General features: G+C 52.4%; 1 protein-coding gene across 1 annotated transcript; it reads left to right on the top strand.

The window, feature by feature from the left end:
• The first annotated feature begins 2,130 nt into the window (after positions 1 to 2,130).
• SRGAP3 (SLIT-ROBO Rho GTPase activating protein 3) lies at positions 2,131 to 105,906 on the top strand. Its single transcript, XM_086619211.1, has 22 exons — positions 2,131 to 2,195; positions 48,186 to 48,378; positions 52,649 to 52,811; positions 63,653 to 63,715; positions 68,919 to 69,104; positions 70,183 to 70,311; positions 80,874 to 81,095; positions 81,584 to 81,685; positions 81,937 to 82,134; positions 83,474 to 83,558; positions 86,059 to 86,086; positions 89,309 to 89,411; positions 92,079 to 92,139; positions 92,538 to 92,615; positions 93,730 to 93,864; positions 97,403 to 97,508; positions 97,784 to 98,011; positions 99,490 to 99,569; positions 102,050 to 102,230; positions 102,840 to 102,989; positions 103,335 to 103,662; positions 105,490 to 105,906. Exons 3-22 carry the CDS (start codon positions 52,749 to 52,751, stop codon positions 105,904 to 105,906), a joined length of 2,943 nt encoding a protein of 980 aa, XP_086475337.1. The 5' UTR covers positions 2,131 to 2,195; positions 48,186 to 48,378; positions 52,649 to 52,748.
• Positions 105,907 to 123,784: the final 17,878 nt, after the last annotated feature.

Raw genomic sequence — 123,784 nt, forward strand, 5'->3', positions numbered from 1 at the left:
CTGCACCCTGGCACAAAGAGTATCACACAGAGCAGCTCCACCGGATCGCTCGCTTGTGTCCCTGTCGCTTCATGCCGTGATGGCTGCCATCCCTGCTTGCTCGCCTCCCGGAGAGGTTTGCTCCTCCGAACCCTGAGCTGTTGGATCGGTGCGCTGCCCTGCTTCATCCACCCACCACGACTAGTCCGAGGGACCGTCACTCGCTCTCTGGCTGCTTCTGCCCCTGCCACAAAAAGTTGCCTCACACTGATAGCCGCCATTCCAGTGCCCCTTCCTTCCCCGTGGTCCCTGTGCTCCGCCTCTCCCTGTGCCCGGTGGGCGTCCAGAGCAGTTTGCTGTCCTCCCTCTGCGGAGGGCTCCGAGCTCCTTGGCCCCGGCAGGGTCGGGGAGCGATGGCTGCTCAGCCCTGCAGCCCTGCGCCTCGGCAAGGGCTGCCGCTTCCCCGGCAGCGCTGCCTTTGTCTCCCTCCTCTCTGGGTCTCTATGGCTGCGGGGAGCGCAGAATGCTCCTCTGTGTTGCCTGCGAGGGCTAGGTAAATTATTTGTTTAATAGGCTTGGTTTATTTTTTGTAAGCTGGCAAAATAACTGTGAATCATCAAATCTCCCTGAATTCACTCCACACAAGATGCCAACAAAAGGATGCATTGTGCGGAGCAGCAATCGCGGCGTAGCTGGGGCTGGACAGAGGAACCACACAGTGGGTCTGCCTTCCCAAGAGCCTGGGCACGCAGGCATGGCCAGCGCAAGAACTAGTACGTGCCGCTTCGAAAACTCATTGCTGGCAAAAGTGTGTGGGTTTTGTCGTGACACCGGGTCCCAGCCACCCTTTCTTACTCATTTTCTTACTAGAAAATCCCCAGAAAGGAGCCTTAAATGGTATTGCTGCTTCTGCTAGAACGAACGTGTTTTTCCTTTTTTTCTTAACTGTTAACAAAAAAATACAAACCAGGTGCAGCTCCTCTCTGAAAACAGCTTCTGGATGAAATTGGAGAACTCATTAGGATCAGACCCTTAGTCTGTGAAGGGATTTTCTCTCCTGCCTACCCGCTCCCTGGTCCCCCGTACGTCACACCCTGGTCTTGCACGGGGCAATTTTGTCGATAAATTCATTGTGGCCGCGTTTTTGGCCTGTAGGTCAGGGCAGACGCGCCCTTGTGGAGGTGCGGGAGCTGTGCGGGGCGGTGGGACACGAGTGTTGGGCGGTGGTGCCAGGTGGTGGGACACGGGTGCCACTTGGTGGGTCTCGGGTGCCGGGTGGTGGGACACGCTGCGCTCCCGGGGGCACGGCCCCAAGGAGCTCCTTCCTCTGCCCCGAGGGGCCATCGCGCGGGCTCCTCAGCTGCCAGCTCTTATTTTGCTGTTCACCTTGTACCACCCGATGCTTTGGGCCCGGGGAACAGCTCCAAGACCGCTGTCGTTCCGCAGCGCGGCCGGCGGCCGGCGGAGGGAACGGCCCCGAACGCGGGTTTGCGCCACGGGGCGACTCGGCAGCCGCTGCGCACCCGGGAGGTGCGGGGGTGGCACCGGGGGGCTCTGCCGGGGCGCTCCGCGGGCGGCCCCGCGCCCGGGCGCGGCCATCGCACCTGGGGGGGCGCGGCCGGCTGCGCGTGCCCGCGGACGCGGCAGCCGGGGCGCGCGGGGCGAGCCGGGCCGGGCCGGGCCGGGCCGAGGACGGGGCGGGGGCGCCGGGGGCCGCACCCGGCCGGGATCGCCCCCCGCGCCGGGGCCCGCCCCGTCCCGCGCCGCGCCGCGGGGCCGCGCCGCGCTCCCGCCCGCGGGTGGTGCAGGGGGAGGAGACGCGGCGCGCGGACGCCGGCCCCGCCCCGCACGGCGGCCCCGCCCCGCCCCGCGCGCAACCTGAGCGCGGGAGCGGCGCCAGGGCCGCGCCTCGGCTGGCGGCGGGCAGCGGCGCGGCGCGGTGCGGTGCGGTGCGGCTCCGCTGCGCTCCCCAGGCCGGCGGTGCTGCGGCTCCTGCCGAGGTCCGAGCGCTCCGCGGTGTCCCCGGCGCCGCCAATGAAGGCAGCCGCGGGCGGCGGCGGGGCCGCGGCCGGGTGAGGCGGTGCCGGTGCGCGGAGCGGCGGAGCGCGGCGGGGCGGGTGTCCCGGCGGAGCCCGCGCCCCCCCGCACGATGTCATCGCAGGGCAAGTTCAAGAAGGACAAAGAGATCATCGCCGACTACGAGGCGCAAGTCAAAGGTGCGGAGCGGGGCCGCCGCGTTGCGGGGCGGGCGGCGGCGGGGCACGGCTGCGGTGCCCGCCTTTGTGTGCGGGGCGGGGCGGGCGGGGGGCGCGGCGGCCGGCTCGGCTCTGGCCGCGGGAGCCGGCGCCGCCGTGCCCCGGGCAGCTGCCCGCGCCGCTCCCCCCGGCGCCTTCCCCTCCCCGCGCCTCCTCCGCGGGCGCTGCGGCACCGCCGGGCGCGGGCACCTCCCGCCCCGCAGGCTGCGGGGAGCGGCCCCGGGACCCCGGCGGCGGCTCCGCGGAGGTACCGGCCGCGGGAGCCCCGACCCTCCCTCCCGGGCGCTGCGGGTCCCGGTGCCGTGGGGAGCTCCGCGCGCGGGCCGCTTGCGATCGCTCGTGAAAACCGAACCGCGCCGGAACGGGGCAGCGCTGGCGAGAAGGGCCCCTTAAAGCGGGGGGCTCCGCTCCCCCGGCCCGGCCCGCGCCCCCTGGCACCACCTTCGCTCCGAGCAGCCCGGCCGCAGGAGAGCCGCCCGCGCGGCTCGGGAACGCGTCGGGAGCGGGGCCGCGGCCCGGGCCGCCCTGGCGGGGAAGCGCGTCGGTCTTGCGGGTCTTACGTAAGGAACTTCGCCGCGCAGCGGGCCCGGCGGCGGCGGGGGACGCGGTCCTTGTACTGCAAGTCCCGGTGCTGCAGGGTGAGGGCCTCTGGAGCAGACGGCTTGATGTCAGAGAGTGGCTGGAGGTTACGGCCGCCCAGACTGCGAAGCAGCAGATGTCGGGCTCCGGATGAATTTTTACTGCAGTCAGAGTCGTGATGGAGAAGTTGGTACCCCCGGAAGCGTCACCGATGCCCGCAGCCTGGCCAAGGACTGAGCGTGTCAGGGCGTGCGAGGTCGGACAGAAAGTGTCTGCGTGGCCTTATCTGTGTTACAAAAATAGGGTTTTTAATATCAGTAGCAAACTGTGTTAACTGATGCTTTTAGATAACTTCAGTTTGTAAATCTGTTTATCATTGTAACAATTCCTAATTGTGTTAATTGATGACAATTCCTTTTCTCGATTTCAGCTGGCGGATACTTAACTGCTTACTTAATGCCTTCTCATTAACTTCCCCCCTCAGACTTTCTTCTGCTATTAAATAAAACTGTCTCCTATCTCCTTCTGGTTGGTTGTTTTCTGCAGGTATCCATTCACCATTTAGGTATGGTTAAGTCTCTAGTTAAGACAGAGTTAAGTAAAAATATAAAGTAGCTCTTCTGCAAATTAACCCGTGAATGTGAAAGCTAAACAGCTTTCCTCTTTTCTCTGGAGATCACTTAGTGTGTTGGATCTTGAGCTCCGTTGCCCGATGTCTTATCTGCACATACAGCGCTTTGGAACAGTAGCAGCCGAAATGCTGCAGTGCAATGCCAGCTGGAAGGGTTTTGGGGAAGGGGCTGGCTGTTGATTTCGTGCCATTGTTTACTTTCTTGCATTTCAGTCTTTTGTGGTTGGCTTTGAAGAGTGATGTAACAGTCACAACACGCTCTGCTCAGCGCCAATTACCTTTCTGCTTGTGTGTAATTTGGGCAAATTGATGTTATTGCACCCTGCAGTTAAGCAGATGAAATATTCTTTTAGCCTGTGGTATTGTTCTGTTTTATGGGAGAGGATTTGCATTTATTCACAGACACTGCCCCGTGTTTCTGTGTCGTTCTCGAAGAAGTCCTGGGCTGGGTGGTTCGTGCTTCTCAGATGCTCGGGGCTGGAGGTGGGACTGGGTCTGACCTGTTCCAAAAGCTTTGCTGCAGACATCTCCAGTATTTTTTTCTTCTTCTTGTTATAACTGGAATACTCATTTGCCATGATTGTTCTTGGCCCGACTTCTGTAGCCTCATGGTTTCCATATGTTAGACTGTTAGTGCTGGGTTATGTATGAGGGTGTTTTATTGCACCGCAGCAATCGAGTTTTGGGCTGCTTTTCTGGGCAGCTGTAACACAGCCGGCGTTTGCTGATGGACCAGTAATAATTTCCTCGATACTATTCTGTGCCTAATGATACCTCCAGAAATTTCTGATTTGGGATACTCGATCTGTATCTTCGCCTGACTAAGGGTTAATTTGGATGTGGTCAGGGTTTAGCTGTGCCTGAAGCTGGGGAGAGGCTGGACGAGATGGACCCCAACGCCTGCGGTGCTGCCTGCCCGCTGCCTCCGAGGCGGTGGCAGCTCCGTCCCTGCGATGCGTCAGGACTGTCACAGGACTGAGGTGGTCTCGGGGTGACCTCGCTGAGGTGAAGGGGCTCCGGTGCTTGTGACCCCATCCTGACAGTCATCACCCTCGCTGTCCCCTCCCTGCAGGGACCAGGGTGGCTCTGACCTTCTGGCGTTGCTAAACTGTTGGAGGAGGCTAAACCTTGAACTCCAGAGGAATTGGCACGGAGGTCTGTTTTAGTCTGTGTTGCGGGGCAGTGGAAGAAAAATGTGTCTGGGCAGAAAGGCTCAGTGACATGTTACTGGGTGGTCATTCCGTTGGCAGGGACCCGATGAGGACAGGCTGCCGAGGATGCTCTGCGGTGGGAGTGGGGCTTTTTCTTTGATTAGTCATGTGTTGCGTGTGCAAACACAACAAATCTGTTTGCTGTTGATGTCGGCAAAACCTGACATAGGGGAAGGTTTGTCATCGTCTAAACCTTCTTCTGAGGCTGTGACAGTGACCATAAACACCCAGATCCACTTCTGTTCCCCTTCTGCAAGGCCTGGTCTCTTGGCTCAGCCGAGGGATTTCATGTAGGTCACCGTGTCATCCCAGATGCCCCCTGTGCTTCCCTCGGGGATTTGGTCGTTATTCTGTTCATATCGAAACCCCTGCTGCCCTGGTGAAGAAGGACACCCAGATCTCCAGAGAAGGACTAAAATGGAAATGAAGTAGTGAGGGAGAAAGAAAGAAAAGGGGGAGCGGTGGGTGAGAGAGACTAATGGAAACAGAATGCTGGCATGGAAGAGCCGACATATGAAGACGATAAAGGATGAAAACTTGAAGCAGCAATGTCTTGTTATGGAGGCTGGGGCCGAAACGTGAACACAGCACAGTTGTGGTCCCCGTGGTGTGGGTGAGAAAACGGCGGGGAGAGAGGTGGAAAACCTTGCACACAAACTCCGGGAATACATCGGCGTGGGTGGAGGTGAAAGTGATCCACGGCGCAGGCACGTTTGAAAGGCAGGTGTCAGGGTTGGGAATGGTCGGGTGCTGGCCAGTGTGGTCTGCTGGGGTAACACGGGAGGGGGGAAACGAATACATTACTTAGACTGATTTTTTGGTTTTTTTAGGAAAATTTTGCTGAGCGCCTTCTTGCTCAGGCTGCTGGGAAGCGGAGCAGAGGCCTCGGATGGTTTGAGGACAGGCTGTCAGTAACTGGAGCGCAGGAGCTGAGCCCTGCCCTGACCTCCTGTGCTCCGGGAGCTGTGGCCTTGCCTAAAAAAATGGATGAGCCCACGCTCTGCGCGGGGAGCGAGATTGGCCTAAGTAGAGTTTAACTGGGGAATAATCTTTGGGCACAGGGGTGATTTATCAGCCGTAATGATGCTGTATCTTCTTTCCCTCCCTGGTGGATTGTGCCTGCTTTTCTCGTGGTGGGAAGGAGTCGTCCTGAAAATGCTTTGAAAAGATAGAGGGTGTGTGCAGGGTGTGTGCCCGCGTGTGCTGGTCCACGAGTGCTGCACGTTGCTGGGGGGACTGATAGCTGGGGCATGGCTACGCGGTGTTGGGAATGATGCCCGAGGCTTCGAGGCGGTGCCACTCTGTTTTTAGGAGTGGAAATGCCTCATCGTTGGTGTCTGTGGCTGCTGCGGGTGGGCTGTCCGTGCAGCTCTGCGCAGTGTTTGCCATCTGCCCGTGCGTGGGGACCCCTCCCTGTGACCCCTCCCGAGCACGGGCACTGCTGGCAGGCGCCTTCCCGCGGCGCGGGCTCTGCTGTCAGTTATCCTGCCCTGGCTCCGTCCTCTCCTGCTGCTGCTCTGCATCCTTCTTCAGCTTCAGCTGTCGGGAGGGGAGCGAGCTGGCCCAGGGCTCGCAGCAGATGCTCACTTGATGGAACCAGAAAGAAAATACAAAGGGTACCTTTTAGGAGGCAGGTTTTCTTATTTGTCTGTCTTAGATTTGCAGACAGGAATGGCTGCACGAAAAAGAAACGCCAGTAAAGATATGTCTGTGTATTTACAACGGCCACATTAAAGCCACTTGCAGAATACAGTAGATGCACAATTTAAAGCGAGTGTTTTCGGATGTTTTAGACCATTTTAATTGGTCTATCTAGCCAGAAAGATAAATGCCTATCTTTTCCTCATTACTGTTGAATGCATGATTTGTTGCTTTAATGCAGCAAAACTAAGGAAGTTTTAATTATGTAGATGCAACCGTCTATGGTACAGCATTGTAAATCTTGCAGAAAATTTGGCATCCTGTTGATTGGCTGTTTAATTTCATATTGCTTCCTGAAGCTTTTCTTTAACCCTGGCAAAATTCAGGTCGTTGTATGATCTGTTTGGTTATTGTTGGCAGGAAGACTACTGTGAGTCAACAGCATCATCTCCTGTCGTATGGCTGGCAGGTGAGAGGCATCCCTGGTGATCCTAAAGATGGTCGTCCTTAAACGGCGCATCTGGCTGCGTGGTGGTGAAGGGATGATTTCTTGCACTTCTAGGGCCCTTAGTTGCTGTGTAAATTGGTAATAGAACTAGAGTTTTGATGGATTGACCATATAAATACACTAAAAAGGCTTCCAAACCTGGGACCAAAGAAAACCAGTGTGTTTTTTCCCATTTTAGTAGGAGAACTGCAGCTTAGATTAATTTGTCATTGCTCATTAGCTGCATTTTACTTTTTCTATTGCAGTAGCTGCATCCCTTCTTCTATGTCTATTCTCATTTCCTACCTATTGTTCTCTTTCCGCTTTGCTCAGAAAATTTTGGGAGAATTCCCATACCAAATTATTTTCTGGGATTATGGTTTGCTCAGGAGGGAAGCGTGGCTGCCAGTTGGAGGAGGCATCGAGGCTTGGAACTTGACAGCCCATTTAGTAAAATGGTTCTGTGCAAAAGGGAAGAAAGTTCCACCCCTTTTGGTGGGCTGGTAGGAAACTGCCAAATATTAATCACAGAAACAGATACAAAATTTCTATTGGTTTAATTGTCTTGCCCAACAAATTGTGGGGAAATGTGACCCAAGGGCCAGCTGGCATGCGTTGGCATAGCTCTCTTGGCTTCAGTGGAGTCGTCTGCAACAGAGAGCAGATCCTGATGAATCTGATCTAGTTGCTGCTGTGAGACTTCAGAATAACCGCTCAGCGTTGCTCCTTATTTGATTGATTCCCATATAGGTTTATTTGTTGTTGTCTTCCACTGAACCTCCGTGTTTCCTCCGTGGGGTCCGATAGCACGGTCCTGGCAGATGGGTTTTACATGGGACCTCTGCGCGGGGACTGGGAGGGCCATGTGCAGACAACAACGGAGAAGTATATTTGTGATTCATAATAAAGATTAATTGGCAGTCTCTAATGGAAACAAATTGAATCTATCAGGGATGTTTTCCTGCTATGCCGAAGTCCTGAGCACTTTGGCGGAGGCCGGGATGGTTGGGCTGAATGGGCAGGCTCCTGGACGTGACTGACCGTCAGCGGATCCCTGTGTTCGCTGTGGGATGGACCTTCCTAAAAAGCCTTGGATTTGGGTCCTCTCGGCGGTCAGAGGCGAGAAGGAGCCGCCAGCTCGCGGTAGCAGGTCAGAAACGTGCGTACGCGTGAGCTCGGGCACCTCGCCCTGGGTCAGCCACAGCCGGGACGTGGCCCAACGCTCCCGCCGCCGGCTTTGCGTGCCCGCAGGGACGACACCGGGCCATTGGTCTGATGGCACTGGTGCAGATGGCAGGAGCGGAGTGTGCCAAGGCTGAACCCAAAGGCTCTCCAGGCGCATCGCCCCGTTTAGAGGGGAGCTGGATGGGGCTGCAGGCCCGTGCGCTGTGTGTGCTGGCCTTCTAGCAGAACGTGGGGTGGTGTTGGAGAAAAGAGAGGTGACACACAAGTGTTTTTTCCTCATGGAACGTGGCTCTTTGGCCCCATCTGAACCTGTTTAAGCAACCATGGCAGAGCGGAGGTGCCCCGGGCAGGCCGAGCAGGGAGTCATTGCTTTCCTTCTCAAGATGGAGCAGCCGGTGAAGAGGGCGGCCAAGGGAGAAGCCATGAACCTTTTGCAGGACTCACTCCTGCTGAGTGCAGGTCCCCAGCTCCTGCTGCCAGGCCAGGCTGTGTCTCTGGCGCCTCGTGACATGTTCACACAACCAGACCGTGGAGGTGGGCAGCTTTGCTCCTCCTGCCGTGGGATGAGGGAGGGGGATGCTGCAGTTCTGGGTTAAAGCTCGTTGCTGTTGGGCCCCCAGAATGGGGCAGAAGTTGTGTTGAGCAGCTGTGCTGCTTGAACCCGTGGGTTCACCTGGGGACTTGCCTATCAAATGGAAGCCAACAGCTGCTCCCGCAGCCGACGGCTGGGGCAGAGCCTGTGCTTCCCACGGGAAGGCCGTGGGCCTGGTGGTCAGACTTCGGTTCAGATTTCTGATGATTTCGGATGGCCGCGGTCTCCAGCATGGCTGGCCGCGGTCTGCGGCAGGGATGCCCCGGGATGGTGCGTGGCGTGGCGCCATCCTTGGGAAGGGGGCTGGTGGTGTGCAGGAGGTCCGAGGCATCTGCTGAGAGCCGACGGCCGCGTTTCGATAGAAGAGAAGGGTGTTTTGATCCTCGTGAGCCGGGGTGTTTTGTTCTCTCACAGCTGGCAGGTACCTGGGTGCAGCAGGCATCATTTATCAACCTGCTCTTCTTCCCGGTAACAGTAAAAACCTCTTACAGCGCTTATTCATGGCCGGTAGCTGGTCCTGGTTCCAGGTGAAGAGTTTTAAGGGCTGTAAGAGCGCAGCACCAAACGTGCTTCAGGTGCTTGGCAGATACTTGTCAGCCTCTGCAAGGTGGGATATTTTAAGCTGTGTGCGCACAGTTTCAGCGCCTGTCGGGAGCAGGATTTACTCTCCCCTTCCGCTGGGGAGGGGAAACCCTTTCCCTCGAGCTCTTAAATTCTCTCTTGCCTGCATTTGGCTTTGTTTCAGTAGCTGTTTGTCAAGCTACCACCCACGGCAGCAGCAGCAATCACCTCCCGAAACGCATTTACCGCCTTCAGAGGCGTCGTGCTCCTGGCGGGCGGCCGGTGGCGGAGCGGGTGGTGCGGGCAGCGCCAGGCATGGGGCTCGGGGCTGGAGGGGGCACAGCAGCGCGTGCGCTTGTGTTCCTCATGCCTCGTTCTTTCAGGAAAGAGTTTGTGCTCGTGTCTGTCATCCTTCAGCTCCGAAGGAAGGAAGAGTAGCTTTGAAGAGGGGGGAGGAAAAAAAAAAAGGTTTTACTTTCCTTTTTCACCTGGGCCTTTGGGAGGAGCCGTCGTGTGTGGCAAAGGGGTTGCAGTCACTCTAGTGCATCCTGCTTCTCGAAGCAGCTCCATGAAACATCGCTCTGTCTTGTAGCAGCGGCAGGTGTGCGGGGAAGCTCGGTCATTTTCTGTTAGAGCGACTACGGGGCGAAATTGGCCTTGCGCTTTCTTGCTCATGTCTGTATCGGGCGGGTGAGAGGGGAGAGGAGGTTGTTCCTTCGTGAGCATCCCTGGTTTTTAGCTCTGTCCCTTCTGGGCTCCGAGCCTCGGTGGCCGGTCTGTAAAACAAAGGGAGGAGAGGGGCTGCAGCTCTGGGGTGGCCGCTGACCCCGCTGCTCCTGGGAGCGGCCAGGGCTGCAGCTCTAGGGCGAGGAGTTCGTCCGTGTGGCTCCTGCTCTGGTTGTTACCCAGGCAGCAGAGCTAACTGTACTGGTTAGGTGGGACTCAGTGTTGTCTTACTAGCTTGTGTTGTAAGAATAAATATTTAAAAAGGAAACAGGATACAAACCCATGTCAATGACCAGAGATGGGGAGATAGAGGTCTGGCTTTAATGGGTCCCCTTAAGGGAAAAGGGAGCCCTGTTTTCCACTGCCTTTCTCCATCAGTTGGAGCAGGTTCACCTCCGAGGTCTGACTTTGTGGAACGGCGTCACACGTTGGAGGGCCACAGCAGAAGTCCCTGTCATGGACTTCATGGAACAGTGGCTTCCCCTTCACCGTGGAAAAGCCCCAAAGATTGATTTTTCTTTGATGTTGTAGCATTCATCAGCTTTGTTTGAAGAGTTATTTGTGGTCTTGAGGCTATTCCGTGGTGTGGTTAGTCTGAGGGGTTCTGCTGCTTGGAACAGCTCGTTTAGAGAAGATGAAGAACAGATTTCTTAACTCAAGATCACCAGTTAGATAATTTTGGGTTGTTGGCCTTGTGTGTGCGCAACATTTTTCTCTCTGTCAAATACACTGATTAATCAATAATTGTTTCATGGGAATAAAAACCTATGCTATGGAATGAAAATGCTTCTCCCTCCCCAAGGTGACTAGAATTCTGCCTTACTATATGGTGACAGCTGACATACCCAGATCAACTGAATGCTTTTCAGAAAAGCTTCTGTCCATAAGCTTACAGCCTGCCAGCTGCTGAGATACAGTGATGAGTTACTTTTTATATTGATGGTGATGTTTGAAGCTTCTGGCTCAGACAAGGTCCCACTGCAATAGCTAGGACTTGCTGTGCAACATTAGTGACCCAATGGTTTTAAATGAACTGTTTTTTTTGGGAAGAAGTCTGCATTTGAATCTCCTCCCTCCCTCTTTTTTTTTTTTTTTTCACTTCATGGAAATTTAACTCTGATGCTGTACTTTAATCATTGAGATTACAGAATAACTCATAAAAGAGTAAGAACTAGAGATCAGATTGTTGGTGTGGCAGTCTGAAGCTTTTGTGTTGGCAAAGACTCCAGAGAGAATTCAAGATTTTCTCTGTGTGAAAAAAGGTCAGTTAATATTTGGGAAGAGCCTAAATGATGGTTTATTCAAGACAGCTTGTGAATGTTTGAAATTTTCAAGATACAGGCTTTGATCTGATCTGGAGAGAAAAAAATCCAGCTGTCATTTTGCAGTATTGGCAGCGTAGCAGGATTAAAGCCGTAAGAGCGCTCGACGATTGGAGCTGCATGGCTGGGCAGTGATGGTCGGGGGTGAAACCTCGTGCAGGCGAGTCCTGCTTGGGTGGGTAGCCCTGGCGTGGGGATGCGGCGTGAAGCAGGGACAGGCTGGAAACGGTGCTGGTGACCTTTTTGCAGTCTGCTTTGTGTCCGTAATGGGAAGTGATAACACTAAAGCCGTATGATAGTATGGAAAGACACTGTGTTTAGCGGGACAGTTAGTGAAGGAAGAAATACTGTCTGCAAGATTGTCCTGCCAAGAGCGGGCAGTATGTTTAGCTATTTCTGAAACTCCCTATCTTCTGTTATTGTTTGCCTTCAGAAGCTGATTAGTTACTCCAGACTTATGCTGGTGTTGCGGCATGAGACCTGTGGTCATTGTGGAGTTGTGTCTCCAGACCTCATAAGCCGGATGGGGATGTCTGTTGAGTGGTGTCTCTGGAAGGATGCTGTGGACCCCTTATCAGCAGTGACCTCCACTGGAAGGAGGTGGGCTGTTGGTTGATGAAGGCGTATTGGACCTTCTGAGAAAATGTTATTGTAGGCAGTTGTTTTTGCCTCTCTGTTATTTGGGAGGACGTGCTGCCTCCTCCGGAGGGACAGCATGCCCTAAATGACCGTTATGGAGTGGGAAAGTGCTGCTCTAGCCAAAAGATAGTTTTGTTTGAAAATATGGCTCGGCTGCTGTCGAATGTGGTGCTGTGGGTTTGAAGCAAGCCCTCTTAAATGGGTGGGATATCTCCCGTGAAGTGTGTGACGCTTCATGCCCTTGAGATCGTGTGCCCAAGCCCCTGCCTGCCTGAGGGATCGTGCAATGTGTGTCGCAAGGTTAGAGAAGTCCCAGCGAGCCCTTCGCCTTGCCTTGCAGTGCCGCAGTGGCTGAAGCCTGTCTGCATCTGCCCCTCCAAAAGGGGCCGTCGCAGGAAGTCTGGCAAAGATGATCTCCTTCGGTGTGTCTCTTCCTGCAGGTGAGAAAGACCTGGTCGGTTGTCACGGTGCGTCAGCAGTAAAGCAGTGAGCAAGAGAGTGCTGATTGCTGAGGAGTTATTGGTGCCGAGCTGCTCAATGAGGTTAATCTCTACCAAGTATAGGCTGGAATATCACGGTGTGGTTTTATTCTGCTGTGTTGCCTAATGGTTGTTTCTTTTTGGAGACAGGCATGTTTTCAAAAGGGCTGGGTACTTTTACAGTCAATATTATGTACAGTTAAGCATGCTGAGGTCAGCACAATCAAATATCATGCTTCAGGGTGGAATGGGATTGCTAGAGAGATCAGAAAACAATTTCTGTCCCCGTGCAGAGCATTTCACAATTGGCTGGATGCATTATAGTTTCCCCTGCAGCATCAAAGCGATGCTCTGAGAGAGGCCACTGGATTAAATAGCACTGGCATTTCTGTAAATACCCATGTAATAGTTTCAGAATGTTTAAGAGTATTAATGACTTTACTTTCCCAGCGCTTCCGAGAGGCAGGAGGAGCATTCTGCCTGTCTGGCTGACGGGGAGATGCAGAGGCACAGAGGCTGCAGCAAGAGGGTGGTGGTTAGGAGTACGAACAGAGCTCAGGTCCTTGAACTCTGCATCTTGCCCAAGGACCAGAAACTGCCTGTGCACCAGCCTTTGCTTCGGCCGGACGTGTCTTCTGTGCTGCCGCAGCAACTGGGCAGCGCTTGTGCTGTGTGCTTCTCCTCTAACCACCCCTTTGAAGCTTGGTTGTGCTGTGAGATCGAGCAAGTGTCTGATCTGGGGCGATAAGTCGTGCCGAGCTCCCTGGCTGCCCCGTGCACGTTTGCTCGACTCAGCTGCCGCTTCCTGTTTTCAAGGGAGGTTGTCGGCACCTCTGGGACGAAGTGTTCCTCTGCCTGTGGTGCAGAAATAGATGGATCTTCACCGCCACAGTGCAAGTAAGGTGTAACTTCACGTTTTAGAGACGTCCTGCAGCTCCAGGAGAGAGCGAGCTGCAGTCTGAGATTACATCTGTCCTGGGGAGGAAAGTGTGAGTTATTTAGGTGTTGCACAGAAATGCCCCTACCTTGGGACAGCTGGCCTCACTCTGAGATGGAAACCAGTTGGTTTCACACCTTAGGGGAACGGAACTGTGTTTTGTGGCTTGGGCCACCTCTGGCTAGGTACATCAGCCAGAGAGATGGAGAAGATGGACTTATTGTACAGGTCATTCTGCAGCCAACGGCTTGTAAGTGCGCTGTGAGGGTCTATTGTACGTTCAGTGTTGCACCCAGAGGAAACCAAGTCCATTGACATCCCAGTTGGAGCTCTTTGAAATGGCTGTAACAGTCATATGCAGAACGCTGCAGGACTAACCTTTTATTTTGCCAGTTTCCTTTAACCAGTCTTTATTTTACTTTTCACTGAATACAGCCAGTGTTTTGTAGGGACTGTCATATTGCCCTATTTTATCTTACCACTAAGGTAAATGAGACTTGTAGTGCTGTAATAAATGAAACTGGAAATCAGGGTTTCCACAGTAATTGTATTTTTTGGGTAGTTCAGGAAAAACCTGAGGAGGTGTGGCAAAAACGGAACAAAAATAAATAGCAGCATTGAACCAGTTTTAGCTTGGAGCATACAAGTGAATTGGGAAGCAGGCTCTCAGCAGCAGGTTCTTCCACAGCATTTGTTGTTTCTTTTAACATCCTTGCTTGATGGTTCTGAGTCATTCATGTTTTTAAAAGCAGTTTTTCCTGCGTAGTGCTTCTAGCTCTTGACCTACTCTTGCTAAAATCCCTACAGAAACAATAAGCAAACATACTGTAAGTGAAAATGACATATTATAAACCCTCGAAAGTGAAACCGTAACAAAAAGAGTACTCGTGGAGTCATTGTTCTTGTGGGATGGCGGTTTGAGATACAATGTTGGAATAACAATAATCTGTTTCATGTCAGAGGTCAGCTCGAAACTCACGGTGAGTGGGAAGAAGAGGAAAAAAGAAACACACACTGTTTGCCTCTCCCCCTGATCATTCGATACGTTCTCGTACGTCTCGTGGGTTGTGCTGGTGGTGCAGTTCTCTACTGCTGTACAAATGCTTTCGAATGCGAGGAGAAGACATCCGTGTCGGATGGGAGAGGAACGTGTGGCAGATGGTGTACCTCTGCTGAGGCACTGGGCAGGAGAAGGTAATTTTGCAGGTCACAAAACCAGAGAATAACTTCTTCAGAATTCATCTTCATTGGGGATTTAAAAAAAGATAAAATTCAAGCAGCTTTCTTGGAAACTACTTCACGCAGATAGACAGATGTGAACGTTTGTTTGCTGTTTTCCGTTTCCAGACCCAAATGTTCTCCCAGTCACCTCAGAAGACGTGACGCCGGGGCTCTGGCAGCTCCGGGCAAATGTCTTTAGACAATGTCTTTAGATCCGAGGTAACCTGCCCAGCTCGCTGCGCGTTTCACCGCATCCGAACACATCGTACCCCTGGGTGCCGTGGCACGGCGGAAACGTGAGGAGCAGTGGATGTGCCCGAGTATCTCCGCGATGAGGGTGTGACAGGGACCCAGGTCTGTGCTCCTGACGCCTGTGCCAGGCTCGAGAGCGGGCTGGTGCTGTGGCTGCGAGTGATGAGGCTTCTTTACGCCAAGGCTGCTTCACTTGGAGAATGGGGTTAATGATGCAGGTGACTCCTGAGAGATTTCGTGTGGAGGGGTAGTGTTTTGAGGGTTTAAGGCAGTACACTAAAGATGAGACACACCAGCAGAACTGGTTCTTTGGTTTGAATGTGGTGAAGCGGAGCTCTTGTTTATCAGCTGCAGCATGCTCTCGTGGAGGTCATCCAGCTGCTCTGCCAGCTTGCACAAAACTGCAGTGATAAGCTCCAGGAGAGAGCGGTGGTTGCTCATGGGAATAGTCAGAGGTTTTCTCCTCAGGAGCTCTGTGACTGTGTGAGCCAGGCGGGAACCCTGGCTACCCCGTTGGTTCCCAGTGCGTGTGGTCTCATTGGTGTGCCAAGAATTTCTGTTGAGACTGGTCGCGTTGTCACTGGTGAGTGTTTCCTGAAGTGTCCTTGTCCGTGGTGTTGCTCACAAGGACAATACAATAGAAGAGATGTTTATGGCCACCAAACGAACTACTGAGCCTGCAGAAATTCATGGTGGCAATATGCCTTTGAAAGAAAATAAAAATATTCGTTGACCTGTTCCTTAGCTTTTTTTGGGGTCTTTATCAGACTGCATGTGTTCCGAGCTTGCTGGAAAGAGCTGCTTGTCCCCAGTAGCTTCTTTGTGTGAAGGCTCTCAAGCTTCCCAGTAGCTTTACAGTCCCTTGTAAGCCTGCCATCCAGATGGCTTGCTGAGATGGAAGGGCAGCTGATCTTTGCAGGCTCTGAACTGCCAAGGTGTTCGCTGTGGCTCCAGTTGCAACTTACATGGGCAGCAGACTCCTAGGAGGTGGAAGAGGCTCTGCTTTCTTCTGGAATCACCCTGACACTGCCGTTGGGTGGTTTTCCAGTTCTGCTAGGTAGCATCGTTAGGCCTGTCTCAGAACGAAACCGTTTGTGCATCGTTGGTAGCACTTCCATCGCTCTCCTCCGCTTTTGTCCCTCTCCAAAAACCCGATCAGCGTTGCACGCTGTGGGAGCTCTGTGCTCTTTAATTGTTGTTTGTCATCGTGGGAATTGCTTGTTCTAAAACCAATTACAACCTGACAAAACTGATCTGCCTTATTTACAAATACATCCATCTGGTTGTGGACTGCCTGATCTCACTGCCAGAATAATTGGAGGCCGTTGCTGCGGCTGCTGAGTTCTTGGAGGGTTCCTGCGCCAGCGTCGTCTGGAGCTGCTCGATGGCTCGCTGCACGCGTGTTTGCCTGCGTGTTCTTCACGGGACAGAGGGAATTCGTGTTTAAAGTAACAAATCCGGTGTAAACCGAGCAGGGGTAAAACATCCGAGTGCCCTGTCTCGGCATCAGCTGGCGCGGAGCCTCGTGGCACGTTTGCAGTGCGATGAGTTGGGGGGTGCCGGTGCCGCGGCTGCAGGGCGGCTCCGCGGGGCGCTGGCACCCGCCGTGTCCCGCGCCACGCAGGCGGGTGGGTGAGCTCTCCGCCGTGCGCGGTGGGGACGAAGTGCCCCCGACTGGGTGTTGGGGGGAGCGTGGACGTGCGTGTGGAAGGTCAGAAACCTGAACTGTTGGGCAGGGGCCGCCGGTGGGTACTGCTCTGGTGTGCCCGGTGCCTTTTGGCTGTTGTAACAGCTGTGGGAACATGCTGGACGCATGGGAAGGAGTCTGGTTGATTCCGAATCTTCCAGAAATGACTGAGGAAGGACTAGATTCCTCCTTGGAAGCTGCAGTCTCTGATAGGTTTCGTGTAGGAAGCCGGCAAGAGAAGTAGGCAGGCGTCTGGGGTGCGAGATTCCTATTTCTGTGAGCGTTCCTGGAAATCAATTTTGAAAAGGCTCAGATGGATGACTGGTGTGAGGACGTTGGAACTTTGAAACCATCACAACTGGTCGCCAAAACTGTTTCAGGCTGGTTTTGTTTTTCTGTGAATGTTCAGTTGCAGCTTAAAAAAGATCTGAGACATTATGGGTCGGCGCTGGTCTCAGCCTGGGGCCGGCGGTTCAGGCTGAGCGCAGCGAGCGATGGAAGCCATCAGTGAAAGGCTCTGTTCCCTGGGCCTGTGTCCACAAAGGGTAGAAAACAGACACGTGTGTGTAAACAAATTTATTGTGAGGGGAACAGGGAATAGTTGCCCCTAAATTAAATAATTATTATTAGCATGACTGGGTTTCGACATAGAGGAGAGTGAATTAGTCATTTTGAATAAGATATATGATAAATTCAGGCCTATTTTTGTTTGTGATTTATCTAGGAATGAACTTTAACTTTTATATTTATAAATAATCACTCAGTTTTCACCAACTGGCTGAATAACTGAAAATTCATAAATCAGTATGAGCTGGAAGTACAGAATACTGCAATCTGCAAGTGAAAACCTGTGTTTACATGAATCTTAAGGTTTTTTTCTCTTCCCCATCACCATAGTAACTGAACATTTTCTGTAATGGTGACCTAGTCTTGCAATTTGAGTGTGAGGTAGGACACTTTCATTTTATCTCCAGGGCCTGAGATGGTGGACCAGATTGTCAGGTGCCTGGTACGTGCTGGTCCCTTGACGTGAGCTGTGAAAATCGGGTGTGTGGAGTCAAAGGGGCAGTTTGGTGGCATTGCAGTGAGTTGAACCCAAATCCTCCTCACCCAGGGTTGGCGCCTGGGTCTGTCAGTGCAAGAAGATAATCTCCAGCTGTTTGGCCAATTAAAGGTCTGTTTGAGAAAATATGTTCCTGCCATCATTTTGTGGCAGAAATGCCCTGAAACTCAGTCCAGGCTGGGCAGTGGTGTGGCAGTCGTAGCCCCGTGTGCCACTGGCTCCTCTCCTGGCACGGTGGTCCTGGACTTCTCCGCTCTCTCCCCGACCTGCTTTTAAGTGACACTAAGTCACTCCGTGGGTCCTTAGTGGCTGTATTTCCAAAGTGGTAGAGAGCTGCCCCACGCTGTGAGCGTTGGGGTGGTGGCCAGCAGTAGTCTGTGGCTCGAAGTGACCAGGTCGGCAGTTTTGGCGACAGATGTTCCCCAACGGGTTGAAGCTGCTTGTGCCTGCGGCAGCTGCTGGAGCGGAGCAGGAATGGCTGCTGTGCCCCGTGCCACCCATAATGATGGTCTTTGAACCCTTTGTTTTAGCTCAGATCTTCAGTGTCATGTGAACTGGGCTTTTGATGTTGGGCTTTCTGAAACTGGTAACTGCTATTGTGCCGAAACTGGTGTTTGTGTTATAAGCCGTGGTTTCCCTGTCGTTCTTGAGCAGTGCCCATTTCCTGTTGCTGGCTGGGTTGTTAACAGATTTTTAATATGAAATGTTCTGAAATGCATTAGAGACAAATAACAGCCCTTTGATTCCCCCCCTCCTTTTTTTTTCCTCCTTTTTAACAGGCTGTAGTTTATTGCTGGAAAATGCAGATACGATGCTCCATGGGGAAAAATATTCTTTTTTTGACAAAATAATTAATGTAAATATACATAGTTTACAGTTCTGAGTGACAGTTTGCTGGTAATCTGTTGGCAGGGCTGTGTTGTGCAGTCCCCCAGCCTCTCGTTCTGCCCTTTATAAATATCAATCGAATAAGGATGTACCCTGAGTACAGTGGGTAGCTAAAAGCAGGAGGAGGAAATGCAGAGAGAAAGCAGAACAGCAATGCAAAAAGAGAACTCGCATCATCTCTTGTGACATGAGCTTTCAGGATGCATCAGGGCTAAGCTCCTCTGGCCTCTGCAGCTGTAAAATGGTGCTGTGTTTTCTGTTCCTTCTCTCTTACGAGAGTCTGTGCTGAGGGGGCTGTGTCCCGTGGGCAGGGTGGGTAACGCCGCGAGGTGGTGATGAAGGCTTCGGCCGCTGTTTCTGGGTGGCTGAGGAGCGTGCTGGGGCTGCGGGCACGTGTGTCTGCTTGCGTGTCTCCTCAAGGCAGGCCAGAAGTGTGGAGATGCTCAAAAGGAGATGGAGATTGTATGGTATTAGCATGGGGGATTGATTTTTTTTTTTTTTGTTCACTAGTTTTAAATCCAAATAGAAAATCATATTTCCATGATGATGATCTTTTCCTTAAAACAGAGATACAGCTCTGTATAATACAGCTGTTCTTTATCCAGCAGTTAATAAAATACCCTAGCTGGAGGCAACTTATTGTAATTTATGTGTAAAGGGATCTTGTGACATTTGTTGATGGGAGAGAGCGAGGCAAAATAATTCATTGACACTTACAGTAAAATTGTTAGGATAAACCCTGTGTGTTTTAGAAAAGTTCCTTTGCTTATAATCATTAATGAAATCTATGGCTACATTTACTTCAATATTTGCCCATTGCTTAGTCTGGACAATCAAACAGAACTGGACAACTCCCCTGTCTTATTGTATTCAGTTTCAGTGTTGGTTTGAGCCAGAGGCTCTAAGTTAACGGGAGGTTTGTCACTGAATTTGAAATTAACCTCTGGTAAGATATAGTCACATAACATATAGACTGACATTATTTCAGGGAAATACGATTATTTAACCTTCCACTTTTTCACTGAAGTGATAGTATTTATATTTGTAATTTACGTTTGAAAACTTTCAATAGCAGTATAAATCTCAATTTTGATCTTAAAATGACTTTACCAGCGTTGTTAGAAAAATAAGATTATTTGTAAGGGTCTCGGATGTTTTCCTTTGTGCACTCTGCCTCCCTTGGCTGATCTGTCCCTAGCCTGCTGCCGTGCTCAGCTTCAGCACGTTTTGCTTGATGAGTTCCCTGAAGGCCCTGCTGGGTGGTTTCTCCTGAAAGGGGAACGAGCACAAGGCCACCAGAAGGGTAAAGCCTTGAGTGCTCTGGCTGCTGCTTTGTGCTCGGAGGAGTGAGGGACACCCCGTTCCGGCCGAGAGGCGGCACGTACAGCTCCTGGAGGAGTTTCATCTTCATTTCACTAAAATGCCGTTGGCTGTACCCTTTTTGCACCACTAGCTGGTATTTTGGTGTGTTGGAAGGGCAGTTTTGCGGAGCGCCGGTGCCCCGGGGCAGCGGGATGCTCGCTGCGGGCAGGCTAAGAATTAGCAGGTGGCACAGGTCCCCTCTTGTACCTGTTCCTGCTCTGTGGATGAGAGGGAAACCTGAACTGCTTTTCCTGGACCTGCCGAGTAGGTTTCGCTGTGATGGCTGGTGGGCGACGCTTTCACAACGCATCGTTCGTGGAGATGCACAGAGGGAAGCGCAGCGGTGCCGCGGCTCATCAGCACGTGCGTTTATCACCCTGTTTGGGGCAGCCCCGTTGGCCGCGGCGGGCGGCGTGCTCTGTGTGCCGCGCTGACTGCCTCATCAGCGGCGCGGCGCCTGGCCTCGGCGACTGGAAGCTGCGTTAGGAAGAAAAACTGCCAGCCCTTGGACTAGCCTGGGCTTGAAGGGACAGCACAGGGAAGCACCAAGACCCTAAGGAGAAAATTCCTTCAGAGAAATCATAAAACTTTTCTTAGAGTCCAGTTGTATCGCAGGTGAGGAAGGCAATCTTCCACCTGAAATATTTGATGCTTTCAAGTGTGTTCTGGAGTGAGAGTGGTTCAAAGAGCAGATGGTTGGGCTCTCTGTTCAGAGTGACCTCAACAGGCTGGAGAAAAGGGTAACAGGAGTCCCGTGAAGTTCGGCAAAGGGAAGTGCCAAGTCCTGCATGTGGGGAGGAACAACTCGAAGCACCAGCACAGGTTAGGGGCTGGCTGGCTGGACAACAGCTCTGCGGAGAAGGGCCTGGGGTCCTGGAGACAAGAGGCTGAGCAAGAGCCAGCAATGCACCCTGGTGACAAAGCAGGCCAACAGCATCCTGGCTGGGTTAAGGTCTTGTCCAGCAGGTCGAGGGACGTGGTCGTGGTCTTTCCCCACTGCTCAGCCCTGGTGAGACACATCTGGAGTGCCAGGGCCAGTGCTGGCCTCCCTGGGACAAAGGCACATGGGCACACCAGGGCAAGGACAGCCTGGGGCCGTGATGATGACCAAGGGGCTGGAGCAGCTGGCACAAGAGGAGAGGCTGGGAGGATTGGGACTGTTCCAGTTTGGGAAGAAAAGGCTTAGGGGGATCGTATGCATGTGTATAAATACCTGATGGGAGGGAGCGAGGGTGGCCGAGCCAGACTCGTTAGTGGTGCCCAATAAAAGGACGAGAGGCAGTGGGCAGGAGTTGAAACACCGATTCTGTTTAAACATACAGTGAAATGTGGTGGGCTTTTGTTCTTTTTTTTTTTTAAATGATGAGCTAACACTAGAGTGGGCTTCTTGGAGGGGTTGTAAAGTCTCCGTCCTTGTTGATGCGCAGCACGCGGCTGGACGCAGTCCTGGGCTGCCTGCCTGAGCTGCCCCAGCCCCAGCGTGGGACTGGGCTGGTGGAGGGTCTGAGGTCCCTGTCAGCCTCAGCTCTTCGGTGACTCTGGAGGTCTGTGAGGTGCTCCTGGCTGAGACAAGGACTTGTCAGCCGAAATGGCTGCTTGGTTTCCCCTCTGCCTTCCTTCTGAAGATTTACAGAGCTGGTAAGAACGGCTGCCTGGGGGCACCCAGGACCTTCTATTTGGATTCCCTGCAACTTGCACAGCAGCCATGGCTCCCTCTGGGCAGACTGCTCTGGCATTTGATCATCACTGAAAAACAACAATCCAAGAAGTTTCCTTGGAGAAGGAGCTGCCGTGTCCTGCTGGGTGCTCTGCTTCTCCCCCTGAGCAATATACTGACTTGGGTGGATGTCAGCATCTTGTGGCTTGCTTCACTGTTCTGGTCAAAGTTATGTTCAGAAGTAGCTGTGAAATGCTTTAATGCAGCTTGGAGAAGATCTCATGCTTAGGGAAAAAAAAAATAAAGTCCATGCACCAAGAGTACCTTTTAATTTCATAAAACCAGAAGCGTCAAATCTCTGAGTAAATATACTTTAAGCTACAAACTGGTTAAACTAAGACTATAGGTGGATCTCCCTGTGTAGCAGAAAGCTGTATTCATGCCCACCACTGATAATCAGTTGTTCTTTCCTGAAGAAAATAACTACAGGTTGCAAATGTGAACCATCAGGAAAGGGACTTCTTGCCGATGTAAAGCGTGATTGAAATGGGGAGTTCGGATCCAGGCTCTACTCGCACGTTTGCAGTTTTGCAGCGGAAGGTGTGTTTTCAGGGGGTGGTTTTAAAGTTGGAGCCCTGTGGGTGAGTGGAAGCTCCAGGCAGCTGCTGAGACCTCAGGCTTAGGGAAGGGAAGTGCTGGATCTCAGGGTTTGGGTGATGTGGGGAAAGCGTTTGGGAAGGGAGAGTATATTTACCTGGATCACAGAGATGGAAACAGCAAAGCAGGGAGCGCAATCTATGAGGGCTTCAGCCTCTAATGAATTTAATAATTATTGTCTGTTTAAAAAAAAATAAACAGACTTGAATCTTTTTCTCCACCCTTCTTGCTAACTAGACTGCACCATGTTTATCATTCTCTTAGGCAAGAGAGGTGTGTAAACAGTGCAGCTATGGAGGTTGTGTGTGCGTCTTTGAATTTTTTTGTCTTTTTTCTTTTCAAAAGATGGGGAAATAGCCCTTTTAGATTCATTATACTGGTACCTGTTAAACTTCTTTACAAGCGCACTAATAAAATAATGGTGGGCTGGACTCCAGCTGGATTGAAAACATTTTGCATAATTCACTAATATCTTTCCCATCATGATGCCAGAACGCCTGTCATGACTTTGAGGAGGTAGCAAATGCAATTTGGAGAGAATTCTGAACTGCGATTTATTTTAAGCAGGATCCCTGGAATGAGATCTCCTTACTCATGGAACTTCCTAGCATTGCTAAGAAGGCATTTAAATGTTTCTTCTTGTTCTCGTGTGCCATTTAATCCCATTAGTGTGCTGGAGGTCCCTCTAAATAGTGCTGTGTGAAGCTATTCAGTTCCATAAAGTTTAATGGAAATTATAAACGGTTGCTCGGGGCATCGTGCCGGACTGGCGGCGCGGTGCGGCGGTGAACGGTGCGCTGTGCAGCCCAGCCTGCGGTGCCACGTCTGGTGGCAGTGCCTGAGCTGAGTCAAGCAGTTCCTGCTCCTGGCCCCGCAGGGACCCGGGGCTTGCTGGCACCGAGCTCTGCGTGACCACGAGCGGAGGAGGACAGCAAGAGTTAATGACAAATATCTACGTGAGAACGACCTTCCATTTTCTCTCTCTTCTTGGAAATATCTTATTTTTCTTGGTAGTACTTTGTCTTCCTCTTCTTGGTAATCTCTTCCTCCTCTTTTTGGTAGTATCATGTATCTTTAGTTATACGTATTCCTGTAGGATTTTGCTAAGCAAAAACCGGCCGTTCTTTGGCCACGGTAAGATCGTGCTGGAGACAAAAAGTGGGAGCTATGCTTCTGTCGGTCTTTGCCGTACAGAGTAACTCTTTACTCTGGCAGTAGGGGTGCAGCTGTCCTCCCTGTCCTTTGTCAGTCTTCAGTAGGTGTCACCATCAAGACACTGGGGCAGGTGTCACGATCAAGAACTGTCAGTGCTGGTAAAACTTAGCATTTTGTCCTATTTTGCATTTATTAGCATGCACTAATTATTCATAGGGATAATTACCCTTTACCAAGTCACATTAATTTAGATCACTTTTGAAAAGCAATCAAGAGGGCCAGGGAATGATAATACATCAAAGTGAATAAGGATATGGCACAAAAGGAATATGATGCATTTTAATGTAAGAGGCCATGTCAAGTCACTGTCAGCTTTTTCCTTCAAATTGCAATTATTTGAACTCAATTTGATGGCTGGTGCTAAAGGCCATCTGTTAAATGTGCTCCCCACCTCAAAAGTCCATTCGTGCTCTTCATCTCACTTCTGTATCTCTTCAACAAGGAAAAACATAATATTACGGAGTGACAGTATGAAAATGGACAAAAAGACGTGCTAGGTCATGCTGCCATTAAGAAGTGGCTTGCCTGTCCCTGAAGAGGTAGGTTTAAATTCTCAAGTGCTTTTATTATCAGGAAGCACCTGAATCTTAGGAATACAACAAATTCTTTCATGTCCTCGGCCGCAGGGATGGGCACTGGAGCCTCCTCCGCACGCAAACCGGTGCGTTCCCCCTTCGTAAGGGTGCGAACGAGTGGGTTTTGACAGTGCAGTCAGATCTGGGTGGATGTTTAGAGGGTCACACGTCTCGGCAGTGCTGTTAAATGTTACTGCCTCTAGGTCGCCTTTGGTCTTTCCTGACTTTGGACTAGGCAATGAAGATGAAAAACCTACAGTCACATGAAACACGTAGCCCAGAGCCGCGCAGTTGTTTTGCCCTGGGTTACAGTGGCTAGATGCTGCTCTGAGAGCAAAATGTGATGTGATGGAACAAGAGTGCCTTGGTGGGCAAAGGTACCGAGCGAGTAGTCCTTGGATAGGGGCAGGAAACAACGAGATTACGTTTAGGTCGGAGGACGGAAGAGCAATGGAGTGTAGATGGAGGCTTTGGTGGCCATCTGCGTGTTGGAAGAGTAACGACCTCATATTGCCTTAGTGCTGGCTGTGCCTCAGCAGTTAGAACCTCGTTTTCTCAATTCAGTGGGATAAATCTCTTCTGTTTTTCCGATGAGCTTGAAACTGCTCCTGTGCATGATTGCTGCCCGTGTTGGATCAGCTGGCGCTGCCCTGCAGGGCAGCCAAATCGCTTCGTGCGCTTCTGGTCATTATTGGCTGTTCGTAGCCAGCACAAACCATCTGCTGTTGTCAGTGTCTGAGAGAAGGAATGGTTCTTGCACAATGGGAAAAGGAATGGTTCTTGCACAAAAACCAAGTGCCAGTGAGTTGTCTCATTTTTATAGATCCTGGATTATTTTGCTCACATTGACAAAATTTTAGAAATTGAGAACGAATCTCCGTTCAGGAGCGTTTGTCAGAGTATTGGTGACACACTTCACGTGCAGGGGAGGGGGTGGGCATCACTCCCATTAGTCTCAGGTAAGGTGGTGCGGAGCTGGGATGCTGCTCGGGCTGGGTTTGTGTGTTCTGCTGCAAACCGTTGATGTGCTGTAGCACATCCCACACTCGCTGTTGGCGGCTGAATAAGTGAGTCCCCGAGTTTGTTTGCTCACTGCCTCACCTTTGTGCTGCCGGATTCCGACGAGGATGCGCTCGCAATCCGTGCGCTGTATCGGGGCTTGTTCCGCCAGGGGCTTGTGTGAAAGAAAAGCCACAGTTATTGTGTGATTATAGACTTCTGTTTATTCCTGGCACTGATGGCAGGATGTAACCGTAAAATTAGGAATTCATGTGAGGAACAGTCACAGTATGTTGCCACCTTTATTTGTTTAAATTTTATATTTAAAAAAATATCTGTATGCAGCATAAGGATATGAGGAAAATACAGCTTTCTACCAAAAGTGCTTAAGTATTTAATTTGATTTGTAAGTGATTTGGTAAGCGTACACGTGCAATAGCAAAGAATGAATTGAAGCAAAAAGATTGTGAATGTTTTGCTTTACTTTGGGATCCAAACCCATGACATCTGCTTACTGGGGGCCTCAGGAATTCCTCTGACTGTGCTGCATTTCCCTCTTTCCAGCAGTAGCTGCAATTCTAGGGGGGATTTCAGTCCATAAGGTGCTACTGGACATTGATGGTGGGCTGTTGCACTGGTAGGTTTTGTCTGGCACTGCCAGTTGGGAGCAACAACGCTCTTTAAAATAAATCCAGCATCAGGCAAGGAAGAGCTTGCCATCATTGCGTGGTGTCTTTGGTTTTGGACCACGCTTATCCTGCAGCAGCTGGAGTGAGCTGGGGCTCATCAGGCTCCCGTCCTCATGTGCCAGAGCCAGGAGGCAGGTGGTCCAGGACCCCGGCTGGGAGATGGCCCGGTGCCGGGCCATGGGCAGGACCCTCCCTGCCCTCCCACACTGGTACCGTGTCATTGGGCTTGCTTTTGACCTTTAATCTTGTTCAGGAGGCACTGGGCAACACATGAGATGTGAACAAAAACCAGTGCTCGGAGCTGCCTGCTCTGCTTATGTCTGAGACACCACGGAAGAGACTCCTGGTGGGAACGGGACGGGCAGTGCCTTTGGGAGCCAGGGGAGCATGGCTTGTGGGTGGGAGCGTGCGGCACAGAACCAGGGCTGCAGGAACGGGAGCTCAAACAGGTGGAAAGCCATTTTGGATGCTGTGCTGCTGTTAGGTACGCGCGTGCGATCCCGGGATGTCGGTGTCTCTTTGTGATGGAGAGGGGCAGCCCGCGGTGCCGCGTACCCATCTCTGGCTGATGGTGGCGGCTGCCAGCATGGAGGGGTTGCTCCTGCCTTGCTCTGCCCTGTGCTGGGAAGGGAAGGGATTGCTGCCTCGTCAAGGATGCTGTATCACAGCTCGTGTTTCTGGCTCTCTTGCCAGTTGGCTTACAGCATACTGCGTAATTGGGAGAAACCTTGGATTAACAGAAACAGGTACAAAGCAATTGAGTTTAAAAGGGCGGGTGGCTGCTGCTGGTACAGAGGAAAACTCCCAGACTTGATAATTTTGACATTCAGTCCTGATCCTGGAGTCTGTGGTGCCTGCTTTTATAGTAATGATTCAGTACCTTACAGCCAGGGGATAATTTGAAATATTTTTTTTTTTTCTCTTCAGTATCCTTGAGAACCCATGACATTTAAAGCTGAATTTTAAAAACAGTGCTGACTAGGGATTTTAAATTTTATTTTTGATTTAGCATTACCATATTGATGGCTGTTGTAGAAGGTGCTCTGTGGTTGAACTGACAGATCTTGCTCCCCTGAGACTTTAAGATGCCTGCTCTTTCCTGGTGCTGGTCTGACAGGTTCCCCGAAGTGCAGAGTGTGCCCTTGCTCTTCCCGTGTGCTGTCTCACCCATCTTGTGTCTCAGTGACACTGAAAATACTTGGGATCTGTCAGTGGTGATGTGCGTGGGAAGTGCTCCGAGTAGAGCACTTTGTGCTGAACTGCACAAAGACCTGGAAGCAGAGGGCTGGGGTCCGTGAGGCTTTGTCGTGTATTTATTGAAAGATGGTGCAAACCACCAGCAGGGTCGTGCAGTGGAGAAGGGAAAATGTGCTCCCTGCGTTGGGAGCTTCAGGTTTGTGCCGAGATGGAGAAGAGACAGTTTAGGGGCAGGGCGGAAGCGCGTGTCCCTGGTTTGTGCTGAAATAAACCTCTCTGGGTGGGGAGTCTGGTCTGAATCCCAGACCCACCGGTGCCACATGAGAGACAATTCTGGAAACCAACTCCTGCCCCTGTGCACACAAGAAGACAGACCCACATCCACCTTCCCACACTGCCTTTTGTCCACCTACACGCCTGGTTTGGCCATCTTGCTCGAGAGACGATCAGAGGAGACATTTTATACAAGTGGATGTTGAGTTGGGAGACGATGAGATTTAGGCTTTAGTTGAGGTCGAGCTTGTTGAGTGAAGAGATGGTGCTAAACAAATTTTAGAATCCTGTAAATTTGGGCAATTTGATATATGGAAGAGAATGAGAATAACGTATGGAGCAAAGCAAGGAAAGGATGGCCTGACGAGGAGCCAGGAGGATACCCATTGCTTAAGGGAGTTAATCCAAGCGAGTGGTGATTGGTATCTCATGGGCAGAGGTTAAAGGTGCTACCAAATGAGCTGATGCGCTTGCCGTGAGAACTGGGCGATGTCCTTTGTAACGCTGTTCACCAGAATAAATGATGGCAAAGTGATGCACAAAGGGGACTCTGCTGCAGGAAGGAGATGAGATGTCAGGTGGAGCGGGATGGTGGGCAGCTGCTCGGGGAGGAGGGCTCACAAAGAAGCTCTGGTGCTGAATTCCGCTGTTCCAAGATGAGTGAAATTGTGGCTGATGCCTTCAAAACAAAGAGACCGGTTAGCGCAGAAAAGATAACACGTGTTTGGAACGCTTCCAACATAAAACATATGGCACATGTATTACATAGGCTCAGGGAAGTTTGTTTCAAATAGCTGAGCCTACTGGCTACTTGGACAAAGCAAATATTAAGAACATTAAGTTGTCGTCTTGCTAAGCTTGACTTGCTGTTGTTCGTAAGGTCGTTTCATTGCGTGCTTTGATGTCCATGAGGCACTTGTCTAATGACTTTGTACTTGAAAAAAATTTTTCACTTTAGAAGGAAAACATTTTGCCGGATTTCCATCAAGCTGTCAGTGGGGGTGTCATACATGCAGCAACGATGGATAAACACTTTCCGAAGTCGTTTTACTACTTTTTCACTCTTAGGCCAACAAATCAGGAGAAGAAGCTTCTTCCTGTCATGCAGGTCAGGTGGAGGAGGAGAGTGGTTTTCAGGGGAACTACAAGTGTGCTGCTCTGTTACCTCCGATCAGTTGCTGCTGGGAGTGGGCACGGGGGCATCGGTTCCTTGAGCTCTTACAAGGCTGTTCCAGCATCAAACCTTGTCCTAAAAAACCTTGTCCATCTACCTTGTGCTAGAAATTGCCTGAGGGTATTGACCCCAGGGATGATCTTGGGGCCAAGGGAAGTTTAAGATGCCTGCCCAGAGCAGCTCAGGATTTCAAAGGCAGGTTCTGGGAGAGCTTGGGGAAAAAAAATTTCCCTGTGGAATACAAACTCGTACAACAATGCATTAAAAGATGATGATGCATGTAAGGCAGTGCTGCTACCTGAAACCTCTGTTTTACTGAAGTATTAGTATACGTATGTTCTAAATTCTGAGTTCTTAGCAGTTTCTTAATAGGTGCTAGTCTGTTAGGCAAAGGTCTTCAAGGTGTGGGGATTGCACCCCAGAGAAGGAGGATGGGTGTTTCAGTCTGAACAAGACTTGATTGTTGAAAGAACATAAAAAAACCAGACCCTTTTTTGTTACCGTGAATACATGGGAAATATAAACATAGATGAAAAAAATGATATTTGTCAATCAGTTCTAATTGGCCAAGCTGTGGAAAATCCCTCATCTTTGTTACACGTTTCCAGTGCTGATGGCTTTCTTTAGTCTCTTTCCGGCTAGCGTAAGTTAGCGTCGGCAACTTGAGCGTAGTGTGAATAAGCACCCCGAGAGCAGCTGGGAAGATACCCGGGAGAGGGCTGAGAAGCAGCTGGCCGTTGGCTCGGAGCAGGCAGCAGCAGCGCGGAGCCGTTTTGCATCTCCGCTCATAAAGGTCCCTGTGTCAGAGCAGGCACGTTCCGAGCTGGCTGCCCCGCGGGCGCTCAGGTCTCGTGCCAGACTGGTACCAATTCTGATGGATTTAGCCAGGTTCTGTTCCTTTGAACTGCTGAAGTGGGAAGGAGGAAGGAAAGTGCACCACAAGGAAACTCCCGACACTGCCCGCGCTTCTGCGCAACGAGAGGCAAAGGATGTCTCTTCTGAATTGATTTTGGAAGGGCGAGTGCCAGAATTACATGTCTGAATGATAAAAGTGATGGTGTCGAAAGCAAATGTCATTAAAGCAGCATCTAAAGCAAGGAACAATGGTGAATCAGCGGGGGGGGATATGGATACCATAGCTGATGCTGCAGCTGGGATGGCAGTTAGGGGAGAAGTGAGCTGGGAGGTTCTGGGATGCACTGAGAGATCTGCAGGACATTCTGGGAAGCTGTCAGATAGATGGGAGCCAGAGCTGGTAGTTGCAAGGTGCTCTCAAGATGCATCGTAGAGAGTTGAATGGTTGGTTTCCTTAGGTCCTCTGTTGGGTGAGTGAAAAAACTGAAATGGTGACTCAGGCTTGTACGGCGGTTCTGCAGGTGGTGGCAGGGGTAGGGCAGGCTCACTCTGGACGTCACCAGACACCGTAAATGCTTTTACACCGGCACTTCCACTGCTCCGGAGGGAGAGTTCACAGCAGCACGTGAGCCCTTAGTTTAACAGAAAACAGAAAATCCACGGTAACGAGCTCTGCGCGCTGTTTTTGAGAAACACAAAGTTTTGGGTCTGACCACCTTCAGGGTGCACCCAGCTGCCCCCGCGCTCGCCCGGACGACTAAAACCGAACGAGGGAGCAGAGTCCGGGGGGCTGCGGAGCTGAAGAGGTGCTGACAGGGCTGTTTGCTGCTGGGAGTCTAACCTGAGTAAGTGAAATGGGATGTGAAAGCTTTTCATTATTCCTGACAAACATATGAGGGTAAACGGGACAGACGTCGGGGAGGAGCGTGTGGGCTTCCGGCGGGTGCTGTGGGCTCGGCAGGGCCGCGTGCCCGGGCAGCAGGGCGTGCAGCAGCGGAGCTGGGCATCGGGAGTCGAGGGGAGTGCAGGAGGGCATGCCACGGGGGACGGAGAGGAAAAAGGGTGAGGAAGGCTGAGCTCTGTAAAACAGAGCAAAATGAGGAAGGATACGGAACAAGAGATAAATGGGAATGTTTTTGGCTAATCCTTACGGCTTGGGATTTGAGTTTGCAGCAAGGAGGAGCGAGGGAGAAAGGAAGGGAGCTGTCTGCTCTCCTGGAAAGACACATCAGGGGAAGCTGGAGGCTGGGGATGAGGCATGGCCGTGCTGGATGTGTCCTGCAGCTGCCTGGGAGGCTGGAGCCCGGCCCTGGGGTCAGCTCCAGCTGCTGCAGCAGGCTGGGCAGGAGAACCAGTGCTGAAACTGTTGGGGCTTTTTGTTGGGTTGGTTGGTTGGGTCTTTTGTTTGGTGTTTTTTTCTTTTTTTTCTTTTTTTGGAACCATTAAACCCAGTTATGCATAGGGTCTAAACAACAAAAGGCTTCCTCGTACTGGCCAGGATTAGGGCAGTAGTGGTTTTAATGTTTAGCTGTGTTCTGCTAACGTGTGGATTTCGGGTGGGCGGGCAATTCCTTAGTCTTTCTGCCACATCTGTGCAGATTGCAGCCTAAGCTTATGTTAGAAGAGCAAAAATCAGGAGCAATTAGCAATCTGCTTCAGGAGGAATCTGTTGAAGAAGCAGACACCAGCTCCGTCACGTGCAAAGGTCTGGGCTCTTCGCTGACTTCCAGCCAGCGTATCCCACAGTCGCCTGTGGGGCTGCGGGGGCGAACGTCAGCATGACATTTGTGTGCAGCATCTCTGCCGACAGCCAGCAGTTGAAATAAATAATATGGGCGTTCCCAGGCTTGTTTTTTTCTGGTGTATTTTAGATGTAAGGTGCAATCTCGCAGTCTGAGATACAAGAAGAGAAATGTGACAGCAGTGCTGTACAGGAGAGGCAGATGTGTCCATGGCCCGAGGTTCAAACAAGGCTACAAAACCCCATGGAGGGCACAGGCTGCCCGAGGATGTCCCGCAGCACTCAGCGGGCAGCTGGGGTGGGTACGGCAGCTCGCGGGGTGAGCCAGGCAGTGGCACGTTCCAGTTGACACTGTGTAGGAGTTTTGAACAAGGGTTAGATCTGCTGCTAGGTAGTTAGCAGCTCGGATAAATATATAAAAATACTTGCTTCACCCTGCTGGGATGACATGTTACTTTTTTTTCTACGTGAATGTCCTTATCTGATTGGTGCCTCAGTCAACCTGAGAGCCCCATATTCTTGCCTAGTACGAAGGGACATGAATTCAAAGAATCAGGGAATTCTGCACATCTGAATGTGAGCAGAAAAGATTTTCTTTTTTAAACAGTGCCTTAACAGAAGGAAGGCTTACATCCAGATCTTGTCTTCCTTGCCTGTGTGATAAAAGGCAAGCAAGGCAGGAGAGTCCTCCAGAGAGAGCACTGCAGAAATTCTGCCTATGTGCATACCAAGGGCATAAAGTGAAATGTTTGAGAGATTATTTTCTGGAAGTGACGGATGCCTGCGGAGACAGCTGATTTTTAGGCAGAGCTGTAGCTGCTGGGGAGCACTTTCTGTTCAGATGGTGCTTCAGGAAAAAGCCACTTGCATTGATGCACATCAGTTGCATCTGCCTGCGGACTTGCTTCCTCTTGTGAGCTGCCCGAGTACTTTGCAGCACTGATGACCTGTCTTGTTTTCTGGGTGGGAGTTTAACACATCCCTTTGCTTGGGGGAAAAAATGGGTCTCTGCCTTCCCTCTCTCTCTGGTGCCAGAGCTACCTGTGCTGGCATGCTCCAGGGCTGGTTTGCAGGCGCTGGGAGGGCTGTACTGGTTCTCATCTCTCAGATGCACTGGAAGGTGAAATTCTTCCTTATCGTTCTGCTTCCTCTCTGCAGATTCCAAGCTGGCTGGATCTGAGGACAGACAGCGTACTTTCATTGGTCATGGCATAGTTTTCCATTGCTATTCCATGCAAATTCCATGGAGGTCTCCCTCCATGGCCGTAGGAAGGGATGTGACACCCAGCTCACTGGCATGCGGCTGGCAGCACCAGTGCCGCTGAGGAGTACTGGGCATGTCCCTGCCGGTGCAGTCTTTAGGGACTCTATTGCCCATGATGTTTTTAGGAATTTTAAACGAAGCAATTGCAAGAAATTGAGCAACTGCTGTTGTCTGACATGCTGATTTCTACATGTTCCTGAATTTGAGTCTACTGTTTTGCAATTCATTTTTACTTGTCATTTTTTCTGTCCTTCTCGCATCATAAGCAGTTTGGCCTTAGAGTGAAGCTCAAGCTCGCTTTCAGTACAGAATGGCACGGTGGGGGACAGATCTGTGGCAGAGAAGTCCAAGGAGAGACTTTTTTTAGCCTGTCTGTAAAATTAGTGTGGTAATCCTTCCCTCTTTCTCAGAGATTTTGAGACTTACATGATTACAATTTATAGGGTGCTTTGAGATGTTAGATGAAAAGTTCATTAATGAATTATTATGTATTTATAATACATGTAGAGTTGTAAGGCATTAGCCTGGAAGAGGATTGATTCAGTGGCTCCATGAATGCACAGATTTTTCAGGCCAGAAGACGCTGCTGGATAATCAGCTCTGACTTCTGCGTGTAATATTTTATCCTGTTACTGCTGTGGGAGAAGTTGGGTAGCTCGTGCGGATACCCAAGGCGAACTCTGGTAACTGGCTGTAAAGCTCTGCTCTCTTAATGATCTGTGAAATCTTTTCCATGTCTGGATTAAGGAACGTGAGGTGCTGGAGTGAACCATTTAATGATCTTCGCCTTTATTCCATTTCAGTCACGCGGGGCGTGATTCGCATTCCTGTACTGGCTCTCTTTCTCCCAGTTTGAACGTGTTCTCCTTTGCATCTTAATAGCCCCAAAGCCCAGAGCTCTGGTCACGGCATGCAGGGGCATTCAGTGGATAATGGACTTTCTCCATCCGACCCGACCCGCAGAGGTGCCCTGGCTGGGTGCTGCGGGTCCCGCGCTGGCGAGCGGGCAGTGGGGCCTCGGGAGCTGGGACAGGCGGGCAGCCGCAGGATCCGCTTTCTCTGGGGGGGAAAAAACCACCATCTGTTTTTGTGAAGCTTCCTTTTGTTCTCCTTAAAGCTTGAACAAACACAACAGATCTGTTTGGCTCTTTCTTTTTAATGCTTTTACCAGTTCTGATGGATTTCTTGCGTCTTCCTTGTGTTCCTAACAAGAAGAAAATAGAGGAGGAGCAAACCCAGCTAGCCAGCTGTTTCACTTTCTTTCTTTCTTTCTTTCTCATCCTGTTCTTGCTTAGGAAGCAGCTGGGGACCGAGTTCCTGGCTGTGGTGCACAAGGTGCTGGTGGAGGCCGGCATCCCCCAAAAAACATGGGCAGCAGAGGATTGCCAGGAGGGTGTGTGTGCTGGAGGCTTGCAACGGACCTCTTCAAAGTTTGACTTGTTTAAAAACAACAAAACCAAACAAAAAACCAAACCACCCCAAAGTCTTGTGTTGCTCAGTCTTTCCTTGGGCTCGCTCCACCTTCAGTCCTGTAACGGTCCCTCCCGGTGTATCGGTGCAGTCAGCGCAGGGCCAACGGGCTGTGCCGGCGAGTAAACGAGGTCGGCTTCCTCGGTGTCGCGCGCGGTCAGACACAAGCAGAGGCAGTTGTGGCCAGTTCAGCCTGTGTGGAGCTTTGCTGTGGTTCCAGGAGGATGCTTGAGCTGCCATCACACAAATGCCCGCTGTGTGTCTGCAGGTTTCAGTGCAGAACAGCCCTGGTGTCTGAGAACGTGCCTTCTCCGTAATGTAGAAAGAACAATTCCTTTTGCTGTGGTCTACGTGGAACTCTCCTTAGAGCTGGGTGCCCCAACCCTCACAGAACCTGGGGAGAGGAGGACTAAAGGAGAGAAAATATGGAGAAATTAAGTGGTTACAGGGGTTGGTTAATCAAATAAAGGAAAGATGTATAAAAGTCAAGTAGGGATATCAAGAAAGGGTGTGATTGGGAATGGGTCATTAACAGCCTTGGAGATGACAGCTGTAGGGGCTTTGCTTACTGTTCTGGCTGGGTTCAAAATGTACCTAATTTGCTGTGGTAAGATGTGTTCTTGTCAGGTGGACTTGGCCTTTATTTTATTGTCTGTGCTTATAGGTTACCTTATGGTGCAGCTCTGCTGACCTTGGGAGGTACCCCAGGGGCATGCCCTCTGCTTCCCCGGACCTGTGTAAGGCCGTGTGGTTCATGGGTGGATCAGTGGGATCTTCTCCATGTCACCACTTGCCAAAGTGGGCTCCCAGGGCAGATAGCCCTAACTGGGCACAGGCTGTCGTGCACGCAAGTGGGTTTGCAAAGACTTCAGAATGATGTAGGATCAATCTCCTGCTGCGTTGGGGTGAAGGAAGTCCTGCGGTGCGTGAGCATTGGCTTGATGCTTCATTCTGAGAGCAGCTCACCCTTCTTCCTCTTGGGTGACTCTCACTCAACAATTTCTTCTATGCAATTGCACCGTTTTGACCTTCCTTTTTGCAGTAACCGAGAGTTACAAAAACCAGTGGTGTCAGAGTGTTGTGAAGAGCATGACCACTCTGGGCTGCTGGAGACTTGCTGCTTCTACAAACAGTTTCCTTATTTTGTGATGAGATATGAATTTGAGGTTGAAAACGGCAAAAGTAGGGCAAGGGAGTTTTCTGTTTATTGCCATGTTATACTATTTTGAGTTTCTTTGGGAGGGACAGGGCGCATTGTGCCCAGTGATGCTGTTGAAGTCGTGGTCCCTGTGGTGGTTGCATGTCAAGTTGTGGTAGCAGAATTGTGGAAGTGATTGATGGGAAGAAGTCAGGGGCACGAGCCTCGTGGGAAGGGTCGAGGCACCCACCCTGCACGCCGAGGCCGGCCGCTGGCAGTGCTCTCCCAGCAGTGCCCTGCAGCAGCGTTCGCATCCCGCTCTTCCCTGCCAGGGCTGTGCAGGCACCGCTATGAGTTAGACAAGAAGGTGCCAAGGGCTGCGAGAGGAAGAGGAGCACGAGGATGCCTGCTGCCGAGGCATGGCCAGGCGTTCTCCTTTACCACACACCGCTGTCCCTGGGGTTGGTGTTGGTGTCCCCGTGTGCTCCATGGTGCTGCTCCAGGAGGAAAGCCCTGGGGCTGCCAGAGCCCGTTAGGTGGCAGGCGGAGGTGGGACAGGTGGGGACCAGTCCGTTGACACGTGCTTCCCTTCAGCTCAAGCAGGAATGGTTTAATGGAGCAGTCCAAGTGCTGGAGTGGACACTGAGCTGCCAGTGCTCCCAGGAGGTGGACCACAGATGAGAAGACCTAACGTGGCTGCGCCCGCTGTGCTCTCTGTTGCCCCGTGCTTTGCAGGCTGGTGCTTTCCTGCAGCCACGGCAGAGGTCTGGGCTGAGGCTCGTGGATGAGGCACCCGCCGCAAGCGCAGCCATGTCTGCTATAACCTGCTCTGCTGCCGCCCTCCCAGGAGCACTAATCCTGCTGCTGGCTGCCCTCCTTACAAAGCAGGGGAAAACATGAAAATATGCATTTTTTCTGCCTAAATTTAGCCCCCCAAGCTTGTCTGGTCCCAGCAGCAACTCTTGAGGTAAGGCACGGCGTGAAGGGAGGGTGAGCCGCATCTCCAGCATCCCTCTGGCAGGGACGTGGGTAACCACCTGCTTCATGGACTCCGGCTGCGCATGTGCTTCTCTTCCTGTGTGCAGCTGGAGAGAGGAAGGGAAAAGAACCCTTTTGGGTTAATTTGCTTCGTTTCTGTAGTACAGTGAGATAAAACGGACCCGGTGCCGAGTGCCCGGCAGCGCTGGGAGTTACCCCAGGCTGGGTCTGAGAAAGCTGGCTCAGATACCGCTGCTGAACAGCCGGGGCCGTGCAAAGCTCTGCTGAAAAACCGCTCTGTGGAAACAGGTTCTCCTCTGTTGCTGCAGGTATTTGTTTTGGCTGGAGCAGGCTCCCCGGACCTGGGCCCCTGTGGCTGCGAGCTGGGGCTGGCCGGGTGCCTCCTGGCCACGTAGCCGCCCGAGCTGGCCAGGGCATCGCTTCCAGCAGAGCTGCCATCCGCGCTGAGCCCGTGGGTTTGCTCCAGCTTTTGCATGCCAGGGCTGATTTTACTTCTCATTTGGCTCCTCCTTGCCTTTGCCCGTTTCCGTCTAACTGGTCGCATCGCTGCTAACGTGTGTTCCGCACTGCTCGGAGCGGGCTGTAAAAAGCAGGTGTACTTTAATAGACTGGTAAATGTGCTCTTGCTGCAGTTCCTCTGGGCTAGATCCCACCTTCAGCAGCACTGGAGTAGTCTGGTGGTGGTTTTAGGTGGAGTATATCACACTTTTCCTGACTCCAGATGTTAGAGCCTAGTTGGAGTGGTGAGTGAGGGACTCGGGGCACTGAATAGTGCGATTTTTACCTTAATTTCTATTTTTAGTGCTTTCTGCCAAAACTGGTCCTGATGGTGGCTGTCAGTTACCTGGCTCTTGTGTTTTCCTTGCTTCGGCTCTGTATCTCGGGCTTCTTCCTCCACCATCATCGCTGCTGCCCCTCACTCTGCTGTGAGTCTTGTACGTTTGAAACCGAAGGACGGCTGGCAGCTGCCAGCCTCCGGAGGAGGGGGCTGTGGGGCAGCGGCCCCTGCCTGCCCTGCCCTCGCTGGGGCACCCGCGCCGTGTTCCCGTGGCCCCGCAGCGTGCTCCTGGTGGGTTGTCAGGTACGGCGTTCCGCAGCGTTGCAAGCGCCGTCCTTTCTCGTTACGGTGGATGTGCTTCCCCGACAGATCGGCCAGTCCACTGCCGGTGCTGACGCCGTGAATCTGGTCTGTGTGCCTCATGGGGGTGGGATGTTCTGCTTCCATGTTCCCATCGCTGGAAGAAGGGACACACACACACACACACACGCGTGTTCACGCTCGCACATGAGCATGCAGTGACTCTTTCTCGCTCCTACTTGCTGTGTTACAGTCTGGTTTTAAGACACGCTTTTTGCATCAGAATTTTATTGTAAAATCCTGAGTCATTTCTGTCTAACTGACATGGCAATTTTTGTTAAGAAAGAAGGAAAATTATTCTCCAGAAAGAATTATTTACTCTGAAAAAGAGGAAAGTTTTTCTACTTAGATAATTCAGTGTCCTGACCTGTTTTTTAAAGTATTACGTTCTTGGCTTTTCCATACTGTTCAGAAAACCTTTGGCCAAAGTTTGTTGAAGACTGAAATTGAAGAGGAGACCTTCTGGAGAAGTTAAACTCAGGTTACCTTACTGATAACAGCTCAATTGCTGAAAATTGCTCTGGTCAGAGGAGATGTGGCTGCAGTGGACTCTCGCCAGTGCAGCGGAGCCGAGGACGAGAGGCGGTGACGTTCGTGTGAAGGTGCTGCTGTGGCTGAGCTGGGTGGTAACGCCGCAACAACCCGCAGGTCAGAGTGGAGCTCTTCGGGTGGCCGAGGGAGGCTGGAGACCTGGTTTCCACAAATGGGAATAAAACATCAAAGCACACTGGCAGTTTGACTGTCTCGGCATATGAAGCTGCGTCGCCTGGAAGGACGGTGTTACTGGCCGATGGAAGCGGGATGCTGCTCCTGCGGGCTGCTCCCCGGGCTTGGAAGTTCATCCCTTCCAGCAAGGGAGTAGGCAGATTAATGAAAAAATAATCTATCAAGAGTTACTGAACCAATACAGGTCTGTGCCGAAGACACCCGAACAGGGAGGAACAGGAAGGTGGGATCCACAGCTCCTAAATTTGGTGTGAGGTCGTTGCCCAGCCTGCACCTGGTCCTGGCATTGCTGCTGGCCTGGGACCGCCCGGTCTTTGGGGTGAAGCTCTGGGTGACAGGTCCCTGCTGGGGGCAGGACACAGCCAGCTCTTTTCTTGAGGGACTGGGGAGAACGGCAGGATCCTGCATGTGTCTCAGAACAGCTCTAACTCCCAAACATTTCCAATGGTGAGTTTGGATTCAGACATGTGGACTTGGCCATTCTTCCCATCAGTCCTTCCTGTGTCATCATCCTGCCTGTGACAGAAGTGTCTGTAGTTATCTTGATGAGACTGGGATGTTTCTTCAGTTGCCGGAAGAAAGGATATTAAAGGACTAAATTCTGCTGTTTTTCCTCTCTTCTCTAATAATGCTGAACATCTTGCCAAGTTCTTCAGAAAACAGTGCAGTCATCAGCGCGTTGAATTCATAGGGGTTGGTGTTTCGACAGCGTGAGAGCTGCTGACGCCCCATGGAAAAATTTGCAGTGCATCACTTGAGGACCGGTGTTGCTTATGGACTTATCTGGGTGCGTTTTGTCGACACTTGAATTTATTTTTCTCATTGCGAAAAGATTTTTTTGACTCTGAAGTTCAACTTTTTAAACTTAGGTGTTTTTTTTAAAGAGATAATTTTCCCTTTGCTGATTTTTATAGTCAGGCAATATCAAAAGAGTCTGTGATAAGGCGTAGCAGCCAGGTGGTGTGAGCTGTGCTGCTCCCAGCACCTCTTCTGCTTTCCAGCCTGTTGCCACGGCATGGCAGCCTTCCCTCCTCCAAGCAGGGCTTTCTCCTGAAAGCAGGTTTGCCTTCTTCATGGTCTCGGAAAGGAAGGAGCGTGGCATCCCCTGATGACACCTGGTTTCATGCCGAGAGCAGCCGCGGAGGTGGCCGTGCTCTGCTGCGGTTGGCGTTCCCAAAGCACGGGGAAGCTGTGGCCACATGAGGCCCTGCTGCCTCATGACCACCTCGAGATGTTCCTACAGGCTTATTTACAACACCTGTTGGCCAAAGGACGCAGACGTTACATGTATGAGTCTTAAGCCAAACTTGGTGCTCTTGTTAAGTGAGGTGACTGCTCGAACCAGGTCTAACTTGAGTTGAGGGGTTTCTTGGGGAAAGTTGGTGCCATGCAATTTTCAGTGTATAGGTCAGAGAAAAGTTGTCATTCCATCAGTGTTGTGTTGGTTTGGGTTTTTTCCCTCCCTTTTGTTCTCTGCACCACTGACTGATTTCAAAGCCACCGACGATTTTGGTTACAGCTCCGGGTGAGACAAGCCTTGTGTCTGTGCCGCCTCCTCCAGCGGAGCCCGTGCTGCCTTAGCAGCTGCGTTTTGTCTTTAATTATTCTGTGGGAGTAGGCTTGTTTGTCATCTAGGAAGATACTTTATGACCTAGAAAGATATGTGAATTCCGGTGTATCGCTTCTAGCGAGATGGAATTCCCCTCTCTGAAGTGCTGGTGAACAGGAAAATGGAAAAAGCTGCGTTGGCTCTAACCAGAGTATCGGAAGATCACAATCTATTTCTGATCAGGTTCGTTCCACTCCTACATCTGCGTCTCTCAGGAAGGATGGCTTCCTAATTTCATAGAATCATAGAATGGTTGGGGTTGGAAGGGACCTTAAAGATCATGTTCTTAAAGTGTAAAAACGAAACGTGATTGTTTAGTTTTGAAATTTTATGACTTTTTTCATTTGCGTTTTGAATATCGATGTGAAAAATTAAAATAATTAATTACCAGCGTTTTCTTAAATCCGGCGTGACCTGTTGCACTTGCTACAGTGGTTTCCTGAGAAGAGTGCTGGGTGCTGTGGGGTGACTTGTCAGTGCTTTGTTTAAAAAGAGAAAAAGGTGGGGAGGAAGAGTTTCTTTCCTAGCTGCCGTGAGAGCAGAAGCCGCCACACCGCTGCTGCGAGCTGGGAGAGCCCCCTCTGGAGTGTTGGGCATGGCCATGAATCTGCGGAGCGGGGCAGATGGGCGGATGAAACGTGCCGTGCCAGGGAGCGTGAGCATCCCATGGGCACATCGTGGCGCGTGGGCTGGCGCAGGCTGGCAGGCTCTGCCCGCCTGTCTCCGTAGGCACGTAACCACCCGTGGAGGCTGAGCCCGGCTGCCCGAGCACTGCGCTCGGCGGGGTTTGGCCACTGCCGGGCGGGCGAGTTTGGCCGGTGTAACGGCCGCTCGGCGTTTTAACGAATCCAGGCCAGTGGCTGGAGGTGTGCGTGAGGGCTGTGCCAAGGGAGCGGTGCGTGCCGTTTCAAAAACAGTGACAAAGCGCTCGGAGATACCCAGGAGGTGGTTCTGCGGTGAAGGCAGCGCATGAATAGTCTGAAGGGGGAAATAAAAGAAACTGGGGGGTCAGATGGCCACCTTAGTGTGTTCCATGTTTGTAGAAGAATTGGATTCTCCGAGTCCAACTTGCCGTGCTATATTTGCAATAAACTATTGGGTCTGATCCCAGTTGTGTGGAAAATAATGGTTTCTGCTGCCAAGCCCATTTTCTCACTTGTCACGAATCAGTGGGGTGAAACGTATGTCAGAGGAACGGCGGTCCTGGGCTGCCCGTTTGGAAGATCAGCTGCTGACACCATTCTCCGGAGCAGACAATTCAGCACTCCCAGCACGGCCATGCTCGGCCCAGCCCGGGGTGCTGGGGGCCTGTTTTTTGTTTAAAATGTTTTACTTTTTGTGAAGAAAGTATCTAGAGTAGCAGCACGCCCCGTAATCAGCACGCTGCTTCTGCCCATGTTGGTTTCCGGTGTGATTGGTGCCAGTGAAGGAGCTTGGCACTTATCAGCGTTTGAGGTAAGAAGCGTTGGAGCCAAAGGGTTACTCTGGAAGAGGGGGAGACTTGCAAAATAACTACCAGAGAACAAGATTGTCTCACTTACTCCACGTGCTGCCAAAGGATGAAATCCTAGCACTGTTGAAACCGGTTGGAGTTGTACCACCATCTCAGCTGGGGCTGGGATTTCAACAGATTTGTAAATGCCTGAAATTCAGAGATTCTCCTGCCCAGGAGAATGTGAACTGTATGAGGACACAGGAATAAGTGAATAATAATGATAAAGGAATACCACTGGTAAAAGTTGTGTTGATCTAGTGGCATTCATCTGGAGTTTAACTGTTATATTTAAAAAATGAGACCGTATGGAAAATATCCTTCAGCAAGCTGAGGGTGGGACCGGTTGAAGTAGTGGAGGATTAATAATGAGCTGGAGCCAAGCATGCTGTCTTTGTCCTGACCTCTCCACATAAGCATGTTACTTCTAATAGGAGTGCTCAAATTGGCCAGGATTTGTCTCAAATAATTTTGCTCTTTGTAAAGCACTGCATCACCCGTGTTGTCAGGGGTATGCTATTTGGATGCGCGTAATTGTTCTGGGGCTCTGTGCGTGGCTGTCAGCGTTGTCCTCAACAGCCTAGGAGAGGAAGAAAAATGAGATTTACCTCAGTCTGCTGGCCAGGATGTCAACATCAGCCCAAACAACACTTTGCTGAAGTCTTGAAAATGTTTGAGAAAGTGCCTTCACTTCACCCTCGCATTGGCCCACCGGTGGGTATCGGTTCCCAACACAAATGCAGAGCTCCCTCGGGGTAGCAGAGTTGGTCTTGCCATGGTGGTGCTCACAGGAACTCCAGGATCTCTGAAGATCTGTGTTTTCGGAAGCTCAACAGAAGGACCCTTGAGACTCAGCTCGTCCCAGTACACTGCGTGAGCCGCTCCTGGGGATGCGCTGTGCCATCCTGGGGTGTTCAGCTGCTGGTGTGATGGGGGGACAGGGCTCAGCCACAGCTGGTGCAGAGACCTGTGGCTGTCCAGGGCTGGTGATGATCAGACTATTTTGGAGATTAAGAAAACCACCAAATAATACCTTTCCCTGGAGACCTTTCTGGCGCCTTGTTCAACAGACTTCTCCATTGGCGTCGAGCTCTGCGTGCTGGCGCTGCGGAGGCTGATGCCTGGTAGAAAACACTGTCTGAACAGCTGTGAATCTTCTGGTACCGGAGGAGGAACAGTACCCCATGTTACAAAACCCCAACGGAAAGGATTGCTTCCTCCAGGTTGCTCTTTGCAGCTGGCTGTAGAAGCACAGTGTCTTGCTGCAAGCCACACGCACAGAATTTCAGCCAGGCTCAGTGTTGTAGGTGGGTTGTACCAACCATAATCTCAGAACGTGCCCTCTGAGCCCCTGGCCATGGGCTCTAAGGGCTGTCAGGACCTGCTGCCCCATCGTCCCCCCCAGCCATGGGCAGCACCGTGTTTGCACGTTCACAGTGTTATCAACTGCCACTGCCAGAACATCTCCATCTTCTCCCAGGCTTCCTGCTGATTGATCCAGAAAGTTACTGATTTTTCCAGTTTATTGCCTAAACTTCATGGCCAGTTTACCTCTATTTATCTTTCACTAATACTCTTGCTTCAGTTTTAAATTGCTCCTTTCTTGGGTCTGCCTCCCCCCAGACAGCAGTTGTATACCCTCTCAGCTTCCCGAGCTGGCTTTTGAACAGCTCTCAAGGCTTTGGGTAGATGGTTGGTTTTTTTTTTTTCATTTTTTCATGTTGCCATTCACTTACAAACCTGCCAAAGGCTGAATGTAAAACATTTTGCTCATCTCTGTAACACTGTCCCTGTACCACTGGCACACCACTTGGCTGGTGGCGGTGGGAGGCTGTTTGCAGCGGCTCCAGCACATCAGCCGGTGCACAGGGCTGGCCGAGGGGATCCGCTTGGCTGTCCTTCTGCGTCCCTGCTGTCACACTCGGAAGCCTTTCTGGATTTGGGAGGGATGTGAGCGTTCTGGGGGTCTCTGACTGATGAGGGACTACTGTATTTGGGATCTTGGTGGTCTGGGCTGGTGGTGGGGTGCGTTGCTGGGGCTCTGTGGGGCCACGATGGGCCGTGTTGAGCGCGGTCGTGGTGGCCGCGGTGGCTGTTGTCCCGTCCGCTGCCCCGGGGACGCTGCCAGGCCCCGGGCTGGAGTGTGTCTCCTTGGAGCCTGATCGCTGCTGACATCTCACGTGGTTACGTGCGCAGCCTGAGAGTAACGAGCAGCCATCGGCTGCGATACAGGCTAATTGATTTGGAAATATTTGCAAAAGCCAAATCCCTCGATCTTCTGACGGCAGATGTTCCCTCTCCTGGGTGGATGAGCAGTCCCGCAGCCCGTCTTGAGCGTTGTTACTCTCCTTAGTTTGCCAAGGAATTTTGTTTTCTCCAACATCCCTGCCACTGTGTTTCAGAAAAGCTGAGGAAATCCTATTTCTTGCATTTTCTACCTCTGATTCTGCTTATTAAACCAGGACTGCTCTCACTGGAAACTCCTTTCTTATGAGCAGAATCAAACTGGGAGGAAAAAAGCAGCAAATCTTGAAAGCCAGCTGTCCAGCAGAGTTCCAGGGACTGGAGGAGCTTTTTAGCACCCTTGTTTGCAGAATGGCTCACTTGCTGTTCTCCTTTGCCAATGTCTGTGATTTTGTATATTGTGAAATAAATTGTGGGAACATTTTAGACAAACTACAGTGGAAACGTGACCAGCTACACGACTTTATTTGATGTTTTGCATTCTGCTTTTTGGCAAATGCTTTCAGCTCTTCCTAAAGCAGTTTGGTAGGATGTTGTTTATTGATTTCTACTAAAAGTTCTTATGAATTCCAAGTTCAGAAACATAAATTGCGAGGTGGCTGTTTTCCTGTGGCATCTGTGTTGGCATCCTGATGGTGCTGGGCAGAAGCCAGAGCTGGAGAGCTTTCTTGGTGAGGCTTGCTCTTCATGGCGAGGAGCTTATTTTTAATCTAGCAAGGAAAGCTCTGAACATGGGATATTAAAAAACCACATGTACTAGTTGAACCAGGGAGTCTGAGCCCAGTTTGGGTCATTTCTTTAAGAAACCTTTGGCTGTCACAGAATAAGCTGTTGCTGATGCTGTCAGAGACATCCCATTTCCTTTTAGCTTGCCAGATTGTTTTTACTCAGTGTAAGTAAGGACCTGCCAAGGTTATGTGAATACCAGGAGTTACCAGCCTACCACCATATCACAGTGTCTCCTGTACACGTTTCTTCAACGGTGAGTAGAAGCCGTTCTCCTGTTGCAGCAAATTCTTAGTAACAGTGTTGTGGAAGCATGAAGCTGGAGAGGTCAGGCTGACCACAGGTTGAAACAGCTCATCCCAAACCTTTGGGGAAGAGGAGTGTGAATGGGAGAGTTTGCGAGCCAAACCTGGGCCCACCTTGTTTCCAGCTGCTCCCAACTTCTCTCCCGGCCAGAGGGAACCACTCTTCTCCAGGTGTCCCTTGGAGCTGCCACGCTGCTGCACCAGCCCGACTCTCAAATTGCTTGGGATGAAACTCTCAGCTGAGACTTTCTCATTTCCAGTTGTTCGAGAGACAGAGCGGCCGTGTGGCCGGGCGACAGCGGGGCAGGGGCAGGGGTGCCTCAACACAGCAGCACAGTGGCTGGGGAAGCAGGGGAGCCACAGCGCCGGCGCTGTCGGGGCCGTGGCCGAGAGCCGCTGACTCGCGGAGACCTCCGGAGAACGTCGTTTTCTCTGTTGCTGCTTCTGTCTTTGCATTAGTGATGCTGGCAGCCCTTCATTTTGTTTTCTACCACAGACCTTTTCCGTTTAACATGCAGCAGCACCTCCTGGGGTCATTGGCCGTCTCCGTTTGTGTGACCGCTGGGAGCCGATGGCCGCGGGGTCGCGGCGGGCCGGGGAGGCGGCTCCTGGTCTTCGCTTTGGCGCTGCTGCCCTGGCTGAGCTGCTGCGAGGCAACGTGAGGCTGTCAAAGCGACGCGTTATGGGAGCGGGGGAAACAAACTCACTCTGCTGACGGAGGTCAGAACGTGCCATGCTGATGCCTGGGTGCCCAAGAGCATCCTTGCCCGCTGTGGGACTGCCCTGCCGCCGCCGAGTCCTCCTTGTCCCAGGGCTCGGGGGTGAGCTGGTGCGTGGGGACGATGGGGTGAGGGAGCGGAGTCCTAGCTGGCATGGAGCTTGCCAGCCCGCAGTGAGCGTGCGGGAGGCGACAACCCTCCCCGAGCTGGCGGAGGGGCCGCTGGCTGCAGGACCGGTGGGCACAAACTCGGAGCAGGGGGTGGGAAAGCCACGGGAGCCTCGGTGAGTCTCTGCGTTTGGTGCTGCTGTCTGACCTGCCCTGAATGACCCCTGTAAGAGTCAAGGAGAAATCGTCGTGCTGGGTACAGAGATCAAACGAGCAGCGGTAGCTCAGATCTGGAAAAAAGTAGGAAGAGGCAGGAAATTGAAAAGATTGGCAAAACGTTATTGATATTCCTTGTATTTCTGGGCATTGTCAGGGCTGTTAAGAGCTGTTCTGGGGACCACCTTGGGTTGTAATCCGCTATGAAAGGAGAACCGGAGAACAAATCTGTGGGGTTTTTTTTATTTTTTAATCTATATCAAACTTGCTCAGGAAAGCAGAGAGCTGTAAAGCAAGTCCTGTGTTGGCACCAGCAGGAGTGGGAACGTAAAATCCATATGGGATGTAATGAAATTTCCACTGACCTTGTGTGGGAAGGAAACGCTTGTCAGCAGGGGAATGTGAAGATTTTAAAAATATTTTCTGGTGAAGCTGGTACCTTTGTATCCTGTAGGAATGTAGTGGTGAGTTTTTAGGAGGCTTAATTCAAAGGCGGTTGCTCTTTGCCACCCTCGGCTCCAGCAGATGCCATCGCTGACCGCGGGAGCTGCGTAACGGGGACGCGACTGCGGGAGGGGGTGCGTACGAGCAGCGCTGTAACGTAGCAGACGTGCCGTACCCCGGGAAGCCGTTCTGACGAGCTCGGTGGATGACAGCACCAGCTTGCCAGCTCGCATCCCGGCTCTGCTCAGGTGGAGAGCAAGGGAGCCGTGGGAAGCCATGGCCGCGTAGGTGGTCGTCTCCTGTTGATCCCATAAGGCATGGCAGCTCTTGCCCAGCACAGCGCCCTCAGGAGCCGTCGTCCTGATGAGATCAAAGCTGCAGTGCTGCGCACGCGTGATCGTTCTGTAAAGCCTGGGCTATTTTTCAGGAAATGCTGGAGTCCCAGCTGCGAGGGACTGGATGAGCTTTCAGGTGTGATGACCAAGTACTGCTTTCTGGAAGTTCACTCGGCTTCTCCAAGCATTCCCGTGAATCTACCCAGGTAGCAAACCCAGGGTAGATATTCCTGTGTGGCATTAAAGCATCCTCTCTCCTCTGAGAAAGTACCATTGCAAGGGGAGCAAATCTATTTTCTGCATATAGAATGACACAATGGTTTGGGTTGGAAGGGACCTCAAAGATCATCCAGTTCCACCCCCCTGCCATGGGCAGGGACACCCTCCACTACACCAGGTTGCTCAAAGCCTCATCCAACCTGGCCTGGAACACCTCCAAGGATCGGGCATCCACAACTCCTCTGGGCAACCTGTTCCAGTGCCTCACCACCCTCAATGTAAAAAATTTCTTCCTTAGATCTAATCTTAGATCTTCCTTATATCTAATTGTATGAGTGCAAATGTGAAGGAGAAGGGATGGAGAAGCAGTGTTGTTTGGGAGGTGTGCAGCTCTGTTTGGGCATGGTGCTGGATATCACAGGGATAAGATATTGCTTATTTTGACGGAAGAATAAAGACCAAGGTGCTCTGACACCGGTCACTTTGAGACCTCATTTGTAGTGAGGATTTAATTTCTTTTTCTCCATTCTTTTAGCAGCCATATTTTTTTTTAAAAAAAGGGTATTTCTAGCATTGCTTTTATAGTGGAATTGTCATTCATTTCAGGGTGTTGTGCAGCTCAGCTGTGAGGGAGGGCTGATGTTCGTGTGCAGCAGATGCTCCGAGTGCCGGGGCAGCGCTGCCGGGGCGGAGGCAGCAGTTGTGCTGAGCATCCCGTCACCCGTCCTCCTCTGCCCGTGTCCAGCGTCCCCGCTCTGCAGGTGGGATGGATGTAGGTCAGAACGGAGTTAGTGCTTTGGCTGCTGCAGGGATGGCTGCAGGGTTATCCAGACAGGCTTCAGGAACAGAACAGCTTTGCTGGTGGCCGAGTGCAGCGTGGCGAGTCCCTCACCAAGGCTCTGTGTGAGCCTCAGATGCGTTTTTAGGAACAATTGTGCTGTCTGCTCATGACGTATCGAGACTATAAAGGAGGTGCTGTAAAAGCCGTGCCCATGGAGGATCCTGCATAAGGTGACTGGTTAACTTTGAAGTTTTCAGCATTCATTGTTTCCAAGGAGTTTTGCTTTTTAGGTGACCTTCACGCAGCCTGCATCCTCCAGTCCCATTACTGCCATCGTTACATTACCCAGTAATGAGATTGCTGCAGGTGTCCTTGTTCCTGCAGCTCTCCAAGTTCACCTGTCAGGCTGTGAGCGGCTCAGTCTTGCACGATAGTTGTTCTACAAAGAAATGTTGAAAAACATTGTGTTCTTGTAACGGCGATTTTAACCTCTTCCACGTGGGATCCTCACGAGCGTTGGGGATTTGCAGCCTCGGCTGCCTTACGTGAGGAGGGGGAGCTGGAGAAAGCGCAGTGGGTCTGTCACCATGGGAGAGAAATGTCCTCAAAATGAGGCTGGTCAAGGTGAAAGTACAACTCTGACGTAGAAAGAAGAGAATCATCAGAACAGTCTTCCAGTAATTTGACTGTGCTGGACCGAATTCAGCGTGCCGGAGGCTGTCGGTTCCGGGCAGCGCTGGGTGAGGGTCTGCACTGGAGAGAGGTCTGTGCGCTGCCAGGGGCACGCTCGTTCGCTGCGGCCACAGCGGGCAGCCCGGCCGGGGCTGCCCAGGGCACCGGCCCCCTCCCTCTTCCGCACGGGCACCTCGGGGTGCCACCGGGCCCCTCTGCGGCACGGGGTGGGGGGGCTGTGGTGTGTCTGTCGCAGCGTCTGAAGGTCCCTCATGAGAAAGCAAAAAAGCCTGGAACAGATAAAGCCTGTGGTGTTTTAGGAGCTGGAGTTGGGAGGGTCTGAAAGACTCGTTAAGCCTTGGAGCCAAAGTCGCGTTTGATTTGGCAGTTAGCCCTGGGTACGTGGGTGAAGGAGCGCGCATTGGCAGTGCCAGCTTCCTCGGGGTCTTTGCCAGCTGTTCTGAAGGTGTTCAGATGATCATTTACCAAGAAATAACGTGTTACTTTATGTGCAAAGAACACAGGATTTCGGGCAGCACGAGGTAAATCGACGTATTGTTTTCTGGTTTCACAAAGGTGATGGAGAAGCTCTCAGGGTTGGTCTCTGTGTACTTACACAGCTGTTTGCTTTGACAAACAAGGTTTTACTGTCGGACCGGTGAATGAAATTCTGCAGCTCTCTCTTGGAAAAGAATTCTGGCTTTAGCAAGCCTTGAATTAAACCTGAGGCTGGTGAGGGAGCCTGCTCCGGCAGCGCCTGTGTGATTTGCTCCGAGACAAGGGAGGGCAACCCCCCTGGCCAGTGTTTGCCTCTGACGTTGTATTTTCTTCTCCTCTCCTGTGTGCATGCAGAAATCCGAACTCAGCTGGTCGAACAGTTCAAATGTCTGGAGCAGCAGTCGGAGTCGCGCCTGCAGCTGCTGCAGGACCTGCAGGAGTTCTTCCGCAGGAAGGCTGAGATCGAGCTGGAGTACTCCAGGAGCCTGGAGAAACTGGCCGAGCGCTTCTCTTCCAAGATACGCAGCTCCAGAGAGCACCAGTTCAAGTAAGCAGGAGTTTCCAGGGGGGAAGTGGTGCATAATGATGGGCCAGAGGCTGCCTCGAACACTGTTTGTAACTGCACAGCCCGACAGTGGAGTGAACTAAATAGTGTCAGTGGTGACCTCGTCTGTCTTATCACTGTGCAGGATTTGCAAAAAGAACCTGAAAAGGCTTTTTTCCAAGACTCTTTCACCGCAGCGTTACTGACCTGTGCTCCCTGAATTAGTCTGACTGTGCACTACTTCCAGCAGTACAATGGAAGTGTGTCGGGGACTAGGAAGGAGTCAGGCCCCTTGATTTTTTTTTAAGAGACTTGAATTCTGCCACTGATTTGGTTGTGCGAACAGTGGGATGCCCGTTTTGTAAACCCTGCTTTCTGCATGTGGTCCGGTCCTTGGATGTCCGAGTGCTTCACACTGCACACAGACCTGCTCGCAGCCTCAGACTTGGAAGCAGTTTCTGGAAATCGAATTTACTGCGTTTTTTTGAAATGAAGTATGTGTGTTTGTACACGCCCATACAGTGTTGAAGCTCGGCAAATCCATAGTGGAAATATTTTGAAACAAAGCTTTGAAATAGGAAGTATGAACTGGATGCTGGAATTGTGTGAAACTCAAACTGATGATGAAAATGGTAAAATGCGTGAAATTTCAAAACTTGCACATATTTGCAAAACAGCCTCTTTGCCGTTTTACCACACTCTCAAGCTTGGCTAAAACAAAAACGGTCCAGGAAAAAAAAAAAAGAAACAAGCTCGAGGCAGAATTTAAGTCTGACAGTGGCTGCGTTCCGTGGTGAGGATGTGTAGCTTGTGCCGGTACGCGGGCTGGTTGGCGGCCGTGACCTCAAGGCTCCTGTGAATGCCACCGTGCCATCCCTGTTGGAGAGCTGGTCCTGCTCTCCGCGTGCACTGGAGTGTGCCCAGTTGGAAGCGTCAGGCTGGGGACCACAGGGTGATGCTCAGTGCCCGCACGTGTTGGCAGCTCCCAGGCTTTTCTTTCTCCCGTGCTGCTCGTTGTGTTCGTGCCACGACCAGCTCTCCCTGGCAGCTCCTTGGGCGCGGGGTCTCGCTGGGCAGCATGAGCGGTGCCGCCGAGCTGTGGCTGGCCAGGCTGGCGTCGCGGGGGCCACGCAGCACAGAGGCAGATGCTTGTGGCCGCTTCCCACGGAGCGTGCCAGCCGAAGTTCCCCACCTTTGCCTCCCCTGGCCATAGCCTTTGTCTCTATCTCTTTTTCTGACAGCAATGTCCATGAAACGTTCTTTCAGCTGGGATTACGTCCTTTACTCAAGATGAAATGAGTGTCATTCAATTCAATGGCCGAAGGCTACAACCACTGTTTAGCTCCTTTCCCAGAAAATTGAGGTTTTTGCCTGTCTGATGCACTTAGCCTTGGCTAAGTGTGTCGGAGCCCTGACTCCTTACAGCCTCTTTCTTTCTCTAACCCCTTGTGAGTTACTTTTTTTTTTTTTTCCGTTTCAGCTGCAAGAGCAGCAATTTCTGCAGTTACATTACTAAATCCTATTTATTCCATATTCCTAAATCCCATTTAATCTGTTTACTCGGTCTCTCTAGTGAGCAAGGCTTTACTGTTGTCTTATGCAGAGGTCTGCTGAAGATGAATGGCCATTCAGTGCCTGTTCTTTTTGCAACTGGCTGTTGCGTGTCGGCTGTGCTGTGCCAGGCTGGTGCTGCTGTGTTGTGTGTATGAGATAACTGTCCCGGGGAGGGAATTGGCTGCGATGGGCTTGGGAAGGTGCTCTTGTCCAGAGATGGAGCTCGGTGCACGTGTGTGTGTGCCTCTCCCATCAGCTGAGTGCAGTATTGTGGCTCTCCCGTTGCTTGCTGTGCTGATGGTATCGGAAGGATGCTCTGCGTAGTGCCTGATCTACTGGTGATGATGATTCTCCACCTCTGGAAAATGCCCAGGCACAAGTGCCCAGTGGTTTGTGATAGTGATAATAGGGTCAGCTTGACCTCAGTGCATGCTTCTGCCGAGTCCTTGCTGTCCCACTCTGTGCTGAGAGAGTCTCCCTTAATGTATTTTTCTTCCAGACTGCTTTGTCCCTGCCCTCTGGTAGGTTCATCTGTGCTGCGTTTCCCCAGCCTGCTCATGAATGTCATTATTCTGATGAGGCTTTTGACACTCTGAAGAAATGTTGTCAGCTCCTCCTTTGTGGCTGTGCAGCCATGTGCACAGTCTGTGCCCAGCCCTTAATAGTGGTAGGTGCCGCGGTGCTGCTGCTGGGCTGGGCAGGGCGACTCTGGGCCGACAGACCCATTCATGCGTTTAGACGCAGTTCTTTTGTCTGGACGTGCATGCAGAGATTTTCTGGAGACTCCATGCCTTCCTCTCCATGGGCTCAGTGCTGAGGTGGGCTGCACCAGCCCCGCTGCTGTGGCTGAGAACATCTTGGATGGAGGAGTACGTGTGTGAAGACTTCTGTAGTGGACACGGGTTAGCCTTCTGCTCCCAGGACTTCTTGGGAAGGACAGTCTTGTTTGAGCACAGGGTTTGAGGCCTGTGGCCGCGTTGCCAGCGCTGTCGGTGCGTGGAGGCTGCCGAGCCCGGGTACGCAGCAGACCTGGCTCGTGCGGGCGAAGCCGCGGGCGCTCGCCAGGCAGCTCGCGGGCATCCTCAGGTGCTGGGGAGGGAGAAGCCTGTGGGGCTTGAATACATCCGTTGGGCACAGCTGTTGGCACGTGGGGAGACTGCCCAGGCTGGAGGGTGGCAGGGGAAGGGCTCTACTGAAAGGGGCCGTTTCTCTGGAACCAGCACGTCTTGTCGGGAAGTGTGGGTTTGACCAGAGAAAATGGTGCAGGTGGAACGTTTGTTCCCACACACATCTCAGAGTGTCTCAGTTGGACAATGTGAAATGTTTTGTTTCATGATACAACTACTATGTCTGGAAATCTTGATTCACTTTTGGTTCATTTGCCTAAAAGCAGGACATGGAAGGCAGTGCAGGTTTCTCTGCTGAGATGGAACGTGTCAAAATTAGTTAAGCACTAGCCAAGTGTGAACTGTTTCCTGAAATTTCCCTCCCAAGAGAGTTTTTCTGACCACTCGTGGCTTCCAGGTGAGTCAGGGTCTCGAGGTGCCCATGGCAGGGCCTCGCCAGTGGGACCGAGCTCACTCTGAGGATGCTGCCTGGCTCCCAGGGACTGTTCAGGTCCTCTGCCCTGGTGATGCTGCCGCTCACGGCAATCTCTGTCTGCAGTGGGAGCTGGATAAAGACCATGGTAAATATTCAGCATACATGAATGTATTTGTGTCGTGCTCAGACACTTCGTGTTAACGTTGGATGCAAACCATTTTCTCCAGCACTGGTTAGCGGACTAAATGTGGTACAACAGATTGTGTGGCACATGGGCGCTTTCTGAAAGGAAAGTGACAGCCGTATTAATAGCACAAAGTGGGAAAAAGAAGCAAAACTCTTTCCCTTGCGAAACCCTGAAGGGGATTGCCAGGGCTGTCTCTTCTCTTGTACCATCTTCCTTCCAGAGCACCCAGTTTGGGAAGGGTCTGGTTGGAGGTCTGATTTGGTACATGTGCTCGTGTGCCACTGGACATCCCTGCAGGGAATGGCTGAAAGAAGCTCTGAAAGAGCTGGAAACCGGAGCAGTGCCACAAACGGGTTCCCAGCCTGCCCAGGGCAGAGGACCAGCTCTGGCGTTGGCTCCAGCTGACTGCCACGTTTTCAGGTCCTTCAGAGCTGTTGCCCTCGGAGGATCTGCACTGTGATGCTGTGATGCTGCTAACTGACCTTTCGCAGACCCCACCTGCTTAAACCATAGTACAGAGCAGTGGACTGGAAAGCACCGTGGGTGCCCCAAGGAGCCGAGGCAGGACAGAAATAGGGTAGATTGTACACAAAGACCCATATCTGTACGTATGGATGTGTGGTGAGTGAGGCAAGGGGCGGCAGCAGCAGGAGACGCGGTGGCCAGTGTCCTCCCCGTGGGTCGGTGGGCACGGCGCTGCCGGGAGCGGTCTGGCAGGAGGAGGCCATGGGGCTCGCGGCCCCCGCTGGAGAGGCGCTGGCTCAGAGCCATGCCGAGGGGCTGCGGGCGCTCGGCTGGTTTCTGGGATGGGGGGACAGCCAAGAGGAGCTCACACACTTTTCTCTGGGGGCATGGTGAATTCTAGTGGATGTAGGTGCTGGAGGAAGGCAACGTCAGCATGCTGACAGCGCTCGTTGGAAAATTACGTGCCTCTTTGACTTGTTCCTTTGACCTTTTTGATTATTTTGGTTTTGTTTTACAATTCCCTAGGAAAGATCAGCACCTGCTTTCCCCTGTGAACTGCTGGTACCTGGTTCTGACACAGACCCGGCGAGAGAGCAGAGATCACGCCACCCTGAATGACATCTTCATGAACAATGTCATCGTCCGGCTGTCGCAGATCAGCGAGGATGTCATCAGGCTCTTCAAAAAGGTAACCACAGCAGCGACGGAGAGCTCTGCTCAGTGAGGATCCGTCCTTGCGTTTTAGTCTAAAATAGAAATTTACTGTGGACTTGTACACAACTGTGTCCTCCCAAAAGTCTGAAGAGGTACAAAAAAGCCAAGGTTGTTAAAAAGCAGAGAAAGCTAACAGGGCTTTCCACAAAGTACACGTCACATCTTAACGAGAAAACTAGAGAGGAATTTGGACGGTGAAAATGTAAAGCCATAGCAAGGCAGGCCAGATACAATTCTCAGAGACAACTTGCTGAAGACATAAAGGTAACAAAAACTTCTCTAAAATCACAAGAAGGAAACCTGCTGCAGGATGTGAAGGGGAATAGATGGGTGAGGTGCAAAAAAGCTACGAGGTAACAGCCAAAGACCGACTGGCTTCTTCAGCGTGGTGCTCGTTATGGAAAAGCTCAGACTAGAGATTTTCTTGGAGGGAGTGGTGGTGTTACCAACCCGAGGAACCTTATCCAACCGAATCGTCATTAGATGGTGCGGAGCAAATCTGTGCAAGGGACTATCACTTATAAGTCTTTCCAGATAATATTTATCCAAGAATTTTAATGATGCTGAGATATAAAACTGCCAAGCGACTAGCGATGAGGTGTGACCTGATGCTTAAACTGGCGTCAGTGCCAGAGAAATGAAAGGTGGAAAACGTGATGACTTTTTTAAAGACTTCTGGAGGGCTTAAGAGAACAGATCAGCAATTTGACTTTAAAAACAGACTTGTTGGGTGAAACTTTAGTAAGAGCAGAATGATAGGCATGTAGGCAGGTACGAGAGGGGAGTCAGCGTGGCATGCCTCAGAAATCTAGTGCAAGTATTTACAGGAGCCAGTGATTGTGTAAATAAGCTGGCACAGTACCTTCAGTGTCTTAGAGGCTTTGGAAAAGGTCCCTCTCTGAAGTTCTTGAAGAAAAGAAGCAGTTGAAAATGAGTGGTTGTTTTCTGGATTAATGACTGGTTAAAAGACAGGGAACAAAAGGAAGGAGAAGTTCAGTGCAGTTCCTAGTAAATGATTTGGAAAAAGAACGAATAGTATGATGACAAAGTCTGCTGATGATACAGAATTATTAATGATAAGCAAATTAAAAATGAGCATCAAAGACTTACTCTCACAGGCAGGTAGACCAGGACTCCTCAGTTGAAAATGAGGGAGGAGAGCGTAATGTGGGAAGAGCATGAGCAGTCACGGCGGTTTATAGGAAGTGAGCAGGAATGAGGATCTTGTCGTGCCCGCTGGTGCGAGCCATGGGTGGGCAGCAGGCACTGGGCAGAAAGAGAAGGTGAAAAGGAAAGACTTTTTAACAACAGTAATACTTTATCCAAAATATTGCAAATGTAATATAATACATAATGTTACATGCTTGTCTGGCTCTCAAAACCACAGCATGAGGCGTTTAACCTGGGTTCTGGGGCGGTTGTAGGGACGTGAAGGAGGAGTGTTCCCTATCGGAGCTGCCCGGCCCCGCTGCCAGCACGACCTTGGGCTCGGCAATCACCACCCTGCAGCCCGTCCCGTTGTGAACGTGCCCGGTGGCACCGCTGGCCCTCTCCCTCCGCTCCTCGCCTGGACGTTTGCTGATGGCCGCGCTCGGGGACGCTGCTGGGCTCAGGGACCTTCCACCTGGCTCTGTGGCTCTTGTGTTTTCCTCAGTTTTTGTCGCCGGTTTTCAGCAGGGGTAGCTGAGGACCGCAGTCAGCGAGCAGGCAAGCCCGTGGGATGCCAGCCTCGCCAAACAGGAGAGGGGCTCTCAAATCAGTGATTCTCTTGAAATTGTAGCTCGACTGAAGAGTGAATTTAATGTGGTATTTTTATGGCCAGTGTCCTTTAGCTTATAGATCTGACCTGGAAATTAAACTGCAAGGTCAGGTTTGGATTTGCTGATCTGATACAGGACATCATCCCTTTTCCTGTCCTTCTGGCCTCCAGAAACTGGACAGATATGAGATATATCAGTTATTCCAGTTCTAAGTCTGTCTCAAAACCTTCCTCCCATTTGCACGTTATTCTGAACCTGGTTTTGAGATGTATGTTAAGACTATCCTTCTGCTTAGCCTTCCTAGGGCTGCGAATGGTATATCTCACTTTGAACCGTAGGACAAATCTGGTCAGCATTCAAACAAGGACATAGTGTGTTTGAAGTGTTTTTCTTGTAGTGGGTCGATCCTCAGCCAGGACAAGATGCTGAAGTATTTCATCCATTCAGCAGAATTGTATCTTTGTGTTTGTTTTCTCTGTTCCCTCCCTCCCCTCTTTTGAATTTAAATTTTAACTTGCACAGTGCTTATATTCTATAGAAATTGTTGCTCCTTGTTTCTCCCTCTCCTGTCCTCTGCCAGGAGAGGTGGAGCAGCACTGACTCCATGTGCAGCTGGCCAAAGCCAGCACCTGCTTTTTGTCAAAAGGCTTTACAACAGAGTTATGGGGATCCGTGATTTCACTCGCATTTGTCCCTTGAGGTTTAAATTGCAGCAGAACTCACGTGTCCCTGGAAATAATGCCCAGCTAAATCATGGAAAAGGCTTATTTTGTGTTGTCGTTTGCCCTTAATGTGGATAGAGGGGCTGACACTTCTGGGGATATGCAGGTTATTTGTTTCTCTTAACCTATCGCACGCTGTGCCCAAAAGGGATGTGGGGCTGCACTTCCCGCTTGGCAGCGGTGTTTGGTGAGAGCCTTAGGCACAAGAGTGGGAGTACGAGCGTCCTGGTAAAAGGCTTTTTGAGGCATCCAGTCCAGCCTTGCAGCTGCTGTGAGGTTGCCCAGAGGTGTCTGTCAGTATTCGATCCGGTCTGGTTCTGCGTGTGATGAGTAAAGTGCTTGAAGCACTTCTGGGGCGACTGTACCGTGCTGGCAAATAAACCGGCACCAGAAGGGTTAAAAGCATCCGCAGTCGTGGTTCAGCTGTTCGGTTTGGTTGTAGATTGCTCTTTGATGGTAAATTAGGGTAACATTTTTTCCAGAGATGTCACTTTTAATTCCTCCCATCTAGCATTTATTAATGGGCTGTGACATGCTGCGGGTGCACGGAGGAGCTGGAAGGTTTTGGGTTTTGTGCTTTCATTGTGTAAATGTGAACAGTCTCAGCAAGGGAGCAGGGACCTCCTCTCTGGGGTGCGAGGATGCGCGTAACTGAGCAGCAGTCGCTCAGTGCCGTGGTTGTCTGCCAGGAAGGGCGCCGGGTGCGGCGCTGCTTCTCCCCGCGACTTCCCGGGATGCGCTTGGCAGCAGTGGGGCCCATCCATCAGTAAATTGGGGTCTTGTGTTTGGTTTGTCTCCACTGACGTGTTTTGCCCTCCCGCTGACCACCAGCGTACTGTCACGGCCGTTGGGCACTCTGATGTGCCGCTCCCCGTGCCAGCCAGGGAGCCTCTGGGCTCACCCATCCCAGGGGGGGAAGGGGCCAGTGGGGACTGAGTTTTAGTGCTGGGGCTGGAGATGTTTAACTGAGCCAGCTCTGGGTCTGACCTCCCTCCAGGCTGGCTTCTCCGGACAGCGATGATGGTGTTTGGGGTTTCGATGAGGTTTGGAGGGGTGGAAATGAGAGATTTCCTGCAGCCAGGATTTTAAACTCCTTCTCCCTGAGAGTTTTTGTACAGAACCAAAGAGAATTTATAAAGCCAGATGTTATCCTGGTAAATAAACGTACATCACTGAAATCAGCAGATCCACTTTGGTTGTCCATAGGTGCTACAGGCTATATATATATTTATATATATATGTATATATCTCCAGTGTCTGAGTTGATTGTTTGGCTCAGCATACCCAAAAAGGAGAAACTCTGTGTTTTTAGGGAAATAGCCTAAGTTGCTTACAAAACACTATTTACCCAAAGTATGTATGTTTTTAGGGGGCAGGGCAAAAGTTGTTAGGAGTGTGGTCCTGATATGCAGAAATAGTTTGGAATCCCAGGAGAACAGAGAACTAGAATCAGTTGAAAAAAAGCCCTCTATTGAAAACAAAAAATGAAACTGTAGGCCCTAGGTCTTAGAAAAAAAAACCCTGGCGAAGCCGAGAAAGGAAATGAGTAAAGCTTATAATGAAAATACAAAAAGGAGATGAGGATTGGATTCCTGAAACTGGCAGATAGAGGAATTAAATGCAGAAGCAACAACTCTTAAGTAAGAAGTGTGTGTTTGTACAAAATACACGCAGCAGTGCCTTTAATGCCCACGTCCATATTGAGTGTCTTTGTGTGCCTGCAAGTGTTATGAAGTAATTCAGTAATAAAGTGGTGCATGGAATCGTATGCAGATGAATATAAAGTGATGCACATAAGGAGAAGCAGCTTTCCAACTTGAGTGCATAAGGCTGGGCTCTGCACTAAAAGTGGGATGAGATGGTGAAGTTAAAGCACCAGGCTCTGAGCGTGCCAGCTCAGTGCTCGCTAGCAGTCCAAAAAGAAACCAAAAGTTAGGAATTGCCGGGAACAGAGCAGAAAACATCGTTAATCCCCTGCAAATCCATGGCAGGCCTGTATCCCAAATCCTGTTGTTTTTCTTTCTGCTCCTTCCCTCCCAACACACACACGCTGCTGCTGTGCTGGGTGGCATCGAGTGACAGCAGCTCTGTGTTGTGACACTGGCATCAACATTTACCGAGGTACGCCTGGGTGGGATGGGGTCAGGCAGCAGCGGTGGGTTCCCGGTGCGAGGGTGAAGGACTGCAACCGCAACACGGTGGGTACTGTGCAGGGTCTGGCTGGCAGGACCTGGCCCAGGGTTAAACCAGCCGTGCATCTTTCTCCTGGCAGTCCTTCCAAATTTGGTATTTAACATATCACTACAACTGAGAGCCCCAACTGCATCCCGTCAGTGTGGGTGATGCGAGGGCAGGAGCAGTGATGCAGATTGAGTGTTTTCCTGACACCTGGCCCTGCTTCCGTGACCCTCTGATCTGAAGCCACGGTATATATATGGCAATTTTCATAGTGGGAGATTGCTGGAGCCCAGAGACGCAAGCCCAGCGTCTTTCACTGGTGGCTCCGAGGGGGGCTGGGCTGCTGACGGCTGTTGCAGTGAAGGAGCAGCCCACAGGGATGGTAAATGTGTCTCAGCATCTTTATTAAAAAAAAAACCCAACAGTAATGATCTCATTTACTTGTTGCACCAACTGGTTATAGTTGCAGTGGCAAAGGGCAGTTGTCTTCTGGTGGGTCTGGCTTCTTGCTGCATGGAAACTACCTTTCTCCAAAGCAAGGTAATAAATTTCTGCAGAGGGATTTTCAAGGCGGGCACGATGTCATCTGAACATCAGGAGCTGCGTATCCAGACTGGAAGAGAAACACAGATGTTTGCCACAGAAGTGCCACGGTGTCACTGGTTAAATGGTTTTGGGTGCCGTTGGGGTGCATGGTGGGCCAAGAAATCGTGTCTCTTACTTTCATGTCTTGTACTGAGAGATTCAAAGATGGAGTGCATCTTCTTCAGCTTCAGACTTTGGCCATGTATAGTTGAGTTGGCTCTCTGGATTCATAGAGGGATGGGCAGTCTGAAACACCCTCTGGTCTGTGCCAACGCCTGCCCTGGGCTCGGTGAGTTTTGGCTCTCCTGGTTCTTTGCCGCAGCGCAGGCAGCTCAGCTGCAGGTGCGACACTGCAGGCACCAGGCCGGGGCCAGTGAAGGCCATGAAAAGCTTTGGTGTTTCTCTCATTTTGTTTATTGCAGCATGCTGGGTCTTGCAGTTGGTGCCCAAGATGTTTTCCATCAGAAAAGCATCCACAAGCGCCAGGAGCGACAGAGCGAGCCGGGGGAGGCTTTCTGAGCTGAGACTGCTTTGAAGAGCCCAGGGGCTGCAGGCGGTTCGGAGCGGCTCCGGGTGGCTGCGTTTCAGTGGTGGCTCCGCTGGCAGCTCCTCTCCATCTCCCCTGGCTTCACATGTGGCTTGAAAGGCGGGTGGTTTGGGTGGGGGATGCAGAGCTGCAGGGGAATCAGCAGTGGAAATCAGGAAGAACCCACTCTCCCTGGTTCTTCAGCATGGCTACCACCGCGACAGGCTCCGAGGGGTTTCCCTGCTCCCTGCCAGCCCTTGACACTGATGTCGAGCAGACGTGGTAACGTGAGCTTGGGTTGTAGATGCGAAACACAGGGAGCGAGTGGCCACTCTGGTATTGTCTCCTCTTTCCCAGCAGAAGCTTTCCTGGGAAATGTAGGACCTGGAGATGGCGTGCTGATTGCCTGGATAGAGAAACAGTCTCCCATCAGTGAGTCCTGCGGAGCTGTGCAGGTATTTAGGGTATTGCGGAGCTCCTGCAAAGGGGGGACCTGCAGGTGGATCAGGGAGCGGTGCAGGCAGCGCGGGCACCGGGGTCCCCTGCCCCAGCATCCTGCCTGCAGCGTCGCCTGGGCGGTGGAAGTGAGCAGCCGGCATCCCTGCCGGCTCCTGCAGACAGGCACGGCCTGCTAGCGAGAAAAGGAGAGGAGGAAAACTCAATTGGGCAAATTTCCCTGGAGCTTCCAGCGTGAGTCACGTTGGTGGTGCAGGAGGAGACTCAAGGTGTTTCTGTTGCTAACAGGCAGGCAGTAAATGGAGATGCAAGTGTGTCACTGCAGAGGGCTGACTTGTCTGCTGTCGGCGAGTCTCCATCTCCATGAAGTGTCCCGTGTCCTGGCAGAGGCAGACCCTGGGTGAGGGATGCACCACCGGCCCCCTCAGCTGGGCATGTGAGGTTTCCCATTTTACCTCCTGCTGTGGCAGAAGGGAAGAAGTTTGCAGCTTCTTCCAAGTAGGGAACACAGGAAATTGTCTGCTTGAGACAGAGCATTGCCATGTCCGAAATAACCGTGCCGCCTTATTCCCCAGTGTGAGACTGAATTGTGTGTTGTGACAGTGGATTTAATTATGCCCCGTCCTGCAGTGCCCTGGATGGAGGTTTAATGAAGAAGTGGTGTCTCTCTGGAAAGGAGATCTTTTCTTTGGCTTCAAAATGAGCGTTCTTCATTGCCAGTAGTCCGTGGTGCCTCGTCCCTTTACTTTGTCTGCAGCAGCAGGAGTTTTAATAAACCTGCTAAACTGAAGCCATTGCTGTCCCAGCAAGCAACTGTGTTTTTCAGGAGGAATGGAAGACATAAAACAAGCAGCTAAATTGGAGTTTTGGTTTTGTGGATGGTGCCAGGGAATTGGAATGACATTTTGGCGTTGTCTCTCATAAACACACAAATGTAATTTCTGTTGTAAAAAGGGGAGGCAGGAAACTCGGAGGAGAGGCGAGTCCTTCAGCTTCCCGCCTGCCGGCGTTTGGAAGAGGCTGCAGCATCACGAGGTCGGGCACTGCCCTCCTGGATGCCAGGAAACCTGTGACGCTGCCAGACACCACTGTGGTCTGCAGCAGCAGGACCCAGGGCGTGTGGGGCGCAGTGTCTGTAAGCAAACGGGTCTTTAAATGTCCTACCCACCTGTGGTGCCCCATGTCAGTGTGACTTATGAGAACAACACACTGCTGCCAACTGTGCTATTTTTTGTTGCTCTATTTAAAAGTCTACAATTAGGTTTGAAAATTGCGGCTTTGTGGGTTTCCCCTCTGCCGCACGGGGGGTCTGGGGCAGAGGCGAAAGCTGCAGCCGACTCGGGGCCACGGCTCCTGCCACCAGCCGTGCCCCGGCGTTGGCTTCGGGCTCGGTCCGGGGCCGCGGCTTCGACTCCCGACAGCGGGGTCAGCTGGGGGGTTACGTGCCACTGAACTCCTGCAGGTCTGGGGCCTCCGGGGTCCGAGACCCCCGTTTGCAGACCCTGACTTAAATAACTCGTGTTGTGGCTGTATCTGGGAGGGACGCGTGCTTTTAGTAACCTGTTGCTCATTAGCAAGCCACAGTGAGATTTTTTTTCAAGACCAGCTTGTGACCACTGGTGTCGGCGGGGAGGGGAGGGACTGGGATTTCCAGCAAAGGAGATTTCCAGATGGCTGGGGGTAATTAGCACATTCTGGTACTTGGCATCTTCTTGGCACCTCACGCACGTAAGAATGGGAGCAGCGTGCATCAGTCAAGCTTGTGAAGACAGGACTCTTCCAAATACCCAATTTGGACACCAATTCACAGATAAATTATAATTACTGGATGTTTGCTGAAAGCAGAGTGCTTTGACTCTTTAGATTCCTTGCTTCACTCTTTGCATTCAGTTCTAACATCTGATAATCTAAGGTTAAACTTCTCAAGTACGCGGGTTGTCCAGTTAGCTGTAATTAGAAGACCTCTCCGTGTCATGGGCTTCTTTAGCTGCCCAGCCAAGAAGCTGATGGGACGTTGTTTTCCCTGTGTGCACAAAAATGCCTGGAGTTATTTGAGGAAATCTAAAAGAAAAACTGCTTGGGTTTTTTTGTTTGGGTTTTTGGAGGAGGGAGAGGGGGTGTCTATACTTAGTATAAACGTTGTCAAGCTATAATGGATGTTTCCTGTCCAAGAAGATTCTACAGAGAGATGTGGGGTGTAATTAGAAGGGCGGCAGGAACGCAGTGCAGGCACATCTGCAGTAGCATCCAGCCGCTGGATTTCTGAGTAGGAGTTGACTTGATCTGCAGCCAAGCCGAAACGTTCGGCGTCTCCCCGAGTTGCGGCCTCTCCCGTGAAATGCCACGTTCATGCTGTGGGAGGTGGTGGCTGGATCTGCTTCGTCCTGCTTGGCAAGAGGAGTGAAAATACAAACTGATAATAGGATTTCGGCGGACGGGGGGAGTGGAGGGAGGAAGACACACTGAGTTTTTTTACGTTGACAGTGAGCTTTCTCCGAAGCTTGCTGAACTTTGGCTGTTGCGGTTGTGAAATTGGAAACTTGGTTATATAACTGTGGTGTCGCTGTTTCATAATATAGTGCCTTTTTTGAGAGAGGCTTTGGTTCACTTGGGTCAGAAGAGTGAAAATGAGCTACTGAAGGCAGGTCAGGGAGAGCGGGTCATGGTCAGGGTGACCCTAAAGCTTTAGGCGCTCGGTCTAGGAAGCCCTGGTAATCTGCGTTCCGAAGGACCAGAGTTGACTGGGAATTGCAAGTACAGCAGCAGGTATCTTTAATAATTAATCTATCAAATCCAGATGGATTGACAGGTGACACTGTATGACTAGAGAATGCAAACACAAGCGATTCGTGTCCTCACGAATGTTTATTGTATATTCGAAGCGATGCAGAGGAGTTAACAGCACTGACACACGGCCAGCTCTGTGCGGAGAGTGCAGCAGCCACTCACCCATTATACCCAGTAATGCAGGGTTTGTTGAAAAACAGGGGAAGTGAAGCTACAAAACACTCTTCTGGCTGAAGAGCGAGCCCAGCTTTCCTGTGCTCTGCCAGGCTTAACGTGGAACAAGTCCCTGGAATGGAGGAGGATGTTGTGTGTTAGACCCACGCAGTGTGTTGGCTGTGGGCTGGAGATGAGTACTGCCAGTGGCGGGGCAAAGTGATACTGTCTGGAATTCCAGATTCATCCCTGTGTGTTTGCAGGATAAATAAAATTGCATGGTGTTCCTCATCGTGGTCTCTGAAACCCAGGCTGGTTGATCCGTGGGCAAACATTGACCTTAAACAAAAACGCAGCAATTCCGAAATAGCGTTGAGGATTTGCTGTGCTGTATGTGTTCGTGTTTATAGTCACACATTTTATTTTGTTAAGGATTTGTAGAAAATTAAAGGAAATAAAAATGCCAGTTTACTTTTAAACTTCACTGTCACAGGCAGATTGGAAGAGGCGGCCATCTGTATTTTGGTTTTGATGTTTAGAAATGGGAAAACGGAGCCCAGATGTGGATTGGCAGCTCTGTCGATGATGTATTTTCAGCTCCCGGAGCAGGAAGGGTATTAGACAGGGTTTCTGAAGTGGTGTAAATAAGGCCCCTGGGGTGTTTCTCATGCTGCAGGGCCGTTTTCTTTTTTAAAGTAATATCTAGAATTAAAATGTACATGGTTTTGTTAACTCTGCTGCAGAGCAAAGAATGGCAAGTCTGGTGTTTGGCAGGGGAGGCAGGAGAGGGCAGATCTCCAGGGGGCAGAAGGTATTTAAGATGGGCATTACCAGAAGCCAGTTGTGCTGCCAAGGTCCACCCACCCGTTGTCAGCTGGAAGGAGGAAAGAAAAACCCTACAGGCATGAGAGAGGTGTCTGTGGTTTCGTTCTCTGTGGGATGGGTGCGAGAGCCTTTGCTGGGGGTTAATGGGATCTGCATGGGCACAGGAGTGGAAGGGATGGGAACAAGTACTTCTGGCTTTGTCAGGATCAGGTTGGTCGCTTGGTTTAAGAAAAGAGGAGAACAACAACTTGCTGCTTCCCTGTCCTACCAGCTCACCAGCGTCCCCAGACTCTTCTGCTGGTGCCATGGTGACCCGTAGCAGCACTCTGGCAGCGTTGGAGACTTTCTGCGTCCCTTCGATCAGCCAGCCGGGGAAAAAAACGTCACTTCATTTCTTCTTCCCCAGTTTGAACTAGGTGCTTGTAGGGATCCCATTCCCCCTTTCCACACCTCCTGTCTGTCTGCAGAGTTTGATGCCCTTCGAGTGGTGTGAGGTCCCCTGGAGTCATGGTGTGCAGGGAGCATTCAGAGTGCGCGCTGGGTGTCCACGTGCTGCTGCTGGCACTCGACCCATGCTGGGCTTTGGTGGCCGCGTGCTGCTGCTGCAGCCCGTGTCAGGGACATGCGTCTGGGAGGGCAGTGCTGGCACAGCACCGTCCACAGCGTGTGCAGGCGGCTCTTGGGAGCGTGGCTTGGAGACAAGGATTGAGATGCGTATGCACAGAGTATTTGGAAGTCATAGTTCCACTCTTCCCTCTGGAATGTATTTTCCTTTCAGAAATGCGTGTTGTGAGTGTAACGGAGTCTCCTTTTTGTCTTCCAGAGTAAGGAGATCGGCTTACAGATGCATGAAGAGCTCCTGAAAGTCACCAATGAGCTTTACACGGTGAGTAACGAGCTGATCCGACCCGTGTCTGCTCTGCGCGACGGGGAGCACAGGCAACGTCGTTCGTTAGCACCAAATGTCTGTCCAACGTTTCGGTGGCTTGAGGCTCGCTCTCCATCCCGCCGCACGGCCCCTTTGTTCCTCTTGTGTTGGTTAGAAACGTTTCACTCTTCACTGGTTTTGGCGGCGCAGAGGAGGATTTCCCAGCGGTCCTACCGCGAAGGGCTTCTGCAGCCGCATCGGGCAGCAGGTCACGGCACGTAACTGTTTCATTAGGCGTAAATGGGGATGTCTTGGGCATGAGCCAGTGTGATCCCTGGTGTCCGTACTGCTCTCGCTGCCGGGCCTGCTGCACCGTGTTGCCCTTGGGCCCCTTTCAGTTCTCACTCGGTTGGTGGCGCCTGCCAGGTGCTGACGGCTCAGGAGTTGTGCTCGGAGTTGGTGGTGCTAATTCGTGGCTGAAACCTGACCCGCTTGTGTGAGCCTGGTGGCCTGTGGGTGATGGCTGAACACGACCTTCTGCTGAGGAATGCATAGAACTTCTCACTTGTGTGTGCTCGGCTGCGTCTCCCCGCTCCCGGGAGCACTTTGGTTGTGGAGCTGTCTCTGTGCCTCCAGGTGAAATCACACGCTGTTATCCAGGGCATTGCTCGGCAGGCAGCTTCTCATAGTAGGGCAGGAGAAGTCTTGGTGTTGCTTCTGTCTGTTGCCCTGTAGCAATTGTGGGGTTTTTTTTTTAATTTTATTTGTGGTTTTGGATCAACAAAGCAATATGAAGTCTGTCTTGTGTTGGAAAATTGAGACGATGTATTTGCTTTCTTTGGTTGTATCTATTACTGGTACATAAATGGCACTGCAGTAGGTTTATTCCTAAACAATCATTTTATTCCATCTTTTTGAAAAATAGGCCTAAACAAAAAAAGTGAATGATATTGTTTGAAATGTCTGCCATAAATCTTCTCTTAACAGGTCTATTTCTGCGTTAGCTGTTAAGGATTCAATTTTTTCAAGACCTGCAGTGTGGGCGGACAGCCAGGTTGGATTAAAAAGCTTTCATGAGATTTGGGAAAGTGTTGTTGATGGCTGAATGTCACAAGCTGTGTTAGTGGCAGTGACTAATTAAGATTAATTACAACAGCAGCATGACAGATGCAACACAAGGAAGGACTAACAAGGGCTGGGCTGACTCTAATACCTGTGGACCGGTGTACTCAGAGCCCAGACGCGGGACAGGAGCATCACCTGAGGGATGTGGTTGGGTCAGCCTGAGGATCAGAAGTGGGCTGAGGTCTAAAGTGAGTGGAGTTGGCCAAAGAAGAGCATGAGAGTAATTGTGCTGCTGCTGAGTCCGTGGCAGAACTCGTCTTCACTGGAGCTGAGATCTCGCCCCATTCACTGCTTTGCTCCCACATGCTGAGGAAAATGTGTTTGAGTGGTGAAACAGACTGGAATAGCTGGAAGAGCTTTGTGTTTTCTTTGAACTGACCTTGTTGCTGAGATGACAAACCGACTGTGTTATCTGACTGGGAAGGAGCCGGGAAGAGACATGCTTATTTCAGAAATGATGATGGAACACGAAGAAGCAGTAGGCCCTCTTGGGCAAACAAGATCATCCTAAATCAGTTCAGTGCAAACCAGCCCCCTTCCAGTCGGTAGCTTTCTGTCCTTGAGACATCTGGTAAAACAGGCTTAACTGCATGCTTGGCTTGCAGGTTGGTCCAGCGTGCTGGTGTTGTTCTGGGACACCTTCAGGACCCACCCTGATGTTGGTGTGTCCGCTGCAACACGTTGGGTACCCAAGAGCAGCACACTGGATAAGCATGGCTGCTGACAGGATCTCGTACAGAATGAGGACCCCTGGCTCAAAGCCCACCAGAGCTGCTGCTTGTAAAATGTCACTTGTCTGCTGTCAACGCAAGAAGTCCTTTGTCTTGCCTACGGCCAAGCCTTGTATCCGTAGTACCTCTGGGCTGCGGCTAGGCTGCTTTTTAAGCCTTTCAGAGGGGAATTCTGTGCACTGTGTGGAAACTGTATCATTTTTTCCAGGCTTTTCAGGCATTCACTGTCTCAAACTTCAGCCAAAATAACTAAATTTGATTTTAATTCAGCCTTGTTTCTGTTCTGATGCAAGTCACCCTGTGGACTCTGTGCGGAAAGAACTAAACCCCAAACCCATGCTGATTTTAATTAAAAAGGAAGTAGATGACTTTCGTTCTGAAGTATGGGTTGCTTGTGAGCAGTTCTGCACAGAAATAGTTCAGCTGTGAATTAAAACCAGCTTCGTTCTTTTGGTTCCTGCTCACAGGCTGCAGCAGACAGATACCAGGCTGGAGGCTGTAAAGGCTGGAGGTTCTTGGTTCCTCTGCTCGCAGGTCCCTTTCTGTGTTGTCTGCGTTCCGTCTGAAGAAGTCAGGCCAAAATTAGGGAAGGAGAAACAGGAAAACGTCGGTCTGATGGGTTTGTCCCTTTCTCAGACCTTACGCCGTGGGTGTCCCTGAAGTTGAGCCGTGGGCTCCGTCCGAAGGGGAAGGGGCTGGGGTCTTGGCAGGCTCTTGCCTCTGGCCATGCTCGTCTCTGCTCCACCCCGTGCACTGGGCTCGTGTTTTGGTCACCTCGATTTCAAGAGGGCCTGAGCCCGTGTTCAACATGGGTTGTCCCGTTTCTGATCTGGCTTCTCTGCTGGGTCAGAGCCTTAACGACGAGCTGGTTAGAAATGTAAAGCCTGTCCAGCTGAAGGCAGCAAACAGTGCCGCTCATGGCTGGTATTTTGGCAATGGCCTTTATCCAGAATGTGTTATTAATACCAGAAAACACCACTTGTGTTGTTAAATAACTAATGAACATTGGAACATATTTTTCTCCCTCCACTGCAGCTAATTAACTTATTTACAGAAAAGATCCCCGGGACGCAGCTGTGGCAGTTTTTCTTCATGGCACAATAGCGCGAGACAGGGACAGTGCGAGTCGGTTGCAGGTGCCAGGAAGGCCCAGGGGAGTGGCGGGTCCAAGGGCTGGGTGCTGCAGGTAGCCCCCGTTCAGAATTGAGGCAGATATCAAACAGAAACATCCGCCGAATTTCCAAGCGCGAGCCGTGCGGCACGGCAGCTCGCGAGGAACGTGGTGGGCACAGTGAGCTGTTCAAGGCATCTGTTTCAGCGACCTGGATGCTGAAGTCTGGGGAAAATGTTTTAACGTGGTCGTGTTAAGTCCTTTGCACTTCGTTGAAGAGACTTTCAGAGGAGCTTTAAAGCTGATTCCCGTGTCACCTCTTCAGGTTCAAGCAGGGAGAAAGTATAGAGGAGGAAAAAGGGCCTTGGTTAAGGAAAACTTCTATGCAAATACAACTTCTTGGCACATAAGTCAGAGCCTGTGCAGAGGTCTTGGGCTGCACTGGGGCTCGGACCCCGTTGCAGTGCTCTGCACGGTGCAGTCCAGCCTTGTGCTCTGGCTGCTGGCGTTCCGCCTGCGGCCGCGGGAGCCACTGGAGTCGATGGGCTACAGCAGCATGTCCCCAGCCCGGCGGCGGAGCCGTGCAGCCCTGGGTGGATGGAGACAGCTGATGAATTCTGCTGAAGGTTTTCTGGTTAGGTGACCTTCTCAAAACCTTTAGATTTCACGAAAATCATGCAATTGGGACCATTGTTTAATTGCAGGGCTTTTCTGTGGTGGTGCGTTAGGACCTCTCTGGGTGTTGAAGGAACCCCCTTGTTACTGCCTGAGTAGCTGAAGTGCAGGAAAAGTCCTGAAGTGCAGGACTTTCTTTTTCACTTTCCTCTGAGTTTCACAAAAAGATGGAGACGGTGAAGATGGGGAGAGCTCAGCAAAGCCCTCTAGTCTTTCTCCTTAGGAAAAACCCAGAAGTTGTCTGGCTTGTGTGTCTGTGGCATTGACTGCAGAAACTGCAGTTTGGAATATGTGGCTCGGAGCTGTGTTGAAATTTGCAGGATTTTGAAATAAAGCAGCTCAGATGCAATGCACAAGCCTTTGCTGACTGTTCCTTGCAGTTGCCTAAAATTGTAATTCCCAGTGATGGCACATTTGTTCGGGCTTCGGTGCGGCGTTTGGAGCTCGCTCGCAGCTGACGTTTGTGCCTGGCAAGAGGAGGGATCATATGGTTCAGCCGAACCTCGTCCAAGTTAAACACTCCGGGTTCCTGCCGACAACCGCAGCTGAGGAAAACTGTATTTTCTTCATTAGGCTTGTGCAAAGTTACTCTGCTTTTGTGGGTTCTGCTCCTTTTTAGCTTGTGGCCCTCAAGCCCAGCCCGTGCCATGGTGCCCGGGCGCTTCGCCTGAGGCTGATCTCCAGCGAGAAGTTGGGCACCTCGAGCCTTGTCAAGGCAATGTGAAACAAAACATCCAGATCCCGAAGGCAGATGATAAAAGGGGACAACGTGACTACAGGCATAAAGGGAGAAGAGCAGATGTGTTCCTCTTGCCAGCTCCATTAAAGTGATCACAATGTGCCCGTTGGGCTTTTGGATCTGAAAGGAAAGGCTGCGGTAGAAGTTTTGCCTGCAGGAGTGTTCCTGGCAGTAGATCTTCATCCTCTATCCAGAGTCAGTCTATCCAGACGGCAGTTTCGGATTTTAAGGACTAGATGTTGTTGCAATCCACACTGGCACTGACTGTGCTTACTGGCAGCAGCAAGAGGACAATTGAGTGGTGATAAGAGACAAACTCCATTCCTGCTTGGAAATTGCAGCTCCTTCACCTTCCAGATGGGCTCCACTGTCGAGATGGTAGGGCAGGGTTTGCCTTGATGGATTGGCTTGGCAGGTTCCGGTGTTCAAGAGGGGTTGGGTCAAAAGTCACTTCAGGTTGACTTTGGCCTCCTCACAGTCTTTTGTCATGGAGACCCTTATCCCGGCTGCAAAGCACTGGAAGTTGTTTCCCGTTTCCCCTGTAGGAAGGTAGGCAGTGCTCTTTGAACACAGGTGGTGCTGGAGGCACATCTCAGCCTATCCCCGCAGCAGGGACCGAACGGGTAACGGTTCTTACACCAGCTCTGTGCCCTTTCGAAATAGGACTGGTGATGGGTGAATTTTTAGGGACTCTTCCTTCCCACCTTGTTCCTTAATGCCATGGTGGCCTCAGCCCTGGCACAGCTGGAACTGCTCTGCGCTGCCCACGGCTGTCACCTTCTCCGGCAGCGGTGCCGTGCGTGGCCGTGGGGCCGGCAACTCACCGACTTGTTCCCGCAGGTGATGAAGACCTACCACATGTATCACGCAGAAAGCATCAGCGCGGAGAGCAAGCTGAAGGAGGCGGAGAAGCAGGAGGAGAAGCAGTTCAACAAGTCAGGGGACATCAGTGTGAACCTGCTGCGGCATGAGGACAGGCCCCAGCGGCGGAGCTCTGTCAAGAAGATCGAGAAGATGAAGGAGAAGGTGGGCGAGAGGGGAGGAGGGGGCAGCGAGGCTGGGGCCGGGGCTCCCCACGGGCAGGAGCCTTTTCCTCCCTTTCCCCTGCAGCCGTTCCTGTATCCCTGGGAAGGGGTCAGGGAGGATGTTGACTCGTGTGTGTGTGTGTTGTGCTGAAGGGCTGTTTGAAGAGGCCATAATGAGTCTCTTTATGGCTCCCTGGGTGTGGAGAAGTGCCAAAACCAGCTGGAAGTGAGGATTTGACCCAAAGTGGGGCCAGCACTGCTCAGCAAGACACGGAGATGGGGAACATCGGGCAGAGCAGCCTTGGAGGGGGTGGTGGGACCCACACAGGAGCCATGTGGCCTCCCGGGACATCTTCCAGTCTGGCTCGCTGCTGGGAGGGCTGAGAAAGGTGGCTGGATGGGCCATTTCACCTTCAGCAAACACCCCCCAGATCTCAAGATCTCCAAAACTGCAATTTTTCTGTTAATCTCAGAGAAAAAGCAGTAGCTTCCCCAGCTGGGATGCGTTTGCACACATTTCAGCCCAGCACTGGGACATGGTGTAGCAGCATGCTTCCTTGAAGGGTTAATCTTTTGTGCTAAACCTTTAGAGCAGTGATCTGCCTGAGGAAACGCCCCAGATCCGAGCACATCTGCTTTCCTACAGAGTTTTGAATTCTGGGTCCTGCTCTAAATTTTGTAGCTTGGGCCTCAGGGCCAGATTCCACTTTGATACAGCTGCATGTATCTGGAGCAAGTCCACATGTATGTCAGCGTATCTGAGAGGAAAATTTGGCCCTCTAATTGTGATTGATGCCAAAACCTCCACGAATGCACAGATGAAGGCAGAGCAGCTGTGCTCGGGGTGCCCTGGGTACATCTGGGCAGAATGCACCCATCGTGCGTCGGCTGACGGTACCAGGGCTGCTCAGAGTGATCTCCTCCATCTGGCAAGGGTGCCTGTTTTCATGCCCCTAATCCCAAATTTTATTAATTAACACATCACACCCAGGCTGCGGGGTGCTGTGAGGCCCTGCAGCAAGAGGAGCTGTGAAAGCAGCATCCCGTTTGTGCTCTGACGCTCCGTTTTGCTTTTCCAGAGGCAAGCCAAATACTCTGAAAACAAGCTGAAGTGTACGAAAGCCAGGAACGACTACCTGCTGAACCTGGCAGCCACCAACGCAGCTGTCAGTAAATACTACATCCACGATGTCTCTGACCTCATTGATGTAAGTGCTTCCTCCTCCTCCCGCGTGCGTCCTGATAAGTGCACAGCTGAATCTTAAGCATGGTTTGGTCTTGAAATGCACTCTCTTGTGGTGGTAATGAGGGAGTATTTGTTGGGGCTTTGAAACATGCTCAACTGGGGCCTGAAAATGTGCTGTAAATTTAGATTTTTATTTTTCTTTTCCCTCTGTGGTGTTTTCTTTTCCTCCCAGCTGCACACACGCATTTGACTTTCCTCCTGGTTGATGCAGGCATATATGAGCAGAGCTAGAGCTGCCATTACGTGGGAGTCATAAAATCACAGAATGGTTTGGGTTGGAAAGGACCTCAAAGATCATCTAGTTCCAACGCCCCTGCCCTGGGCAGGGACACCCTCCCCTACAGCAGGTTGCTCAAAGCCCCATCCAACCTGGCCTGGAACACTTCCAGGGATGGGGCAGCCACAGCTTCTCTGGACAACACCCAGAACCAGCCTCCTCTGAACCATGGTGGCCACATGATCACACAACAAAGTAATTGATTCATATTTATGCTACATATAAACTTCTTTCATCAGTGTCTGAAAAAAAAAAGACAGAGTTTTTCGCTGTAACTGCAGGGTGTGAACGAGCCTGAACCAAACACCTTCCTGAGCACGTGAGCAGGGGAGTCTGGACTGACCTGCATGGTTCAGGCATATCCAATACACAGTTACAGACTAGAAACTGCTGGAGTCTTTTCTGCACCTTTCACGCTGTGTCACAAGCCTGCCAAGGTGGGTGGTTGGTGTATGTCGGCTCTGCCTTCAGAGCCGCGCAGACGTGGTGCTTTCCACGTTAGAGCTGTGGCTTCATCTGCTCCCACGCAGCAGGATGTCCTGCAGCTGAAGCTTCTCAAAGTCCAGAGCCTTTGGAGGAGAACTTGCCCTGGGGCAAGCCAGATGAGCCTGAGTTTTCCTCCTGACCCATGGATTAGGCTGCATTTGAAACAGATAAACTCTTACGAAGATCAAACACATCCTCGTTTTTGTTGTTGAAACAGAAGATTTTTCTTCTGCTACAAGCCTGTGCAGTTCCTATCAGTATGAGCAGGCACTTAACTCTCAACTGTGGTGGCAGTTGAGCACATGTGGAAGTGCTTTCCTAGCTAGGGAAGGCACTTGCTGAGTTGTATCCCAAGCGCTCCTGGCATGAAATAGCCTCAGGGCAGGAATTGCTGGAAGCAGGTTTCGTGGTGATGGTAGGAATTGAGCGCGTGTGTGTCTCAGCGACTCCTAGGAACTGCTTTTCAATGATTCAAGAGAAGGGATTTCCATTGCCTCCTTTAATAGGCGTCTTCACAGTGGTACAGGCTCCCTATGCAGAGTTTCTTCCTGCTGGAGTTGCTTCAATGAGCACATAAATAACTGATCTGTAAGTACCGAGTTAGTCTTCTGGCTTCATCATTGCCTACATGTATAATTTAAAAATGTGCTGGAATGTTTATCTCCTTTACTAACCCACTAACATATATTTATTCTTTTAAGCGTTAATTAAAGTAAGTCTGATGCAAAACCCCTGAAGATTTCAAGATTTTTGAGATATGATAAAATATTCTTAGTATGTCCTTTTTTTCTCTTTACTATTTAAGATGTATTAAGCCATATTAAAAAACTAATAACTTGATCATGGAGACATTTGAACAGCAAAGTATGGTAACGCCTTCATCTAGCTGTGGCATTTCTACTTTTTGTTGTCTAAATTCTCTCTCTCTCTTTTATCTATTTTTTTTTAAGCAAGAATGACTTATTTTCATGGTGTTTTGGGGACTTTGATTTCCTGGAGAGTTGCCGAGTTCTGTTTTAGTTCTGGCTGCTTGTATTATTCCTCCCAACTTTATTTCCTTGCTGACGCTTCCACTGGAGTCAGCAGATGGCTTTTCTTCCGCACTCCAGGAATCCCTTCAGAGGACTTTAACTAAAGCATCTTCAACTCTGTGCAGCTAAATTCCCCTAATTATGTATCCTGTTCACCAAAGAAAACAAAATATCAGATGTCTGAGCTGCTCATGGGCGTCCTAATTTTAAATCCCCAAAGGGAAGGCAGTTTATTTGAACAGACTTTTGTACAAATCCGAGATATTTTGCAAAAGCATGGCAAGAAGGGTTTCAGCACACTCCAGAAGGCAGTCCCGTCCACGGCGTCCCACTAGTACTGAAAGTGGCAGAAAGAAGAGGCAGCCATCGGATCCAACAGGGTGATGGAGGGCCCTGGGCGACTGTGCGGGAGGAGTGGGTCGGCATGGAGAGAGTGCGAGTGGAGGAGCTTCCTGGTAGGAACGGAGTTTTGGTTTAGCTCCAAACCTGGCTGGTCGTGCTTTGGTGGGATCCCGGCAGTGCCCACGTATTGCGGCCGTGCAAATTCTGCACCCTGTGTCTCCCAGGGGGATGGTGAACGACGTACCGGGCTGTCTTTCCAGGCCGGAGGAGGGGTGACGGGGGGCACACCCTTCATATCAAGCACAAACGGCCATGTATTTGTACGCAAATGCAAACCGTCAGGGCGCTGGAGCAGCTAATTTAGCAGCATTTCCCTCAAATCCCATATGGCTCAGTGCCATCTATTAGGCACAGCCTTGACATCTCTGGTGCCCTCAGCGCCACCGCAGAATGGTGGCTTTCAGAACAAAGCCGCTCTGCTAATCTCCTGCTCTGTCAGAAGGAAGGTCCCAGCTGCTCTGGGAGAGGGCGGAGAGTCCTCCCAGGGCTGTGGTTTTAATGGGAAACGTAAAACTCGATCAGAGGAACCGTGAAGTGGCACAGAGCACGTCTGTCCCTCCCTCTGTCTCCAGTGGCCTTTTTGTTTTGTCCTTTTGAAAGGAAGAGAAGAATATACAGACAGATCAAATTAGACTTGAACTTAAAGCACACCATCATGCCTCTTCCCTCAAAAGAAGCAAAAAACCCACAAAAGTGTTTGTAATAACTCCTGCATTCATCTCTCATTTCTGTCATTAACTATGTGACCAAGTTAATCTCTTTGGCCGTGTATGTGAAGTAGAGATAAAGCTGCTTATCCATCCCTCTGGAGTTCGGGGTGAAATGGCTGCAAAATGTTTTGAAGTGGTCACATGAAAGATATCGCTAGATGTAGCAGAGTAAAATGTAGCAGTCGGTCTTAATACGTCCTGACCCACCAAAACTTGTTCAGCCTCCTGTAAATCCTTTTGAAACAGCAGCTTGCTTCTCTGGGGGCTGGGGTGTTTGCTGTATCTGAGACAGGCGAGCAGAGGGAGGGAGCTCTTAGCAATTTATCATTACGTGTTACTGACAAATTATTTGGTCCTAGAAAACTTAAGCTGATGGCATTGTCGTTTTTCACATGGTCAAGTCATTCTTAGGCACGTCAGGAAGTAGAAACGACAGTCAAAGTTGTTATGCTAAAAATCGTAGTTGGCTTTACTTACCTCCCAGTAAAACTGTAGATTTTGCAGCAGTGTCAAGAGACTAGAGGCCAGAAAATGTAACTATACATGTAAATGCATAATATATCTTTAAAGAAAGAGTAAAGAAAAAAAATGAGGAAAAAAGGGAACAGAGCAGAGCAAATAAAACTGTTTGTTTCCAGGTAGCAGTGGGTGCTGTGGAGGACAAGGAGTTAGGCTGCTGCTACCTGGGATGCTCAGGGTTTGCTCCCTGCTGGATTAGAGGGAGGCTCAAAGGTGCTGCAGCCACAGACCGCTGTATTAGGATCTATTTTTAGGCATCTCCTGCAGCTCCTGTCCTGTCGTTTCCATCAGTGGCTCGCTGCCTGGGCACGCTGTGCCCACCGAGCCGGCGCCGGCAGCAGCTTTGCTTTGTGCGGTGCAGTCCTGGTGTGGGACCTGTCCCGGCAGGGCAGAGGTGGTCAGTGGAAATGGGTGGTAAAACCAGAAGTATCCATATGCCATTAAAAAAAGCTTCATGCATTTTAAGAGAATAAATGTGGGGAAAAAAAAAAAAGGATTGAATTTGTATGATCTTTCTCAACACAGAGCTTCTGTGGGTGAAGGGAGGAGGGGAAAGAGATGCATTTGCTTGATTTTCTTTCAGGAATTTGACATTGTTTTTTCATAAACCAGTACCCTGGTTTAGTAAACTCTTACATTTTTTTTCTATGTGCAGGTTATTAGTAACAGCTGCCTGTTTGTAAGCAGGATCCACAAATCATGGTACTCTAATAACGACAGTTTTTACTAAGCTACCTTAGAGTACTGTATTAAACCCAAAGAATGCAGGCACTACACATTTCTTAAATTTTGCCAGTCCTGGCTTTCATAATATGACAAAACGACCCTTTTTTTTGCCAAAGTTTACACCTTTGTGCAAGTAAACAATTTATTCCTCATGTGCATACTCCAGGCATTGGAATTGGCTTGCTAAATTAATTAAGCACATATGCTGATTGTTTTATGATTTAGAAGTGTTACATGGTCTGTGAATTTTACTGCCTGAAGACCATGGGCAGCCTTTGTCTGATAGGCCTGGTTAGCTTGGTACAAGAACAACAGTACTTTCCTTTAGAGAAAAGACTTTCTTCTTGATGCTTTTGGCTGCTTTTCCCAGTAGCTTGAAAGAGCCTCAAGTCTTAATATCCTTTAAAAGATTAACTTACCAATGCAGTCATCTTAAAAACCAAAACAAAACCAAGATACCACCTCCTCACACCCTTGCCCCTAAACAAACAAAACCCCTGACCCCCAAAACCCCAAACCACCAAACAGCCACAAAACCCATTAAAAAGCCCTGAGAAAATATGCATGGGAGAGGGAGTGCTATGGAGAGACTAAGGAGCAAAACAAAATGCAGGTTAAAAGTCCTCCAGAAAGAAACCCACTCTGGGGCTCATGGAGTTAATGGACTATAGCTAGGCTTTGGAAGGGCTGCGTGATATTTGGCTCTGTAATATTTACAGTTAAGGAACCTTTGATTAGAAATAATCAAATCTCATGCTTCAGGGTGTGAGTTGATTACTGCAAGGGTCAGGGAGGATCCTGTCCTCCCCCTGCCCTATCCACACGTCGTTCCCTGTTCGGCTAGAAATAAATCAGTTGTTCAGGAGTTCTTAATGTCGTGGTTGCTGCCTCAGGCAAAACACTAAACTCAGTGGACTGAGACCGTTCCTTTGGAAGAGGTTTATGGTGTGCATGGGGGTCCCTTCACTCAGTGCAGGAAACACTTTGAAAACATGTCCTTGTTAGCGGGTGTAGGAGAATTGCAGAATGGTTTGGGTTGGAAGGGACCTCAGAGATCATCTAGTTCCAACCCCCCTGCCATGGGCAGGGACATCTTCCACTACACCAGGTTGCCCAAAGCCCCATCCCATAGCAAGGGCACCTGCTATCCAGCTGGTTTTGGAGCCCTCAGCACCCTCTGATGGTGAAGGAGCTGCTCCTTAGGTTTGGATGGGCCTCAAATCGCTGAAGCTCACAAGATGGGGTCGGTCTGGAGGATGCTGCTGTCGTATTTAAAGCAGTGCGTTTTCGAGGGCTGCACCCGCTTTCCGACGCCGAAGAGCTCGGTGGCCCTCGGCCCCCCTGGCCGCGATGCGGGGAGCGCTCCATCGCTGCGCCCGCGCGCCTCCGCACTGCTGCGCGTCCCCGAGAGCCGGCTGCCGCCGGCATCACGCTCGCTGGGGAGTGTTAGGGGTAATATTCATCGAAGGGAGACAGCCCTCGCGTTTATTTGCTGCTTCCCGTCTCTTCTGAGCAATTCTTTGTGGCTGCTGGTGTGTCTCAGCCCTTTCTCCCTTCTCCTGGTGTGGTGTGATTTCTCCATTGCCTGGATCCATCCCAGCCTGCAGAGCCGCTGGGCTGCGGTGGGAGCGCTGCTGGTTTACAGGCGTTTATCGCCCCTGGGCTGGAACACCTCGTGTAACGGGGTTTGTTCGGACACTGGTCTGCACTGGGCAGCGCGGTGGCTGCGGGCAGCCAAGGTGGGCTGTTTGTGCTCTGTTTAATGCTTGGCAAAGAAATGTTCTCCGTAAAAACGAGCGTGAACAGAAGCAGTTTGTGTTCTCTTTGAATGTTCTTCCGAAGATCTGAAGGTACTTCCAGGTGTGATTTAGGCTCTCGCGTGGTACCCAGCGTTGTCATGGCCAAGTGCAAGCGTTTCCTGTAAAACATTATTTCACACTTTGTGACAGGTCAAATATCTTTTAACTGTTTAACTAGTGAGGAGATGAGGCAGATGCTTCCGTAGTCTGGAAGCATTTCGCTCTCTCTGGAGCCAAGCACTGTTGCAGCCTCAACTACGTGAAAACGCTCAGTGTTTCTGCAGAGCTTCATCCTTCGTATTAAACCCCGTCACGTTCCTCTGGACCTGCCAGCTGCCACCCTGGCTGCCATCACCTCTCGTAATGACGGCGTCCCACCCATGGGCCTGGGAGCAGTTGGCGTGATGCGCTGCAGGGCACTGCTGTCAGCCTGCCCCGATACGTGAGGAGGGCGAGCGGAGCAGCAGAGCTGTGCTGGGACCTCCACCTGACCGGAGGGACATCCTGCAGGGACAGGGCAGCTCTCTGCCTGCTGCTGAGGAACGACTGAAGGTCACTGCTGGAGTGCAGAGTGATTCAGGCTCCTGTATTTTCCGCCTTTGGGATGGTGCTTTGTTCTTCAAACATTGCTGGTTTTCCTGTGCTGGGCAGTTTGGTGCCTCGGCTGTGGCCAGCGGCACGGCTTGCTGGCCACCCACTCGGTTCAGACCATCCCGGGCCTGATTTTCCCAAGAGATCAGCCTGGGCACAGCTGGGTGACCAAGTGCTGGGCAAGAGCTGGCTCTCCCTTAGCTGCCTGGTTGTGGTTGCCCGAGGTAAGACCTTGAGATGCTCGTGCAGGGTTGGAGACTTTGCTGGCTTTTGTCCTGCCTTTGGGCAAACCTTTTGACATCTCTCTGTTTCCACTCCCATGTCTCAGGTGGGGTCACTGTACGGGGGCTGGTGGCCAGTGATGGTCTTCTGCAGCCCCCGGCCTCTCCTCCAGTGCAGCTCTGTGGTGGGCGGTGGGAGACACGCACAGATTTGGCTCCTTCCGCAGAGTTTTGGCCCAAACCGGCTTGCTTGAGCTCCGCAGTGTCGGTTTATTTCCCAAGTTGAACACAGTAATATTTCCACCCCTCGCAGGGGTGTTACCAGACTTAATGAATTAATATCCAAAGAGCTTTGAGCTCTCCGGATGAAAGGCACTGCAGAAGGGCTAAGGATTATTATTTGTGGTTCTCATTTATTTTCCATCAAAGGGATGAGAGGGGTGAGAAAATGCCATTTGTTCTGGAGCTGGGCGCAGGAGTTTGAAGTCTTTTTTTTTTTTCTTTCTTTTTCTTTTCCCCTTCCCTTTGTGAGTTTCTCTGGGAATTTTGTGGAAGTCCCTGCTCTGTCTTTTCTTCTCAGGGCACCAGTGTGTGACGCAGCTGGCACGGTGCTGATCACCAGAGGCTTCAGGGGTGTGTTAGGAAAGTGCCTGCCCTGGTTTTCGGTAGCAGCCGGTCTCTGGGCGTTGCAGAAATAACTGCTAGCTCCAGCGAGTTCAGCATCAAAGGGAAGGGAAGATTTCACGTGGAATTTTTTCTCAAAAGCATCTGGCAATACCCTGAGCCCCGTCTCCTTAGATTCTGTGGCACTCAGCGGCTTTCCTTTGTAATAGCTCCGTTTTGTACGCTTTGGGAATGCCCACCCTTGAACAGCAGCAGTTATTTTCTCCTGGTATTGTTTTTTGTGGCCAAGTAGCAATAATTTCCCAGGGCGTGGGAGAGCGACGGCGAGGGGCTGGGAGGTGCGCTGGGAAACGTGCACGATTCAGTTTCCAGGGTGCAGAACCGCGGTCGGCTGGCTGTGGCAGGAGAGCAGGTCCTCCTCTGGTGTCAGTGTGGGGGTCTCAGCCCTGCACCTGCTCTGCCCGCGTGGCAGCCCCCTCGGTGACAGCTCGCCAGCTGCCCGTGCTGAACCGGGCAGGTTGTGGGCAGGTCCACGCTCATGGTCCAAGCGCAGAGCTCCCCTCGTGTCCCCCGTGGCTGCGAGCTGCCCGGGCACCGCTGCTCCCGTGGCCCCGCTGGGGCTGCCCGGCCCTGCCGATGGGGTGCTCAGGGTGCACCAAACACGGGTGAGAAGAGCAGGGCAGCTGCGGCGCTGCGGCGTCTCGGCTCGCTGGTTTCTGCGTGCAGCCCTGGGGCAGTCGTACGGGCGTCCGTGCTAAAACTGTCCCAGGGGAGAGACTCTCGCCCACTAGAATGAGATTTCGCCCCAAGCAGTGAACAGAAATTCGCTCCTATCCTCGTTTTTTCTTTCGCTTGCTGATTTATGAAGGCAGAGCTATACCAGCCCTTAAGTGCCCATGTTTTCAGCTGAAAAGATTAGAAGCTAAACAGAAGCAGGATAAATGGAGGATTATGACCGTTTGATAGTTCTGTAAAAATCCTCGTTATTGCACATGTGGTTTAAAAGGCTGGATGGGGATGGGCAGGCAGCGCCCGTGTATGGGCGAGGGGAACCGGCCCGTTGGGGTTTTGCTGCTGCTTTTAGCACAGACTAAACCAAGCACAGCTCTGCCCGTGAGTTGATCTGAGCTGAGGGCTGTCTCTTCGAATCGGCAGAAAGCACGAGATGACTTCCATGGCTGGAGCTGCTTGTGCTACCAGCTGAGTTTTCATATTTCACTTTGAGTTTATCAATACTGATGTCCTGATGCAGAATCACTTTTTGTGCCTTTCTGCGTCGGTTCAGTAATGCCTGTGGATGCTGTAGAGCTGGAGAAAGTGCCTCTGAAATGCCAGCTCCCAACACGGATTTCTGCCGCTGCCGAGAAGTTGGTCTCGTTTTGGGTCATTGAGATGACGCTGGCAATCTTTCTTCTCTTTTCTGTAGCTTTTTGTGCCATGCTGGTCCTCCTGTCCGTGGTTTTGGTGGGGCTGCCCTGGGGTTGAAGCTGGCTCACCACACGCCTGCCTGTGCCGTGCCGGGGTGGTTTTGGTTACAGCTCAGACAGTGAGGGCTTCCTACTCGTTCTTTAATCTGCGTGGCAGCAAAGTGTCTGAACTTCTGTAATACAAACCGTCCTGTGGTAGTTTTCGGTCAATAAGAGTGATCTGCTGGCAATGGTTGGTTTGGTGCTACATGCCATGGGACGTGTTTCTCACGGGGTCCCTCTCTTTCTCCCCTGGAGATGTCCCTGTGACCCACAGCCCTCCTGCTCCTGGGCATGTGTCTGCAGAGCATGGTGCTTGTGTGCAGAGGTGTCTGAACAGCTTCAGCCCGTGAGCGTACCACTGCAACCGCCCGTGCTGACCAGGGAGCGCCACGCTGTGCCCGCAGCTGTACCCGTGCTGTGCCAGGAGACAGGAGTGGGCGCGTGGGGACGTGGGATTATGAAACTCCTCGCAGAGGATAAAGCCGTAATTACCGAACTTTGCGTCTTCTATCAGGAACTCCAGCCCTCTCTTACATCCTAGAAATAGATGAACTTCAGTTTTGGGCTGCAGCCCTTCTGTCTCGCCGTGCTCTCCATGCAGACCCACGAGCGTGGCTCAGGCCGACGCACTGCGCTCCTCCTGCTTCCAGCATCCTCTCTGTCTTGCCTTTTGCCGCAGAACAACGTCCCTTGGCCTCTGAATTTTGGGTGCTTCTTCAGTGCCCCTCCTTGCCCCCCCTCGTGTCAGAGCCGGCCGGTCGAGCAGAGCCCTGCGGGGGGCTGTGCTGTGCCAGGGCTCCCGTTGGGGACTGGCAGGAGAGCTGCTTTTTGCTCAGCTGCGATTAAGTGTTCGTAGCAGCAAATCCCTGTGCTGCTGCTGCACTTAACATGCCAAACTCTATTATATTGAGAAGAGAGTTTAAAACCAAGCTTTTGTCTGATGTACAGTTTTTTGGCAGCAATTAGCTCCGAGTTTTACCATTTTCCCCAAGGTGAACACGAGAACGATCAGTTATGCGTGAGAAGCTGCCCCATGGTGAGAGGAAGGCAGCTTCCTAGCGAGGGTGAAAGGGTTTGCACATCCTGCAGGGCAGGTTTTTCAGTGCCACCTTGCTTGAAATCCATCTGTATTTGATAACTTTGGGAAATAGTTTCTTCATGTAAGAACTGAGTGCAGGGCAGTTCCCCAGGTGAGGAGAGCACTGGGGAGACGTGGTGGCACAGGCCCTCTGGCCCCTTCTTTCTCGGGGGCCTCTGCAGGGCACAGGTTTTGCCGTGGTTGGGGCCCTTACGGTCACGCTGGCGCTAGGGCTGAGCAGGTGGCCAGGCAGACCGTGCTTTTGGGTGACTTTTTTCCTCTGTCTTGTCTGAGAAGATCCTGTGCCCTTCCAGTGAAATGAAGGGTTTTAAATCCTGGTGCCATGGTGAGGGTACAGCGCAGAGTCACCGTACTGTCTGGCTGTTTTTTTCCCTGGTACCTCTTCTCCTTCAGTCCTCTTCTTGCCCTTTTTTTATGGTATTGCAGTGCGCTGCTAAATATACCCCAGTATGACAGGGCTGGTGTTTCTCTGGGACATACAGTGCTTTTTTTGTGTTTAATATACATGTGACCCTCCAGAACGAGAGTGGGAGCGTTTGTGTGACCAGACCCTTCCTTGGTGTTTCTCAGTGCTGTGACTTGGGATTCCACGCCAGCCTCGCTCGGACCTTCAGGACCTACCTGTCTGCTGAGTACAACCTGGAAACCTCCCGCCACGAGGGCCTGGACATCATCGAGAATGCAGTGGACAACTTGGATGCCCGGAGTGACAAGCACACCATCATGGACATGTGCAACCAGGTCTTCTGCCCTCCGCTGAAGTTCGAGTTCCAGCCTCACATGGGGGACGAGGTAGTGTACTCGCCTCGCAGCCTGGCCTGGGCTGGCTTCCTCCTCTTCTTATCCATCACCGTTAAATTATTTCTGGCTCCTTATCCCTCTTCATACGCTGCTATTTGTGTTTCCTTTCTTAATGAGACACTTGGCTCATTAGGGCTTCTCCTTTCAGTCTGCCTCTTGCTCCGTGTCTCTCCCAATTAGGAAGCCTGTGGTTTGATTCTCAGCTGAGCTGCCCAACAGATTTGTAAAGTGGAGCTTTGATTTACCTGCTGTAATTGGAAGACTTCAGAGTGCAGCTTTCAAATGCTGGGTAGAAAATGCTTTGTGCTGGCCCGGCTCCAGGGCACGGCTGGTTAGACATGGGGGCGATGCGGCCTCCCTGGGGGCTGCGAGGAGCTTGTGGGTGCTGGAGAGTCATTTAGGTATTCAAATGGATATGCCTGGTCAACACACGACCCACTGTGTGCTCTCCTGTCTCTTTCCGGCACCGCTCCGGTCAGGTGTGCCAGGTCAGCGCCCAGCAGCCTGTGCAGACCGAGTTGCTGATGCGGTACCACCAGCTGCAGTCACGACTGGCCACCCTCAAGATAGAGAACGAAGAGGTAAGAAGTTGCTCTGGATCTTGTGTTTGGCCTCGTAGGCAGCGTTGCTCGGCCTTTTGCCCGTTGTGCAGGGGCATTCCCGGCGCGCTCAGGTGTGGGGCCCTTCCGGTGGCTGTGCTGAGAGCTCCCGTCGCCGGCCACCAGCACGAGAGCAAGCCCAGCCAGAGCTGCCTGCTGGCCGGTTGTTTTGGCTCGAGATGTGTCGCTTGCCCAGTCTGCTTCAAAACCGTGCTGTCTTCTGTTTCTGATAGGTACGAAAAACTCTGGATGCCACAATGCAGACTTTGCAGGACATGCTGACAGTGGAAGATTTTGATGTTTCAGATGCCTTCCAGCATAGTCGCTCCACTGAGTCGGTCAAATCGGCTGCATCAGAGACCTACATGAGTAAAATAAACATCGCCAAGAGGAGAGCCAACCAGCAGGAAACCGAAATGTTCTATTTTACGGTGAGTGTCATCTCATGCGATACAGGACACAAAGCATTAATTGCTAGGGCTGGGTCCCGTTTTAAGTGCTCATTAGTGGAGAGCAAGAACCAATTCAGTCTCTTCTAAGTATTTGTTTTCTGTCTGATTTGGGGCTGGAACGCGTTTCTCAGTGGCAGGGCAGTGCATAGGGAGTGACAGCGCAGCGTCTGCCTGGTTCTTCTTTTGAAGGAACAACTGGAGCAATGGGTTGTGACCAAAAACTTGAAGAAGTCAGTAGGAGTGGCTCAGAGCAGGGCAGCAGACCCCAGCCAGCCTCGCGGTGTGTCTCCATTCAGTGGCTGTTCCTGGAGGCCTTTACAGTTTGGAACCGTTGGCCAAGCCTTCCTCTTCTGGCTTACACAGCCAAAATCTGCCCTTGGCCCCTGGGACGATCCGAACGGTCGGTTGTCTCACGCAGGGTGCTGGAGGAAGCCTGGCAGGGCAGCACCTCGCCGTGGCGCGCGTGCCGGGTAGGGGCAGCTGCGCTGTCTGCCCGCGGCCGCGCGCTCCCAGGCAGATCCAAGGTTGAGCACTCGGAAGTGCCAGCAATAAGCCGTCGGTTCCGTGGAAGTAGCCCTTGCTTAAGTGTGATTAATAGGTGAAGGTTAATAGCATCTTGCGATACGTTGCATGGAAAAGCTTCTACTTTCTTTTACCAGAATTATTATTCCAGTTCAGGGGAAAAAGAATTGCTGTTTTCGTTATGAGTTGTGCTTGGGTTTGGTTTAGTGCTTTCTGCAAGAATTTGCTCTCTCCCATTGTCTTTCGTGTTCCGTTTCTGTCTCCCTCGCTCCTCTTATCTCTAAAATTACTTGCTCTTGAGTGTCACCGGGTGTCGAACAGTCTCACAATGAAACGAGGTGTTGTGCACAGCTGGTGTCACCCATCACATAAAGCGTCCGATGGTCCCTGACCAGGGAAGGTCTCATGCACAGGCAGTTCTTGCTCTGCATCACTTGTTTGCACAAAGGCAGAGCTCCTGACAGTGGAGGGAAAGCCTCTTTGATTTTCCAGGCCATTCCCAGCAGCCTGACAAAAGAAGGCTTGCTTTGAACTCTTTTCTTTGGAGCTCCTTGCGTTCCCAGGCAGGAGGGGCAGCACCAAGGAGACCGGGCTAATAAGATCATCAGGGCTGGGGCTGGAGCAGTGGGAGGTGATCAGACCGTGCTGAGCCCTGCGGCGCGTTGTCTGGTTTGTTAGAGCCCCTGGGCCCCACCGAGCCCCCTCCAGCAGCCCCCCGGGCAAACGCGTACAGCAATTACGGGCTGTTGTTGCCAAGAGTCTTAACCCACCTTGTTTGTTTTGTTTTTAATTCCAGAAATTTAAAGAGTATTTGAATGGCAGTAACCTTATCACGAAGCTCCAGGCTAAACATGACTTGCTGAAACAGACTCTTGGAGAAGGTGAGTGGTGGGTCAGGTCCAGGGAGGAGCCTCCCATCGCAGGAGATGATTTTAAACCAGGCGTCATCTCTCAGTTACCTGCTGTCTGGGTTTTCCTGAGTGACTGATGGCTTCTGTGGTTGGCTGCTGCTGCTAAGTTTAACCAGTGACATGCAAAATCATCGTTTCTCTGGAATTTTACTCTTTTCCCACCGTCCTTTGGGAGTGCACATAGAGAAGTTTGTCTGAGTCTTACACTATATGCCAAACTGCTGTGTTACTTTTCCAGCAGCAAAGAGATTCTCACCCATTCCAACCTTCTGCCTTTTTCTTTTCTCTCCCTCTTCTTCCCTCCTTAGTGCAGCCCTGAGCACTTGCATTTTCTTGTCCTTGATGCTGGGCTTCTGTGTTGCACAGTTGCCAGCAGCCTTGTTGATTTAATGGGCCCCTTGCCCCCCTGGCCATAGGTGGGTTTTGACTTGCTCTAGAGCACTACTCAAAACTCATCCTTGTTTTTAAAAATCTTTTCCATAGCAGGCTTTCATTACTCCAGATAATTTCACAACTGTGGTTTAGAGCACACACACACAAACAGAGGGGGCAGTAACGTCTGGGGGAGGCAGGAGTGCGTGGCTCCCGCTGGGCTCCGCCACTGCTGGGGTAGTGATGTGCAACCATGTCCCTGGCAGAAGATTTTAGCTCTTCTAAAGGATTTTTTAAAATTGCATTATTTCCAGTGTAAAGAAGATGGAGATGAGTTAGCATCCCGATTTTCCAACAGGAGAGAATATGTTTAAATTAAAATACACAAATGGTCCATGGTCATGTTTTAACAATACAAAAATTGTACTCCTCATCTCAGAGTAAAAAATAATTTAGCTTCTTGTTGGCTATTTTGCCAAACATATTTTCCCTGCCAAATTTATTTAGCCTTAAAATCCACCTTCTATTTAGATCCTGTAGTACGTTCCGCTCGGTGGACACTGAGCCAGGTCGAGGCACAAAGTGTAAGCACAAGGAGGGCTGCAAGGGTAGATGCAAAGGGCTCCATTACCATAGTTGTTCTCCCAGGAGTTTCTGTGCTCCCTGTAGCTGCCTCAGCCCCGGTCACCCTGCGGAGCAGGTCGGTGTCAGCCCTCCTGCACCCTCACCGGCGCAGACAGTCCCATTCCGGAGCAGCGTGGCAGGGCTGTGCGAGGCTCGGGGCTGCCGCGTGGTGCCGGGCAGGGCTCCCAGTCCAGGGCTGAGCTGGGACCGTGCCGTGGGCGAGGGAATGGAGTGTGCGCTTCCCGGAGATTGGACCCATCTGAGCTCTTCCCGGAGATCACAGATCAATACAGAAAAGAGCTCTGTTTATGGATACAGTGCTGAGACTCCCGTGGGTTGGTGCAAGAAGCGATGGATCTGTTGAAGATGAACTTGCTCACCGTCCTGGTCTCTCACGCAAGAGCCGTACTAATGCCGTACTGCGGAGCAGGGCAGGGTCAGGCCTTTTCATTCTCTAGAGTTGTGCACAAGCAGCCATGGAAACTTTCTGGATTTCTCCCAGGCCATGGGATCATCTTGCTATGTAGGTGTCCGGCAAATATTTAGCCCAGAAATGCCAAATGCTGCATTTCAGCATGAGCTGATTCTCGTTAGGAAGAAGTCTGGGTTTGCAAAACACTCATGTGGAATTATTTTCTTTTTCAGTGAGGAATTGGCTGCAATCTTGCTTTCCGCAGGTGCCAGGGGAGAGCAGGAAGGAGGCATGTGCAGCCAAATGCTTCCTTTCATGTGCGTTAGAAAACGGAAGAATAAATCAGCTTTCCTGGCCTTGGGAGAAAGGCACAAACAGCATGTGAAATTAGTTTATTTTTTTCCAGTGGATTGACAAATACTTTAAAAAATGAACAGATCGTATCAGTGGTGATATGCGGCCATTTTTGTGAAATGCAAGCACTGAAAATCCACGAAGGGAATGAGAATACTGACAGCCAGAATAGAGTCTGCCCGATGGTGATTAGATGGGCTGTTATCTCACAGGAAAAGCTGGGGAGCTGAGCACTCCGCTGCATTCAGGTGCTGTTAGTGGTCCTCCACCAGGCAGTTGGATAATCTCAGCAGCCTCCCTGGGGGCTTCAGCCCTTATCAGCCTGCCCCTTTCCTGCTTGGGTTTTGCCAATCCCCCCTAGTGTAAATGAGCACTTAGTGCAGGAGGCCTGCCGTGCATCTGGTTATTTCCAAGACAGGCTTCGTATTGCAAATAAACCCTCAATGTCAGTGGGAATTGAAGACGCTTTCCCTCTTTTCTGGCTGAGTCTTGGATTTCTAATATGTCTTTTAGTGGTGGGGGCTTGCATAGCAACAAGCTCGGCATCTCCCCAACCCTCCGGCAAGTTCAGCTTCTTTTTGCCAGAAGCCATTAACTCGGGCTGACAGATCCAGAAGGGAGTGTGTGAGTTCCTGTGCAAATGTGGTTGAACAGTCCTTTGGTGGGGACCGATGTGGAGAGATGATGGAAACTTGTGTTTCTCCATAGGTGAAAGAGCCGAATGCGGAACAACCAGGTGAGCAGTTTCTTCCGCTTCATTTGCTGTTGGGAAGGAGGAGGGTGGCCGTGGGAGAGTGGTTTGCTTTGCTCCTGGTGCAGCTCCGTGGGGTTCAGATCTAACCGTCCTGCAGCTGCCCTGGGCCAGAGGGCAGGGGGTCCGCGGCTCCCCGCACCGCTGCCCGGCTGCTCAGCTCTGTTGCCTGAAGCGGATTAATTAGGGTGATGACAAACAGGCCCTTGTTTTTGCTGCAGTGTGATTTCTGGCTGGCTGGCTCTGAAGTGCTTGGAAGCGCTGTGTCAGCGTGGTGCCGTGCAGTGCCTTGTAGCATGGCTGAGGTTGGGTTGAGTTCAGACAGTGCAACACAAGGGTGTCCGCCTGCTCCCGACCGTCCCTCTTCATTTGAGGACTTTGATATGTCCCCAGAAGCCTCTCCCAGCTCTGGCTCCTCTGCCCAGGAGTGCAGAACGTGCCTGTGTTCGCAGACACGAACGGTGCTGGGATGACTAACGAAGAGGCGGCTTTGGTCTGTGTCCAGTCCATAAAGCATCCCACAGAGCTCTGGTGGCTCACTGAGACATGGGCCAGCAAAGCCTCCGAGCCTCTCCCCAGAACATGCACAGCCTTTCTCTGCCTGATCTTTTTTCAGCCCTGATTCAGTGTTTGTAATAAAACTTGCAATACCAGCAAATCCCCCTGTTCCATGTTAGAAGTGCTGAAGCGGATGGTGAAGCCTGGGCTGCCTTGGCCCGGGGCAGCGGGGCACCTGGCACTCTGTGCCACCGGTTCCAGCACCGGACACCCACCAGGGCTGCGGCGCGGGGCAGCGCGGTGCCGTCAGGGCAAAGAGGGTCCCCCCACCTGGCACAGCCGGAGAGCGGGACCTGCGCACGTGTCGCTGCGCTCCGGTGCTCCGGGGAGCTGCTGGTGACCGTGCTCCCTTCGGATCGGTGTCACGGCAGCCGCTCCCCGCTGCAGTTGCTGCCTCTCCCCGCAGGTCCCCGGAGAGCTGCCCTACGGCACCCCGACACCCGTGGTGCCCCGACACCCGTGGTGCCCCGCCGTGCGTGGAACATGGCCTGGGAGGCAAGCCATGGGTGCCACAGGCCAAAACAGTCCAAGGGATAAACAGCCTCCTGCGGGAGGGGTGGTGGCACAGCTCCTGCTGCTTCTCTTTGCTCTTGTTTCAGCAGTTGCTCTTGCTCCACGAAGGAAAGCAAACAGGAGACAGTGTCCTTGTGAGGGGCAGCGCCGTAAGCGCAGGCAGAACCCCCTTCCCAGCAGACGGAGCCGGAGACTGGCCGGCCTGGCCGCCTCGCACCAGACAGCGCCCGGGGAGGGGGGTGACGGGGCAGCCGTGGCACAGGGTCCCGAGTGCCCACGCAGGGTCCCGAGTGCCCATGCAGGGCTGCTCAGCTGAGGGCCGGGTGGGTGCTTGGCTGGGCAGCAGTCGCGGCTGCTCCGCCGGTACCAGTTGGAGCAGTGGTGAGGAGCTATAGGAGTGTAGAGGCAAATTGCTTAATTAAAGGCATCTGATAAAGGAACCAGCGGATGGCAACTGTCACCTTCGCATCACGGCTCTGTGTAAGTTGTACGTGTCCAGTCGACTGCGCTCTGTGAGAACTTTCGCACGAGGCTCCCAGCGCTCGTTTTTGTTTGCAGTCATGATCTCTCCTCTACGTCGTGTAGCCTGGGGGTAGAGGAGAGATCAGAGATCGGTGAGAGATTTTATGCTGGTCTTTTCTAGATCTAGGTGCTTGGGTCTTCATGTCCTTCATTATCAGACGAAGAAACCAAAATGTGAATAGCATTAATGAAAGCAGCCCTCCCAAGTCCTGATCCCTGCACTAAAATAAGTCCCACGTTTCCATGGCCTTATCTCCAGCAGCAGTAGGTGTCTGTTACCCTCGCTGAAGTCAGCACGGTCTCCAAGGTCTGTGCCCATGACCGATGAGGACCCTCGGTCACAAGCTAGTGGGGCAGGGTCACGCCACTCCTCTTCTGTTCTTGGAGTTGCTGGTGGGTTTGCTCGTGTGTGTTGACTGGGCTCAAACCACTGTTTGGTGGTTTGAATCTGGGGAGCACCTGCCAGAAAGACGGAAGACTGTTCACATCCCTGTGAACGTCTCCCATACAAAAGTTAGCTCCAGAGAGGTGGAGGTGTTCCTACCTTCCTCTTTCTGGCCATCTATGAGCAGAATGAGATCCATTTAGGGATAAAAAGGAACACTGCAGTGTTTTCCAGGGGTAGCTGTGGCTTATTTTGGAAATATCAGCTGCTCTTGGTGCTTTTTCAGGCCAACAGAGTGCTGAACTGGTGGAGGTAGGAGGCAGGTGTTAAAAATCCTGCTGAGCACCAACGCCTTTGTCTTACTTCTAAAACCGCTGGTACTAGCACAAACACTGAGCAGCAGTTTTGATATTTGGCATCTCAGAGAGGGAGAACAGTATCTGCAGATGGTGGGTGCTGAAGACAGTTGTGACCAGCTGTGTTTAGCAGCTTTGTTACTCTCTGGCTCGAATGAAGCGAGTTCTGCATGAAGAGCCATCCTGCTGACTGGCTGTCATTGTTGGCGTGGTCCTGGCTCTGGAGAAGGATGGTTTCCAGTAGGAACCAGGACCCCTCGGGAAGCCCGTAGCAGCAGCTCATTAGATTGCTGTCTGTGGCTGCAGCTGAGCCCAGAGTCTGTCTGATAGGGAAATACTGGAAGATTATGGGGAGGGAAAGTAATGGGTAGGTTGTTGTTAAATGTTTCTATTATCAAGATTAATTGGAATTTATTACTGAAGTAGAGGCTGCAGTCTTGACCTTGACTTGAAGTTAAGTGCAGTGTACAGCTCTGGTTTGCTCTGGGCTGCCTCCAGGTCAGCTCTGCTGCCCGCTCGGATGCTGCCAGTGGCACCCGGGCTCAGCCTGCCCGTCGTGGCACTGCCCCCAGAAGGAGTTAGTGCCAGGGTAGCCCGTGCCAGGCTGCTGGAAAGGGCTTTGGAGCAAGCAGAGGGCACGTCCGCAGGAGCCGGGGTGCTGTGCGCGGTGCGGAGCCGAGCTCTTTGCAGGTCCGCCGGCTCCTGGGGTCTGCGGCGGGGACGGCAGAGTGTGGGGAGCTGCGTGGCGAGTCCTCACAGGGCGATTTTTCTGTTTGGTTTATTTTTTATCTCGGTCATAACCTTTGAGATCTCACCCTGTCATTGCATTTATGTTGGTGTTTTGTTGATTTCTTTTGTTCCATTTTCTCCCAGGCCCCCATGTCTTCCCCCTAAGCCACAGAAAATGAGGAGACCTAGGCCTCTCTCAGTCTATAATCATAAACTCTTTAACGGCAATATGGAAACGTTCATTAAGGTACTCGCTGGCTGACAGTAGGAGTTTGTGAACGCTGTGAATGTAATGGTGGCTTTCCTGTCCTGACTGCTGGCCGCTTTCCTTCTCGGGGGGCTCTCTCTGGTCCGCCCTGCACCCAGCCGACGTGGCCGGCGCGCGCTTTGCCTCGGTGACGATTTCTCTCCGCAGCTGTCCTTGCCCTTCGAGCATTCCTTGCATTACCGTCCCCCGCAGCGTGCCCGGGGCAAGGGCGGCACGTGCCGGGGGCTCTGTGGCACAAGGTGCTCGTGGCTGAGCATCGCCGTCATCCAGCACTGCTTCCACCCATCCTGGGAAGGGAGATCAGACAGCAATGACAACCCAGCACCCTCAAAGCATCAACAGATCCCCCACCTTCCCTTTTTCCACGCGTTTTTGGTGGTCGCCTTCCCCTGTGGCTGAGGAGGAAGATAAAATGACTCACGAGCTCCCAGAAGGCATCTCCCAGTAGTAAGGACTGGCAGCCTGGAATCGAAGTGCCGTGTGTACGGGTGGCTACGTGGCAGTGTAGATGTGCTAGCCTCATCCTTAAACAAAACCTATCCGTAATAACCACCCAGCTGACTGCTCTCCGTGCCGGCGGCTGCAGCCCTGTCGTACCGCTCGGCACTGACCGCGCGTCTGAAGGCCCCGTCCCACGGCCCTGGGAGGAGGGCTGACCTGCAGGAGGGTGGGCGAGATGGGCACAGAGCTGCCAGTCTCTCCCGTGGGAGCCCGTTACCTCGACGCACGCCAGGAGAGGAGACCCTACGGCTCGTACGCTGTCTGTGACCCACGCCAGTGCCTGGCCGGGACCAGGGGCTCGGCTTCCAGCGTTGGAGCAAAGCGATTCCTAAACGGCTGCTGAGTGGTCTCCAAACTGTCGCTGGTAACACGCAGCGTGTGGCCTTGATAATCGTGGGCTGAGGTATTTTCTTCATTTAAGCCGGGGTGAACTCCGATGAACTCAGTGAATACCAGCGCGGTCCCAATGGAAGGGGCTGTTTGGCCCTGCTCATCCCAGGAAATTACCCAGAATGAGAGGTTTGAGGGGAAAAACCGAAGAGATGTGGGATTTGTCTCAAAGAGTGTCTCCAGCTATCTAGGTACTGATCCTCTGAAATCCAGCACTTTGCTCTCGCCTGGCTGCTGGAAGGATTTCCAAAGGAAGCGATGCCGTTCCAGTTGCTCAGAGTGTTTAATCCTGCGCTGAAGAAAGCTTTAGTGAAAATACTGTAGGAAGCAGTAACGACAAACTGTTGGATTAGGTAAACTAATAGGCATTGTCCGGCTCCGATTTATTGCCGTAGGCTCTCCTAGTGCAGCCGTAAGCCGAGAGCGGTGTTTGCAAACAGCACTGCCACCAGTGGCACACGGCCGGCCGACAGAGCCGGTGATCTCTTCAATACTTGTAATTATTCCTTACTTAAACCGATTGCTAAAAAAGGAGTGCTCATTAAAGTCCAGCCCGTTCAGCGCTGCGGAGGAGGAATGATGTGCAGCGGAAATCCATCTGAGCGAGCGGGTGTCCCGCGCCCGCGGAGAGCCCTCGGGGGACGGTGCCGTGCTGCCGGAGCAGTCCCCGAGGCCAGGTGCTGCCGCGGGAAGCGTGGGCACCACGGGGCGCAGGGCTGCGGGTGCTGGGTGCACCCCCGGGGCAGCTCTCCCCAGAGCCCCACCTGTGCCTGGCCTGGGGCTGGCAGCTCCTCCGGCTCCCACGAGTGCCGCAGGTTCAGAGAGAGAAGAAATCCGAGAGGCCGTTTCTGGCGGCCGCCGAGGCTCGGTGCAGCGCGCCGGACGGGCTTTGGGAGGGGGGACAGCCCGAGGGTTGGACCTTGCTAAGCTGCCATTGCATTTCAGCGTTCATGGCCTCCGCAAGAGATGCTTACCTCTAACTGAACTTATCCTTGCTTAATCTTTTCTCTTTTTCCCCGCTCTGCTGCTTTTTTGTGTTCTCAGAGGAAGGAGGAATGCGCGAACGAGAAATCAGGTATTTACTGGAGGCCAGTCTGTGAGACGGAGTGAATTAAGCAGAGAGATGCAACTGTACTCTCCTGGAAAAAACAGCCAGGCAAAGCCCCTACGGAAAATAAATGTCCATTTAAGACAGTCAGACACGGCTCACGTTCCCCCTTGAGCTGCTTCCATGGGGGCCTGGCGAGAAGCAGATTTGAAACAAAATCCAGAACTCATTGCAGGTTCAGATACAGGCAGTTCATGTCACACACTATGGTGTTTTGGTGATTGTTTTTTTTAGCATCTGCTGACAATGGCTCTTTCTTTAGGTGGAAATATTGTTGTAAGCTCTGTTTCTGGAAGCTTTCTATTTCATCAGACAGGTATAGCACAAGTTTTATTTCAGCTCAGCATCACACCTTTGAAATGGAATGGCTGTGATCCAGTTGCATCAGTCGCCTGTCTCAAGCAGACAGTGAGCAGCAGTTTTTCACACGCTTTAGTGAGAGCTTTTCTTGTGCATAATTGACTGCACATAGTGTATTCAGCACTTTTCAATGGCTGGGTGTGTGTAGTGCCTCCTTTTCTTAACTGTCCACTTACTAAACTCAGTAGCGCTGATCTTCAAATCTGGTTTTGCAATCTTTAATGCATTTCCTGTCCTTTGTTATCAATAAGCCAGTAATTTTTACTTTTTCCTTTCCTTTCATGAAGGATTCAGGACAGGCTATTCCGCTCGTAGTAGAAAGCTGCATTCGTTACATCAATTTGTACGGTAAGTCGATGCAGTGATACCAACAGAAACTTTCTGCAAAGGAAATCAGTGCTTGTAGTGAGCAGGGAGATACAGCAGAGATGCCCGTAGCCCTCGCTACGTGGGCTCAGGTTATAATTGCAGTGGCACTGTAATGTACTTGTAGCATTGGATGACTGACAAATATTTAGGTCTTGGTAGCACTTATTCCAGTTAAATTGCCCCCCCAGGCCAACGGGAGCCCTTTCAACGCTTTGATCTGAGGGGCCTTGGTTGGAGAAAATGAGCAGAAATGAATTGCGGCAGGCTATCCCCGTCTTGCTCTGAGCCTTTCCGGGTGCATCAGCTCCTGATTTCTGCTGTTCTTTACCAGAAAGTACCGTGTAAGAGTTAATCTTTTCTGTAACGTTCTTTTCCAGGCCTTCAGCAGCAGGGCATTTTCAGGGTCCCTGGCTCCCAGGTGGAAGTCAACGACATCAAGAATTCCTTTGAGAGAGGTGCGTTGCCGGGGTGTGCAGCTGCAGCTGGGATGCCGTGTCTGAGCAGAGGGTGTTGGTGGGACTTTCCGTGTGTGCTGGGTGCCTTAGTGTGTAAATCCCACACTAAAGGTGTTTCTGCTATGAGACACGAGGAGTTTTTCTCCCCTTCCAGGTATCTGAGTAGTATCTCCAGCCAGTAGCAAAGACTCACTTAGGGAAGGAGTATGAGAAGTAGGTGCAGACATCTTTTCCGCACTCATTAATTAAGAGCATGAAAGCCTCAGATGAGAGCCATAAAAGAGTTTGTTGGGGATCCATTTTTCTCCTTCCTGCAGCAGTTTGCCAAGGGAGGAGCAGCAGCACTGCCGCGTGTACCTGGTGGCAGTGGTGGTTGTGGAGTTGCTGGTGATTCTGCTGAGAAAATCACATGGAAGGTGGAAGGCTGCCAAGACAGGGCAGAACAATTGGGCTGCCACCGAGTGAAGGTGAAGCCGTGAAAGGGACGGTCTAGAGGGGGCCATGGCACCCGTGGCATTCATCTTTGAGCAACATCAGAAGGATCAGAGCGAAGGTGGCCAGGACAACGAAGAAAGCAGTGGTGGGATTGTCAAAGGCTGGAGGATTTGCACATCCAATTTAAGAGGAATCGCTATCCAAATCCCTTAGGAATTGAAAGCCTTTTATAGTTTTAAGTTGGTACAATGCTATCCAAAACCATTCAGTTCATTCCGGAGGCATAATTGCATCCTCCAGCCAAGCCTGTCTTCTCAGGCGTTCATCGTTTAGGTCTGCTCAGCTCTCTGAGCTGTTGCCTTTAATGGAAAAACGCACTGGGCTGGAAACTGTGAAGGAGAACCAATTAATAACGTCCTCATCTTCAGGAAAGGCTTAAAATCTCCACAATAAACTGGTTTTTAGTAGGTAGGGCTACCACATGTCTCAGCGTGATGCTGTGCAGCAGGGTACCTTATTAAACTCTCCGCTCCCTGGGAACATGCGTAGCACTACCTTTCCATACAGAGGAGGGGTTTCTGAACTGTGGGAAATTTTGAGTTTCCACTGAGTTAGGAACACTTTTTGTATTAGTCCAGCTTGATAGTAATGCTGGAAGTAAAAGCTCTTCTCTGGGCAGGTGAAGATCCCCTTGCTGATGACCAAAACGAACGTGACATTAATTCGGTGGCTGGAGTCTTGAAGCTGTATTTCCGAGGACTGGAAAACCCCCTCTTTCCTAAGGAAAGGTTTCAAGATCTGATATCTACTATAAGTAAGTACACGTGACAGCTCTTTTTCGAAATAGGGTGGGACAAGAGAAGCAATAAACGGGGGGCAAGTACACCTGAGTGTTGCAAATAGCAGCTTATGCTGTGAGATGGGCTGTAGATCTGCAACGGAAATTGTTGGGAAAAGACATTAAGAGTGTGCCTTGGCAGCGCTGGAGGCGAGAGAGAGGTAAAACATCTTGCCATGGCTCTTTCAAATTCTCCTAGTACCATGAGGATCACCAGAGGGTCATCTCCCGGCCGAGGCCAGTGGGCTGCACGTGCATTTGTGGGTTGCATGAGGGGTCATTAATTGCTCGAACAGGGCCGGCTGCTGCCCTGCCTGCACGGATCTCTGCGGGTAGCGGCAGCTCCCGTGCCTGCCCGTCGTGTGTCGTGCAGCTGTGGCTCCTGGGGCCCAAAGGGGTTTTGCTGCTTTAGCTCCATGTCTTCTGCTAAACATAGCAAAGGCCAGTAACTCTTGGCCGCTCCCAAAGCTGCTCTGACCCTTGAGGCTGCGTGCTTGGTTTCAGCCTCCCTGGATCAGCTGTTCTCCACGTGTTTGCTATGTGCATTTCCCGTCCCAAAGAAAACCAGAAAGTGCTTTGGGGTGTGAGCAGAGGTAGAAGCTGAAGGGTTTTAATCATGAAGATCTGGGATTGATGTCACGGAGAGTTTGGTTGCTTCTTGTTCTGTCCTGAGTTCTCCTCCCAGCTCCGCTTGTTCTTCTGCAACTGGAGAAACAGATATCCCAGCTGGGGTTTATTTCTCCCAATACATTGCAGTGATGACGTTTATTTATTGACAAGTCGTGGAGATTACTCCCCTGGGGGAAAGGAAGAAGGCAGAGTGAAATTGCTGTTTCAGGGATGATGGAGGAGCATGTTGCACGCTCTGGCTACAGGACGACTTTATTTTACCAGAGCAGCGTTGGGGTTGTTTGGGGCTTTGAGTGTCTCGGTACGGGGGGTGGCTTCAGGGACACTGACTGGTGAAGATGTGCTGAAGTCCTTTGTTTGGCTTTCGCTGCTCCCAGCACCTTCACCCCCTTGTAATGTTAATGTGTATAACTGCTGGAGATTTAGTGATGTCCAGAAAGACAGGTGATATCTAGAGGGGAATGATGCAGGGGTGAGCGTGTTCCAGGAGGAGAAGAATGTGCTCTGATTTGTCAAGAACTGTTGTTTTATGTAGTAGCTTAAGGAAATTCACTGTTGCCTTTTTGGATGTGTAAAACAGCACAGCACACCTGTAACACAGCAAACAGAGGAAGCTGTTTCTGCACAGTTCCGTGCCCTGGACAGGGATTTTTAGCCTGACTTGCAGTGCTCGTGCCACCTGCCTTCCCCGAGGGCTTGCAGCAGGCAGAGCAGGGAGCCCCAGAGGGCACAGCCGCAGAGGAGGGGATGGGTCCCCTTCAGTGCCAGGAAACGTGCCTGGTGCTTGGTGACGTGACTCTGGGTGCTTGCAGATAGGCTGCTGCTTGGGAACCATCCTTAATTAGTGTCAATTTACACAATTTATTAAGCTTTTGGGAGCTTTTTGTTGCAAACAGCATCTGTTAATTTTCTGGACAGAATTCTATTCTCAATTTATTTTTTCTCATTTTAGCAAGAATCTTCCTTTTCCTCATCTGTCATTTCTTTTCCTGCTGCTGTTGCTACCTGTTGATTAAGGGTAGATTTTAAATGAATTACAGTGCCTTGTTCCCATTAAAAGTCTGACCTTAAGCGCATCTGACTTTCTGCCACGTAAACACAGGCTCTGTGATAGGTGTCCAAACCTAAACAGATTGAAGAAACCTTTCTTTGAGAACTACTGCCCAGTAAAATGCCACCCTTGCTGTAAGATGCTTCATCTCATTTTGTAATTACGGCGGAAAGGCCAAACGCAGCCGGGCGGTTTGGGCTCCCCACCGCAGCGCGTCGCAGCGCTGCTCGGGTTTCCCTTGGCTCCTGGGAAGGTGTGCTGAGCGAGTGTTTTGCAGCAGGTGCTGCTGCGTGTGGCACGGCCTCCGAGTGCCCCTGGAAGCCGCAGAGGCGCGTCATTCCCTGCCGACGTGACGGAGAAGCCAGGCTTGCCGGCGGCAGAGGAAGGGCTGGCTGGTCCTTTTGCTTGGGGGGCACTGAGACCTTACCTGGAAGCGTTTCTCCAACACACGTGAGAAACAGCTGGCTGGGAAAGGCACTTTGTGTGCAAAGGTTCATTCAGGGGTGTGCCCGTGCTGTGGGGTGATGGATGATTATTCCACTCATTCTCTGAATTACAGCCAGTCGAAACATTTTGCGAAGTGAAAAAAGGCAAGTGCTTCAAGACAATTTGTTCCTCTGAGTTTCAGCGCAGATAGCTATTGTTGTAGGTTTTTATCCAGGTTTTATTTGATTTTTTTTTTTCCAAACGTTCTCTTAAGTGAAACCAAACTGAAGAAGCAGAGAACCCAATAAGCAGTAACAGGAGATAAGCACATTCCTCAAAAGGAAAAGTTTCCAAAATGAAATATTATAAAGATTTCAGTCTTTGCACCGAAGCCAAATTTTGCTCAGAATTTTTTAACAAATGGCAGCCCAGCTGCACGTTGTCAGTGAGTTTTATGATTAACAAATGTCGAAGTTGGAGCCAGCGTAGGAAAGTAAGGATCCCTGCCGTGCACCTGAGGCAGCCTGCTCGCAGCAAAGCCTGAGTACCCTTTGCTGTCTGTAAAATATAAGCCACAAGATTAACTATCCAGACGCTGTATTGAGCAGAACTAGCTAAAAAATCCAATAGCCCCGGGGGCTGGGACATGCTGGCAGCTGCTGCGGACGGCGCTGAGCCCCCTCGGCGGGTGGGCGCTGGAGCAGGGCTCTGGCAGCTCTGCGGGCAGAGGCGGCTGCTGCGCGGGGGCTGCGGCACCCGCCTGGTGCGGGGCTGCGGGAGGGTGGTGCGGGGTCCCCGGCGAGGGAGCTGGCACTGAGAGCAGGGCAGCTCTAAGGGACCCTCCTTCCTACGGCAGGAAGCTGCTTCCAGATGGCAGCTGTGGGCTTTGCGCGCTGCTGTGGAGCGAAGGGAATCTTAAAGTGCTGACTCAGCATCAGTCCAGCTCAAATTCCCATTAAGACCAGTGGGAGACTGGAGCAGAAGGGCTCAGAAGGACCTGATGGTAACCCATAAGGGTAGCATGAATAAAAACCTCCTTTTAAAATCTGCCCTGGAAAACCAAGCAGTGCTCCGTGTTCCAGTGCCATATTGACTTAAAGCTTTTGCGAAATAGTTGTTGAAGAATGAACTGAATGATGCATAACCAGTTATTTTAAAAATCAAACCATGGAAATGTCTGTATTTGATGTTTTTACTGAATCTGAACACATGTATGAATTCACCAGTGGAGGAGCACTATGCCCAATTCTCTGCTCACACCTTAGTGCCAAACCAGTGGATCAAGTCGGGAAACAGGCCGTTCTTTTCCTTGCATAGTGGCTACTAGATCTGGAGCAAGTCCCTCTGGTGCCGCGTTGTCTGGTCCTAAGAAGGTGTAAAGATGTGCTTTCTATCCATGTGTTCCAGAAATCGAGAACCCTACAGAGAGAGTGCACCAGATCCAGCAAATCATCGTCACTCTGCCCCGGGCTGTCATCGTTGTCATGAGATACCTTTTTGCTTTCCTTAATCAGTGAGTCTTTTTTTCCTCTTTCATTGAGTTTCTCCTTGCCCTCCTTTTTTGTTTTCAGGGCTTCCCTGTCTTTGTTGCATGAGTCTGTTCTGGTATTGCCAAGGAGAGTTGTGTTCTGCTCCTTCCTCCGCCGTGCCTAGCCGTGGCTGTGTTCGGGGAAGATGTGCAGCTCAGTGGTGGTTGGTCTTTTGGGTGGTGGGGGTTTGCTGGTGGGAGGCTTTTCCGAGCGACCGGGGAAAGTCGGCACTGCACCTCCCTAACGCTTGTGCTTGCAGCTTGTCGCAGTACAGCGATGAGAACATGATGGATCCCTACAACCTGGCCATCTGCTTCGGACCCACTCTGATGCACATTCCAGACGGGCAGGATCCGGTGTCCTGCCAAGCCCATGTCAATGAGGTCATCAAAACCATCATCATTAATCACGAGGGCATCTTCCCCAGCCACAGAGAGCTGGAAGGACCTGTCTATGAGAAGTGCATGACTGGAGGGGAGGAGTACTGGTAAGGAGCCGGGGCAGGACTTCAGTGGCTGCAGAACTTCAAGCCACATCCAGTGCCAGGGTTGTCTTCTGGCACTGTACGTTAAGAGTGAACCCGTGACAAAATGCAGAGCTTTGGCTTGATTCCTGGTAGGCAGAGAGCTGACCTCCGCTCGCGCCGGTGTCAGAGAAGGGATCTTGGGAGCAGAGCCCCGAGAGGATGGGGTGTGAAGAGAGCTTTGGGGGAGTTCAGAGTTAGCATTCAGGGCAGCCAAGCGGAGGCTGAGCACGGTGCTGGGGCGCACCTGCCCCTCAGCAGAAGGGCTGTGCCTTTTTGCAGTTGTGCCTGTTCCGTGTCGTGAATCAGGTGTGCCGGTGGTGCATGTGTTTGACACGCTCCTGCCGTTCCACACTGGTTAAGAATCTTACTCCGTACCAGGCTGTCTGCACGGTCCTTAGTTAAATACCGTCATGAAACGAGGAGGATTTTGCACATCTAACCGATTAGTCTCTACTTACATATGTCAGTTTTGCTTTTTATTTGAGCCTTGAAAACAGAGACAGTTTCGCTGACTTTTTCTTTTCATTTTCTCATGCTGACTCAGCATTATGAGCCTCACAAAAAACTTCAGGAGAACATTGTTTCCAATATGAATATTAATATTTATAAAGAATCTTTTAGCTGCAGATTCACAGAAGTATGTTCAGAGCAAACCAGGAACTTAGGTCAATTCTAACCAAATTCCTCCTAGGCTGGAATTTTTGAGTGAAGTCCCATAGTTCCATTGTAATTTGCTAGTTGGATGAAGCTCCTTAGCCCAAAGTTAACTTGAACCTTCCAGTTCCTTTTGTCTTGTCAGCGTTACAAGACAGATGAGTTTGCATTAGCTGGGGATGGGACCGGCCGCGTGCGATCGCATCGCGTCTTTCTGGTGCACAGTTCGCCCTACTTGGTACACCCAGGATAGGAAAACTCCATAAACAAACTCCCACGTTAGAAGTGTAAGTGATATTACACACTTGTCTGGAGGATGCTGGAATTCTAAACTGACTTTCAGATCCAAGTTTTAACAAACCAGTATTTATAACAGACTCGAACTGGTTTGTGTGCAAGTTCTATGCATTTCTGAGACCTGATCTTCCCTGACCCTGATCACTTGCCACTGTCCGTATGATGCAAGCAGACGATGAGATGCTAAAACTCATGGTGAATGAGTGGAACATTTTGACTTGGCATCACTTTACATTTGTTTTGCCAAGTACGAGTAAGATGCATGAGCAACAGAATGTGATGTTCTGGGCCTGAAGATCATGTCTGCTGTTCTCAGAGCCAGTTCAGAGATCTGCTGTGATTTAAAATGACAAAACAGTCCTGTGAAAACTAAACCCATAACTCAGGTGTCGCAGGGGCCAGAATTTCCCTCCACAACTGACTTGGGCGAAGTCCCTTAGGAGCAGAGTCTCGTTCGTTCTTTGAGAGCATGGTGTGCTTTGTTTCAGCGACAGCCCGCACAGCGAGCCCGGCACCATCGACGAGGTCGACCATGACAACGGCACGGAGCCGCACACCAGCGATGACGGTGAGCGCAGCGCGAGCGGCAGAAAACGGGGCACCTCCCTTCAGCTGATTCCATTAGGATCATCCCCTGCCGAGCAGCCATCTCCTTGGCAGAAACTAGGTGCCCCTGTATTCAGGCGAGCTGCAGCCTGGTTGTCCCCGCAGTCAGTTCTGTTTGCTCTGGTGACAGAGTGCTGCTGCTCGCCTTGGCTCGTGTCCGGCCCCCGGAGCCCGCTGGCTGCACAGGGCGGAGCAGGACACGTTGTGAGCTGGGACCACCTGGATGGGTGCAGCCGGTGTGAATCCCTTGCAATTGGGTGCAGCATCAGTGTTCGTAACGCTCTGGAGAAGGCTCGGGTCCAGCTTTGAGTAAGCTCCTCTCTGCCTGCACGTCTGTGTAAACCAGCTCAGAGTTTCACACGGGGGCTCTCCGTAAAAGCGTTGAAGCTCACGGCGATGGCAAAGGCTGGCATGGAAACAGGAGCGCTGGCAGAGCTGGGCGAGAAGCGTGCTTGCTCCAGGATGCAGTGCCAAAGCAGGAGGAAGCCCTGTGCTTACTGTGCCCCCACAGCACCAGCAGCTTGGCCGCAGGGCGAGGGTGGGAGACGCCACTGGCGCTGCAGAGGGGCCGTGGCACCATTCAGTGGCAGGGCTCTGCTGTGCGAGGGCACCGGGACGCTGGGACACCGTTCAGTGGCAGGACTCTGCTGTGCGAGGGCACCAGCACGCCGGATGCCCCTTCTGCTTTTCTGATGGCCGCTGTTCCCGTGGGTGCGTCCTGCCCCGACGAAGCGTGGGCGCCTGCCGGGTCTGGTGGGCACCGCGGGCGGGAGGGAGGGCGCAGCTGGGCCGGACGGCTCCAGGCCCGTGTGCAGCTGCAAATGGGAGCCGGGAGAAGATGAAGGAGGGCAAGCTGCTGTTCAGCCAATTTTATGCTTGGGTGGTCACATGAATGGCTCTGATTGGAGTTTCTGGGTGATTAACTGTGGCGCAAGTGTAGAGAAGAGGAGCCGCTTTATTTCGTAAATTTACATATTCCTTACTCCCCTCTCCCTCGCCCCCCGCTCCCTCCCTGCTGGGAAACTCAGTGTTTCACTGGGGCTGTGAAAGCCCTCCTGGGAGCCTCCCCACCATGTTTCCTCTGGAGTGTTCCCCACGGATCCTGCTGCAGTGCTCCCCAGCACCCGGCCGCTCCTGGTGCTGCGGGTGTGTGTTTTAAGGGGGGGATCCTGTCCTGTCCCACGGGAGGGGGAACGGGGCAGGGGTCTGAGGCAGCATCTCCCACGTCCTCCTCCGGTGTCGTCTCCTCCGTGTGGATTTTGTCGCGGAGCAGCACGATGGGTCGCATCCTGACCGCTGCTGATGCTGAGCCTGTGGTCAGCGAGGAGGCAGACGGAGCAGAGCGAGTTTCCACGTTTTAATGAGAACGTGACAGATCTGGAGACGCTGGGCGGATCTGCCCAGTTTAGCTTTGTCATCGCCCGTCTGCCAGTCTCCAGGTGGGGTTTAAAATGTTCAGATGTCTCAAATAATCAAGGTGCATTAACTGCTTTCTTGCTGGCTCCGATAGTGGCTAGAGGTCGCTGGGTGGTGGCCACTTGCCTTCTCACCCCTGTCTGGGAGCGAAGTGAGGCAGATCGCTCCTGCCAGCGCGGAGAGAAACGCTGTCACCGCTTTGCAGTTGCTGCCGCGGTTTCTCTGGGATTGAGTGCTCCCAGCTGGAAACATTTGCAGAAGAGCCGGGCTCCCTCGCGGGCTCCTCAACGCCACACGGGCTCCTCTTTGGGCGCACCAGCAGCTCTTGCTGTGGTGCCCTTGGCCAGGGGCTCAAAGGTTCCTGGTGTCCTCATGACCTCCCAAAGTGAAGTCCTGCCTCAGCCCTCTTGGATTTCGGGCCCTGAGCTCCCAATTTGTGAATTCCTGGTGTTTGGTAGAGCTTAAATTAGAAAAAGTGGAGAAGCGGTGAGGCAGAGCGCTGAAGGTCTGCACATGGCGGGGGTGATGCAGAGCAGCTGCCTGGCCAGAGCGACATCATCGTTTCTGTGGGGATCCCCAAAGGGGGTTCATTACTCATCAGCAATTCAGGACAAACTGTCTCCAGGGTAAGGAAAGGAAGAGAAGGTAAATGGGGCTTTGATCACAGTATCTGACACAGCTGGACAAAATCCCAGCCTGGAGGATAATGGGGTTCTGTAACCGAAGAAATCACTTTATAGGGAGAAAACAGGAGTGTGGGTGACGATGCCATATGCATCAGAGATTTCAACTACTCCCCATCTGGTTTGTAGCTTTTTGTAATTGCCGGTAGTTTGTGAGTCTGTGAGAAATTCCAGGAAGGCTGGAAGAACAAAAAGAGTTGATCAGTCTGAAAATAAGATGCTTTGTACTCAGTGTAAGATGCTCTGGGGAAGCTGGGGCAGCAGCATTAGTGCTGCTCTGACGAGATGCCTCTTTCTAGGATTTATAGTGCCCTTGTGATTGTTGGGCTTCTCTCCTTTGCAGAAGTGGAGCAGATCGAAGCCATCGCAAAGTTTGACTACATTGGACGGTCTCCACGAGAGCTCTCCTTTAAGAAAGGGGCCTCGCTCCTCCTGTACCATCGGGCATCAGAAGACTGGTGGGAAGGGAGACATAATGGTGTGGATGGCCTCATACCCCACCAGTACATTGTGGTGCAAGACATGTGAGTAACGTGGCGTGTGTTGACCTAGGTTGTTAAAACCACATAAATCACATACTTACATGAGGTCCACCTTCAGCTGCCTAAAATAGGTGGGCAGATTTTCCCTGTTTTAATGACTTCGGTGAAAAATCTGGATCTGTTTGCGTATCCCTCTCTGTTTATTGGCTCAGGTTGTTTCTTGTTCAAGGTGATGAAGCCAAGCACTAAATACTGTACTTCAGTGTGCCTGAACCCTGTCTGTCATTGACTCCTTGAAGTGGCATGACCCAGGCTTAATATTGGCCTTGCCCCCTCCGTACGTTGACCTGGCATTGTTCAGTGCCCACCTGACCTGTAGGCAGCTCTCAGGGTCCTTCACAAATGCCACTTCTGTTACAAGTACTGTACCTGGATTCATTAAAATCCAACTGCAGTGCAGAGAGATATGGAGACGTGACGTTTGCTTTTTCCAAGCTCTGGGTACTGTCTGAAGCGGTGGCCTCGGTCCAGCCCTTCCTTAGCAACGCCTGGAGCTGCTGGAGTGATGATGTTCAGATCCATGTTGTGGCCTGGGCCCTGCCCTCGCTTCTGGGGCAGAACACTCATGCTGATGGGGGTCTCCTTTCCCAGGGATGACGCGTTCTCCGACAGCCTGAGCCAGAAGGCGGACAGCGAGGCAAGCAGCGGACCGCTGCTGGATGATAAAGCCTCCTCCAAGAACGACATCCAGTCTCCGACTGATCACATCGTGGACTATGGCTTCGGGGGAGTAATGGGCCGGTAAGGAAACGCTTGTTTTCCCGTGAACGCAGAGGTGGTCGCGGTCACGTGTGGGGAGAGTCAGTGTGTGGTGCAGGGCAGGCTCCAGTAAGCACTGGAGAAAAGTGTGAGCGTGGAGGGGGTTTTCATGCTCGTTGCTAACGCAGATCTTAACAAAAGAAGGTACAATGCTGTCCTTTGCTTGGCATGGGCTAAAATGTCTGTCTTGCCTTAGTCTGCTGGAGCTGAAAGGCTGGAGTTGGGTTTGATCTGAACTCTCAGAGCTGAGCGATTGTCCTGCAGCGTGCAACCAGACGCTTTTGATCTGACGGACGGTGACCCAGTCTTGTGGTGGATTCTTTGCAGAGTGAGACTGAGGTCTGACGGCGCAGCTATCCCTCGCCGTCGAAGCGGGGGGGACACCCACAGCCCGCCCCGAGGGCTGGGTCCTGGCATAGACACTCCTCCTCGAGCGGCGGCCTGCCCGAGCAGCCCCCACAAAATACCTCTTAACAGGGGCAGGATCGAGAGTCCCGAAAAGCGCAGAATGGCGACATTTGGCAGTGCAGGCAGCATCAATTTCCCAGACAGGAAGGCCTTGTCCGATGGCCACCCGCTGAGATCGACCTGTGGATCGACTAGACACAGTAGTCTCGGCGATCAGAAATCTCTAGAAGCAGAAGCGCTCGCAGAGGTAAGAGGGTTGTGAAGGGACCCCGGTGCCAGGGAGCGAGAGCTGGAGCTGGAGTCCCGGGGTGGTGCCGCAGAGCCCCTTCCATCCCAGCACGCGTCAGAGCGGCAGTGCTGCTGTAGCTGCCAGGGTTTAAAGATGAGAACGAGCAGCCAACAGCTTGCCTGCTCCTCCAGCTGTGTCGGCTGCTCTCACAAAAGATATGGCCTCCTTCCCCAAACGATGTTTGTGTGAAACAACGGACAGAAACGTTCGATTCACCATCGAAATGCGCTGGCAGCTCTTGGCTGCCACAGGGAGGGAGGTGCATTATCTTCATCTGATGCTCCATAAGGAGCTTAGGAGGAGAAAACGGGATTTGCCAAATCAGCATTTGACTGATGCTCAGTGCTTGGAGAAAAGTGCTTCAGGGTTGTCACTGGCCATTTGTAGCAAGGACCTCAGAATGTCAGCCAAATCCCAGTGTGACGCCTCCAGCCACGCGACATCGTTGGCGTCGCACTGGGCCATCGGTTCCACAGTGCTCATAGAACTCGTGCCACCTCCAGCACAGCCGCAGGTCTCCTCTCCCTGCCGCTGGCAGGAGGCCCCCAGCCAGGAATCAGTCAGGTTGTACCAAACCCGTTACCATCTCGGAGTGGTCCGTGCCCGGAGCAGGCAGCAGAACTCTCCAGCCTCTCACGGAGAACGCAGTTGAGGCGCATTCCCGCAGATCTGCCTGCGCGGCGGCGGGTCGGGCTGTCCCAGGGCCTGGGGGCCAGGAGCGCTCGCTGCCAACGGGCTGTTCGGGGTCCCCCAGCTCAGCAGTTCCCCAGCGCTTTGCTTGGTGCCACCCTCCGGCACGAGCAGCAGCTGTGGGACAGTCAGTGATGCCCGGGCAGAGGGTGCAGCTGCTGGGGAGACTGCTGCCCACCACCTGGCAGCAGCTCTTGTGCCACGGGCTTTGACAGGCTGGTTTATGTAGAATCAGCTGCTTTCAGTGGGATAATTAATGATGGTTGCAGAAAGGAAGAATTCTTACTGTCCTGTTTGCTTTTCCAGCAGCCATGCTCCTTGTTCTCTCGCTCTGCAGCGCGCTGCCCAGCTTCTCTGTTCATCCAGAGCGTGTGTGTGGTGTGATCAATACAGAGCTACGGTGGTAGGGCAGCGCGTGCCCTGAGCCGTGGCCGGAGCGGGGACACCGCGTCCCCCTCGGGACGGGATAACCACGTCCACAAGGTCCCTGGGCTCAGCTGGCGGGCACCAGTGTGGCACCCCGCAGTGATGCCCGGGCCACCTTCCCCAGGCGCAGTGCAGGACTGTGGGATCCAGGACCTCCAGAGAGACGGGTGCATGCTGAGGACGGGGCACGAAATGCCCAATTTTCTTGGCTTTTGGGTGTTTTTTTAAAACCTTGGAAAAGATTCTCACTCAGCTGATGTACATAAATACTTAACCTTGAAGCCTGTAGGGCTGCTGCAGTTGGTAGTCCTGAGGCTTGGTTCTGGGAGAGTGTTTCCACTCATTATCTGAACAGCTGAATGGAATTAATTGGAGCTAACTTGATAATTATTTCCCTTCTGCTGATCCTCTGAACGTTATCTGAGGCTCGCCAAGCGTTTTGTACACATGCTAAAACTGAGGATTCTTCTACACAAGGACAGAGAGGAGAATTAACTAGAGCTGCTTTTTAAGGGATCGATTCGGTTGCCTTAAATCCCTTCTCCGATGGTCTCTCCGAGTTAGCGGCCCTTAATTCACTTCACGCAGTTTCTCATTGGGGTGGGGTGCTGGAGAGTGGGTTGATGCCATGGCACGGTGCTGACATCCCTTTGTCGGTGGCGTTCGCAGGACATCGAGAAGACCATGAGCACGGCGCTGAACGAGCTGCGGGAGCTGGAGAGGCAGAACACGGCCAAGCAGGCCCCCGACGTGGTCCTGGACACGCTGGAGCCCATGAAGAACCCTCCGATGGGCGCCGCCAACTCGGAGCCCGCCAGCCCCCTCCACACCATCCTGATCCGGGACCCTGACGCTGCCATGCGGCGCAGCAGCAGCTCCACGACGGAGATGATGACCACCTTCAAGCCGGCCCTGTCGGCCCGGCTGGCCGGGGCTCAGCTGCGGCCCCCGCCGATGCGGCCGGTGCGCCCGGTGGTGCAGCACCGCTCCAGCAGCAGCAGCAGCTCGGGGGTGGGCAGCCCCGCCGTCACCCCCACCGAGAAGCTCTTCCCCAGCAGCTCGGCGGATAAATCGGGCACCATGTAGGCTGGGGCACGGGCAGAGCAGCGCCAGGGGGTGGGAGCGGGGCCGGCGGCTCGGCAAAGCCTCGCTCGGCCACGCGGGAAGTCCAAACCGCGCTCCAGAGGAGCCTCTCCAGAAGGGGAACAAGTGCGCAGCCTCGGCCTGATGGTCGATCGTACACGCGTGTGTGTGCGTGCAGGTCCGTGCGTGTGTGCACACACCCCCCATCCATGCAGAAACACTTCCCGAGCTTGCAGTCCTACGGCAGGAGGAGACGGCGGGTCTACGTGTTGGCACTGGAGAATACGCGCTATATGTAGAAGTATATATTACAAAAAAGTGTACAGAATCGGGTGACTTTTTAAAAAAAAAGTAGATTTACCTCAGAAACTGGCCCTGAAACGTCCTCTCTAGAGATGTTGGGGTTGATTTGGGTTTTTTCCAGGCTATTTGTCTCTGTGTGTGTGTGTGTGTGCGTGGAGGTACGTAGCAGCTGTGCGTTGCACAATACAAGGTCAATCCTGGAATTTATTTTCTGCATCTCTTGGCATTTAAGAAGAAAAGGGGTGGGGGTGGGTGGGTGGGAAATACAGTGGCTTTTGTTCACTGCTGGACTATGGAGAGGAACTGGAAATTCCTAAATGGCAGCGTGTGTCGGGCTGGCTGGAGTGTCTTTTCAAGGTGAACCCCGAGACACCCCACGTGCGCCGCGCCGCCCCGGCCAGCGGCACCCGGCAGGAGCAGGGACAGAAAACGAGGCGTGCTCCGTCCGTCGCGCCGGGAGGAGGATGCTGCTGCCCCGGGGCGCCCGCGGAACTCTGGTTTTCCTGAAGATTTCAGAATGAACACGGACTAGTGACAAACCTGTGGTCAAGCATAAATGGAGAAACTTACACCCTTTTGAGATGCTTCATTTCCCTTTCCCCACACACTTCTTTCTCTTTTTCTTTTTTCAAAGAAAACACCTGATAATGTCTCGACAGATGGGACTTTGGTACAGAGGCTTTGGTACAACAACGTTCCCTTATTTGAAGTTGCACAGCAGCACATGAGGGTCTTGATTCAGATTGCGTCGTCTTGCATGAAAGCATGAGCCATATTTGACCATATCAGATGCGGAACCGGTCTGATGAGGTGATATTTTGCACTTTCTGTACTGTACTATATAATACAACAGTTTGAGTTTATGCAAAAGAATCTACATTTTGTTTTTCCTCTGAATGTTTAACCCAGAGAAAAAGGAGGCAGAAAGAGCCGGGGATTGCACGGTCCTTTGTCCGACAGCCACGTCTCTGTAAGCGCTGAATTCAAGACACTCTGTGCTTCTCCTGCAGTTTTTTCCTTCCTGTACAGATTTCCATGCAATGACCCGTGGTTTAAGTCGGTCACTTCATGTGATCACGTGTGACCCCAGCGTGCGACCGGCCGCCGAGAGCCTCAGCCACACGGAAGAGCCGCGCTAACGGCTCCTGGTAACGTTCATCCGTTCTCCCTGCCGATTCCTGCTGTCCTGTCTGTCCCGGGCACAGCGGCCGGCGAGCCCTCCTGCCTCCGCCGCAGCCACCTGCCTCTGCCCAGGGCTTTTTTCTTTCGTTCCCCGCCTCATCCTCCTCTCCAGCGCGGCTGCAGACCCGCTCACGCCTGGCCGGAGGAGCAGCCGGACTTCCAGAAGGCTCTGGCCAGGGCGGCCGAGCCCCGCGGTCCCTCCGGGGAGCTCGTCCGTGCCGTGCCCACATGTGCCAGCCGCCCCGGGCCGTGCAAGGTGGCACGTGCCTCCGTGGACGCGGTGTCACGCGTCCGGTGGGACCGGCCCGGTGTCCGTTCCCGTGCCCCGTGCACAAGCATGTGTCCCTGCGCCCCCCGCCCCGCCGCGCTCTGTATATATCGCTGTACTTGCTTAAATGCTGGAAAGTAACTGCTAACATGTAAACTGTACAAAATAGGCTGAAATTAGATGAAAGCCGATGCCACTCACCAAATCTTTGCACTTAGTAGGTAGCTCAGTGTAAAAATAAACCCCAATAATAGTAATAATAAAAAAAAAATAAAAAAACAAAGGCGCAAAGCTAACCTTTGGGTGTACAGTGGGGGAGAAGTTCTGTACGTGGTGATTCTGTCGTTGTTCCTCCGTACGACGCCGTGAGGGGAAATGCTGTTTATGTGCTTGTCCGTTAGCGTTGCCGACATTCGTCATTACCACCGTTAGTTCATATCGGTGTTTATTTTTCTCCATCACTTCCCCCCCTTCCCTGACTTAGGCTAACCCCGAGGTCAGCGCCTCTGTCCTGGGGGGCAGCAGATGTTCGAGCAGTCTGGCGGTCTGGTCTGGTAACGAACCAGCAAATGTGCTTTTCGGGGGAGGGAAGAAACCCATTTGGCACGAGAGCTGCGTGTTCGTTGCCAGTAATTTTTTTTTTTTTTTTTTTTCCATTTAGTTCCTGGAGAACATTCACTTTGCTGGTCTTCTGGGTTTTTTATATGCTTTCAAAGATGACTTGATAGCAAAACCATGTTTATTAGGGTTTTTTTTCCTCCCTCTTTCTTTAGAAGATACGGTACAAGTTCCAGTGTCTTTCTATTAAATTATTGCCTTTTGTTTTCCTTTGTTTGTTGTGAGTTTTTAATACAATTGTTTCCTTATCTTTAAGTGCCTTTTTGAGCACCGGAACAAATGCTTGGAGTTAATGTCCTAGGAGCTGTACGCATCATGATTTCCTTTGTACAGTCGCGTTGTGCTGGGGGTGATTGCTTTTAAAGTCCTTTCTAATTTTTTTTTTTTAAAGAAAAGAAAACCGAGACGTTTTGTTGAAGAATAGACTACCCCTTTTTAATACGGTATTCAAATTGTAGTTTTAACTACTGTAAATTTAAGGGAAGAAATGTATTTTTCTGTAAGCTAACTTGGCACAAAATTGAAACACATACATTGTAGGAGTTCATGACTGGAACCTGCTCACGTTTCACGAGTGACGTTACCCCGATCCTCGATACCTCTCCGACGGCGTGAAGACCGCAGGCTTCGGAGAGTTCACTGAGCTGTCGCTGCGAAAGCTGACGGTCCGTCGCTGGGTGGCCGTGTCCTGCCGCCCACCGCCCCGCCGGGCGAGGGTCCGGAGGGACTGGCACAGCCCCTTTTGGGGACGTGGCAGCGAGAGGAGGGCATATGCACGGAGCGCCTGTTTCTCTGCTGCGCAGAGCAAGTGCCAATCTCCGGCTTGGCTCCTGCAGACCGTGCCAGGTCCCCATGGTCCTGCCCAGTCCTGTCCCATGGTGCTGTGGCCACCTCCAGAAGGGCAGCTTGGCGCTTGCCCACCCTCCCCAGCGCTGTGTCACCTTCGATGGTGCTGACTCGAAAGCGGCGGTGCCCGCCGTGGGCTCAGCAGCGCACGAGTGTGTCGGTCCCTGGGGTGGCGATGACAGTGCACTTTCTTCCTTAGGCTGAAGTACCCCTGGTAGGTCATTTTTGTAAACCCTGGACTGTGTTATTGAACTAGCAGTGTTGTGGTTTTCATGGTGCGGCAGTAGATGTCCTGAGTCTGATCTGCTTCTGAGTGGCTGGGCTGCATGGTCCGGTGGGGATGGGCTCGGTTACGCCGGGAAGCCGTAGGAAACCGCTGGCTGGCTGCCCTTTGTACCGGTCGTCCTCCTCCTCTGGTGTTGTCTCTGTAACGTATGGTGAGATGCCGTTCAGCTAGAGCGTCCGAGTGGGTCCTCTGTCGTGCGTGCTGATGATGCCATGTAGATGAAGCCACTGGTTGGGTGTGGACTCATCCTGTTGAATAAAACTGCTTAACTTTTCTCAAAAACACCGCTGTGGTTTCAGAGTATTTGCTGCTTCTGGGAGCCCTATGGGCTGGCACCCCTGCCAGGGTGCTTGGGCAGAGCGGCCGGGCAGTGGTCCCACAGCACCTTCCCCGTGCTGGTGGGCAGCAGTGGGTTCCGTTGGCTGCGTCTCCTGGCTCCTGCTCCCCCGTAGCCACGAGCCGAACACGCTGCCGCTCACCATGGCTGACTTGGTGCGTTCTGCTGGGTTTGTTTAGATGAACCGCTGCGAGCACAGATGGGCTCTTTCCTCTCAGCCCTGGGCATATGGTGAAAACACACAGGGCAGAGGGATGGAGGCCAATTAAAAAAAACAAACCACCGTCTCCAAGGGGGTGTGAATGTGCCTGTTTCCGTTGGTGTGGGAGGACCTGTGCTGATCTACACCAGCCGAGAGGTATGCTGCATTTCAGAGGGGTGGTTTCTTCTCAATTTTACTTAAAATGCGTTTAGGTGAAAACAACAGGAACATTCTTCCATTTTATTTCAAACGAGTCTTTGCCCTGACGCTCACTGCACCAAAACGGCCGTAACGACGGGCTGAGGAAGGTGCCGTGCGGTGGGGGCTGGCGGGGAGGGCCGCTTGTGCTCCCCAGGAGCAGCTTCCAGCCCCGGCCCGTGCCCGTCCCCAGGCAATTAAATACCTTTGCAAACACGCAGCGGGGCGAGAGCACCTTTGGGGGGTTTATTGCTCTCCCACGGGGGAAGGCTGCCTCGGCGGGGGCAAGCAGGGTGGGCGAGGGGGCAGCTGAGGAGCCGTGCTCCGCGTCTGCTCCGGAGAGGCCTCACCTTCACCTGCACCTCCGTGAGCTCCCAGGACCGTGGCGTGGCTGTGCCTTGGGAGGAACATCAGCTCGATCTGGCCGAGGTGATGCTGAGCACGGACACGGAGGCCACGGCGGAGGCCAGCACCAGCAGCAGGGGTGAACACTGGGCTGAGCATCCCCACCGCCCCCCTGCTCACCCTTCGTGTGCTTTGGAGGGGATCAAGACTCCATCTCCTGCCGCTGCTACCCCGTTTGTCCCCGACCTCGCACGCCGTGACCCGCTGAGCGGTTCAGCGCGTTGGCGCTCGCCTGCGCGGGAGCGTTAGACTGGAATCGCTCTCGGGATGCGGACGGCCGCTTGGGCAGGGCAGCATTGGAAGAGCAGGATCACTTTTCTCTTTGGAAGCTGGTTGTAGGCGTTAATTATCACTGGAGAGGCGGCGAGGGGGACCATGGCACTGTGCCCTCGCGCCCCTCCAGCCGCTCACCGTGAGCCCACTCATGCCCGGTGGCTCTCCGGGGCCAGAGATCCGCCGCGGCTCCCTTATTCTCCCGTCGAACAGTGCTTTTCTTCAGGGGTCCTTCCTCCCCTCCATCACCGGTCCCCACCAGTAGCTCTGCCCTAGAGGGGCTCTGCCCGCCGCCCCCCCCCCCCGCCTGCAGACGTGGCTCCTTGGCACAGCCCCTCCGGGACCCCTGCGTCCCTTTTGGCTGCCAGGCGCTGCCCGCTCCTGGCATCGCCACTTGCCCCCTCCCCACCAACCCCCGCCGAGCCCCCCAGCGCTGCTTCCCCGCTCCCGGGCAGGGCCGCTGAGTGGGCACGGGCGAGACCACCCCCTGCCAGCGCCGTCGCTCCCGGTTAAGTGCTCGGCGCTGGCACCGGGCGGCCCCGCGAGCCGCCGCCGGAGGGCAGCAGCCACCTGCGCATCGGGAGCGGGCCCGGGGAGCGCGACCGCAGCCGACGGGGGCTCCGGGGTCGGGGGTCCCCCCCGACCCCGGAGCCCCCGTCGGTCGCGGTCGCGCTCCCCGGGCCCGCTGCGGAGCGTCTGCCGTCGGTTCGGAGCGGCGCGGGCTCGTCGTGACCGTGCGATGGGCTCCCGCCGGTGCCCGGTGTGCAGGAGGGTCCGTGCCCGCTGCTGGCGTTTAAGCATCAGATGCCGCTAAAACGCCGACAGCTGAGAGCGTTTCTGCTCAGCTGAAAATTAAGACCCGAGTCTTTTCTCTGCAACAGGTCTGGTTACCTGGCCGAAGCTGTAATAATCATTAACTTTAAGTATAAATTGAGCGTATTACTTAATTTCTGTGGGGCAGAAATGCAGCATTTGCATTTAAATTAACTTTCCACGCTACTGCACACTTACACACGTGCTGGTTTCCCTCTAAAGTTAAGAATGCACACGAATATGTGTGAGTACGTCCCAGCCTGGACTGTCAGAGAGATTCCTGCAGAGCTGCCACGTTCCTCACGCTGCCGGAGTGTGCCGGGTCTGGGATGGTGAAGCCCATCGGAACAACGTGAGGTTTGGGAGCAGGAGGAACCTACAGCTTGAAGATGCCGTTGCTGCCCTGGAAGTGGACTGGGGCGCTGGACCAGGCCAGGGTGTGCCGAGTCGCTCTGTTCCAGTGTGGAGCTTTGCTGCTCGATGCGGTGAGCGGGGGCTGCAGGGAGCCCGGCCGCCCCGCGTGAGCTGGGAAGGGAGCAGCAGCTCTCCCTGGAGCTCCTGGAGCTTGGAAGTGGTGGTGGTGTCCGAGGTGGCTGCGTGGTGGGTTTTGCTGATGCCTCTTGCTGGAGGATGTCACAGGGCTTTGGAGACAAGCCCCAGGGTAAGTGAGGAGGTGGAGGGAAAAATCATGTCTCGTTTTTGGGAATGCGTTCTTCAATCTTTCTCTTGCCTGAAGCTGGTGACGCTTTCATCTGAGGGCGGCGTGGCTTTAGGTAAAGGTTTTAAAGCACTTCACAAATGAACTAAAAATGGTTTTTGAAAGAGAGGTATTTCTGTCCATGCTGTATTGTAGAACCATTCAGAGGTTCCTGTTGCTGAGATCTGTACAAATGTCTTGTAAGACGTATTTCTCCACTAAGACTTCTGCCAGAAAAGAAAAGGAGGGAGGAAACTGGAGGCAAACTCACCCTTGGGTATTAAATGCCACTTGGCTCTTGGTATTTAGAGTCACATTGTGCCCTTAACTCGGTTTACTACCTTGCTAGTCACCAAAAAGGATATTAAAATGTGTATTTATGGCCTGTGCATGGCACTGTAATTATCTGCCAGGGCCACTTGAGCACTGCCTCATGAATCTAACAGCGTGTGCAAATCAAAGGAGAGGTGATTTGCATGCTGATTTGCATGCTGATTTGCACGTGCGTACACAGCTGTCTCTGGATGTGAATTTCTGGACACGCAGATGGATGTGATCCACGCAGCCCAAGTGTTGCCCTGGCTGCTGGGGGGCGAGGAGGGATGGTGGCCATTCGCTGCGCTGCCCCGGAGCCCCTCGGGGTGGGGGTTTGCTGTGCCCTGTGGGGGGGCAGAACCAGGGGGGTCTCAGCTGTGACCATCCCGGGGCGGGGAGCACACAGGGACGTGTATCTCCTCCGAGACCGCCGTGCCGCCACAGTGCTCCCCACGTCGCTTGACTCTAAATCTTGTCCAAGACCGTTATTACAGCTGAAACTCGCTGTCCTTGTCGCCAACATTGGAAACTTGATGCATTTTCAGTGGAACTAACTCAAACAGTGGTGCCAATGGAGGAATGAAGCTGATCTGTAATCTGGGAGGGAAGCTTAATTTTATTTTATTTTTTTCTAAATATGTTGTTCTAGCTGAAGTAGCCTGTCCTTGTGAAATATGTGCCTCAGAGTACATCACCTCTGCTGCATCCCAGCACCCCGATCCACGCAGCTGGATGTCAGCGATGGTGAAATACAGCTGCACATCACCACCTGCCTTCAGCAGCGTCTTCTCCTGTCGCTGACGATTTACCTGTTGCTCACGTCCTTTTCTCCATGGCTTGTAGCTCTGAGCCCCGCGGGAACGCTGCCAGGGCCCTGCGGGAGCCGGGCTCGGCCGTCGCCAGACGGTGCACCTTGGCAGGGGCCGGCACTGCGGGGGATGCAGGTGCCACGTGCCAGGCAGAGACGCTGGCGGCATCGCAGCCGTGTCTCGAACCGAAGGGAAAAGGGGTCCTCTGATCCCCCGTCCCGGGGGCTGACGGTTTCTTCTAATGGAAAACGGTTGAAGTGCAAACTTAGAAGAAAACAAAGAGAGAGCTGGGTGGAAACCACTGAACTGCCCGACCCTGTTCCTCCTGGTGAAGAGAAATAGCACAGCTCCTGTTTTTAACTTTGCAAATGCTTCTGGAAAGATCCTGCTGGTGCTGAGAGCGTGGCAGTGCCGCGGCTTCGCCCGCAGCCTCCCCGAGGACCTGATAGTTTAACGAGAGCCTGCTCCGAAGTGCTGAAATGAGACCTTGACCTCTGCCAGTCATCTTTGGGGTAATTAATTGTCCAGAAATGCTCACAGGGTAATTTGCCTTTTATTTAGGTGGATCCAACGGTCCAATATTTAGGTGGATCCAACAGCCCTTCACTGTACGTGCTTTAGAGAGGCACCGAAGGGCAGTCTGTCGCTTGTCTCGCTCGTAGCTAATGAATGGAAAAATGACATAGAAATGAAATGTAAAGGAAATGGTGGCAGAACTTGGAGTGATTGATGCTTTGAACCTGGACTTGAAGTGCAGCAAGTGCTTTCAGTCTTGCTGACTGAATTAAATAATACAAATTAGTAATACATTTTAATATCTTTTTTTCCTATGTAAAGACATTAAAGTGCTTTTAGCAAATGAGGTAAAGATTTTCCATCCGTGTTTAAAACGAAAAGGGAGCAAGGTGCCGTGGCATGCCCAAAGCCTGCAGCAAGCTGGTGGCACGGGGCCGTGCGCGGCTGTCCCCGCTGCACGCAGCCCCTCCCGTAGTGCCCATGAGTCTGACCGCGGTGCTGTCGGTGCTGCTGGTGGCAGTGGCCATTGGCACAGAGCCACGGGTCACACTGTGCCCGGTGGCTGCTGAGCCAGTATGGAACCTGGGGGATGGTCTGTCCCATGGAGAGAGGCACATCGCTTCCCGAAGAGAGCCACGGCCCTGGCAGGTGGTCCGGGGCCACTGGGGGTGGGGGGGCTCCCCACGAGCATCCCAGTTTGAGGGTTTTACAGACCCTGCTGCTGCCATCAGCTCAGGCATGGCTGCGACTGCGGGTCCCTTTGGGCAGCAGCGAGCTGCTGACTGCTCTGACCTGCCTGGAGCTGCCCGGCCCTCCGGCAGCCGATGGATGCTCTGCTGTGTCGGCTTCGTCGGTAAGGGCACTTACTGATGGCTAAGGGTACGGATTAACTGCACCCTCAGCGTTTCCGCTTGGACCGTGGCTGCCATGGGCCGTTCAGTGCAGTTTTTCCCCCCCGATGCCCTGTGCCCGTGGCACACCCAGCGCCCAGGGCTCCAACAGCTCCAGCCTCCAAGGGGCTCAGTGCTGCCGGCCAGCACATCGGGAGCGAACGCAGCCGAGTCACGCGCCGGAGGATCATCCTGAGCGGATGCGTGTGTGTTTTGGAGACGTTCCCTGCGAGCGTGTGTTGAATTTCCTGTGGAGCAGGGAAGGGATCTGCCCGTTGAGATTGGCTCTGGAAACTGGCAAAGCACGTTGTAACAAGTAGATTCCACTGGGTCTGCCAGGCGATGGCCCGTCAACGTGGGGGAATCTGGTACCGGTGAGCGCTGCTGTGGTACACACTGGGTTTCGGTGTGTTCTGGTTTTAGTTTTAATTTTAATATTTTTCTTTGAATGTCTCCCTTCCTGCTCTAGCATGTAACCAGAACAATATCCTCCATCTCCCTGGAGCTGCAGCCCTTCCCTTGGCTCTCCGGTGCGGATGTGCAGCGGCTGCATCTCGCGCTGGGGAGTTCATCTGTGCCGTGGTGCTGCCAGTGGGGCCCCCCCGGCTGCCTCCCCCCTCGCTGCCCACCAGCTGAGCTCCGGCAGGATGCAGCGGCGGTGCTGGGCTGGTGCTGGGGTGCCAGCTCTGGTGGGCCAGCCGTCCGTCCTCCCGGCCGGAGCAGTGCCGCCGGTGCAGGGGGTCTCTGCGGCCGTGAGATGCTCCCACATAGGGTGTCTGCCAGGCAGGAGGGGGTTTGCAGAGCCAGCCCCTGCGCAGGGTCCATGTGCCCACGGTGCCAACAGGACGGATTCCAATGCTGGAGTGCACCTGCTGAAGCCCGTGCAGCCGCGTCTGAGCTTGCCTGATCTGCTGGGGAATTTGTGTCTCATCCTGTGCCTAAGCTGGCTGCTGTAGCAGAGGGGAAAAATAAGAGTATTTCCCCAACTTTTGTTAACTTTTTTTTTTCCCCCTTAGTATACAGCTACAGGCTCACTCTCTATAGAAACATTGCAAACCAGATTTTAGCAGGCCTTAGGGATTGCAGCATTATCCATCTTCTGTAAATACTGCAGAGCTGTGTGGAGCTGGAAACCTTTTTATGATTGCAGCTCGGCTGAGAAACAGCGCTGCGCTCCCGGTGCGCTTCGGGATCGCTTCGCTTGTCAGCCGGGTGGAAGGCGACGGCTGCTGAAGCGTTGTGCTTTAAGTGTTTCGTGAGAGCAAAGTGCAGGAGATGGAATTTACTGAATTTTAAATACATCTTGCGCATCGAGATCAGAGCCAGCCTTGCAGGTACAGCCGTACTGCTCTGTACCGTGGAGATGCTTCATCCCTCCGCAGAAACGAGAGACTTATGCTCAGGGTACTGGATGCTACAAAATCAGTGGGGGGCTGTGTCCTGGAAATGAAGCTCTGGCACTGGAGCAAAGCTCAGCCAGCCCTTAAAATCTAATCATGCCCGTTGTCAGCATCCAAAGGCCAGACACCCCCTTGACAGCGCCTAATTCCACCCCGAGTGGCCATCAGTATGAATAAGACGCGTCTCTGCGGGCGTGCAGATGCGTTTGGTGCTATTTAACAAAGATAAATATCTTAATTAAGATAACCAACCGCCTGGGGGATTTTGAAAATTAGATGAGCGTGAGCTGCACAGCGAGAGCTTGGCGCGGATGCGTTGGCCGCTCTTCTGGAAAGCGCGAGCAGTCTCTGACAGTTGCGGTTCCGTGGCTCTTGCCAGGGTCTCCTGCCCCCGAGGTGCTCCCTGTGGTGATGGGGTGTCACGGACCCCGGCCACCCACCCCAGCCTTCGTGCGCCAGCTCAAAGCCAACCCCTCGTTCCCCACCCTGGTTTTTCTCAGCGGCGTGCAACAAACGTTCCCGACAGAGCAGCCTGGGCATCCCCGTACGTGCTGCTGGTGACGACCGATGAAACTCGTGATGAGTTTCTGTCATCAAACTGCAGTCGCATCCCTTTTTTCATCCCCTTTGTAAAAGCCTTTTTGAAAATTGTATTTTCAGTAATGACTGGGCGAGCGCCGGAGCCCACCGGAGCCCTGGCTGGGAGCTGGGCAGCACTGGGCTGAGCAGCTCACAGGCGGGAACCAAACACCAGAGACCAAGCGCAGCTGCGGGGGGGCTGGCGGCTGTGCCAGCGCAGGGCCCGGCCGGGAGAGCGGCACCGCGGCAGGTGGGAAACACCAGTAACAGAGAACGGCTGTAGAGCCGGTGCTGATGGGATCATAGAATCATAGAATGGTTAGGGCTGGAAGGGACCTTCAAAGGTCATCTAGTCCAACCCCCCTGCAAGGAACAGGGACATCTCCAACTAGATCAGGTTGCTCAGGGCCTCATCCAACCTGGCCTTGAACGTCTCCAGGGATGGAGCATCCACCACCTCTCTGGGCAACCTGTTCCAGGGTTCTACAACTCTCATGGTGAAAAATTTTTCTTAATATCCAATCTGAATCTGCCTCCCTCTATTTTAAAACCATTACCCCTTGTCCTATCACAACTGGCCCTCCTGAACAGCCTCTCCCCATCTTTCTTGTAGGCCCCCTTGATGATCGTTGACATCCTTTGGTTTATCACTTGGCTTTCGGGGGCTCCGTGGGGTTTTCATGCTGGAACGACAGAGCGGAAAGGTGTGCGAGGACATGTGCGTGTCTGCTGGGGCATGAGCACGAGCGCTGCTGGCAGCAGCTGCCAGGGCACGGAGCTGTGCCAGGGAGGTCCTGCCGTTTAGAAGCTCCACACCTTCCCCCCCGTAGCAGCTCGTGTGCTACTCCCCGAAAGAAAGGGAATGATTCCTGGTGGGAGCAGAGCCCCGGCTTAGCTTAGCAGCTTCCTCTGCAGTCCCGACACCTCCAAACTGCCCCACCACTGGCACGGCCAGGGGGAGGGGGCTCTCAGGCAGCCTCCCGGGTGAGATGCAGCATTTTTTTTAAAAGAAAGGGAAAAAAAAAAGTCTTAGGTAAAGTCAAAACATCTGCGAGTGCGTGACTAATGGCTTCCCCCCCCCCTTCCCTGGCGTGGTAACGAGTTCACGGGAATTACATCAATGACTGTTTCCTGTAGAAAGTTCCACGTTGCTCCCAGGTCTCTCGGGGACGAGCCTCGCGCTCAGCCGTCCCGTCCCCGCGGTGTTTGCTGGCAGCTTGGATCCAGCTGACGAACGCGCTCCGCGGCGCCGCCGCGCTCCTGAATCGCGCTGGTAACAACCGAGTCCAAACCTATTGTTCCCGGCGTGGCGGGCGCGGGGGTGGCTTTATTCCTGCCAAAGTCACCGAACGGGGACAATCACCCACGCCGTAAAGCCGCGGTTATCGACGGGGAGTGATGACAGCTGAATCGGCTGTGCCCATCTGGCATTGGCGGAGTATCCAGTGCCTGGGCACTTGGAGCTCCCCCGTCCCGGGGGCTGGAGCGGGCACCCCGCTGCGGCTGGGCACGGGCTGGGCTGGGGCAGTGGGGTTGGGCTGGTTCTTGCAGCTGCTGCCTTTCCCCCGAGCGCTCGTCTGCCCTCGGCCGTGGCTGGCACAGCTGAACGGGCACAGTGTCTGTCGGGTTTCCAAATATTGCACCGGCGCAGGACGTGCCCCCGGTCTCTGCCGTTCCGTGGTCCGGGAGGTGAACTGCTGCCAGCGCCACTAATGGACTCTGCTTTTAGCCCGAGAGCTGCAGGCTTCTGTGCCGAGGCAGGAACCAGAGAGTCAATTAAGTAATTACCTGCTGCCTCAGCCGTCAGCACGAGAGGCTTTTTGATTTTTACCGCTGGCGTCAAACCCTACATGCGTCTTACCCCCGACCCATCGGCGACAATTTGTCCAAACCGCTCTGCCCCGGGGGTCGGGGTGGGTGCATGGGGCGATGCAAGGGAGTGAGGCACCCTCCTGCCCTTCGGAGCTCGCCCTGCCCCGGGAGCTGGGCTTGAGAGGGGGCATGGGGCACCGCGCCGGGCACCGCCGGCTGACAGCACCCCAGCGGCCCCCGTCCGGGCGCTTTCTGAGCGGTGCCCGGTGAGACGTGGCGCAGCCAGGGACGTGCTCGCTGCTGTGTGGAGTGCCATCCTTTGGACGGCAGAGCTGTGCTGCCCAGGAGGATCTGGTATTTCAGTTGGTTCTGGATTTTTGGGAAGAACGGGCTCTAAATCCTGAGTGTCTCATCACCGAAACAGGCAGCAGCTCATGATGGCGCAGCTCTGACGGAGTCGCCCAGCACCGCTCACACGAACGTGAGATGTGAGTGCCAAGGCTGCCGATGCTTTGGCACGTTCCTGGCAGGACCAATACATCACTGCAGAGCCGTACCCTGGGTGTCTTCACGCTGTGCTGCCCAGGAGCAGGGAGAAGACCAGGAGCAGGTCATAGAATCATAGAATGGTTTGGGCTGGAAGGGACCTCAAAGATCACCCAGTTCCAACCCGCTGCCATGGGCAGGGACACCTTCCACTGTACCAGGTTGCCGAAAGCCTCATCCAGCCTGGCCTTGAACACTTCCAGGGATGGGGCATCCACAGCTCTGGGCAACCTGTTCCAGTGCCTCAGCACCCTCAGAGTGAAGAATTTCTTCCTCAGATCCCATCGAAATCTCCCCTCTTCCAGTTTAAAGCCGTTGCCCCCTGTCCTGTCACTGCATGCCCTTGTCCAAAGCCCCTCTCCAGCTTTCTTGCAGCCCCTTTAGGTACTGGGAGGCTGCTGGAAGATCACCCTGGAAGATAAGATGTCGCTGGGTTCGCTGTCTCTGCCACGCAGAGCAGCACAGGCGGATGCACGGTGCCGGGCAGCACTGCGTGCACGGAGCACGCATGGAGCACGACCGGCACCGGGGAAGGGCAGCGCAAAGCACCGTCTGCACAGGGCAGGAATCTGTGGGAAGGCTTCAGAAATCAGGTGGTGGGTTGTGCTTTGGAAGTGTTACTCGGAGCACATTTTCTAGCAAGCTGTGAAACAGTTTGTACCTCTGGCCGAAAGCCCTGTGCGCAGGACTTGCGTCTCCGCTGCCGGAGCATCTGCATCCCAGCCGGCGCCGCGGTGCCGAGCTGAAGCCCTGCAGGGATCCAGCTCGCTTTGCTGCAGCTGTTCCCTTCAAACCGTTGTGATGTGTTGGAGGTTCTCCAAAGGGAAACGTTTCGCTACTGTAGGAACAAAACTGGTTTAATGGTTTTGTTTTTTCTCCATAGAAAATGTCGATCTCCCGGGTCTCCCCGGGGTGGCAGACGCTGTCCTCTCGCCATCCGGCCGACGCGCTGGGACCTGCGATATAAAATCCCACGTCACGAGGCTGGTCGGCACGTCCCGGGAGAGGAGCCGCCGGTGAACGCTGCCGGCTCCCCGCGCCGGAGTCGGTTACCGTGGGACACGACTCCGCGAAGGCTCAGTGGCGTGGGGGGGGGTCAGCAACGACCCCGGGTACACCTCTGTAGTGGGCAGCAAACGTCGCTCACCCCGGGACCCTGCCCAGAGGCGCGGTGTGAGCCCGGCCCCGGGTGCTGGACGTGCCCTGGTAACCGATGGTGCGAAGCCGTTTGTGGGTAGTTCCAGCCAATTTTGGGGCGTCACACCGCAGCGGCGCTGACTGCACGGGGAGCAAACCCGGGCTCGGGTCCCGGAGCGCTGCACACTCGCCACGTGTCCGACCGCCGCGGCGATGGCCTCCAGCAGCAGAGCGGCATCGCCAGCCCCGGCACGTGCCAGGGTGTCGGTGTGCCAAGGTGCCGGGGTGCGGGCATGGGGCTCTGCTGGCGGAGGGGGCAGGGGCTGCAGCCCTGCCCGCCGAGCCGCTGCGGCGTTTCTTTCTCTTGTGTGACCTCGCGGAAGGATCACATCATTCGGGGCCACCAAACCGTCGTGCTGCTTCAGTTAACCATTGTGATAAAATAAAAATATTTTATCTTGCACATATTCCTTTAAACTTTTCTGCATTAAATATCTTTAGTATAATTAATGAGGATAAAAGGAAAATCACAACTTTTGAATATTGAGATTTGTTTTTTTGGAAACACTGAGATTTTTGACTTCAGGCTTTTTCCTGTCATGTTTTCCTAGGGCTTTCCACGAATTCCCCTGATGTCAACCAGTGTGTTTGTATTGAAACTTTGTCACACTGATTTATTTTTCAGTGAGGAATGACACCTGCCTTTTTAGGGCTTTTTTGACAATTTGGTCCAAATAACATTTTCCATTCTCTGTCTCCAGCTGTCTGTTCCATGTCCGTGACTATTGATCTTTGGGGATATTGCTCATCAGCACACAACAGGATTTCTCTGGTTTAGTGTAAAGCTTTTCCTTTGCAAAGCAGCTTCACAGGAAAAGGTTTGGATCATGAAGCCGTGAGAACTAATGCTGTTCTGTCAAGTTCAGACAGGTCGGATGAGTTTGTGTTCACAGCATCCCTGCGGTGCAGTCAGGTATGGTCATCCTCTTCGCAGGCAGAGACCGGCGTCACGGCGCGGTGACGTCCTTCAAACAGAGCTACGGAAGACGCAGCAGAACTGGGGACAGAAGGTATGACCCTGCAAATCCCGGGTGAGTGCCCTGGAAAGCCTTTCTCCTTTGGAAGCAGATCCTTACAACTTACATCCATCCATCAGTTTCTCTTTATAATTTACTACTGTTCTAGATATTTATGTGAATATGATCTTTTGATCTGTTTTTTTGAAGTCTCCTTTATGTTCTGGGATTATTTCCAAGTGGCTGTGTAATCAGATTTTTTTAATTGTTTTTATTATATTAGCTGACAAATACAGACAAACTAGAAAGTTTGAGTTTTTTGAGAGTTTTAGTTTTTGTAATTGTTTAGTGAAAGCTATAGAGTAATCTCCAAATTGTCTGGAGAATGAAGTAAGGGTAGTTTTATGGGAGTAATATTCAAAATGGGATGAGAAGATCGAAGATAATTCAGAAAATATTTTCCAATTACAACCAACAGTCTCTGCACAAAGCACTATCAGAATCAGAGGTTGATTTGTACAGCTTTGATTACCTTCGATAGCCTTTTTTTTTAAAAAAAAGAGAAAGTGAAGCTTCTGTGGCCGTTGGGCAGCGGCGGGCAGGGGAAGGGCGTCAGCCCGGAGCCGGGGAGCGACAAGCTCCCGTTCGCTGCCGGTGCCTGTTGCCAGCCTGGGGCGACGGCTCCTGCGGGTCTGCAGCGAGGATCTGTGCCCGCGGCTTTGCTGGTGCCCGCCGTGGGGCATCGGGCGTTACTCCAGGGAGGGGAAGGGCTTTGTGCTGGGGCTGTGGGGAAATCGCGCTGCGTTTGGTTTGCAGGGGCTGCGAGACGGGAGCCGGGAGAAACGAGTCCCCTGCGCCCGGGAAGATGTGTTGCAAATGGATAAATGCCAACCTGTCCTGCTCCTGTTTCCTCGGTTTCTTACCGAACGGGCTCTCGAGGGGCAGCCCCGCCAGCCGACTCGCGCTGGGTCCCGTTAAAACGGATCCTTGCGGCTCGGGCACCTGCGGGACCCCGAAGGCCAACGCATGGCTTTGGCAGCGGAGCAGAACGGATCAGCCGTCACCCCGGCACTGTCGTTCCCTGAGCCCTCCTGTGGTAAGGAAGGGGCCGCGGGATGTATCCCCCATCCAGCAGCGTAAATCCGTCCGCACGGAAGGGACTCCACCGTCTCCCCCCTCCCCAGTGCACCCTTCACCAGTCTCCTGCTGCTTTTCCCCGTTTCCCCACAGCTGCTGCTGCCGTCCCTCCGCCCCGTGAGACGTTTGCCGGAGAACCGGGATTCGCTCCCAATGAGGTTTCCGCGGTAAAAAGAACAGAGTCGCTCTAATCCTTTTTCCCTTTGACAGCGGGGCGGTGAGCAGAGCTGTTTACCACTCCGCCCAGTTTGGCTTTTAGTCCGTTTTGCAGTTTTTCACTGTGCTGCTCACCGCAGGTATGGCCGGCGGAAGAATCCCGCAGCTGGCCGCACGCGGTGGAGCCAAGGAGAACCCTGCGCATCGCGGCGCCGGCCGGGGCCACCCGCAGCGCTCCGTCACTCGGCACGCGCCGCGCCGAGGGGCTCCCACCGCAGTAGTGGAGAACCCGATGTCGGGAGCCGGGCCGGGAAAGAGACTTCCAGCATTTTTTGGAACAGCTTAAAGAGATGAGATTTCCACAAAATCAGTCAAATGCACAGCTGCTTCCTCAAAGTTACAAGGAAAAAGAAAACATCAGTAAGTGTTACTAAGGAGGAGGAACCTGATTCCTTTTTTTTTCCCTCCTAGTAGCTCGCTTCTCCAGAAGAGATTTTCAGTACACTAAGGAAGTGTTTTATGGCAAAGAACATTGTCTGACTTCTACCAGTGAGCTGATGTGTGCAAAAGGAAGCGCCAGTAGCGAGGCTGATCAGCCCCAATCAATGATGCAATCTAGAAAACACGTCAGCTGCTGGGCGTGCGGGATGTCCGACGGGCGGAAAATCTCATTGCTGAGCCGGGGAGAGCGGCCGGGCGCCGTTTATTCGCAACACAAATGTGCGAATCGGCCGCGGTGGGAGGCCAGGCTGTCGGAAGGGCGGGCTGTGCACGTCCCGTGTCAAGCATCAGTCCAGCCCGTTGCGTTATAAAAGATGCCACGTTGGTATCTGGGGATTGGTACTTCATAGATTCATAGATTTCTAGGTTGGAAAAGACCTCAGAGATCATCGAGTCCAACCGTCCCTAATCCCCATTAAACCATATCGCTAAGTAGCTCATCCACCCTGTTCTTAAACACATCCAGGGATGGGGACTCAACCACCTCCCTGGGCAGCCTAATCCCAATGGGAAACTCAGGCTCGTGGCCGTGATGTCCGACACGGGGCTGGCATGGGAGCCCCTGAGGCGCAGGCAGCCCCCACGGAGCCGGGCTGAGCGGGGCGGCGGGCACCACCAGCAGCACCACCAGCTGTGCTG

Source organism: Tauraco erythrolophus, chromosome 12 (assembly GCF_009769465.1).
Source record: "Tauraco erythrolophus isolate bTauEry1 chromosome 12, bTauEry1.pri, whole genome shotgun sequence".
Taxonomy (NCBI): Eukaryota; Metazoa; Chordata; class Aves; order Musophagiformes; family Musophagidae; genus Tauraco; species Tauraco erythrolophus.

Bases quoted from the DNA above. Each gene is read 5' to 3' on its own strand.
- SRGAP3 (XM_086619211.1), top strand. From the start codon at position 52,749: ATGAACAATGTCATCGTCCGGCTGTCGCAGATCAGCGAGGATGTCATC. The intron at 92,616-93,729 runs GTGCGTTGCCGG...TTCTCTGGGCAG, and splicing joins CAAGAATTCCTTTGAGAGAG to GTGAAGATCCCCTTGCTGAT. The intron at 102,231-102,839 runs GTGAGTAACGTG...CTCCTTTCCCAG, and splicing joins TACATTGTGGTGCAAGACAT to GGATGACGCGTTCTCCGACA.